Source organism: Cryptomeria japonica, chromosome 2 (assembly GCF_030272615.1).
Source record: "Cryptomeria japonica chromosome 2, Sugi_1.0, whole genome shotgun sequence".
Lineage (NCBI taxonomy): Eukaryota > Viridiplantae > Streptophyta > Pinopsida > Cupressales > Cupressaceae > Cryptomeria > Cryptomeria japonica.
This window is the reverse complement of record NC_081406.1, coordinates 516351436-516495614: the sequence shown is the minus strand read 5'-3', so window position 1 is coordinate 516495614 and position 144179 is coordinate 516351436. Positions and strand designations below refer to the sequence as shown.

Here is a 144179-nt window from a genome sequence, read left to right as displayed (position 1 = left end):
TAGTTGGTTTATAAATTTTGTGAAAAAATTGTAGAAATGATCTCCAGATTGTACTTCTCCATATTATATGAATAATAATACCAAGGTTTTTGTTATTTGTCTTTGAAAAGTCTTGTAAATATGTAATTATGTTAGTGGGTTCTCTTTAAGGAAGAGATTAAATTCCTACAAGCGTATTATAGTAAGTTTAGGGGTATAATGTGGATTAATAAGGATGGATTTTGTACTAATAATAGGGGTTGTGTTAATGTCAAGCATTAATGCCATAAAAGCTTACTAACTAAAATAGATTACTATTTGGTGTTGTGTTGGGTTGTGGGTTTGACTCTATACCCAATATTAAGCGTTGGTTTATGAAATTCTCAAAAAACCCGACTCAAAAATATTTAAGAAAACTGAAACTCATATTTCTTTTTTGTTCTTTGTTTTCTTGTTTAAGATATTTCAGTTTTGATGTCTCCAAGGCGTTCAAAGGATAAAGGAATAGAATAGGAGAATATTATTATTTTCTCTTTTATATTATAGAAATGGAGACACTTATTTAATTATTCTCAGTGATTATCTGGAAGAAATGGGATTAGCACTGAGTAATGGTAAACTATGAACACCCATTATTTGTAAACCTGAGAATTTTCCACCATTAAATGTCTATAAATTGGGAAAACCCTCCTGACTTTGATGGAACTCGAAGTGAAGAAGGCTTGTATAGCCTTGTTATGTTGTGTTTTCTTGTCCTTAATCTATGTATAGGGTCAGATATTTGGCCTATATGTTCAATCTCACGGTCTAGGTTTTATAATTTCTCTTAGGATTGAGGGTAGCAAGAAAAATCGTCAACGAGATCTAGAGAAGAACTTGTGATATAAATCTAGGCTGAAAGTGGCTAGACACTATAGCTAGGTGACCTGGTCTAGACAACTTTCTGGGAGCAAAATAGGATTCCAACTGGTCTGAGGAGCTTCCAAGCCTCCTTCTAGTCAAACCTTAGGATGAAATACCTAGACTATGACGTTAGGCACCCTAGTCCAAGTGGACAAAGGCACTACTTGTCAGTGTCCACCTCTTTTCTACTAAACTTTGTCTCATTGCCCCTATCTTTGTCTGTGGTGTGCTCTTGTATCATCAATCAAAACCTAAAACTTGTGTCTAAGCTTGCAAATGCAGAAAAGGAGAGAAAAATGGTATTGGGTTGTATAGGGAATTGCCTTAGCCAAACCCCAAGTTGGAATTAACCCTACAACAATGATGATTAGGAAAGAAATAGAAATTAAAGTAATATACCGATCTGCAACAATGTTACCTGAAGCTTAATGATATTGGTGATGCAATGCTCTTAGAATAACTCCTCCATTTGTTGATGCAATAACATGGTAAATAATCACAAAATCCATCATGAAAACATAATTGAAGATGTCTTGGTGTAGCTTACTACTCCTTATACTCAGTGCTCTTGAAGAATAATGATTGCTCTTGAATTGGAATGTTAGGATGAGATAATGAAATGAATTAGGAATGATATCTTATATAGGGTTCTCAAGGCATTTTCACAATTATCCTCCCAAAATTTTTGCCAAAAAGCATCAGATGGTGACAATAGTTGTCATTGTACCAATAAATAGGCCTAAATTTTTAGCAACACAAGATAATAGGGTCCCGATATTAGATTTGCAATTTATATGAGAAATGATGACATCTAAGTGTGGGAAAAAGTGCATTGAACTTTAAAATGAGATAGGACTCATATAAGCTTAAAATGATATAGAAGAAAGGGCACACTTAAAGTAAGGGCCCAAATAGGAATATGTTGAATCTTTAAAGTAAAATAGGACTCATATTCTTGAATTGAGGATTAATTCAAGGCAATAATAGGTCCTAAATTTTTTAGAGGAATGAGAAAATTTAAAATGAGTGCTAAGAGAGTGTGAAATTGGACTCATAATTAAAGGAGTACAATTTATGGCACTATAACTAGTTAAGCGAAAAAACTAAAAGATGTATCCTAAGGTGGCATTGTTGGTCAAAGTCACTATAGAGAAGATTCTTAAGATCAATTTTAACTATCCCATTAATTATTTACCCTAGATATCAAATATAGTGGCCATGGTCAAAATAGATAGTTGTATATGCATTTATATGAATTTTCATGAGTTCAATAAAGCCTCTCTAAAAGATTATTTGGCTCTCCCTAATATCAGTATCATCATTGACTTGACCACTAGTCATGTAATCCTTTCATTTATAATTTTTTTCTAAGGTTATGATTAAATCCTTATTAATCCTTAGGACCAATATTAAATATTCCTCACAACCCATTGGGGCTTTTTTTGGTTTAAAGAATGGTAGGTCTATATACCAATGAGAAATGACCCTTAATATTCGATGACCTTATGTATAATATTTTTGTTTTTGTCACATCTTTGAAAAAATCATGTGCATAATCTTCACATTATTTTTGAACATCTACTAATGTACAAAATGTGGTTCAATCCTAAAAAGTGTATTTTTGGTGCGGATAGATACAAACTCCTTTGTTGAGGTATACAATAAAAATAACTAAAACCCTTGTTAACATGCTTTCCTCTCATATTATCTCTCAACTTTATAGTCATCAAGAGTGTATCTGAGCTATCAACCATTTTGTATCTTGTTTGATTAATTGCACTCTCCCCTTTACCTTGTTTCTTGATAAGGATGATATAGTTTCCTAGAATAAATATTGTTAGTATGCCTTTGGTTCCCTCAAATTGTATCTAGCCAAGCTTCATGTTCATAGGCTAGCACTCCTTAAATTCCATCTCATTTTATATGCATCTATCATTGATCATGCATTTTATGCTCTTCTAGCCCAGCTTAATGGCAAGGATAAAGATGTTGCTATTTATTATATTAGTTTTACCTTGATCAATTATGAGATTCAATATATATTGAAAAACAATTTTTGAGAATTACATTTGCTACCTAAAAAAATGACATTATTTCAAGGTAAAAATACAAACTCGTGTCACACTTAAGCCAACTTATTAGCACAAGTGAATTTAAGCATTTCTAACTAAGAACTATGTTTATCGAACATATGTTCTAGCTAGATTCATTATAGCTAAGTTAGATATGTCCACACCTTTTTCAACTAGAAATGTTTATTAAATGTATATGTAGCACCTCTTTGAGAACAATTTACTAAAAATTATAATTATTCAAAAAACTTGATGTTTCAACAACCCCTACTCATGTAAACAATATTTTTTCAAAAATATAAAAATATCCTTTGGAAGACCTATAAGTGTAGTTTTCAAATATATATATTATTAATAGTTTAATTATTATTTATATTTTATTTATCTTTTTTTATTAAAGTAGGTTATTAGCACCAAAATATAAGGTTGATTACCATGTAAAAAAAAATACTAAAATTTATTAAAAAGAATTGAAAAATATAATGAACTAGATAAAAGATTATATGCCAAGATGGTATATTTTTTTTCTACTTTAGATAAATTATTAAGAAAAAAAGGTGATGTCCCCATGGAGATAGTTATATTTTTAGTATAAATATATTTTAATGTTTATTTCAAAAATATATTAATCAAAATTGGGAGAAAATATGTCCATGCACTAAAGTATCAAATTATAATACACTAAAAAATTTACTATATAAAGAGTGATGTCCCATGTAACTTCATTTTTCAATATTTTATCAATAGCTAATTTATAGTGTTAATTTTATAAAAACTATATTCAAATAGTTTTTTATTTTTTTCAACAAAATCAAACATAAAATACGCTAGAAAATACATATTTTATTAGTTTAGATCATTTAAATATTTAAAACATGTATGTCACTTTTTGATTATTCAAATAAATGAGTTGGATTGTTGTTGACCAATTCCTTTATAAAAGTGTGACATGCTAAATTATAAAATCACCATTACCACTCACCAATTATAAAATGACCATTGTGGTTAAATTTGACATTCTTTGACACCTATGCCAAATACCGATTTATTAGGTCATAAGGTAAAGTTGTAATTCTTCTCACATAATTTAACATAAAATTTATCCTCTAAAGGTGAAAAGTAGCACCTTACTATAACTACTAACTAGCTATTACTATTTCAAGGGGGTGCCCCCCCCAATTAGAATAGTAAGGGCCCTAGCAAGGGATGGGTGGGAATAAAGGGTCTCCCACCCACCCCTAGGGGCGGGTATCAAGGGACAAATTCTACCTAACTGCCTAGCCAAAACACACTCTCTAAATACGTTTTCAAGTTTAAACATCTTTCCCAATGATCACATTTTCATGACCAGTGTTAAATATCTTGGAAGATGTCCTTTAATGACTCATGTTTTAGAGAAATCTTGGGAAAAAGATTAATTTTGATCCTATAGTCTTAGAACCTTATCACATTTCCACTTTAAACCTTCTTTTTCTACGTCCTAGTAATGTCACCAAGTATGAATCATTAACAGTTAGATCGCATGTTATGCTCTTTATAGGTATTACTTCCTTACACATCTATGAAGATTTGTAATGATCCATTAGAATATGGGTGTTTACTAAGCTAAGAAAGGATTTGTTTCTTTTGATCATAACTTTGTGATATGCCTAAAGAAAAATTCTACCTATATCATAGATGCTTTACATAGAAAAGATAATCATGACACTGATACAATGGCTAGTTTTGCCTCCATTATATCCTTAGTTGACACCACCCCTCCTCTAGTGATGCCTCTTGTAATGTGCTAGACTCAAACTCAACTATTTTTTCTTATCTAGATGATGGTGCATTTCCCCCTAATTCCTCCAAGAATAACCATTTTTATATTCATAAAATACATCTTACTATGTCTTTCACTCTAATATCTAGTATGATGCATTTCTAATGGTCCTTGTTTCTTTACTAAGGCTAAAACTATTATATCTCTCCAAGAGGCACACTTTGATGTTTGTGGGAGAGACTATAATGGTAAACCATTGGTCCATAAGCTCCTTTTAAATGAGATATTATTGACAAAAGATGGAATAATACTTCCATGATTTATTTAAGATATTTGCTCAATGTCAATATCATAGTAATCTTATCCACATACCTACATAGAAGTAACAACCTCCCATCAATGTGACCCCTTTTCATTTAAGGTGTGAGCTTTATTGTTAAAATGTCCACCATCCTCTATTGGGAATTTCTTCATCATCACAAATATAGATTTTTTAACTAAGTGGGTGGAAGTTGTCCCACTTGAATCAACTATGACAAATGTCTCATGTAGTTTTTTTAATGAACCATGTAATTTCATATTTTGTCTTGCCTTCAACCTTTGTTTCTAAAAATGAATTGTCATCTAAAAGTAAACATGCGATAAGGGTCCTTCCCAAAATTTACATCCAAAATTAGTTTTCCACACCTTATTATCCATTATCTAATGGCCAAGTTGAAGCTTCCAATAAAAGTATAGAGGAAATATTGTGCGAGATTGTAGACAAGCATGATAAAATTTGGTACTTCTCCTTATCACCTACCCTGTGGGTATATTATACTAGTAATTTTATCCCCATGGATACATCCCCCTATTATATTTTTTTTATAGTGGTCAAGAAATAATGCCCTTGCAATTAGAGATTCCCTCCTTGCAAGTCTCTCTTGATAAACTTAAGAGAAATAATACATATTAATAATTCCACCTCCAAGATTTAAAGATGATTTAAAAGCATTGATTAAATACTTTGGAACACCTTTGCACCTACCAAAGGTGGTTCAAACAATCTTATAATAATAGGCCCTCCCTTGGTCTTTTCAAATTGGTGATGTGGCCCATCACAAAAGCTAACGTAACATGAATGTGGTCAGTGGTCTTAAAGGCATGTTTAGTATTATTTGGGTCATCCCATATGTACTCATTTATATTTATGGTATATATGCATATAATCTATCCATTATGGATGAACAACTTTTAAAGGATCCCAACAATGCCTTACATTTTTAGTTTTTTTATAAATAAGCCAAGTTCACTTTCTCGTGTGCATGACATTGGATCCTTGAATCTTATGTGCCAATGTTCAGTATTGGTTGTTATACAAGAAAAACCTTGAGGTCTTTCCATTTAAATTTGTTATTTTTAATGCTTCCCAAGTAAGTTGGAAATAATCAAGATACTAATACAAACATGGTTCTACCGAAACATTTGTGTGACCACACTAGTGTCTAGATGCAAAAAATAACCTCTTCCTTCTTTTTATTTGAAATCCTACATGATGGTAACCATTAGTGTCCCTATAATCTCTAAATTTATGCTTGATTCTTAGTCCCCTTATGTAATTTTATGCCTAATGTTTCCATGAATTATAAATAAGAAAATTTGAACAATCCAATGTATCTGATGAGAACATATATTACATAATATTACATAAATAAAGCCACTAATCCATGACAACACCATAAATGTATGTCCTCAAATAAATATAATCATATCATGTAAGCACATAATAGAAGCACCACTACAATCAAAATGTGGCACATTATGCAATCTATCCATGGTTCTATACCCTGTAGTAGATGGTGGATCATCTTCTCATAGTGGTTGTCTTAGATGGTGTATAAAAACACTTGAGTGTGATTGTTCCTATGCATCAGATCAATGTGTGGATTACAATATCCATTATAGCCATCATAGATCAAGAAACAAACACCTCACCCTTCATATTCCCTCACTCATACCTTAATATTTTCACTTGTACAATCAAACCCTCAAGTGTAGGATGCCCCAAAACTTACCCTTCCTATTGGTAGAACTCATTCATTTATAGTGAAATTCACCTTTGGGCCACTTAACCTTGGCTTATTGTCTTCCATGTTAATACATGTAGTATCCCACTTTATATAGAACAAAATAGAGTTTTCATAGAAGTTTAATATGATTTCCACTAAGATCCCACTCCACCCACTATAATTGAGTGACCTCTAAATATAATTAGGATAGATTAGGCTAAAGGGAATTAATTGTCACCAACAACCTTCTTGGTCTTGGGTGATCTCCTTGATTGCCCATTCTAGTCCCTCTTAATTCTATAAGTGTTTTCTCCTAAAGACACCCCATCTTCATAATTAAAGAATGTATAAACCATTTACTACAAGATAGTGTATCTACATCTATGTCTCACATAAATATAATGTGTGTCAAAAGTGATCCTATACTAACATGAGCATTAATCTATAATCTATCCTTTTTCACAAACAACATAATTAGAAGAACACATGAATGGGATTTAATATAGTCCTCAAGGGAGAGCCAAGCTATCTTAGATCCACACCATTTTTTATTAGGTCTGCAAGTAATTAGGGATTGATTGAATGTATACAATGAACTAGGATAAAGAGAGATAAATGGAAAAAGTTTAATAAAATGCATGGAATAAAAAAATAGATGTGCAGAAGACGAAAGAAGATCTAGAAATAGAATGTAGAGAAGAATATGTGATTTAAATCTTGGTCTACTTGCATAGGATAGAGGCACTAGGCACTACTGTCCAAGCATTGTGCATATGGTGGACCTTGGTTGATGTTGAGGATGGCCTGTGTAGGAATCTAGGTAATTTCCCTAAAAAAAGGTGCCACATTAGGAGGATACGAGCACTAGGTGCTATAGTAGTAAGGTTTTACACTATCGAAAGTCTAAAACTCTTCATCTTTGTCTACTTTGTTTGTTTGAGCCACTGTCACAATATAAAACCTTTAGATCTACACTTTCACACATGAAAGAGGGGAATATATTGTGTTGTATAGGGGAATATCACAAAGGAAGAAAAGAATCATTTCATCTGTGGGCGTCCTCATCATCGGGCGAGGGAGTGCCCAAAATGGCAAAGAGTGAATGCCACCCTCGCACAAGATCATTTCATTTCTGAAGTGGGTATCCTGCAAATATTGAATATAGCACGTGAATCATCGTCTGGTAGTGTGGAGCCTGATCCAGCATCTCAACATGAGCTATGCTTTGTCGAATCTTTCTTTGGTTCGACAAAAGTCTTGGCCATGGTCGATACTGGTGCAACACATAATTACATTTATGTTAAAAAGGCAAAGTCACTTAATTTGTTAATGAAGGAGGGTGGGAGGTCTTTTAAGTCGGTTAATGGACCTACATAAAAGTGCTTGGGGGATGTATCTGGCACTATCATGAGGGTTGGTACGTGGTAAGGCCCCATGGTTCTTGTCGCTATTGAGATGTCAGATTTTGAACTCATCTTGGGGAAAGAATTCATAAGCAATCTTATGCAGTCCTTGCTCCTCACCTACGCTATGTGATTTTTATGGATCCGCACAAGCTGAGTATGGTAGACACCATCAAGGTTCCCCAAGTGAATCGGATGGTGAGTGCTATGTCTCTTGGCCACGCATCCTGAAAAGATATAGATGAGCTTTACGTCGCTGCATTACTTGGTGAGTGGGAAAAGGATGGCGAAACTTCGTCTTCTGATCAAGTTGTGGTGAAGGAAGTTCTTGATGCTTATCAACATGTGTTGCTAGAACACCTTCTGAAAGGGCTTCTTTCTCGCCACTATGTGGATCATCGTATAGAGCTCGAGCTTGGAGCTCAACCGCCTGCACGTCCACCATACAGATTGTTTGGTCCTGAAATGCAAAAATTAAAAAAGCAACTGGAAGAGTTGGTTAGAGCGAGTTATATGCGCCCTTCTAAATCACCTTATGCTTCCCTAGTGCTCTTTCAGAAATAGAAGGATGGTTCCTTACGACTGTGCGTGGATTTTAGAGCTCTTAACAAGTTCACCATTAATAATAAGTATCTATTGCCCCTAATTGCAGACAATTTTGATCAGTTGGTCGAGGTGAGGTATTTCACGAAGTTGGATCTTCACCAAGGTTATTATCAGATCTAGATTGTTGCTAGTGACGAAGAGAAGACGTCTATAACGACTCACTATGGTTCCTATGAGTTCTTGGTGATGCCTTTCGGCCTCACTAATGCTCCTGCCACATTCAACACTCTGATGAATGATGTGTTCAGGAGCATGCTAGATCAGTGTGTTGTGGTTTACCTTGATAACATCTTGATCTACGACAACTCGCTAGAGGAACATAAGCAACATTTGGTTGAAGTCTTTGAGTTGCTGAGATAAAATTTGTTGTATGTCAAGCAGGAAAAGTGTTCTTTCACTCAGATTGAGATCCAGTTCTTGGGTCATATTGTTGGACATGGTTTCTTGAAACCGGATCCTAAGAAGGTAAAATCAATTCAAGAATGGGAGTCATTGTGAAATGTCCATAAGGTGTGCCAGTTCCTTGGTCTGCCCAACTATTACATAAAGTTTGTGGTGGGTTACTCCAAGATTGCTAGTCCGCTGACAGACTTGATGAAGAAGGATAGAGGATGGAAATGGGGTCCCAAATAGCGAGATGCTTTTGAAACATTGAAAGAAAAGCTAATAGTTGAACCTGTCTTGGTGTTGCCAAAATATGGTGATCCTTTTGAAGTTCACATGATGCCTTGGAGTTTGCCAATGGAGGTGTGCTAATGCAGAACGGACACCCAATAGCCTATGAGTCATGAAACTTGAATGATCGGGAGCGTAATTATTGAGCACATGAGAAAGAGATGGCTGCCATAGTCCATTGCTTGAGGACTTGGTGACACTATTTATTCGGATCACACTTTGTGGTGATGACTGACAATGTGAGGTCCACCTATTTGAAGACTCAAGCAAAATTGACTCCGAAGAAGGCAAGGTGGCAAGAGTTCTTGGCGGAATTCGATTTCGACCTGCTGTATAATCCGGGGAAGCACAATGTTGTAGCTGATGCTTTGAGTTGCAAGACTCAACTGCATGCCCTTGGGAGTGAATCTGGGTTGAGTACTTTTCAAGTGGGTGTTGCGGAGCATGTTTTGGAACAGATCAAGGAAGGCTTGGAAAATGACTTTCAAGCTCATCAACTTGTGTTGCAAGTGAAGGCGGGTCATACTCATCACTTTTATCTGCAAAATGGAGTGCTATATTTCATGTGCCAAAGTGGAAGGATTTGCGAAGGGAGCTTTTGTATGAGTTCCATGACTCGCTCTGGGCGAGTCACCCTGGGCAGAAAACAATGTTGGCTCTATTGGAAAGAGGGTTTTACTGCTCGAATATGAGGGAGGATGTGGAAAGTTGCGTCTGCACCTGCATCACGTGCAAGCAAGATAAGGTGGTTGTTGGCATATGTGCAGAGTTGGATGACATGATGATATTGTATGTTGTCATTGATGTCAATATGCTGAAGTATGAATTGGTATATTGAAGAAAGCAAACTGGCAAGAGAATCGGTATCATGGTATGAAGTGAACCGGTATGATGATGTGAACCGGTATATGTGAAAAGGTGAACCGGTATGTTAGAATGTGAACCGGTATATGCAAATTTTGTATCGGGGTTTCATTTGATCCGACTACTGGTTGGTAGTCTCGGCTTCAGGGTTTCCGGTTGATGCACTCCAAGTCTGTGTGATTCAACCGATGACATCCTGTGATGAGTTAGCATTGAAATGAAGATTATATCATGTTGCCACGTCAACCTTCTGTGCATGAAGGATTTTCTTGAGGATCTTGCATGAAGAAGATTGATTCTATCTACATCGGGAATGTGTGAAGTCTCAGTAAACGGTGGAGAACGCATGATGGGTTATCAGCTTCCAGAAGCAATGAAGAACGAACGATGGAGAACGTCTTGAGATTTGTTCAAGATTGTTCTACACTATGCAATGTGATTGAACGATCGGGATTGGACCGACTGTATTGTTAACCTAGATGCTTAGGGTTTTAGGTTTTGGCTACCGACCTAATTGTTGTCTAAGGTCGATGATGATTTGCATTGTGAAGTTGTTGGCAAATGTTATGTGTGTATCCAAGTGAAGAGATACTTGATTCTTGCCAGACCGGTGTAGTGAGTAGAGATATGCAGAGTGTGATTGCAGATGTATAGGAACTGAAGTGGATCTGCCTTGGCATTAAGTGTTGTTATCAGACTAGTGTATTACTTGTTGACTTCTAACCATTTCAACAGTTGGAAAATCCCTTTATCGGGTAGCTTTAACAGGCTTTTTGTAAATCCTTTAATAGGGTGACTCAAAATCATTGAGTTCTTCAAATCCTCTTGCAAGGTAACCTTTAATAAGGTTCTAACCTTTAACTGGGTATTTATCCATCCCTTAACCGGGTGATCCCTAGCAGGATTGGTTCCTAGCAGAACCTATTGTAAAGTCCTTAATCGGACTAGGCTCCTAACAGAGCGAACTTCGGAAGAGTTCAAGAACAACTTGTGGGTATTCATCCCCACCATGCTTTTTCCCAGTTGGGTTTCCACATGAAAAATCAGTGTGTTATGTGTGATGCTTTTTCATGCGATGTTTTAGTGTTTTCTGTTAAGCGGTAAAGCATGTTGATCCAATGGTCATTATATTTCTGATGTTTTACTTGTTTAAGAATATGGATGAAGTGGAAATGAGGCATTAGGTTTTGTGAAGATCTAAGTGTTACCGGTTTATATCTTTCACAGTCTCACTTGTTTTAACCGGTAGTGCCCTAATTTAGATCGGTGATGTTGTTTACCAGTTAGTGCAGCCTTTGCAGTTTAAGTTGGTAAAGAAGCTTCTGTCTATATTGATTCACCCCCCCTCTCAGTATTTGTTGGGTATCTGTTGTTCATCATTATTCATCAATTGGTATCAGAGCGTCCTCCAAGTCCTCTGTGTTATAAGCTTAACCGCTTGAGGATAAGATCATATTCTAATGATGAAGAGGGAAGGTCCTAAGTTCAACAGAGATAACTTTAAGATATGGAAGGACAAAATGAAGATATAGATTAAAAGCATGGGTGCTCAACACTGGAACTATGTTGAGAATACTTATGTTGTCCCTACCGGTACTCTCACCGATGATTAGAGAAGAGAAATTCAAGAGAATGGGCAAGTCATTGAAGCTCTTATCAGCAATCTATCTGATGTTGAGTTTATAGATGTTCAGGAAAAAGACAATCCCAAAGATGTATGGAATACTCTAGAGTCTATCTATGGCGGTGATGAGCATGTGAAGCAAGCTAAACAAGAAAGCCTTAGAGGAAAGTTTGAAGACATGCGGATGGTTGAAGGAGAGACCATTCAACAATATGGGATAAGGATTAAAACTGTTGTTGGAGACATCAAGAGTGCAGGAGGTACAATGGGTGATTCCACCGTTGTTAGCAAAGTTTTGAGAACCTTATTACCAGTATATGGAATAAGGGTTGCTGCTATTCAAGAGTTGAGATCTATTGACAAGACAAAGGTATCCTTTGATTCTCTCATTGCTAAGTTGACCACATATGAGCTAAATAGTTATGATGGCAGTGTTCAAAAGACCGATTCATCCTTTAAAGCATCTGCTACACTATCTAGAAAGGGAAAAGAGGTTAGTACCAGATGTGAACCTAGACAAAGAAGAGATATGGATGATGAGGAGATCCTGATGGAATTTGAAGCTCTTCTTGCCAAGATACTTCCTAAGGGAACTGGAAAATACAGAGGTAAGCTCCCTTTGAAATGCTTTTCTTGCAATAGGATAGGACACATTGTTTTTCAACTATCCCAATAGTGATAATAAGGACAAACTGGAGAAGTTCAAAAAGTTCAAAGGAGGAAATAGGAGAAATTGTCTTGTTGCAGTTGATGAAGGTGTCACTGATGATGAATCAGAAAATGAAGAAAGTGAAGACATAGTGTTTGTAGCTGTTAAGGAAGATGTGTCAAACAAGAAGGCTCTTGTCTCCCGCTTTGATAATTATAATGAATGGATTATTGACAGTAGTTGTTCTCACCACATTACTGATGACTGGAGAAATTTTTTGTCTCTGGAAGAGTATGATGGAGGTGTAGTCCGATTTGGTAATGATGCACCATGTATGGTAAAAGGAAAAGGGTCCATCTCTCTAAATGGAAAAAGCAATGTTGATAATGTGTATTGGGTAGAAGGTCTCAGGCATAACCTTTTGAGTGTTGCTTAGTTGAATGATAAAGGACTCACTCTGGAATTCAAAGATGGAGGGTGCAAAATAAAAGGAAAGAGTGGTGAACTAATGGCCACCGGTATACAGACCAAAGGTAACTTATTTAAGTTAAATACAAATATCAATCAATGTTTAATGGCTAAGTTTGATGACAGTTGGATATGGCATAGGAGACTCTGCCATGTAAATTTTGATAATATTGTGAAGGCTAGTAAGATCAAGGCAGTTAGAGGATTGCATGTGTTGAAAAAACCGGAGAATCCTTTGTGCAGAGAATGTCAACTGGGGAAAATGTCTTCCTCAACCTTCAAAGGTAAATCTTTCACAGCAGATAATTTACTTGATCTTGTGCATACTAATTTGTGTGGTCTTATGAAAACTAGGAGTGTTCAGGGAGATAGGTACTTTATGATTCTTATTGATGATTTCTCAAGAATAATGTGGGTCACATTCTTGAAAGACAAGTCTGAAGCTTTTGGAAAGTTCAAAGCCTTCAGAGCACTAGTTGAAAAGGAAAGTGGTAAGAGGATCAAATACCTTAGAACCAACCAAGGAGGTGAGTTCACTTCTGGAGAATTCAATAAGTACTGTGAAGAGAATGGCATCAAGAGGCAATTGTCTGCCCCCGTAACTCCACAACATAATGGCCTAGTAGAAAGGAACAACCAGACTATAGTTGAAGCAGCCAGAACGATGTTGATTCAAGGGAAGGTTGCTCACACTTTTTGGAGAGAAGCAGTGAGCACTACAGTCTACACTATGAACCGGGTACTCATTAAGAAAGGTAATGATAAAACTCCTTATGAGTATTGGACCGGTAAGACCCGTATAGTAAGCTACTTTAGAGTGTTTGGTAGCAAGTGTTATATCAAGAGAAGTGAATACCAAAGCAAGTTTGATGCAAAATGTGATGAGGGAATATTCCTAGGGTATTCCACCAAGAGCAAAGCTCTCAAGTGTTTTAACAATAGGACTCAGAGAATTGTTGAAAGTATCAATGTTAGTTGATGAAACCTCTGAGAAACCTGAGGAAACCGGCAGTGAGCGAGCGGTAGATGAACCGATTGTAACCTTCTGGGAACCGGTTGCAAAACAACCAAGTACCAGTAACAGTGCTCCTACACCGATAGATGCTGATGTAAATGAAGACGAAAATGAATAAGAAAAACAAGAGGAATCAGTTAAGATCATTCCTAGGTATGTAAAGCTACATCATGATCCAAAGCAGATAATAGGAGATAAGGATGCAGGAATTCTTACAAGAAGAAAGATTAGAGAAAGTTCTTGCATGATTTCTGAATTTGAGCCTAAAACATTTAAAGAGGCACACAAAGATGAAGACTGGATTAAGGCTATGGAAGAGGAACTTGACCAGATAGAAAAGAATGGTACATGGTCTTTGGTACCCAGACCGGAGCATAAAAATGTTATTGGCACCAAATGGGTTTTTAGAAACAAGTTGAATGAAGATGGGACAGTGGTAAGAAACAAAGCAAGATTGGTATGTAAGGGATATGCTCAAGAAGAAGAAGAAGACTATGGAGAAACCTTTGCTCTGGTAGCTAGATTGGAAGGAGTTCGAATGCTACTTGCATATGCAACCTTCAAAGGATTCAAAGTGTATCAGATGGATGTAAAATCTGCATTTCTGAATGGAATACTTGAAGAGGAAGTGTATATAGAGCAACCAAATGGGTTTGCCCTATCAGAAGACAATGATATGGTGTGTAGGCTACATAAAGCCTTGTATGGATTGAAGCAAGCACCTAGAGCATGGTATGAACATTTACACTCACATCTTGTGAAGATTGGATTTGAAAGAACAAGTGAAGATAGCAATATCTATCTGAAGTCAGAAGGAGATCAGATTTTGATCTGTAAAGTCTTTGTTGATTACATAATTTTTGGTGGAGGTGACAAGATGAGCCATGCATTTGCAGATGAAATGAAGAAGGAATTTGAGATGTCACTAATCGGAGAGATTAATTTCTTCATTGGACTACAGATTCAACAAATGAAAGGTGGTATCTTTATCACTCAGTCCAGGTATGTCAAAGAGGTGTTGAAGACCTTTGGCATGGAAGATAGCAAACCGGTTGGTACACCGATGATGACCGGTTGTAAATTGTCAAAAGAAGATGACTCAACATTGGTGAATGAGAAGGATTACCGATCAATGATTGGTAAGTTGCACTATGTAGTACACATCAGACTGGACATAGCACATGCAGTGGGCATTGCTACACGTTTTTCAGAAAAGTCCAAGAGAATCCCACTTGGTAGCAGTCAAACAGATTCTTAGATATTTGAAGGGAACTATAGATTATGGATTGTGGTATCCATACAGTAATGAGTTCAATATCAAAGTGTTTACAAATGCCGATTGGGCTGGTAATGTGGACGACCGAAAGAGCACAACTGGTGGTGCATTCTTTCTTGGTTGTAGACTAGTCTCATGGATGAGTAAAAAGTAGAGTTGTATCTCTCAGTCTATAGCATAAGTTGAATATGTAGCAGCGTTTATGAACTGTACTCAGACAATTTGGATGAAGCATGTATTAAGTGGTTTCAAAGTCCCTATATCTGAACCGGTGAGTATATTTTGTGACAACACAAGTGCAATTAATATTTCCAAGAATCTAGTATTGCATGCTAGAACCAAGCACTTTGAGCTCAAGTATCATTTCTTGAGGGAGAAACTTCAGAACAAAGAGGTTGTATTGGAACATGTTTCAAGTAAGGAGGAGTTAGCAGATATATTCACCAAGCCTCTACCGAAGGCTACATTTACCTATTTAAGAGGTGAATTAGGGGTGTTGCCCCTTCAAGAGGTAAACTAAAAGTATGTGCTCCACATCAGTCAGGTATTGCATTGCCAAATCTTTTTAGGATTGTTGTGTTGAAGGATGCTACTCCTCAGGGGGAGCAGCATAGTGGAATGTGGATGTTTGTGCCTCCACTTTAGCATTGTTGTCAAAGGGGGAGAAGATGTGAAGCAGAAAAGATATATGTAGTATTGGCTTCACATAATATGGAAGAAATTGGAAGATGTGAAGCGGAGAGATATCTTTGTATATTGCTATGTATATTGCCATCAATGCCAAAGGGGAAGATTATTGGCATATGTGCAGAGTTGGATGACATGATGATATTGTATGTTGTCATTGATGTCAATATGCTGAAGTATGAACCGGTATATTGAAGAAAGCAAACTGGCAAGAGAACCAGTATGATGGTATGAAGTGAACCGGTATGATGATGTGAACCGGTATATGTGAAAAGGTGAACTGGTATGTTGGAATGTGAACCGGTATATGCAAAGTTTGTATCGAGGTTTCATTTGATATGACTACCAGTTGGTAGTCTCGACTTCAGGGTTTTCAGTTGATGCATTCCAAGTCTGTGTGATTCGACCGACGACATCCTGTGATGAGTTAGCATTGAAATGAAGATTAGATTGTGTTGCCATGTCAACGTTGTGCGCATGAAGGATTTCCTTGACGATCTTGCATGAAGAAGATTGATTCTATCTACCTCGAGAATGTGAGAAGTCTCAGTAAACGGTGGAGAGCGCGTGATGGGTTATCAACTTCCAGAAGCAGTGAAGAACGAACGATGGAGAACGTCTTGAGATTTGTTTAGGATTGTTCTACACTATGCAATGTGATTGAACGGTCAGGATTGGACTGACTGTACTATTAACCTAGATGCTTAGGGTTTTAGGTTTTGGCTACCGACCTAATTGTTGTCTATAAGGTCGATGATGATTTGCATTGTGAAGTTGTTGGCAAATGTTATGTGTGTATCCAAGTGAAGAGATACTTGATTCTTACCAGACTGATGTAGTGAGTAGAGATCTGCAGAGTGTGATTGCAGATGTATAGGAACTGAAGTGGATCTGCCTTGGCATTAAGTGATGTTATCAGATCAGTGTATTACCTGTTGACTTCTAACTATTTCAACAGTTGGAAAATCCCTTTACCAGGTAGCTTTAATAGGCTTTCTGTAAATCCTTTAACAGGGTGACTCAAAATCATTGAGTTCTTCAAATCCTCTTGCGAGGTAACCTTTAACCGGGTATTTATCCATCCCTTAACCGGGTGATCCCTAGCAGGATCGGTTCCTAGCAGAACCTGTTGTAAAGTCCTTAATCGGACTAGGCTCCTAACAGAGCAGACTTCAGAAGAGTTCAAGAACAACTTGTGGGTATTCATCCCCACCGTGGTTTTCCCAGTTGGGTTTCCACGTGAAAAATCAGTGTGTTATGTGATGCTTTTTCATGTGATGTCTTAGTGTTTTTTGTTAAGCACTAAAGCATGTTGATCCAGTGGTCATTATATTTCTGATGTTTTACTTGTTTAATAATATGGGTGAAGTGGAAATGAGACATTAGGTTTTGTAAAGATCTAAGTGTTACCGGTTTATATCTTTCACAATCTCACTGTGTTTTAACTGGTAGTGCCCTGATTTAGATCGATGATGTTGTTTACCAGTTAGTGCAACCTTTGCAGTTTAAGTTGGTAAAGAAGCTTTTGTCTATATTGATTCACCCCCACCCACCTCTCAGTATTTGTTGGGTATTTACTTTTCATCATTATTCATCAATGGTGACGCAACTTTTGGGTGAAATTTTGCAGCCTCTCCCAGTTCCTGTGCGCCCTTGGGCCAGCATTAGCATAGACTTCATCACTCAACTTCCCGAGGTGAAAGGGTTTTCTAGTATCATGGTGGTTGTTGATTGTTTTTCAAAGTATGTTGTTTTTTTCCCTTTCAAGTCACCCTGCACAACCGAACTTACTACAGAGCTCTTTTTCAATAATGTGGTTAAGTATTTTGGAATCCATTTGAGCATTGTGTCAAATCGTGATCCAATGTTCACTTCAAATTTATGGTCTGAACTCTTCTGGTTGGTCGGAACAAAACTCTTGATGTCTACAAGCTATCATCCTCAGATGGATGGGCAGACTGAAAATAATCGATTCCATTTTGGAAGATTATCTGCACCATTTTGTTCATGCGGAACAAAATAACTGTTCGAGCTTGCTTGATGTGGCTTAGTATATTTATAGCATGCAGAATTCAGGATCAAGTTATTTCTCTTCATTGTAGTTGGCTACTGGCCAACAGCCCCTCGCCCCACAGAGTCTATTTGGTGGTTATAGAGGTGCGAGTTTGGATGCTGACAAATATGTGAAGCAATTCACAAAGAAGATGGACTTAGCTAGGCATAACCTGACTAAGGCAGTCAGGCAGATGAAGAAGTGTGTTGATGCAAATAGAAGGTTGGTTGAGTTTGAAGTGGTTGGCAAGGTGTTGCTATCCGCGGCAATTTAAGTCGCCTAAAGGTTTAAAGGTTTAAGTGCATCCATGATTTGAAGGTGGGATGGGTCGTTCGAAGTGGTGTAAAAGATTGGGAAGGTGGATTACGAGTTGAATGTGCCTCTGCATATGAAGGTGCACCCAGTCTTTCATGTGAGTCAGTTTAGGAGATATTACAATGATTCTGATGACCCTATCTGAAATATGCCAGTGTGTGGCCCAAGTAATCTGATTGACTGACCTAACTTGGAAATGGAGAAAGTGTTGGTGATGAGAAGTTGTGGTTATGGTGTGAAGTCGTATAAGGAGTTCTTGGTTTGGTGGAAAGGCAAGTAGGAAAAGGAAGCAATGTGGGATTGTGATAAGTCTTTGTGGCGTCATGAGGAGAAAGTGCTTGAATTCCTGCAAGCGAGATCAGCCTGACCCAACTACGTCAAGAAGAAGTGCTCTTGCACTAAGATGCTTTTGTTGGGAGCAGGAGCAGAGTGTTGGCATAGGGCATTGCCTAAATTGGGTGGAAGAGAATGTATGAGGTTGTCGCAATGAGACCTCGAAATGAACTAACACTGTTGAGCTTGATGATTTTGAGCAGTCTGACTTGACTGGCTAACTCGTCCGACTTACTCCAAAACGCCTCAAATTAGTTTGAATGCAAACCGGCTCAGCAGATCTCGTCGAAGCCAAATCTCTGGGTGTGCAATGACCCAAAATTGTGCGAAGTCCTGACCAAGTGGATAATGCTGCTGAGTTAGAATGACGGTTGCCAAGGATGAAAGAATGCCTTAGACGAACCACCCAAGCTCTGAGAAAAGCAGAGCAGTGCTGGTCAAGAAGGCAACTCACTTCCGCCCAACGCACACAAGGTGAAATCTTATTGGAGCACCTTATGCAGGCCAGGCTAGAGTCTAAGCCGCTCGATTGTGATTCGACTTGTGTGCGCATGGGTTTTCTCAGTCGTCCGATGCAAATGTGTTTCTTTTGGGTTTGGAGTGCGGATTACATAAAAGTGGATGCCTTCACTCTTTCTAAAGCACCGAGTCAATGTGAGAGTGGATGAGTTCTGAGAGTTCTTGAGTGCATGTAATATTTTGAGTGTAATTTCTAAGAAGGGGAATCTTGGGAATTCGAGTTGAGAGACTTGTTGCAAAGGGTTTGTAGGCAAGGCTTAGACACCATGGGGATTTAACTTTGTATAGTCTTGTTTACGTTGGTAAGCATTTTTGGCGGAGCTCGACCTACCATGCGATCTAGAAGTTGCATTGTTAATTCTTAGTGTTTTGATTAATGGATAATGAACTTCTTGGCCCTCAATTCTGTGTCATGGAAATTTTTTGTGTGTTTCTTATGTTGGTTTGCCTAAGTAGGATTTCTTTAATGCTTTGCTAAGTGTGTTGGTATTATGAGTCAATCACTTAAATTTTTTGTCAATTCGTGCTTTTTGTTGTGCATAATTGTAGTCTGGTGAGGCGTAGTCAGATTCAAGAATTGCTCGAATCCACATTGGGCGAGTAGGGAGAAGTATGTGCCGAAGGCGGGTTGCAGAGTGCACCTCCCTTGCAGTTGGTATTACAGTTGGTATTGAAGCGCTTATGTATGTGCGTTGAGTCCTTGTTTTGCAAGATGTCATCCACTGATGAAGAGTTTACGCGTAGAAAGGAAGAGAATCCAAGCGATGAGTCTCTTGCAAGAGTGTGTTCTAGTCGAGGCAATGAGGTGCACCATGACAAGACTCGAACCAGGGTTTGTGACCTTAAAAATTACAGATCATAGAGGGATGCAATTTTGACAATTGCACCACCAATCTTGAGGCTGGTTATAGCGAAGTCACAGAGAATACAAATGATGCCCTTGAAGCGATTGCAAAGCTATGTGAAGATATTTAGTTTCTCAAAGACAGTCATTCCCTTCACCACACTCTTCTCACTCGGGCTGGTATGCAAGGTTCAACAAAACTTCCACTGTTGGTTGAGCCATATGACGAAAAGTGGGATGACAAGACGTTAGATAACTTTTTCTGGGACATTGAGGAAATCTTTTCTAACTTGCCTGAGTTATCCGATGAGGCCCAAATCAAGAAAGTGGTTTCCCTCCTAACAGGCAGAGAAAAGTTGTGGTGGAGAGCTCGACCCACTGACAAGGCTGCACGTAAGCCCATAGGAGATATCAAAACCTGGCAAGATTTAAAGGCAATGATCAAAATGCAATTCTACCCTGGCAGCTTAGAATGGGTAGTCTGGGCTCAATTCAATGATCTTAAGCATACTGGAAAGATTCAGGATTATGTGCATGCCTTCCAGATGCTTGATCTTGAAGTGCCTAAGTTATCTAGCTTTGAAAGGCTCTATCTGTTCATGCAGAATTTGTAGTAGTCGACTCAAATAGAGCTATGAAGACAAAATGTGCAAACTTTGGCTAAAGCCATTGCAGTTGCAGAACAATTGTTGGATTACAAGGGTGATGCTACTCAAGGGTTTGGTGGTTCCAAAGCTAATGGTGTATAAAAATGCAAGAATTTTTGTTCCAAGAATCAGGAGTCAGAATGCCCCGTATGTTAAAAAGAAGCGCAATAATGCCCAAAAGAATCACATAATCCGCCTCCTAAGTCGGATCACCCTGTTACAAAGGAGAAGAAAGGAAAGAATTGTTTCATGTGTGGGCACCCTGATCATTGGGAGAGGGAGTCTTAGAATGGAAAAGAGTGAATGCTACCCTTGCACAAGATCATTCCATTCCAGAAGTGGGTATCTTGCAAATGTTGAATATGGTGTGTGACTCACCTTCTGGTAGTGCAGAGCCTGACCTAGCAACTCGACATGAGCTTTAATTTGTCAAATCTTTCTTTGGTATGACAAAATTCATGGCCATGGTCAATACTGGTGCAACACATAATTATATTTCTGTTGAAAAGGCAAAATCACTTAATCTATCACTTAAGAAGGGTACGAGGTCTTTTGAGTCGATCAATGGACCTGCACAGAAGTGCATTTGGGATATTTCTGGCATTGTCATGAGGGTTGGTGCATGGCAAGGCCCTGTCGATCGTGTCACTATTGAGATGTCAGTTTTTGATCTCATATTGGGGAAGGAATCCATAATGCAATGTTATGTAGTCCTTTCTCCTCACGTACGTTGTGTGATTTTAATGGATCTGCACAAGATGAGTATGGTAGGAACCATCAAGGTTCCCCAAGTGAATTGGATGGTGAGTGCTATGTCTCTTCCCCACGTAGCTTGAAAAGATATGGATGATATTTACATCGTTGAATTACTTGGTGAGTGGGATGAGGATGGTGAACCTCTGTTTTCTGATAAATTTGTGGTGAAGGAAGTTCTTGATTCTTATCAAGATGAGTTGCCAAAATGCCTTCCAAAAGGGCTTCCCCCTCAGCCCTATGTGGATTATCATATGGAGCTTGAGCCTAGAGCTCGTCCGCCTGAGCATCCGCCATATAGATTGTCTGGTCCCAAAATGCAAGAATTAAAAAAGCAATCGGAGGAGTTGGTTGAAGCGGGTTATATGCGTCCTTCTAGATTCCTTATGTTGTTCGAGTTCTTCTTCAAAAAAAGAAGGATGGTTCGTTACGACTGTAAAAAAAATTTAGAGCTCTTAACAAGCTCACTGTAAAGAATAAGTATATGTTTCCCCTAATTACAGGCAGGTTTGATCGATTGGCTGAGGCGAGGTATTTCACGAAGTTGGATCTTCGCCAAGGTTATTAACATATTCAGATTGTTGCTAGTGTCAAAGGGAAGACAACTATACCAACTCACTATGGTTCCTACAAGTTCTTGGTGATGCCTTTCGACCTCACTAACGCTCCAACCACATTCAATACTTTGATGAATGATGTGTTCAAGAGCAAGCTGGATTGATGCATCGTGGTTTACCTCGATGACATATTGACCTACAACAACTCATTGGAGGAACATAAGCAACATTTGTTTGAAGTCTTATAGTTGTCGAGATAGAATTCGTTGTATTGCAACCGAGAAAAGTGTTCTTTTGCTCAGACTGAGATCCAGTTCTTGGGTCATACTATTGGACATGGTTTCTTGAAATTGAATCCTCACCAACAGAGAACAATTAAACAATTGGACTTGTTGCGAAATGTCCATGAGGTGCGCCAGTTCCTTGGTTTACCCAATTATTATAAAAATTTGTGGTGAGTTACTCCAAGATTGCTAGTCCGCTAATAGACTTGTTGAAGAAGGATAGAGGATGGAGATGGGGTCCCAAATAGCAAGATGCTTTTTAACAATTGAAGGAAAAGTTGGTAACTGAACCTATCTTGGTGTTGCAAAAATATGGTGAGCCTTTTGAAGTTCACACTGATGCCATAAATTTTGCCATTGGAGGTGTGCTAATGCATAACAAACACCCAATATCCTACGAGTCGTGAAAGTTGAATGATCGGTAACGTAATTATTTTGCACATGAGAAATAGATGACTGTCATAGTCCATTGCTTGAGGACTTGGTGAAACTATTTGTTGGGATCACACTTTGTGGTGATGATTGACAATGTGAGATCCACCTATTTCAAGACAGGAAAAATTGACACCGAAGTAGGCAAGGTGGCATGAATTCTTGGTGCAATTCAATTTTGACCTGCTATATAACCCGAGGAAGAACAATGTTGTAGCTAATGCTTTGAGTCGCAAGACTCAGCTGCATACCCTTGGAACTGAATCTGGGTTGAGTACTTCTCAAGTGGGAGTTGCAGAGCATGTTTTGGAACGAATGAAGGAAGGCTTGGAAAATGACTTGCAAGCTCATCAGATTGTGTTGCAAGTGAAGGTGGGTCATACTCGTTGCATTTATCTGCAAGATGGAGTGCTCTATTTCACGAGAAATCGGGTTTATGTGCTAAGGTGGAAGGATTTATAAAGGGAGCTTCTGTCTAAGGGCCATGACTCGCTCTGGATAGGACACCCTAGGCAAACAAGAATGTTGGCTCTATTGGAAAGAGGGTTTTACTGGCCGAATATGAGGGAGGATGTGGAAAGTTACGTGCGCACTTGCATCATGTGCTAGCAAGATAAGGTGGTGATGCATCTTTCGGGTGAACTTTTGCAGCCTCTCCTAGTTCATGTGTGCCCTTGGGCCAGCATTAGCATAGACTTCATCACACAACTTCATGACGTTAAAGGGTTTTCTAGTATCATGGTGGTTGTTGATCGGTTTCAATGTATGTTGTTTATGTTCCTTGCAAGTCGCTTTGCACCGTCGAACTTCTGCAGAGCTCTTTTTCAAGAATGTGGTTAAGTATTGGGGAATCCCGTTATGCATTGTGCCAGATCATCATCCAAGGTTTACTACAAATTTATGGTCTGAACTCTTCCGATTGGTCAAAATGAAACTCTTGATGTCTACGAGTTATCATCCTTAGACAGATGGACAAACCGAAAGAATCAATTCCATTTTGGAAGATTACCTGTGCCATGTTTTCCATGGGGATCAAAAGATCTAGCCGAGCTTGCTTGATGTGGCTTAGTACAGTTATAATATGTAGAAGTCAGGTTCAAGTTAGTTCTCTTTGATCGAGTTGGCTACTGGCCAACAGCCCCTCGCCTCACACAGTCTATTGGGTGGTTATAGAGGTGCAAATTTGGATGTTGCCAAATATGTGAAGCAATTGATATAGTGGATGGACTTAGCTAGGTATAATCTGACTAGGGTGGTCGAATGGATGAAGAAGTATGCTGATGTAAATAGAAGGTTGGTTGACTTTGAAGTGGGTGGCAAGGTGTTACCCAAGATGTACCCACAATAGTTTAAGGCACCTAAAGGTTTAAGTGCATACATGGTTCGAATGTGTGAAGGGTCATTCACAGTGGTGCAAAAGATTGGGAAGGTGGCTTACAAGCTGAATTTGCCTTTGCATATGAACGTGCACCTAGTCTTTCATGTGAGTCAGTTGAGGAGACATTACACTGGTTCTGATGAACCTGTCTATAATGTGTTAGTGTGTGGGCCAACTAATGTAATTGACCGACCTGAATTGGAAATAGAGAAAGTGTTGGCGATGAGAAGTCGTGGTTATGGTGTGAAGTCATATAAGGATTTCCTAGTTTGGTGGAAAGGCGAGTCGAAAAAGGAAGCAACGTGGGAGCATGCTAACTCTTTGTGGCATCGTGAGGTGAAAGTTGTCAAGTTCTTGCAAGGGAGCTTAGCTCAACCCAACTAAGTCAAGCAGAATTTCCCTTGCACTAATACGATTTTGGTGGGAGTAGGAGTTGAGCGTTGGCGTCGAGGGCGTTGCCGAATTGGCTGGGGGAGAATGTATGAGGTTGTCACAATGAGACCTCGAAATGCATTAACATTGTTGAGCTTGATGAGTCCAAACAGTGTGACTTGATCGCCTAACTCGTCTGACTTATTCCAGAACGTCCTAAATTAGTTCGAATGCAACTGAAATCGGCGGATCTCTAGGTGCACAACAACCCAAAATTTCTTGAAGTCCCAAGCAAGTGGATAATACTACCAAGTTGGAATGACGGTTGTCAAGGATTAAATAATGCCTCAAATGAACCGACCAAGCCCGATAAAAGCGGAGCCGTGCTGGGCAAGAAAGCGACTCACTTCCACTCGATGCACAAAAGGCCTATTCTTATTGGAGCACCTTATGTGGCCCGAGCTGGAGTCTGAGTTGCTCGATTGTGATCCAACCTATGTGCGCATGGGTTTTCTCAGTCGTCCGATGTGAATGTGTTTGTTCTACGTTTGGAGTGTGGATTCCATAAAGGTGGATGCCTTCACTCTTTCTAGGGCACCGTGTCAATGTGCAAGCAGATGAGTTCTGAGAGTTCTTGGGTGGTTGTAATATTTAGTGTGTAATTTTTGAGAAGAGGAGTCTTGGGAATTCAATTCGTGTGACTTGTCGCAAAGGGTTTGTAGGAAAGGCTTAGACACCATGGGAGTTTAACTTTGCATAGTCTTGTTTACGCTAGTAGGCATTTTCAGCGAAGCTCGACCTGCCATGCGATCTGGAAGTTGCATTGTAATTCTCAATGTTCTGATTAATGGATAATGAAATTCTTGGCGCTCAATTATGTGTCATGTAAATTCTTTGTGTGTTTCTTGTGTTGGTTTGGCTAGGTAGGATTTCTTTAATCCTTTTCTGAGTGCATTGGTATTCTGAGTCAATCTCTTGCATTGTTTGTCGAGTCATACTTTTTGTTGTGCATAATTGTAGTCTGTCGAGGCATAGTCGGATTTAGGTGCTACTCATATCCACATTGGGTGAGTTGAACGACGAAGTCCGTGCCAAAGGCGGGTTGCAGAGTGCAACCCCCTTATAGTTGAGGGCTTAAGTCTGTTTGTGGGTTGAGTCCTTGTTTTGCAAGATGCAATCCGTTGATGAAGAGTTTGAGCGCAGCGAAGAAGAGAATCAAGGTGATGAGTCTCCCACAGGAGTGTGTTGTGGTCGAGGTGATCAGGTGCACCATCCCAGGAGTTGAACCCATGTTTGCCACCTTGAAGGGTGCTTACAGACCATAGAGGGATGCGATCTTGACAATCGCACCACTGATCTTGAGGATGGCTATAACGAAGTCACAGAGAATACAAATGATCCCCTTGAAGCGATTGCAAAGTTGCATGAAGATATTTAGTTTCTCAAAGATGGCCATGCCCTTCACCATACTCTGCTCACTCAGGTTGGTACACAAGGTTCTACAAAACTTGCACTACTGGTTGAGTCATATGATAGATGTTGAGTTGTTGAGATTGTTGGGAGATTGTTGTAGTTTGTTGGATTTGGTTGTTGGACTTGGATATGTTGTTGTCATTGATGTCAACATATTCTTGTGAGTTTTTTCGGTGAGCTTGTGAAGATTTTCTGATCTGGTTTGTTGTTCTTTGGTTATCGGTTCCTGGTCTTCCTATCGGTATTCCCTCCAACATATTTTGGTATGATCAGATCTTGTGCTAATACTTTAGGATGTTTCTTGGGATGATCTTATATATCTTCATTTTAGATGGTTCGTGATTTGGTGACCCGCAAGTTATCTCTCTTCGTGACAGTTGTTGTTTGGTTGTGTTCTTAAGCTTTGAGACATTGACCGATGAAGATTTGATTTGAGGTGTTGGTGAAACTATTCCAGATGATTCTAACATGTTTTCCGGTGTCTCCTAATCATGTCCTATTTTTTTTGGCGATCCACAATGATCATTCTGTGAGCTTTGGTGATTTCTATCAGTCGGCAATGATTTGAGTGTTTCTGGTGGTGTAACATGTTGTGGTTGATCTTGGCATGATTTCCGAGGGATATGATCGTTTGGAAATTTGAATTAGGTCCATTCTATGTAATGAATCATAATATTTGTTCGGTGGTCAATCTTTATATTGTGTAATGTAATTTTTGTATTTATGAGTTGAGGGTTGAGGGTTTAGCCGACCTTTCTATCAAGGTTGGTGATTTGTATATATAGGTGATATACTTATGTAATTTAGTAGTTGATATGATGTTTGCATTATCAGAGAGAGTTGTATTTGCGAAAAAGAGATATAACATTCGGTGAAGCGTTGTGGTGAGATTAGTGTTGCAGAGTAGAAAACTATGCTTAACCAGAACTATTATCAGGCATATGTAGATGCTACTATTGCAATCCATTTCTTCCAGATTGTAGTCCGATTCATTTTGTAAGTCACTGAGACTTCCTAGAGGATTGGAGCCTTCTGGTAATATATCTTTTGGCAGTGTGCCTAAATGCATGTGCATTCCACATTGTAATATTTTCACATACTACTGCAGAGTATCATCTTATTGTGGGTAGGTTCCCACCGTGGTTTTTCCTTTAACTGGGTTTTCCATGTCAAAAATATTGGTGTTGTGTGTTGTGTTGTTCATTTGCTTATCTTTCAGTTGTTGTAGTTTATCAGTTTATGCTTTGATATTTGATTATCTGATTTTCGGTGAAGACTGATTCACCCCCCCCCTCTCAGTCCTTCTTGATTGTTGATAACAATTGGTATCAGAGCTAGATTCTTCAACATAAGCTTAATTGCTTGAAGAGATCTGGGATGGCATAGCAAGGTATTCTTTTCAAGAAGGACAATCTGAGGTTTGATGGAAACAACTATACTGTGTGGAAGAATCAGATGGAGGTGCACTTGAAATGTCTTGGAGAATATTATTGGAAGATTACTAAGAATGTCTATGTTGTTCCTCAGAATGGACCATCCACTCCTGATGAAGTTAAGGAAGTTGAATATAATATTAGAGAGAAGGAAGCATTACTCAATGCCCTCTTATTCTGAAAATGTAATGGAACTTCAGACCGCACATGAGAACTGGTGAAGCTTGAAATCCTGTATGAAGGTGATAGTCAAGTGAAAGTTGATAAGTTGCAGAGCTTGAAAGGAAAGTATGAGACATTGAAGATGGGAGATGATGAGAACATACATTCATACATGGATAAGGTGAATCATTTTGTCCTTGGTATCAGGAATATCAGTGTAAAGATTGAGGAAGATGAGATTATTGCTAAGGTGTTCAGATCCTTACCTCCTGCTTACAAACATAAGGTTGTTGCTATAGATGAGATCCAGAGTGTAACTACAGTAACAAGAGATACGTTGGTTGGAAAACTTGTTGCATTTGAGCTAAGAGAATTTGGAGAATCACATGGAAAGTCTGAGACAACATTTAAAGCATCAATATCTATCTCTGATAAGAAAAATTATGATCCTGATGAGTACTGGATATCCAGGTATGAAAGAGAAAGAAGAGATTGTAGAGCAAGAGAGAGAACTTGGTGAGCTTGAAGCATTGATTTCCCGGAGATTGCCTAAAGGTGTCGGTAAGTATGATGGAAAGTTGCCTTTGAAATGTTTTACTTGCAATAAGATAGGGCATTTGTCTTGTAGATGTCCGGGGAGAATAGCTAAGTATGACATACATGATAAGTTTGATAAGTATGATAGGAATGATAGATATGAGAAGCATGACAAGTATGATAAGCCTTATAAGTCTAACCGGAAGTTTAGGAACTATAAGAACTATTATTATGTTGCAGATGAAGGTGTTACAAATGAAGAATCAGAGGGAGATGAAGTTGTGTTTATTGTCATTAAGGAATATGAGCATGTGCTTATTGATTCCACTAGTTGTTCTATTGAAGAAAAAGATTTGGCTTCTAAAGTTGAAGAAAAGAGTGTATGGGTGATTGACAATAGTTGTTCACATCATATGACTAGTGATAAAGGCAAATTTGTAAGTATGGAAAAGTATGGTGGTGGAATAGTCAAATTTAGAGATGGCAAAGCCTGTGTAATATGTGGGAGAGGTTCTATTTCTTTTGATGGTAAACATAACACTTATGATGTCTTGTATGTTGAAGGTTTGAGGCATAATCTTTTGAGTGTTGGACAGATGGTTGACAAGGGTTATGATCTGCAATTCAAGGATGGTAAATGTAAAATCTCGAATGCCTTTGGTATAGAGATTGCATCTGGCACTAAGATTGAAGGCAACATTTTTCATTTGAATGCAAGTGAGAAAAGTTTTTTGATTGCTAAGATAGATGAGAATTGGTTATGGCATAGAAGGGCATGTCATGTAAACTTTGATTCTCTTATCAAGATTAGTTCTACACATGTTGTTAGAGATATGCCTAAGATTGTCAAACATGTTAATCCGGTATATAAGGAATGTCAGTTGGGTAAGAAAACAAGAATTTATTTCAAGAACAAATGGTATACATCAGATGGATTGTTGGATCTTGTGCATACTGACCTATGTGAAACTACAAATGTTAGAAGTGTGCCGGGTGATAGATACTTTATGTTGCTAATTGATGATTATTCCAGGATGATGTGGGTTGTCTTTTTTAAGGAGAAATCAGAAGCATTTGAGAAATTCAAGCTAAAGTTGAAACAGAGTTCGGATTGAAGTTGAAGTGTTTGAGATTTGATAGAGGTGGAGAATTTTGTTCTGGTGAGTTCAATTCTTTCTGTGAGATACATGGAATCAGAAGACATCTTTCTGCTCCTAGAACCCCACAACAGAATGGAGTTGTTGAAAGGAAGAACCGTATTGTTTTGGATGCTGCAAGGACTATGTTGATTGAAGGAAATGTTCCAAAGATCTACTAGAGAGAATCCATTAGCACTACAGTCTACACATTTAACAGAGTTCACATCAAAGGTGATATCGGTGAGACCTCTTATGAGCTTTGGTTTGGTCATGTTCCTACTGTGAAATATTTCAAAGTTTTTGGTAGCAAATGTTATATCAAGAGATATGGGTATATTGGAAGGTTTGATGCTAGAAGTGATGAAGGTATCTTTTTGGGATATTCCACAAAGAGTAAAGTCTACCATTGCTATAACAAGAGACTAAGAAAGATTATTGAGAGTGCATGTGTGAAGGTATATGAGAACCTTGGAAAGGAGATCAGAGCTTATGATGAAGGTCAATATGATATTTTAGCTCCTATTCAGCCCAAAGGACCTAAGCAGAATGATCTGGTAGAGACAGAGACTGTTAATTTGGATGTTGTTGATGATGGTGATGATATGCAGGAATCTGAGAATCAGAAGACTCCAAGGTATGTTAGATTAAATCACTCTAAGAATCATATTATTGGTGATAAGAATAAAGGTGTGATGAATGGAAGAAGGTTAGATGCAGAAGAGGTATGTTTGATATCCAAAGTTGAACCTAAAGATGTTGTTGAAGCTTGTAAAGATGAGAATTGGATAAGGGTCATGGAAGAAGAATTAGATCAGATTGAGAAGAATAATACTTGGGAACTTGTGCTTGGGCCTAAGGATAAAAATGTTATTGGTACTAAATGGGTTTTGAGAAACAAATTGAATGAAGTCAGTGAAGTGGTCAGAAATAAAGCTAGATTGGTCTGCAAAGGGTATTCATAGAAAGAAGGAATTTATTATGAAGAAAATTTCACTTTGGTTGCCAGAATTGAACTTGTCAGCTTATTACTTGCCTATGCTGCTTATAAAGATTTCATATCATATGGATATCAAATCTGCATTTTTGAATGGTGATCTAGAAGAAGAAGTCTACATTGAACAACCTGATTGATTTTTTGTGTCGGATGATGGTGATATGGTATGCAAGTTGAAGAAAGAACTTTATGGATTAAAACAAGCTCCTAGAGCATGGTATGCTAGATTGGATAAATACTTGTTGAAATTAGGATTCACTAAAGGTGTTGTTGATAGTAATCTGTGGTTTAAAAATGAAAATAAAAATATTCTGATTGTTGAAATCTTTGTTGATGACATTATTTTTGGTGGTGATGATGATATGAGTATGAATTTTGTTGGTGATATGTAAAAGAAATTTGAAATGTCTATGATTGGTGAGATGAGATTTTTCTTAAGTTTGCAGATTGCATAGACAGAGAAAGGTATCTTTATATCTCAAACTAAGTATGTGAAGGAATTGTTGAAGAAGTTTGGACTAGATGATTCCAAACCGGTTGGAACTCCTATGGTGAGTAGTTGTAAATTGTCTAAAAACGATGAATCTCCTAAAGCTAATCAAAGTTTGTACAGATCTATGGTTGGTGGACTATTATATCTTACTCAGACTAGACCTGATATTATGCATGTTGTATGTATGGCTGCTAGATATCAAGCCGATCCGAAGGAAAGTCATGTTACTGTTGTTAGAATAATATTCAGATATCTAAAGGGAACTGTGGATTATGGCTTATGGTATCCTAAGAAAGATGATTTCATGTTATGTGCTTACACTGATGTAGATTGGGTAGGTGATGCAGATGACCAGAAGAGTACTACCAGTGGAGCATTCCTTTTGGGTAATAAGTTGGTTTCATGGGCTAGCAAGAAACAAGACTTGGTATCTTTATCTACTGTTGAAGCTAAATACATTGGTGCTGCTAGTAATTACACTCAGATAGTTTGGATGAAACAAATGTTGAAAGATATCAAAATTATTTATGACGAGCCTACTATTATATACTATGATAATTTCAGTGCTATAAACATGTCAAAGAATATGGTACAACATTCAAAGACTAAGCATATATTAATCAAATACAATTACTTGAAGGAGCAAGTCAGTGAACAAAACATGAAGCTGGAATATGTATCTACAAAGGAACAACTTGTTGATATTTTTACTAAGTCTTTGCCTTCAGATACATTTGTCTATTTGAGAGATAAGCTAGGGGTAACCACCCCTCCTGATGAGAACTAGATGCATTGAATTGCATCAATCCAGTGCATTTCAGAGCCTTATTTTTTTAATTCAGATTCATGTGTTATTGTTGCTCCTCTGATGGAGTAGTCTGTTGATTTGGTTATGACAGGTTCATGTTTCTGTGTTTTGGTGGAGAGAGATATGTGTTTGGTTTTCTATTTTTGGAGAGCTTTGGCATTGTTGTCAAAGGGGGAGAGATCATGTGAAAAATTGCATTATCTATCATGATCTTAGGGGGAGTCTGTTGGTGATATCTTCTTTCTTTGCATTGACTTTTTTTCACATTTGACTTTTTTTCACATTCATATGTTGCCATCAATGCCAAAGGGGGAGATTGTTGAGTTGTTGAGCTGTTGAGAGATTGTTGTAGTCTGTTGGATTTGGTTGATGGACTTGGATATGTTTTTGTCATTGATGCCAGCATATTCCTGTGAGTTTTTCCGATGAGCTTGTGAAGATTTTCTGATCCGGTTTGTTGTTCTTTGGTTACCGGTTCCTAGTGTTTCTATCGGTATTCCCTCCTGTATATTCTGGTATGATCAGATCTTGTGCTGAGACTTTGGGATGGTTCTTGGGATGATCTTGTGTATCTTCATTTTAGATGGTTTGTGATTTGGTAATCGGAAAGTTATCTTTCTTCGTGATAGTTGTTGTTTGGTTGTGTTCTTGAGCTTTGAGACATTGACCAATGAAGATTTGATTTGAGGTGTTGGTGCAACTGTTCCAGATGATTTTAACGTGTTTTATGGTGTCTCCTAATCGTGTCCTATTTGTCCGCATTGATCCTTGTGTGAGTTTTGGTGATTTCTATCAATCGGTGATGATTTTGAGTGTTTCTGGTGGTGTAACGTGTTGCGGTTGATCTTGGCATGATTTCCAATGGATATGATTGTTTGGAAATTTGAATTATGTGAATGTTATGTAATGTAAATCATAATATTGGTCCGTTGGTTGATCTTTGTATCATGTAATATAATTTTTGTATTTATGAGCTAAGGGTAGAGGATTTAGCCGACCTTGCTATCAAGGTTGATGATTTGTATATATAGGTGATATACCTATGTAATTTAGTAGTTGATGTGATGTTTGCATTATCAAAGAGAGTTGTATATGCGAAAAAGAGATCTATCATTCGATGAAACGTTGTGGTGAGATCGGTGTTGTAGAGAAGATAATTGTGTTTAACCGAAACTGTTATCAAGCATATGTAGATGCTACTATTGCAGTTCATTTCTTATGGATTGTAGTCCGATTCATTTTGTAAGTCAGTGAGACTTCCCAAAGGGTTGGAGCCTTTCGGGCATACATCTTTTGGCAGTGAACCTAGACAATGTGCCTAAATGCATGTGCATTCCCCACTGAAATATTTTCACATACTACTGTAGAGTATCATCTTATTGTGGGTAGGTTCCCACCATGGTTTTTCACTTAACCGGGTTTTCCACGTCAAAAATATTGGTGTTGTGTGTTTTGTTGTTCATTTGCTTATCTTTCAGTTGTTGCAGTTTATCAGTTTATGCTTTGATATTTGATTACTTGATTTTCAGTGAAGACTGATTCACCCCCCCCTCTCAGTCTTCCTTCTTGATTACTGCTAACAATAGAAAGAGGGATAACTTTTTTTCTAGGACATCGAGGAAATCTTTTGTAACTTGTTTGGGTTATCCAGTGACACCCAAATCAAGAGAGCGATTGCCCTCCTAACCGGGGGAGAAAAGTTATGGTGCAGAGCTCGAGTTGCTGACAAGGTCGTTGGTAAGCTCGTGGGAGCTATCAAAACCTGGCAAGTTTGAAGGCGGTGCTCCAAATGCATTTCCACCCTGGCAGCTTGGACTGGATAGTCCGAGCTCAATACAACGAGCTCAAGCATACTGGAAAGATTCACGATTACGTGCATGCCTTCCAGATGATTGATCTCGAAACACTTAAGTTGTACAACTTTGAAAATCTCTATCTGTTCATGCGAAATTTACAGTAGTGGTCTCAAACAAAGCTGTGAAGATAGAATGTGCAAACTTTAGCTTAAGTCATTATCGTTGCAGAATGCTTGTTGGATTACAAGGGTGATGCTACTCGAGGGTTTGGTGGTTCCAAATCCGATGGTGTGGAAAAACACAAGAATTTTCGTTCCAAGAATCAACAGAGTCAAAATGCCCCGTATGCTAAAAAGAAGTGCAATAATGGCCCAAAGAATCAGAGAAGAAAGAAAAGAATTGTTTCATCTGTGGGCATCATGATCACTGGGCGAGGGAGTGCCCAGAATGGCAAAGAGTGAATGCCACCCTCGCACAAGATCATTCCATTCTTGAAGTGGGTATCCTGCAAATGTTGAATATAGCGCATCAATCACCTTCTGGTAGAGCGGATCCTGATCCAGCAACTCGACATGAGCTATGCTTTGTCGAATCTTTCTTTGGTTCGACAAAAGTCTTGGCCATGGTCGATACTAGTGCAACGCATAATTAAATTTCTATTAAAAAGGCAAAGTCACTTAATTTGTCAATGAAGGAGGGTGCGAGGTCTTTTAAGTCAGATAATGGACTTGCACAGAAGTGCTTGGGGGATATTTTTGGTGCTATCATGAGGGTTGGTGTGTGGTAAGGCCCTGTGGTTCTTGTTGCTATTAAGATATCGTATTTTGATCTCATCTTGGGGAAGGAATTCATAAGGCAATCTTATGCGGTCCTTACTCGTCACCTACGTTGTGTGATTTTTATGAATCCGCGCAAGCCGAGTATGGTAGGCACCATCAAGGTTCCCCAAGTGAATCAGATGGTGAGTGCTATGTCTCTTGGTCGCGCAGCCCGAAAAGATACAGATGATCTTTACATCATTGCATTACTTGGTGAGTGGGACAAGGATGGTGAACCTTTGTCTTCTGATCAAGTTGTGGTGAAGGAAGTTCTTAATGCTTATCAACACGTGTTGCCAGAACGCCTTTCGAAAGGGATTCCTCCTTGGCACTATGTGGATCATCGCATAGATCTCAAGCCTAGAGCTTCTCCGCCTGCGCGTCCACCATACAGATTGTCTGGTCCTGAAATGAAAGAATTAAAAAAAGTTGGCGGAGTTGGTTAAAGAGGGTTATATGCGCCCTTCTAGATCACCTTGAGCTGCCCCAGTTCTCCTTCAAAAAAGAAGGATGGTTCCTTACGACTATGAGTGGATTTTAGAGCTCTTAACAAGATGCCCCTAATTGCATACAGTTTTGATCAGTTGTTCAAGGTGAGGTGTTTCACAAACTTGGATCTTCCCCAAGTTTATTATCCGATCCAGATTGCTGCTAGTGACAAAGAGAAGATGGCTATAACGACTCGCTATGGTTCCTACAAGTTCTTGGTGATGCCTTTCGGCCTCACTAACGCTCCAACTACATTCAGCACTATGATGAATGATGTGTCTAGGAGCATGTTGGATCGGTGCGTCATGGTCTACCTCGATGACATCTTGATCTATAGCAACTTGCTGAAGGAACATAAGCAACATTTGGTCAAAGTATTATAGTTGCTGAGACAAAATTTGTTGTATGTCAAGCAGGAAAAGTGTTCTTTCGCTCAGATTGAGATCAAGTTCTTGGGTCATATTGTTGGACATGGTTTCTTGAAACTGGATCATGAGAAGCTAAGATCGATTCAAGAATGGGAGTGGAAGTGAAATGTACATGAGGTACGCCAGTTCCCTGGTTTGCCCAACTATTATAGAAAGTTTGTGGCGGGTTACTCCAAGATTGCTAGTCTGTTGATAGACTTGCTGAAGAAGGATAGAGGATGGAAATGGGGTCCCAAACAACAAGATCCTTTTCAACATTGAAGGAAAAGTTGGTAGCTGAACCTGTCTTGGTGTTGCCAAAATATGGTGAGCCTTTTGAAGTTCACACTAATGCCTTGGATTTTGCCATTTGACATGTGCTAATGCAGAACGGACACCCAGTAACCTATGAGTCACGAAAGCTAAAAGATTGAGAGCATAATTATTTTGTACATGAGAAAGAGATGATTGCCATAGTCCATTGATTGAGGACTTGGCAACACTATTTGTTGGGATCACACTTTGTGGTGATGATTGACAATGTGAGTTCCACCTATTTCAAGACTCAAGAAAAATTGACTCTGAAGCAGGCAAGGTGGAAAGAGTTCTTGGCTGAATTCGATTTCGACCTGTTGTATAATTTGGGGAAGCACAATGTTGTAGCCGATGCTTTGAGTCGCAAGCCTCAGCTGCATGCCCTTGGGAGTGAATCTAGGTTGAGTACTTCTCAAGTGGGAGTTGCAGAGCATGTTTTGGAGCGGATCAAGGAAGGCTTGTAAAATGACTTGCAATCTCATCAGATTGTGTTGCAAGTGAAGGCAGGTCATACTCGTCGCTTTTATCTGCAAGATGGAGTGCTCTATTTCACGGGAAATTGAGGTTACATGCCAAAGTGGAAGGATTTGCGAAAGGAGATTTTGTGTGTCCCCCATGACTTGCTCTGGGCAGGTCACCCTAGGTAGAAAAGAACGTTGCCTCTATTAGAAAGAGGGTTTTACTGACCAAATATGAGGGAGGATGTGGACATTTACGTCTGCACCTGCATCATGTGCCAGCAAGATAAGGTGACGATGCAGCTTTCGAGTGAACTTTTGTAGCCTCTCACAGTTCCTGTGCACCCTTAGGCCAGCATTAGTATAGAATTCATCACACAACTTCTCGAGCTGAAAGGGTTTTCTAGTATCATGGTGGTTGTTGATTAGTTTTCAATGTTGTTTTTGTCCCTTGCAAGTCACCCTACACAATCGAACTTACTACAGAGCTCTTTTTGAACAATGTGGTTAAGTATTGGGAAATCTCGTTGAGCATTGTGTCAGATCGTGATCCAATGTTTACTTCAAATTTTTGGTCTGGACTATTTCAGTTGGTCGGAACGAAACCCTTGATGTCTACGAGTTATCATCCTTAGATGGATGGGCAAACTGAAAGAATCAATTCCATTTTGGAAGATTGCTTCCGCATTTTTGTCCATGCGGATCAAAAGAATTGTCTGAGCTTCCTTGATGTGGCTCAGTATAGTTATAACATGCAGAAGTCAGGTTCAAGACGGTTCTCTTAATTTGAGTTGGCTACTAGCCAACAACCCCTCGCCACACACAATCTATTGGGTGGTTATAGAGGTGCGAGTTTGGATGCTAACGAATATGTGAAGCAATTCATAGAGCGGATGGACTTAGCTAGGTATAACGTGACTAAGGCGACTGAGCGGATGAAGAAGTATGTTGATGCAAACAGAAGGTTGGTTGAGTTTGAAGTGGTTGGTAAGGTATTGCTCAAGATGGACCCGCAGTAGTTTAATAGGCCTAAAGGATTAAGTGCATACATGGTTTGAAGGTGGGATGGGTCATTCGAAGTGGTGCAAAAGATTGGGAAGGTAGCTTACAAGTTGAATTTAAAGGTGCACCTAGTCTTTCATGTGAGTCAGTTGAGGAGACATTACACTTGTTCTGATGACCCTATCTGAAATGTGTCAATGTGTGGCCCAAGTAATGTGATTGAAAAACCTGACTTGGAAATAGAGAAAGTGTTAGCGATGAGAAGTCATGGTTATGGTGTGAAGTCGAATAAGGAGTTCTTGGTTTGGTGGAAAGGTAAGTAGGAAAAGGAAGCAAAGTGGGAGTGTGCTAAGTTTTGTGGCATCATGAGGAGAAAGTGCTTGAGTTCCTGCAAGGGAGCTCATCCCGACCAAACTAAGTCGAGCAGAAGTGCCCTTGCGCTAAGATGCTTTTACTAGGAGAAGGAGCAGAGTGTTGGCACAAAGGGCGTCGCCTGATCTAGGTGGGGGAGAATGTATGAGGTTGTCGCAATGAGACCTCAAAATGCATTAACACTATTGAGCTTGACAAGTCCGAGCAGTCTGACTTGACTGGCTAACTTGTCTGACTTATTCCAGAACTCCCTGAATCAGTCTGAATGAAAACTGGCTCAGCAGATCTCGTCGAAGGCGGATCCCAGGGTGTGCAACGGCCCAAAATTGCCCGAAGTTCCGACTAAGTGGATAATGTTGTTGAGTTAGAATGACGGTTGCCAAGGATGAAAGAATGCCTCAGACAAACCTCGCAAGCCCCAAGAAAAGCGGAGCGGTGCTGGGCAAGAGGGCGACTCACTTCCGCCCAATGTGCAGAAGTCGTATTCTTATTGGAGCGCCTTATGCAGGCCGAGCTAGAGTCTGAGTCGCTCGATTCTGATTCGACCTGTGCGTGCATGGGTTTTCTCAGTCATCTGATGCAAATGTGTTTCTTCGAGGTTTGGAGTGCGGATTCCATAAAAGCAGATGCCTTCACTCTTTCAAAAGCATCGAGTCAATGTGAGAGCGGATGAGTTATGAGAGTTCTTGAGTGCATGTAATATTTTGTGTGTAATTGATTCTAAGGGGAATCTTGGGAATTCAAGTTGAGAGACTTGTTGCAAAGGGTTTTTAGGCAAGGCTTAGACACCATGGGGGTTTAACTTTGTATAGTCTTGTTTACGTTGGTAGGCATTTTCGGCAGAGTCCGACCTACCATGCGATCTGGAAGTTGCATTGTTAATTCTTAGTGTTCTGATTAATGGAAAATGAACTTCTTGGCCCTCAATTATGTGTCATGGAAATTCTTTATGTGTTTCTTGTGCTGGTTTGGCTAAGTAGGATTTATTTAATGCTTTTCCGAGTCCGTTGGTATTTTGAGTCAATCACTTACATTGTTTGTCAATCCGTTCTTTTTATTGTGCATAATTGTAGTCTGGCGAGGCATAGTCGGATTCGGGCACTCCTTATATCCGCATTGGGCAAGTTGGGAGAATAAGTTTGTGCCAAAGGTGGATTGCAGAGTGCAACCCCCTTACAGTTGGTATCAGAGCGCTTAAGTTTGTCTGTGCATTGAGTCCTTGTTTTGCAAGATGTCGTCCATTGATGAATAGTCTGAGCGCGGCGAGCAAGAGAATCCAGGCAATGAGCCTCCTGCAAGTTTGTGTTCTGGTCAAGGCAATGAGGTGCACCATCATAGGACTTGAACCTGAGTTTGTGACCTTGAAAGGTGCTTACAGACCATAAAGGGATGCAATTTTGACAATCACACCACCAATCTTGAGGCTAGCTATAGCGAAGTCACAAAGAATACAAATGATGGCCTTGAAGCAATTGCAAAGCTGCGTGAAGATATTTAGTTTCTCAAAGACAGTCATTCCCTTCACCAAACTTTGCTCACTTAGGCTGGTATGCAAGGTTTTGAAAAACTTGCACTATTGGTTGAGCCATATGATGGAAAGCGAGATGACAAGGCGTTAGATATCTTTTTCTAGGACATTGAGGAAATAGTTTCTAACTTGCCTGGGTTATCCAATGAGGCCCAAATCAAGAAAGTGGTTGACCTTTTAATAGGTGGAGCAAAGTTGTGCTGGAGAGCTCGAGCCACTAACAAGGTCGCTGGTAAGCCCCTAGGAGATATAAAAAACCTGGCAAGATTTGAAGGAGATGCTCCAAATGCAATTCCACCCTGGCAGCTCGAAATAGGTAGTCTGAGATCAATTCAATGAGCTTAAGCATACTGGAAAGATTCACGATTACATGCACACCTTCCAAATGCTTGACCTTGAAGCACCTAAGTTGTCCAACTTTGAAAGGCTCTATGTGTTCATGGGGAATTTGCAGCAGTGGGATCAAAAAGAGCTGCAAAGACAGAATGTGCAAACTTTGGCTCAAGCCATTGTTGTTGTAGAACACTTGTTGGATTACAAGGGTGATGTTGCTCGAGGGTTTGGTGGTTCCAAAGCTAATGGTGTGGAAAAACGCAAGAATTTTTGTTCCAATAATTAGGAGTTGGAATGCCCCGTATGTTAAAAAGAAGCACAATAATGGCCCAAAGAATCAGAATAATCTACCTCCTAAGTCGGATCGCCCTACGACAAAGGAGAAGAAAGAAAATAATTGTTTTATCTGTGGGCATCTTGATCATAGGGCGAGGGAGTGCCCAGAATGGAAAAGAGTGAATGTCGCCCTTGCACAAGATCATTCCATTCCTGAAGTGGGTATCTTGCAAATGTTGAATACAGTGCGTGAATCACCTTCTAGTAGTGCAGAGCCTGATCCAGTAGCTCGACATGAGCTATAATTTGTAAAATCTTTCTTTGGTTCGACAAAAGTCTTGGCCATGGTCGATACTAGTGCAACACATGATTATATTTTTGTGAAAAAGGCAAAGTCGCTTAATTTGTTGTTGAAGGAGGGTAGGAGGTCTTTTAAGTCAATTAATGGACATGCACAGAAGTGCCTGGGGGATGTTTCTAGCGCTATCATGAAGGTTGGTACATGGCAAGGCCTTGTTGATCTTGTCACTATTGAGATGTCGGATTTGATCTCATTTTGGGAAGGAATTCATAACGCAATCTTATGCAGTCCTTTCTCCTCACCTACGCTTTGTGATTTTTATGGATCCACGCAAGCTGAGCATGGTAGGCGCCATCAAGGTTCCCAAAGTGAATCGGATGGTGAGTGTTATGTATCTTGGCCACACAACCCGAAAAGATACAGATGAGATTTGCGTCACAACATTACTTGGTGAGTGGGATGAGTATGGTGAACATCCGTCTTCTAATCAAGTTGCGGTGAAGGAAGTTCTTGATGCTTATAAGGATGAGTTGCCAAAACGCCTTCTGGAAGGGTTTCCTCCTCAGCGCTATGTGGATCATCACATAGAGCTCGTCCGCCTGCGTGCCCGCCATACAGATTGTCTGGTCCCGAAATGCAAGAATTAAAAAAGAAGTTGGCGGAGTTGGTTGAAGCGGGTTATATGCACCCTTCTAGATCACCTTATGCTACCCCAGTGCTCCTTCAGAAAAAAAGGACGGTTTGTTACGACTGTACGCGGAGTTTAGAGCTCTTAACAAAGTCATTGTAAATAATAAGTATATGTTGCCTCTAATTGCAAACAGTTTTAATCGGTTGGCTGAGGTGAGGTATTTCACAAAGTTGGATCTTCGCCAAGGTTATTATCAAATCCGGATTGCTGATAGCGACAAAGAGAAGACAGTTATAACGACTCGCTATGGTTCCTACAAGTTCTTGGTGATGCCTTTCGGCCTCACTAACGCTCCAACCACATTCAGCACTCTAATGAATGATGTGTTTAGAAGCAAACTGGATCGATGCGTCGTGGTTTACCTCGATGACATCTTGACCTACAACAACTCGCTGGAGGAACATAAGCAACATTTGGCCAAAGTCTTATAGTTGCTAAGACAAAATTCGTTGTATGTCAAGCAAGAAAAGTGTTCTTTCGCTCATATTGAGATCCAATTCTTGGGACATATTGTTGGACATGGTTTCTTGAAACCTGATGCTGAGCAGTTGAGAACAATTCAAGAATGGGAGTCGCAGCGAAATGTCCATGAGGTGCACCAGTTCCTTGGTCTGCCCAACTATTACAGAAATTTGTGGCAAGTTACTCCAAGATTGCTAGTCCGCTGACAAACTTGTTGAAGAAAGATAGAGGATGGAAATGGGGTCCCAAACAACAAGATGCTTTTGAAACATTGAAGGAAAAGTTGGTAGCTGAACCTATCTTGGTGTTGCAAAAATATGGTGAGCCTTTTGAAGTTCACACTGATGCCTCAGATTTTGCAATTGGAGATGTGCTAATGCAGTATAGACACCCAATAGCCTACAAACCATGAAAGTTGAATGATCAGTAGCGTAATTATTCTACACATGAGAAAGAGATGACTGCCATAGTCCATTGCTTGAGGACTTGGTGACATTATTTGTTGGGATCACACTCTGTGGTGATGACTGACAATGTGAGCTCCACCTATTTCAAGATTTAGGCAAAATTGACATCGAAGCAGGTAAGGTGGCAAGAGTTTTTGGCGGAATTCAATTTTGACTTATTGTATAATCTGAGGAAGCACAATGTTGTAACCAATGCTTGGAGTCGCAAGAATCAACTGCATACCCTTGGAAGTGAATCTGGGTTGAGTACTTCTCAAGTGGGAATTGCAGAGCATGTTTTGCAACGGATCAAGGAAGGCTTGCAAAATGACTTGCAAGCTCATTAGATTGTGTTGCAAGTGAAGGCAGGTCCTACTCGTCACTTTTATTTGCAAGATGGAGTGCTCTATTTCACGAGAAATTGGGTTTATGTGCTGAGGTGGAAGGATTTGTGAAGGAAGCTTTTGTCTGAGTGCCATGACTCGCTCTGGACAGATCACCCTGGGAAAAAAAGAAAGTTGGCTCTATTGGAAAGAGGGTTTTACTGGCCGAATATGAGGGAGGATGTGGAAAGTTATGTCTGCACCTGCATCACGTGTCAACAAGATAAGGTGGTGACATAGCTTTCGGGTGAAATTTTGTAGCCTCTCCCAGTTCCTGTGCGCCCTTGGGCCAGCATTAGCATAGACTTCATCACAAAACTTCCTAAGGTTAAAGGGTTTTCTAGCATCATGGTGGTTGTCAATCGGTTTTCAAAGTATGTTGTTTTTGTCCCTTGCAAGTCGCCCTGCACAGTAGAACTTACTGCATAACTCTTTTTCAAGAATGTGGTTAAGTATTGGGGAATCCCGTTAAGCATTGTGCCAGATAGTGATCTAAGGTTTACTTCAAATTTCTTGTCTGAACTCTTTTGGTTGGTCAGAACGAAACTCTTGATGTCTACGAGTTATTATCCTTAGACAGATGGACATACCGAAAGAATCAATTCCATTTTGGAAGATTACCTGCGCCATTTTGTCCATGCGGATCAAAAGAACTGGTCGAGCGTGCTTCATGTGGCTCAATACAGTTATAACATGTAGAAGTCGAGTTCAAGTCAATTCTCTTTGTTCGAGTTGGCTATTGGCCAACAACCCCTCGCCTCGCACAGTCTATTGGGTGGTTGCAGAGGTGCGAGTTTGGATGCTGTCGAATATGTGAAGCAATTCACAGAGTGAATGGACATGGCCAGGTATAATCTGACTAAGGCAGTTGAGCTGATGAAGAAGTATGCGGATGTAAATAGAGGGTTGGGTGAGTTTCAAGTGGGTGGTAAGGTGTTGCTCAAGATGGATCCAAAATGGTTTAAGGTGCCTAAAGGTTTGAGTGCATCCATGATTTGAAGGTGTAAAGGATCATTCGAAGTCGTTTAAAATATTGGGAAGGTGGATTACAAGTTGAATTTGCCTCTACATCTAAAGGTGCACCCAGTCTTTCATGTGAGTTAGTTGAGAAGACATTACATTGGTTCTGATGACCCTGTTCGGAATGTGCCAGTGTGTGGCCCAGCTAATGTAATTGACCTACCTGACTTGGAAATAGAGAAAGTGTTGGTGATGAGAAGTCATGGTTATGATGTGAAGTCGTATAAGGAGTTCTTGGTTTGGTGGAAAGGCAAGTCGAAAAAGGAAGCAATGTGGGAGCATGCTAACTCTTTGTGGTGTCATGAGGAGAAAGTGCTCGCGTTCTTGCAAGGGAGCTCATCCCGACCCAACTAAGTCGAGCAGAAGTGCCCTTGCGCTAAGATTCTTTTGATGGGAGCAGGAGTTTAGTGTTGGAGCCGAGGGCGTCGCCTGAATTGGGTGGGGGGGAATGTATGAGGTTGTTGCAATGAGATCTTGAAACGCATTAACACTGTTGAGCTTGACATGTCCAAACAGTCCGACTTGATTGCCTAACTCGTCCGACTTACTCCAGAACATCCTGAATCAGTCGGAATACAACCCAACTCGACGGATCTCGTCGAAGGTGGATCTCTGGGTGCGTAACGGCCTAGAATTACCTAAAGTCCCGACCAAGTGGATAATGTTGCCGAGTTGGAATGACGATTGCCAAGGATGAAAGAATGTCTCAGATGAACCGACCAAAGCCCTAAGAAAAGCAGAGTTGTGTTTGGCAAGAAGGTGACTCACTTCCACCCAATGCGCAGAAGGCGCATTCTTATTGGAGCGCCCTATGTGGCCTGAGCTGGAGTCTGAGCTGCTCAATTGCGATCAGACCTATGCGCGCATGGGTTTTCTCGGCAGTCTGATGTGAATGTGTTTGCTCTAGGTTTGGAGTGAGGATTCCATAAAGGGGGATGCCTTCACTCTTTCTGAGGCACCGAGTCAATGTGAGAGCGAATGAGTTCTAAAAGTTCTCGAGTGCTTGTAATATTTTGTGTAATTTATGATAAGAAGAATCTTGGGAATTTAAGTCGAGTGACTTCCCGCAAAGGGTTTGTAGGAAAGGCTTAGACACCATGCGGGTTTAACTTTGTATAGTCTTCTTTACACTGGTAGGCATTTTCAATGGAGCCCGACTTTCCATGCGATCTACAAGTTGCATTGTAATTCTCAGTGTTCTGATTAATGGATAATGAACTTCTTGACCCTCAATTTTGTGTCGTAAAAATTGTTTGTGCGTTTCTTGTGCTGGTTTGGCTAAGTAGGATTTCTAAAATGATTTTCTGTGTGTTGGTATTCCGAGTCAATCTCTTGCATTGTTTGTCGAGTCGTGCTTTTTATTGTGCATTATTGTAGTATGGTGAAGCTTAGTCGGATTCGGGCGCTCCTCATATCCACATTGGGCGAGTTGGGCGACGAAGTTTGTGCTAAAGGCATGTTGCAGAGTGTAGCCCCCTTACAATTGGTATCAAAGCGCTTAAGTTTGTTTGTGCATTGAGTCCTTGTTTTGCAAGGTGTTGTTCATTGATGAAGAGTCTGAGCGCGGCGAGGAAGAGAATCCAAGAGATGAGTCTCTTAGTGGAGTGTGTTCTAGTCGAGGCGATCAGGTGCACCATCACAGGACTCAAACCCGGGTTTGCAACCTTGAATGGCGCTTACAGACCATAGAGGGATGTGATTTTGACAATCGTACCACCAATCTTGAGGCTGGCTATAGCAAAGTCACAGAGAACACAAATGATGCCCTTGAAGCGATTGCAAAGATCTGTGAAGATATTTAGTTTCTCAAAGACGGCCATGCCCTTCACCACACTCTGCTCACTCAGGCTGGTACACAAGATTTTGCAAAACCTACACTGTTGGTTAAGCCATATGATGGAAAGCAAGATGACAAGGCATTAGATAACTATTTTTGGGACATCGAGGAATGTTTTCTAACTTGCCTGGGTTATCCGATGAGGCCCAAATCAAGAAAGCAGTTGCCCTCCTAATTGGGGGAGCAAAGTTGTGGTGGAGAGCTCGAGTCGCTGACAAGGCTGCTGGTAAGCTCATGGGAGATATCAAAACCTGACATGATTTGAAGGCAGCACTCCAAATGCAGTTCTGCCCTAGCATCTCAGAATGGGTAGTTTGAGCTCAGTTCGACGAGCTCAAGCATACTGGAAAGATTCACAATTATGTGCATGCCTTCCAGATGCTTGATCTTGAAGCACCTAAGTTGTCTGACTTCGAAACTCTCTATCTGTTCAGGAGGAATTTGTAGTAGTGGGCTCAAATAGAGCTGCAAAGATAGAATGTGAAAACTTTGGCTCAAGCTATTGCCATTGCAGAATGCTTGTTGGATTACAAGGGTGATGCTACTCAAGGGTTTGGTGGTTCCAAATCCGATGGTGTGGAAAAACTAAAGAATTTTTGTTCCAAGAATTAGGAGAGTCGGAATGCCCCATATGCTAAAAATAAGCGCAATAATGGCCCAAAGAATCAGAATAATCTGCCTCCTAAGTCGGACCGCCCTACGACAAAGGAGAAGAAAGAAAATAATTGTTTCATCTATGGGTGTCCTGATCATTGGGCAAGGGAGTGCCCAGAACGACAAAGAGTGAATGTCGCCCTTGCACAAGATCATTCCATTCTTGAAGAGGGTATCCTACAAATGTTGAATACAATACGTGTATCACCTTCTGGTAGTGCGGAGCCTGATCCAGCAACTCGACATGAGCTATACTTTGTCAAATCTTGGTCATGGTCGATACTTGTGCAACGCATAATTACATTATGTTAAAAAGGCAAAGTCAATTAATCTGTCGCTAAAGGAGGGCATGAGGTCTTTTAAGTCAATTAATGGACCTGCACAAAATTGCTTGGGGGATGTTTCTACCGCTATCATGAGGATTGGTGTGTGGCAATGCTCTGTGGATCAAGTCGCTATTGAGGTGTCAGATTTTGATCTCATCTTGGGGCACGAATTCATAAGGCAATCTTATGTAATCCTTGCTCCTCACCTACGTTGTGTAATTTTTATGGATCCACGCAAGCCGTGTATGGTAGGCACCATCAACGTTCCCCAAGTGAATCGGATGTTGGGTGCTATGTCTCTTGGTCGCGCAACCCGAAAAGATATGGATGAGATTTTCGTCGCTGCATTACTTGGTGAGTGGGACGAGGACAACGAACCTCCATCTTCCGATCAAGTTGCGGTGAAGGAAGTTCTTGATGCTTATCAAGACATGTTGCCAGAATGCCTACCGAAAGGGCTTGTACTCGGTGCTATGTGGATCATCACATAGAGCTCGAGCTTGAAGCTTGTCTGCCTGCGCGTCCACCATACAGATTGTCTGGTCCCAATATGCAAGAATTAAAAAAGCAATTGGCAGAGTTTGGTTGAAGCGGCTTATATGCCTCCTTCTAGATCACCTTATGTTGCCCTGGTGCTCTTTGAGAAAAAGGATGGTTCGTTATGAGTGTATGCAGATTTTAGAGCTCTTAACAAGCTCACTGTAAAGAATAAGTATCTGTTGGCTCTAATTGCAGGAAAAATTGATCAGTTGGCTAAGGCGAGGTATTTCACGAAGTTGGATATTCACCAAGGTTATTATCAGATCCGGATTGCTACTAGTGACAGAGAGAAGACGGCTATAACAACTCTCTATGGTTCCTATGAGTTCTTGGTGATGCCTTTCGTCCTCACTAATGCTCCAGTTACATTCAGCACTCTGATGAATGATGTGTTTAGGAGCTTGTTGAATCGGTGCGTCGTGGTTTACCTCGATGACATCTTGATCTACAACAACTCGTTGGAGGAACATAAGCAACATTTGGCCAAAGTCTTTGAGTTGTTGAGACAGAATTCCTTGTATGTCAAGCGGGAAAAGTGTTCTTTCGCTCAGACTGAGATCCAATTCTTGGGTCATATTGTTGGACATGGTTTCTTGAAACCGGATCCTGAGAAGTTGGGAGCAATTCAAGAATGGGAGCCGCTGCGAAATGTCCATGAGGTGAGCCAGTTCCTTGGTCTAGCCAACTATTGCAGAAAGTTCGTGGTGGGTTACTCCAAGATTGCTAGTTCGCTGACAGACTTGCTGAAGAAGGATAGAAGATTGAAATGGGGTCCCAAACAGAAAGATACTTTTGAAAACATTGAAGGAAAAGCTAATAGTTGAACATGTCTTGGTGTTGCCAAAATATGGTGAGCCTTTTGAAGTTCACACCGATGCCTCGAATTTTGCCATTGGAGGTGTGCTAATGCAGAACGGACACCTAGTAGCCTACGAGTCGTGAAAGTTGAATGGTCAAGAGCGTAATTATTCTGCATATGAGAAAGAGATGACTGCCATAGTCCATTGCTTTAGGACTTGGTGACACTATTTGTTGGGATCGCACTTTGTGGTGATGATTGACAATGTGAGCTCCACCTATTTCAAGACTCAAGCAAAATTGACTCCGAAGAAGGCAAGGTGGCAAGAGTTCTTGGCGGAATTCAATTTCGACCTGCTATATAATCCGAGGAAGCACAATGTTGTAGCCGATGCTTTGAGTCGCAAGACTCAGTTGCATGCCCTTGGGAGTGAATCTGGGTTGAGTACTTCTCAAGCGGGTGTTGCGGAGCATGTTTTGGAACATATCAAGGAAGACTTGCAAGCTCATCAGATTGGGTTGCAAGTGAAGGTGGGTCATACTCGTCGCTTTTATCTGCAAGATGGAATACTCTATTTCATGGGAAATCAAGTTTATGTGTCGAAGTTGAAGGATTTGTGAAGGGAGCTTTCGTCTAAGTGCCATGACTCACTCTAGGCGGGTCACCTTGAGCTGAAAAGAACGTTGGCTCTATTGGAAAGAGGATTTTACTAGCCAAATATGAGGGAGGATGTGGAAAGTTACGTCTGCACCTGCATCACATGCCAATAAGATAAGGCGGTGATGTAGCTTCCGAGTGACCTTTTGTAGCCTCTCTCAGTTCCAGTGCACCCTTGGGCCAGCATTAGCATGGACTTCATCACACAACTTCCTGCGGTGAAAGGGTTTTCTAGTATCATGGTGGTTGTTGATCGGTTTTCAAAGTATGTTGTTTTTGTCCCTTGTAAGTCACCCTGCATAGTCGAACTTACTGCAGAGCTCTTTTTCAAAAAATGTGGTTAAGTATTGGGGAATCCCGTTGAGCATTGTGTCAAATCGTGGTCCAAGGTTTACTTCAAATTTATGGCTTGAACTCTTCCGATTGGTCGGAACGAAACTCTTGATGTCTACGAGTTATCATCCTCAGACGGATGGGCAAACCAAAAGAATCAATTCCATTCTAGAAGATTACCTACACCATTTTGCCCATGCGGATCAAAAGAACTGTCTAAGTTTGCTTGATGTGGCGTAGTACAGTTGTAACATGCAGAAGTTTGGTTCAAGTTAGTTCTCTTCGTTCGAGTTGGCTACTGGCCAATAACCCCTCGCCCCGCACAGTCTATTGGGTGGTTATAGAGGTGCAAGTTTGGATGCTACCGAATATGTGAAGCAATTCAAAGAGCGAATGGACCTGGCCAGGTATAACCTGACTAAAGCAGTCGAGCGGATGAAGAAGTATGTTGATGCAAACATAAGGTTGGTTGAGTTTGAAGTGGTGACAATGTGTTGCTCAAGATGGAATGGACCCGCAGCAGTTTAAGGCACCTAAAGGTTTAAGTGCATCCATGATTCAAAAGTGGGATGGGTCGTTCGAAGTGGTGCAAAAGATTGGGAAGGTGGCTTACAAGTTGAATTTGCCTCTGCATATGAAGGTGCACCTAGTCTTTCATGTGAGTCAATTGAGGAGACATTACGTTGGTTCTAATGAACATGTCTGAAATGGCCCAGCTAATGTAATTGACCGACCTGACTTGGAAATAGAGAAAGTGTTGGCAATGAGAAGTCGTGGTTATGGTGTGAAGTCGTATAAGGAGTTCCTGGTTTGGTGGAAAGGCAAGTCGGAAAAGGAAGCAACGTGGGTGCATGTCGAGTCTTTGTGGCGTCATGAGGAGAAAGTGCTCGAGCTCCTGCAAGGGAGCTCAACCCAGCCCAACTAAGTTTAGCAAAAGTGCCCTTGCGCTAAGATGTTTTTGCTGGGAGCATCAGCAGAGCGCTGGCGCCAAGGGCATTGCTTGAATTGGGTGGGGGAGAATGTATGAGGTTATCGCAATGAGACCTCGAAATGCATTAACACTGTTGAGCTTGATGAGTCCGAACAGTCCGACTTGACAGCCTAACTCGTCTAACTTACTCCTGAACTTCCCGAATCAGTCTGAATGCAACCCGACTTGGTGGATCTCGTTGGAGGCGGATCTCTTGGTGTGCAATGGCCCAGAATTGCCTGAAGTCCCGACCAAGTGGATAATGTTGCCGAGTTGGAATGACAGTTGTCGAGGATGAAAGAATGCCTCAGATGAACCGACCAAGCCCCGAGAAAAGCGGAGTGGTACTAGGCAAGAAGGCGACTCACTTCCACTCGATGTGCAGAGGGCGTATTCTTATTGGAGCGCTTTATATGGGCCGAGCTGGAGTTTGAGCCGCTCGATTGCGATCCGACCTATGCACGCATGGGTTTTCGTAGCCATCCGATGCGATTGTGTTTCTTCTGGGTTTGGAGTGCGAATTCCATAAAGGCGGATGTCTTCACTCTTTCTGAGGCACCAAGTCAATGTGAGAGCGATGAGTTCTGAGAGTTCTTGAGTGCTTGTAACATTTCGTGTATAATTTCTAAGAAGGGGAATCTTGGGAATTCAAGTCGAGTGACTTGCTGCAAAGGGTTTGTAGGCAAGAATTAGACGGTTTAACTTTGTGTAGTCTTGTTTACGCTGGTAAGCTTTCTCGGCGTAGCCAGACCTACCATGCGATTTGGAAGTTGCATTGTAATTCTCAGTGTTCTGATTAATGGATAATGAACTTCTTGGCCCTCAATTTTGTGTCATGGAAATTCTTTGTGAGTTTCTTGTGCTAGTTTGGGTAAGTAGGATTTCTTTAATGCTTTTCTGAGTGTGTTGGTATTCTGAGTCAATATCTTGCATTGTTTGTTGAGTCGTGCTTTTTGATGTGGATAATTGTAGTTTGGTGAGGCATAGTCGGATTTGGACGCTCCTCGTATCCACATTGGACGAGTTGGGCGACGAAGTCTACGCCGAAGGCGGGTTGCAGAGTGCAGCCCCTTTACAACATCTACCTTTTTAATCTTTAGTTGCTTCCATGCAGTGTAATACAACTTTTTAATTGCAAAGCGTTTCAAACTAAGTAGCGGATTCCATCAGTTGGTTGGATTTTCACGAATAACAGCTGGATTAGAATACTCATCACAAAAAAAATCCTCTATATTAACATACGTTTCTCTTGTTTCTGGTTGTTGATATGCATTGTAATAGATTTTTGTAATTGCAGACAGTTAATGAAGCCTGGTTGCCATCTATCACAATAAAAAATTATAATTGAAAATTCCTTTATATAGCATTCATTTCTATAATTTTGGTTATTGACATGCATGCTAATACAAATTTGTAATTGCAGATGGTTACAAATCAACTAGTATATCCCACTAATTGGTTGAATTTGGTTTGAGCTTTACAGTTTAGAGCCTGTATCTCATTAAACCTGCAGGTGGCAACTAGGCATTTAATTTTGCCAAAGTTAACATCAGATGTTCTTATTTTCTACAGAGTCAATAAATGAACCTGGATGGATGTAAGTCATTTGCTTAGTGACTTATGAAGGGAACTTTTTAGGCATTCACAACATACGGAATTTCAATAAACAACTTGCATTAGATGTGGAAAACAAAAGAAAATTCAGGAACATGAAACATGAGACTGTTGCTGCTTTGTTCTTTTGATGTGCAGCAAAACATTAAATAGAACCCATGGAAAACTAATGAGATGAGCAATTTTAGCGTCATCATCATCACGACAAACTCTCTTGCCCCAGTAACTTGGATGGTACGTTACGTAATACCAAGCAGATGCCTTGGCCAGTTTTTTGGTACCTCCACAAACATCATTATAACTGTCTTCAAGATCAAACCACCCTCTGGCTTCTTTTTTCAGAGATTTCACAGCTGACATAATGGTTTCTCTAACATATCCATACCTTTTATTACTGCCCACGAAGTTTGACATACTCTCGATGTTTCCACTTATGATTTCTGCTTCATTTTTTATGCCATAATGATCCATCAATGCGGCCAATCTGGAGTCATACCTAGCCTTGTATTCAAAGGCTTTCTCAAGATATCTCTCATATCCCAACACTTCCAAATCTTTGTCGTATGCCTTCTCTGCAAAATAGGGGTTGGAGTTCTGTGGAGCAGCTTCACTGACGGATCTGTAAAGTTTACCAAGTACTCTTGTTGATTCATATGTTTCCTTATCCTCTTTTTCCATAAAATCTGGGTATCTTTTAGGATGTAACTCGGGAGGGATTTCGGCAGCAACTCCAGTCTTGGCAAAGTCGACTGCTGTGGAATGGAGCTCGGCTAACTGTAGGCATTTGTGACTTCGTGCCATGTCAGGCTCTTGATCCGCAAATGCAAGATGAGAGTTAGCTATAATTCCTAAGGTGTCATTGACAATGTGATTTGCAAAATGCTCTTGCATATCCTGCATCATTGGAGGACAAATATTAGACATGATGCAATCTCTAAAAAACATCACAACTACGTGGATTTTTCTCTGACGAGATGCAGCATTTGAATGGGTTAAAGGAGTTAAAAGCAAAAATCCCAAAACCCAAAAAAAATTGCACACAAAAAGAACACATATTTTCTGATACCTTAACAAAGACCCTGGTCTTTTCGTTTGGATCTATAAGCTGAATAATCCAAGTTTTCGATAAAATAAAAATCAAATTCGGATTTAATTCGACTTAAAAAAGAAAAAATGGGAAGTTTTCTTTTCTTGAAAAAGTCAGTCACCATCATAAGTTTATCGCGCATATACTACAATTATTACATACTAGGGACTCCTGGTTATCCACTTAAATTCAGAAAACATGTCAAAGGGTGCTGATACTTTTAATACTTTTACCTTCGAGAGACGGAGAAGCTTCTTTCAATGACCAAAACAGGTAGAAAAGAAAAAGGAACCGGTATAAATGCTTGTCCTCATAAATACAACTCTATGTTATTTAAAATCCTAGCAAATCTAATAGCATACAGGTATAGAGAAACTATTTTTGATGCAACATGCACTTTCAAATAACCTGTTCCTAACGCACCTATGAGTTGATCTCCTTTATGTGAAAGGCCTTCCTTTGTGCTCTCCCTTTGTCTTAGTCAATCCAAGTGTTTTAGGCGACCTTTCAACTTGAGTTTTTCTTGTAACATGTCTTCATGTGACACCCAAGATAATTAAAATCTCAATGTTACATACAATAATTAATTAGGAGTAAACTGAACTAAGAGTGGCATCCCATTCTAGGTGGACCACAACTTACAACAATATTAAATGTTTTAAATGTAACATGTAATGCACATATTTCTCAACATTGAGGGACCCTCATCATCCTAAAACACAATCTATTACTTTCTTCGTTGATGAAATCTTCAATAATGAATACTATGGATGCCTTTACATGCCAACCAATATTTCTCATAATTCCCACCCATAGTTGGATGAATCTTTGTAATGCAGAACAAAACAACAACTCTTGCCTGCCACTGATGCAGAGCATCTCCCTTAAATTCCCCTACCCACGTTCTGACTGTGGAATTAAAGGAATTTGCCTTTTCTTGGTTGCTTTCTGCTGTTTCCATTTTGTTGTGGCGGTTTTGGGTTTTGTTCTATTTTGGAGTGTGAGTGGTCTGTGGTCAAATCAGCTGCATGCTGGCTGGGTGTTATTTTTATTAAAGTTTTTTGACTTAAGTTTTGGGGGGACTGAGTTTCGAGGGGAACGGAAAGTGAAGAATTGAGAGTCGATATTCTGAACAAATGGTGTGTATTTTCTAGAGATGTAATGGCTGTATATTGAAGAAGAATTAAATGAAAGGAAAGACTATTCAAATCTGATTCTATTCCTGTTATATTTTCTGGGCTTTTGATATTTGTTTTCTGCAGATTTTGCATTTCAATTGTTTGTTTTGAGCTGCATCATTTTGATATCAAAGCATCTTCCATGGCCTTGAGGGGAACCTGGGGTAGAAGAGGTCGTTGCAGGTCCTTGAGGCCAGATTATTGCATGAAGATTTTGAGAAGAACCAAAAGACCAAGGAGGTCAAGGGGGAGCCATTGATCCCATAGGAAGACTTATTGAAGCCTTTACCAAACAGGGAACTGAAGTTAAGGTTGAAGTCCCTGATTTTAGAGGGAAATCAAATCCAGAAGTGTTTTTAGATTGGATCCAAGAATTAGAAAAAATATTTGACATAGAAGGAATTGAAGAGACTGATCCACAGAGAGTCAAAATCGCTGCATCCAAACTGAAGTCTTATGCTGCTTTATGGTGGGAGAATCTCCAGAATGCTAAGAGAAGACAGGGAAAAGAGAAAATCAGACTTGAGCCGAAGATGTTAAAACATTTGAGAACTAAGTTCATGCCCTCGGATTATCAGCAAAAGCTTTTTAAAGAGTTTCAAAATTTGAAGCAAAGAGATTTGACCGTATCAGCTTATACTGAAGAATTTTTGAGGTTGCAAATCAGGACTAATTTAGGAGAAGATAATGAGCATGCAACAGCTAGATACATTAATGGACTTCGATTCCAACTACAGAATGAATTAGCCCTACTCAAGGTGAGTAACGTGGATGAGGCATATTAATTAGCCTTGAAAGCAGAAGAAACGTTGAATAGAATGAGCAAAATGACAAACAAAAGAGGTGGCAACAGTTCAGGTAGGGGAAGAGGGAGTTCCTCCAAAGCAGCTAATGGAGAAGAGCCTAAAGATGATGTGAAGCCAAACTACCGAGGGAGGGGTGGCCATAGAGGTAGGGGACAGGAACAACGATTATCTGAAGGATGGAGACCTTTGAAATGCTTCATTTGTAGTGAAGCCCATAAAGCTGCAGATTGTCCTCAAAATCCAAAGAAGGCATTGGTGATCCAGGAAAAAGGAGAAGAGCCCTTGAGAGAAGAAGTTGAAGCAGAAATAGGTGAGGACCTAATGTTGAATAGGATTTTGGCTGCTGGTGACAAGGAAACTCCCATGACTGATTGGAGAAGGAATAGTGTGTTTCGGACGCAATGCAAGTGTAAAGGTAAGGTGTGTAAAGTGATTGTGGATGGAGGATCCACTGACAACTTGGTGAGTACAGAAATGGTGCAAAAATTACAGCTGGTATGTATCCCAAAACCAAATCCTTATAAAATTTCTTGGTTAAAAAAGGATCATAGTGTGCTTGTGAAACAATCTTGTCTAGTTGATTTCAAAATTGGTCCTTATGAGGATAGAGTGTTGTGCGATGTAGTACCAATGGATGCTTGTCACATTTTATTGGGCAGACCTTGGTTATATGATAGAAATGTAACTCACCATGGCAGGGAAAACACCTATGGGATTCAGCAAGAGGGTAAACTCCATGTATTGAAACCATTTAAAGGAGGAGAGAAAACTGAAGTAAAAGATTTGTCTTTGAACACAGTGGGGTGTAGAGAGTTCTTTAGAGAATCTAAGGCAGGGACTTGCTATCTATCGTACCCTTTGGAGAATAAGAATTCAGATCAGCAGATAATTCCGTTGAAGGTACAAGAATTGTTACAACAATATTCTAATTTGACACCATCTGATCTATCACCTGGCTTGCCTCCATCCAAAGGCATTACCCATTAAATTGATCTTATCCCAGGGCCAATCTTCCAGACCAGGCTGCCTATAGGTTACCTCCACTGGAAAAGGAGGAAATGAGGAGACAAATTACTGAATTATTGGAAAAAGGATTTGCAAGAGAAAGTATGAGCCCATGTGCCACACCTGCTCTACTCTCTCCTAAGAAAGGGGGGTAAATGGTGTTGTTTGTAACTAGGGGTATAGGGGTTTGGATTGCCTTAAGGCAACATCCGAACCACATTTTAGGATCGGGTCCTACCCTAAATAACGTGACCCCATCCTTATGCATCACGCCACACTAAATTCGCCCAAAATTACATTGGCGCCAAAATCAATAAGGAGGCCGACCTACAAAAGAATAAATATGCATATAAATAAATGACAATTTGTAAGTCATTTTAATCAAGTAAAAATCATATCAAAGGTGATTTAGCTCTGCTGTGTGAACTTAAGGAAGAGGGCGAATTTGTTCTGCTTGGTGTGAAATTGTCCAAAGGGACATAGTAGATTTGATGCAAGTCATTGAAGCATACAAGGACAGATCTGATATGTGAAGATCAGATTCGAGCTAAGTATTGTACTTATATTTTAGAGGAGAATATATAATCTGACCTGTGGGTCTTTCATGCTGGGTTTTTCCTCCTTGGAGGTTTTCCCAGGGTATGCTTGTTTGTCTTCTGCTCTATTTCTGATTTATGTTGACTTACTAAATACTGCAAATCTGATTACAATCTAGGGCACAATTTAATATATATTGGTTTCCTAAAACACTACAAACCTGATTACAATCTAGAGCACAATTTAATCTATGTTGGTTCACTAAATCTGAATACAACCTAGGGCATAATCAATTAAATAGATCTGGTTAATATACCTAGTGTTTAAAATAACATGGTATCAAAGCTCTAGGTGTCACTAACTTCTGATTTAGCAGATCGATTGTTGCATATAGCTGTTGTATGTGTTCAGATTAAAGATGTCAGGTTTGAAGGCTGAAGATAAGCTTGAGGGAGCCATTGATTTTGCTGCTTGGAAAGTTCATATTCTGTTGATCCTTGAAGAAAATGACCTACTGAAATTTGTAGAAGAAGAAAGGCTGTCTCCTCCAGAAGATGCTGAAGAACTGAAACTGTTCAAGAAAGATTCCCTCAAGGCTCGAAGGATCATAATTGAGTCAGTCAAGAACCATCTTGTCACTGTCATATCAAAGTTTACATCTACCAGAGAAATGATCAAACACTTGGAAGGGATCTATGAAGTCAACAATCTCAACAGGGCTCTTGCCCTAAGACAGCAACTTCTTCACATAAAAATGAAAGAAGAAGACTCAATCATAGCCTACTTCATGAAGATCAATGAACTAAAGGACAAGCTAAGCACTCTTGATTGCCAAATCTCAGATAAAGACCTTGTTATGATTGCATTAAATGGTCTACCAGATGAATGGGAACCATTCATTCGTAGCATTGGTGGAAGAGCCGATCGTCCCAACTTTGAGCGTCTTCAATCTGATTGCATCGAAGAGGAATCTCGAATTGAGGTAAGAGGAAAATTCAAGAACTCTCTCAAAGATGATCATGTTCTCTTATCTAAATCTAGGAAAGGTGGTCATTGGAAGAAAGGAAAGAGAAGCAAAGATTTTAGATCCTCCTCCTATGATCCAAGGAAAAAGTCAAGAGATTCCTCTCACATTCGTTGCTTCAAATGTGATAAGTATGGTCACTATGCCAGAGATTGTCAAAATGACCCAAAGGAAAGGGAAGCTAACTTAAATGAAGTTGCCGAACAAAGTGAAGACTACCTTCTTATCTCTGCTCTTTCCAGCAATGTTCCTACGGACAGCAATACGTGGATACTTGACAGTGGTGCCTCCAGACACATCTCAGGATTTCATGAGCATCTCTCAGATCTGATTGAAAAAGACACCAATCTTCATGTAGTAATCGGTGATGATGCTCGATACTCGGTAAAAGGCTCTGGCACTACCTCTTTAAAACTAGATTCTGGTATTTCCCTACAACTCTGTGATATTCTATTTGTACCTGGTATTAAAAAAAATCTTATTTCCATTTCTGCCTTAGAAGATAAGGGTTTGCAAATAGCATTTTCTGAAGGGAAAGTACTCGCTTGGTCTAAGAAATCTAACTTCAAATCTGCTCGCATTATTGGAAATAGATGTGATAGTTTATATAAGCTTGCAGCTAATCCAATTCAAGCTCTCATTCATGAGACCCCTGAATCATGTGAGCTATGGCATAGAAGATTGGGTCATCTTCACTTTCAAGCTCTTCCCACTCTCGGTAAAATGGTCAAAGGTATGCCTAATCTCAGTTTATTTCATGATGATGCTTGTAAAGGTTGTGCAATAGGTAAGAATGTAAAGAATCCCTTTCATAAAAGCGATGGTAGGGCTAAAGAAAGGTTAGAGCTTATTCATTCAGATTTATGTGGTCCTATGTCAGTAGCATCTCCTAGCGGTTTCCTATACTATGTTATCTTCATAGATGATTTCTCTAGGAAAACATGGATCTATTTTCTTAAAACTAAAAAGTCTGAAGAAGTCCTAAACAGATTTAAAGAATTCAAAGCCTTAGTTGAAAATACTACAGGAAATCGAATTAAATGTTTGAGGTCTGACAATGGAGGTGAATACACCTCAAGTAGTTTCTATGACTTTTGTATTAAAGCAGGAATTAAGAGGGAGTTCTGTGTTCCCTACAACCCTCAGCAAAATGGAATTGCTGAAAGAAAGAACAAGACCATTGTTGAAGCTACAAGAGCCATGATACATGATCAGGACTTGCAACCTTTCTTATGGGCAGAACCATCCAAAACTGCAGTTTATATTCAGAATAGATGTCCTCATCAAATCCTAAAGAATGTGACACCTGAAGAAGCTTTTTCAAGAATCAAACCAGACATCAGTCACCTAAGGATATTTGGAAGCCCTGTGTATGTTCATGTACCTAAAGAAAAACAAACCAAGCTGGATCCATCCGGAAAGAAAGGCATCCTAGTAGGATACAGCGAATCTTCCAAAGCCTTCAGGATCTACATTTCAGGTCAAAGGTATGTTGAGGTAAGTAGAGATGTAACTTTTGAAGAAGACATTGCTTTCAAAAGATCTAAAGGTTCATTAATCAACAATGATGATATGGTGATGGAAAAACAAGATTCAATTGTTGATGCTAACCCTGAGTTACAGGAAGAGTCTACTGATCTTCCAGATCGGGAAGTTCAGAATGACTCATCAGAACCCATGCAATCTACCAATATACCTCAGGATATTGTGGTTTGCAAGAAGAGACCACTTTGGGTTAGAAATACAATTCAAGATGCTGAGGGGTTTGCTACTCCCAGAGGAACCTTCAGAAATAGCAAGAGTGTCCAAAATCACGCCAACTACATTTCTGTGATGTGCAATATAATTGAGTCTGAACCCCACAATAGCGGAGAAGCTATGTCACATCATGCTTGGAAATTAGCCATGGATGAAGAGTATGGGTCTATCATCAAGAATGATGTATGGGACATCATACCCAGACCCAAAGGTAAGTCTGTCATTTCCTCTAAATGGTTGTTTAAAATTAAACATAATGCTGATGGTAGTATTGAAAAATATAAAGCTAGGTTTGTAGCTCGTGGTTTTTCTCAAAAGGAAGGAATAGATTATGAAGAAACCTTTGCCCCTGTTGCTAGATATACCTCTATTAGGTCTATAATAGCTATTGCTGCAGCCAAAGGTTGGGAGCTGCATCAAATGGACGTTAAGACAGCCTTCCTTAATGGTGTCATTGAGGAGGAAGTCTTATATTGAGCAACCAGAAGGTTATGTAATCCATAAAAGAGATTCTCATGTTTGCAGGTTGAAGAAAGCTTTATATGGGCTCAAACAAGCTCCTCGCGCTTGGTATGTGTTGACGTGTATTTTGTACACAATCATACACAGAATAAAATACCCAAAGGTACCTTATCCTCTCTTGAATAAAGTCTCTGATTGCTGAAGATGTCGCAAAGAAGGATCAATCAGGGTGACTCCAATGTTCTTTTATGTAGGGTCTCTACGTGTGGATAAGCACTAGTGGTCGTTGTGATTGTTGTTTCATCAAGGGGCCTTACGTTCCGAAATAGAATTTCCTATACTAACAAATTCTCAAAAAAGATCAAAAGAGTAGGGCTTGCAAGAGATAAACTCTAATCTAATCCTAAGAATGACTTAATGGGGACAAGACTTGGTAAGATTCTACCAACTTCAATATTGCCATAAAATAACAACTCAACTGAAATTGATGCGATCTTCTAAGGTAACAAATGATCTTTCAATTCATCAAGGATCATAGACACTACCACAAAGGCACATGTCTAAAGTTCAATGACAATTGAAGGTTTAAGTGATTCAAGTTTCTCCAGTTGACCACGCGAGGCGTTCCTACAATCAGCAAGAAGCTAGTGGTTTGGAAAGTGAATCTTACCAAAGATCAAGTCCAACACTTTGTCCTTCAAACTAAAATACTACCTTGACTGAGAATGATTCAAGAAAGTAAACCATGAAGATAACCACAAGAATTGCAATAAAACACCATAACTTCAATATTTTATTGATCTCAAAGTCATCATAAACAACAATTGCTTAAAATTCCTTCTTCAAAGCTCAATCTTGCTACAAAGTAACTTGCTCTTATCTAATTGCTAATCTCTAATATCTCTCTAATTCTCTCTAGTATCTAATTTCTAATTACAAAATGAAAAGAAATGAGGGTATATATAGCATCCTCAAATACAATGAACGGTCCAAATCAAAAGAAGATCAATGGCCAAGATTATGACACCTAAACCCTAATTAAGGTTTATTACAAATAGTCCCCTTTTTATTGAACAATATTAAATGCATAGCCAAATATTAAATTTGGCACAAAAACCTAGGAGACATAGACCAATGACAATTAAGGTGCCATGTCATCTATAACAATCTTTCTTCTAGAATCTTATTCCCTTTCCAATGCTCCTTTTTAGCATATGCAATGAATCTAGATACGATTCCTTCGATTTCAGCAATTGGAATCTCGGGAAGATTCCTCATTCGTTCCTCCAAATGGATGACCTGATCAAAAGCCTTGAGAAGAGCAGCGTCCCATTCAGGTTCAAGTTCTTTGGTCTTCTCAATCAGGAGCATGGTAGCAAACATCTGGTCCCGTTGCTCATCTGTGATAATATTCGCATCTTTGCAAAAGATGACCTTGACTCTTTCTTCTAATTCTTGTAAGTCCACATCTGTTTCAACTTCGATCCTCCTGCCAAGAATAGTACATAATACTTCAAACACTCTGTCCTGGATCGGGTGGATGACCTCCTCAACATGATTGCATCTAGTACTGATGTCCTTGAAGAGAACTTCCTTCATCTGGAGTAAAGTTGACCACTGAAGTAAACTATGAGGTCCTCCATCCATTATCTTTTCTTGTACTAGGACTTTCCTTGATGTTTGTCTGATTACTTGCAGGACAGGAATGATAACATCTTTAGTATGAGCAAAGGCGGCTACTGTTATCATTAGGTTGTGGATGATCTCAAGAACCTGGATAGCTCGGTGAATGGTCTGCATCATCCTTGTTGCAAATTCAATAGCAACTGTATGAGATTTGTCAATCCAAGAGCTCATAAGCTGGACCAAACTCCTAACTCTCTCTGCCTCACCAACTGATTCAAGGGGAAGTGCCTGCGCAGAAGATACTGCTGGATCCTGACGTCCCAAAGGCTGATTGAGATGGCTAAAGTAGCCTCTCCATGCACCTCTCTCTCTCTCAAGCTTTCTATTTTTCTCCATTTCTTCCCTAAGCTTGTCTTTTAGTGCTTCAAACGAATCGGTGGCCTCATCCAGTGTCTGTTCGGCTATGAGTGGACCAAGCTCAAATGTCTCTACATCATATTCCTCTGCGAGGATCTCACCTTCATACTTGTCCACTGCCGGTGTAGCTATCTGCAATTTCCTGGATCCGGTCTCATCTCTGATCATCTTGGACATCTTAGTAGCCTTCCTCTTTTCTGTCACTTCCTGAGAATTCCCGACAAGGCTCTCTAAATCAATCACATTATCTTCGTCCTCGATCACAATCACCCTTGTTAGTCTCTCCTTTAACCAATCAGGGATGGCAGATCTTGTTTCTTTAACCTGTATCTCCTTAGGCAACGTTTCTTCTTCTCTGAGAGGAGATATCACTTCGTTATCGTTCTTGTCTTCATGTAGCTCATTAACTTGGAGAGATTGACTTGGTGATCGTTGAGGTGCCTGTCCTTCTTCCTGTTTATCGTTTTGTACCATTGATTCCATAGACTCCTCCATTTCAAGTGTCCTCTTCTCTCGTCGAGAAGATGTGCCGGATGAACGATCTCGATTGGCCTCTTGCTTCTTTTTGGAGGATTCTCTTTTCTCAGGTCGCTCTTTTCTCTTTGAGCCTCCAGGATGAGGATTGCCCTCACTTACGCTTCGAAGGTTACCTTCGCTTGTGCTTCTGGGATTAGGATTACCTTCACTTACACTTGCTCCTCCTTGAGCTGGTCTTTCCTCCAAAGTAAAAGTCATAGATATGCCTTGCTCTCTCAACTTTTGATGTTGCACATCAACCCATCTGCGAGTACAAGACAAAACTGGAGCCATCAAAGCATCTAGATCCACAATCTCGGGTTCATTCCAATCTAACCTTACTGCTTTGCTTTCTCGGTCATAAGATGATTGGAGATGTCTGCCACTGTCCTGAGCTTGGTCGGCCACTCTGTAAATTTTGCATTTCCTGATGAAGTCTAAAGGCAATCTAGAATGCATCTTTCTTTTTACTTCAAGATCATCCGAGAGATTCATCACAAAGTCTTCTATCTGAAACTCATGCTTGTATTTTCTTCCGATTGTCTCCTCTATATACCCATAAGGATCAAAGCTCTCTCTCAAGGCAAAGAATGAAAATGAATATAAAGCTAACTCCTTCTCTGCATCATCCATGGCTAGGGCATTAGGACATACCTCAACTGAATTCCCTAATATGATAGGCACAGGAAATCCATTTCCATGTCTGTGTCTGAATGCCTTCGCACAAGCTGCCAATTGTCTAGTTACCTCAAGTAACACTATTTTGTCTGTCGGATATCTCGGCAACATGTATGGAGGTGAAGGACATCCATGAACTCTAATATATGTAAATTTCGGAAATTGGATAAACCAAGCACCTTACCTCTTTACAAGCTCTTGTGCATCCTGAGATAGCCTATTGTGAATCCCGCCTTGCAATGTCCCGGTGATGTTCATCGTGAAGGTATCATTGACTAACTTGTAGTTACTTCCTGGCGGATGATGCAAGTGAACATAGGAATCACAAACTCTGACCTCCCCTGGTCCTCTTCCAATCACTCCTCTGTGAGGTAGTCCTGCATATTCAAAGCTCCTGATTAAGGCATATATGATGTATGAACTCATGTGGAAGGATTTGGTAGCCTTCAGTCTCCTTAACTGTACGTCCAAGCAATGGCTAATCATTCTAGCCCAATGAATTGTTCCTTTTCCCTGAACTATCACTTGGATGAAGTAGAACATCCACTTCTCAAAATAGAAGGCTTGAGTAGCCCCTGTGACTCGGTTGAGTAGTGTTATCAAATCTTTGTATTCCTCCTGGAAATCGATCCTATGTGGTGTGTTTGGAATCTTGCTCAGGCGAGGACGACTCTTGAGTAACCAATTCTTATTGATGATGCTTAGGCAAGTGTCTGGATCATCTTCGTACATGGACCTGGCTCCTTCTATGCTTTTGTAGATCATATCTCTGTGCTCCGGAAGATGGAAAGCCTCACTTATAGCTTCCTCTGAAAGGTAAGCCAAAGTGTTTCCCTCCTTAGACACGATCGATCTGGACTGTGGATCATAATGGCGAGCACACTCGATCATCAACTCATGGCACTGGACTGCTGGAGGGAAGCCGGCCGCCTTAATGATGCCACTTTCAATTATCCTTCTTGCAACAGGTGATGGCTTGCCAATGTAAGGGCCCTCTCGAAACTTCTTCTACTGAAGTTTCCCAAGTTGGTATCTCCAATGTTGCTCCACTTCGACACGATCTTGGTCTCCAATTTCTCATTCTTTTGATCTTCCTTCATGAGACTTGGACGACTGGTGGATGCTCCTGCCTTCGAGGTCGCCATCGTAACACCTACACAACATTTCATAATAAGTAATGGATTTTGCAATGTAAAAAATATAGATTAGATTAAAGATTCATGATAAGTCTTTGAGTTATCATTTCCTAAATACGATTGAGCTACTGGAAGTTCAAAATTTCAAAATTCAAAATTTCAAGATTGAGACTAGGACGATTAAAATTCAAAATTTGAACAAGGAATACTTCGCCATACCTCACTTTGAGAGCTAACTCTAAGAGAAGACGCAAAATTAAGGAAATTTGCCTAGGCAAAATGAAGATTGAAGTCTTCAACGTGAGCTTCTAGCAAAATACGTCTCTTTTATTAACTTCACCACCTTGAGGGCAAATTCGCTCCACCTCTAACCAAATTCGCACTCTTCCTTGGATTAAAATTCGCACTTCCTTATTCGCCTCCCCAAATCGCATATGAACAATGATTGAATGATGGTTTAAACATGCTCACATACCTTCATTATATAGGCACTTCACCTCTTTACTCTCTATAGGCCGACTTGGAAATAAGGCAAATAATAACAAAATTTAAATAAAAAGGAGGCCGACTTTTTAAAAAAAACATTAAAATAAAACCCAAGTGCTCTCCCTTTCAATTTAATTTATTAATTAATTTAAACGCCTTCATAATTAATAGTTTCGATTTTTTAAAAGGCTAAATTAATTATTAAATGCCTTGTACGTTATTTTTAAATGCCAATTTAATTAAATATTTCAAAGTTTATCGAAATTTAGCATTAAAGTAATTCAAAAATATGTTGGCGCCTAACCATGGGAGGATTTTGGAACATTAACAATATCGCTCTGGTCCCTGGGAGAGGGACAGGAGCGCCTTAGCATTTTGGTCTTGCATTTTTCGCTTCTTACGTTCAAAATCACTTCCTTCACGTCCAAACTGGCATTTTAATTGGGAACTTTGAGCTCGATCTATTCAATTTTGTGAATGAATGCCCCTTAGAACCATTATCGCCCTGGTCCTTGACTGAAGGATAGGAGCGAACTTTGCTTTTCTTCCTTGGTCTTTGTCTTTTAAATCATCAAATCAATTTGCGGAGTAAGGAATGATCATCCTTGTTTGTCTTGCGCATGTTTAACTCGTCCTTTGTAAAGCAAACTCGATATTCAAGTGATTTTTGCCTTGGTCCCTTGGTGAGGGACAGGAGCGAACTTTGCATTTTAGCTCAAGATTGTCAACTTTTGACGTTAACCCCTTGTTCATCATCTTCCTAAAGACATTTTCGATCTTGTGTAATTTTGCCTTGGTGTGGTCTAGGAAGGAAATGATTGATTCTATTAAAATCGCCTTGGTCCTCCAGTGAAAGACAGGAGTGAACTTTTGTTCCTTGTGCTAATCCTTGATCATATCCACTTTCAATTGCCTTCAAAGTGTAAAACAGTGTTTCTTACTCCTTCTTGAGTCTTGCAAATGATAGTAGTGCTCCAAAATACTAGGCAATAAGGCAAATTTGAGGATTTCGCTCTGGTCCCTGGGAGAGGGACCAGAGCGCCTTGAGCAATTCTCATCACATTTCGTGGTCTTTGTAACTTCACTTTTCCTCGAAGCCTTTTCAACATCATCGCCACCTTGTGCCTTGACCTGGATTCATCTAAATACGAAGGAAAAGACTTGACAATCTATATTTCGCCCTGGTCCCTTGGTGAGGGACAGGAGCGATTTGGCAATTATAGGCTCAATCATTCATTGCCAATGTTTAAAACTATCTTCAATTGATTCATTATGCTCCCCTTCACTCATCTCCAACATGAAACTTGTTCTAACTTTGTGGGAAATTTGCCTTATGAGGAAATCGCTCTGGTCCCTTGGAGAGGGACAGGAGCGCCTTGGCAATCATGGGCTCACTTGTGCTTTGCAATCTTCAAAATTATCTTCAATGGAAAGACTACGCCTTCTTTTATTTGCCTCAAACTTAAAACTTTCTTGTCCTTCGCCAAAAACTTGTCCTTTAAGAAAATCGCTCTGGTCCCTGGGAGAGGGACAGGAGCGCCTTGGGCAATTTCATCCAGTTTTGGGTTATTTACAACTTCGTTCTCTCTTGAGGCATTCCAAACATCTTTACCATCATGCCCCTTGGCCTGGACTTAACCAAATTCGGAAGGGAATGCTAGATAATGTATATTTCGCCCTGGTCCCTTGGAGAGGGACAGGAGCGATTTTGCATTTATTAGCTCACTTGTGTTTCGCCAACTTTCAAAATCATCTTTGACGGATTGGTTGGGTCGCCTTTCCTTCATCTCTAGCTTGAAATTCACTTTTCCTTGGCCCAAAACTTGTCTTGAGGAAAAATCGCTCTGGTCCCTTGGAGAGGGACAGGAGCTACCTTTGAAATTTGCCTTCGTCCCTGACAGAGGGACAGGAGCGAACTTGACTTCTTGGGTCGATTTTCTCCATGGTGGCCCTTTCAAGTTATATTCAACTGATAAAACATACCTTCCTTGTTCTTCTCAAATCACGAAATCGTTCAAATCTTGCAAGGATAAGGCGATCTAGGATTTCAAGCTCTGGTCCTTCAATGAGGGACAGGAGCGATTTTGTCATTTTAGCACATTTCCTTGTTTGCAAATTACTTCAAATTATATTCAATGGACAAAAGATGCCCTCCTTGATCTCTTCCAATCCAAAAATCGTCTTGGTCCTGCAAGGATAGTGTAACTTTGAGAAACAAGCTCCGGTCCTTCAGTGAGGGACAGGAGCGATTTTTGTCCTTAAGGCCAAATGTTCAATTTTTCATTGCAAACGACTAAGTCTTGGTGCTTCATCAGGTTGATTTCATCCCTTATTGTGTCCTTGATGCCTTAATTTGATCAACTAAGACCAAAAATGGTCTAAGTAGGCCATTTCGCCCTGGTCCCTGACAGAGGGACAGGAGCGATTTGACCTTAAACCTTGAAAAACTTGTCATTTTTGAGTTCAAAAATCTTCAAAATCCTCAATCCATGTTCAACTGCATCTCCTGGCGACCCTGCACAAGACAAATGAAACAAGTTAATAACCAAGATGCATAAAAATACCAAATTCGCCCTGGTCCCTGACAGAGGGACAGGAGCGATTTTACCTCTATAGGCCAAAATATGAAGAATTTAGGCTCTCAGTCACTTCACAAGGCAAAATTAGGTTATCTCCAAGGCCAGGGATCAATTATCAGAATTTCCAAAATTTGGTCAAAATTCACCCGGACAAAATCTCATAATTCCATCATTAACACTTAGGCAAAACTTGGACTTGCTTTCAAAATTCCGACTGGACCTAGACAAACTCACTTGTCATCCTGATAGGCTCACCCTACTTCAAAATTGCAATCCACAGGAGGATGCTCAATAATCATTCAAAATTGGACTGGACTCCGGCTTAAAAACATCAAAATGGAAACCCTAAGGCTTAACCCTAGTCCAGACGACTCGCTCACTTACCCAAAACCCTAAAAGCAGAGAGAAGAACAGGCAAAACCGAGCAAAAAAGAGGGGGTCCCCATTCAAATGGGGCGATGTGTGAAATGGTCACAACAGTATGAAAGAATTGATAAGTACTTACTAAGTTTAGGGTTTTCCAAGAATGATGCTAATGCTAACATTTACTTGAAAATTTATAATGATGAGATGGTTATTTTAGTTTTGTATGTAGATGATTTATTTCTCACGAGTGAAAATAAATTAATCATAAGATGTAAAAAGGAATTAGCCTCAGAATTTGAAATGAAAGATTTAGGTCTAATGCACTATTTCCTAGGGTTAGAAGTATGGCAAAGAGCTAATGAAATCTTTCTAAGTTAGGAAAAATACACTATTGACATTTTGAAAAGATTTAGAATGATAAATTGTAAACCTATGCATACTCCTATGGAATCTAACTTAAAGAAGTTAAGTGTTTCTACTGCTAACTCGGATTTTGCAGATCCTTTTGAGTACAGGCAGTTGATTGGCTCTCTAATGTACCTAGTCAATACTGGGCCAGATATTTGTTATGCAGTGAATGCTCTCAGTCAATTCATGAGTTCACCTAAACATGTTCACCTGGTTGCTGCCAAGCACATTCTAAGATACCTACGTGGCACGATTGGTTATGGGCTGAAGTATTCACTTAATACCCCAATCCTCCTGAAAGGCTACTCAGATTCAAATTGGGTAGGAAGTGTCAAGGACAGGAAAAGCACTTCAGGCATCTGCTTCAACTTGGGCTCCGCAATGATCTCTTGGGCATGCAAAAAGCAATCTTCGGTAGCATTAAGCACTGCAGAAGTTGAGTACATTGCCGCATCTGTTGCATCCAAAGAAGCAGTGTGGCTTCGTAAGCTCCTTGTTGGATTATTTGGTCAAGTCAATGATCCTACCACCATTCATTGTGATAATCAAAGCTGTATAAAGATGTCAGTAAATCCTGTATTTCATGATCGGTCCAAACATGTGGAAACACACTATCATTACATTCGGGATATGGTGCAGAGGCGCCATTCATCTAAAGTACATTAGCTCAAATGAACAGATTGCTGACATCCTCACCAAACCCTTATCCAGAGTGAAGTTCGAGTACTTCAGAGATAGACTTGGTGTCATGGAAAACGGAACCCTGATTGAGAGGGAGCTTCAATCCCAGTGACTATTGGTAGCACTTTGAATCATTCTTTGCTTGTGTACAAGAATGAATTTCATCCAATCTATGCTTGTGTGCTAGATGGATAGTTGTAATAATGTAAAGACCCACTGGTGTATTACACTTTCTATGCTTGTGTGCTAGAACCATCCTATGCTTGTGTGCTAGGTGGAAGATGTAATTCTATGCTTGTGTGCTAGGTGGAAGATGTAATTCTATGCTTGTGTGCTAGATCCAGTCTATGCTTGTGTGCTAGATGGAACTTAAAAGGTTCAGATTATGTATTCTCCTCCTCCCTAGTTAAGAGGGAGTGTTGTTTGTAACTAGGGGTATAGGGGTTCGGATTGCCTTAAGGCAACATCCAAACCACCTTTTAGGATCGGGTCCTACCCTAAATAACGTGACCCCATCCTTATGCATCACGCCACACTAAATTTGCCCAAAATTACATTGGCGCCAAAATCAATAAGGAGGCCGACCTACAAAAGAATAAATATGCATATAAATAAATGACAATTTGTAAGTCATTTTAATCAAGCAAAAATCATATCAAAGGTGATTTAGCTCTGCTGTGCGAACTTAAGGAAGAGGGCGAATTTATTCTGCTTGGTGTGAAATTGTCCAAAGGGACATAGTAGATTTGATGCAAGTCATTGAAGCATACAAGGACAGATCTGATATGTGAAGATCAGATTCGAGCTAAGTATTGTACTTATATTTTAGAGGAGAATATATAATCTGACCTGTGGGTCTTTCATGCTGGGTTTTTCCTCCTTGGAGGTTTTCCCAGGGTATGCTTGTTTGTCTTCTGCTCTATTTCTGATTTATGTTGACTTACTAAATACTGCAAATCTGATTACAATCTAGGGCACAATTTAATATATATTGGTTTCCTAAAACACTACAAATCTGATTACAATCTAGAGCACAATTTAATCTATGTTGGTTCACTAAATCTGAATACAACCTAGGGCATAATCAATTAAATAGATCTGGTTAATATACCTAGTGTTTAAAATAACAAATGGAGGTTATGTATGGATTATAGAGCCATTAACAAAATCACTGTGAAGTACCAATATCCCATACCCAGAATGGATGACTTATTAGATTGTTTGTCAGGTGCTAAAGTCTTCTCCAAAATCGACCTCAGGAGTGGTTACCATCAGATTTAGATCCGTGAAGGTGATAAGTGGAAGACTGCCTTCAAAACGCAAGATGGATTATATGTGTGGATGGTGATGCCATTCGGACTATCCAATGCTCCAACTACCTTCATACGAACAATGAACCAGGTATTCAGACTACATATTGGAAAATTTATCATTATTTATTTTGATGATATCCTTATTTTTAGTAAAAATATGGAGGAGCATTTAGAACATTTGAAAACAGTGTTTTGCCATACTTAGAGTAGAAAGGTTGTTTATCAACCCTGAAAAGAGTGAATTTCGCAAGGATGAGTTGTATTTTTGGGAAATATTATTTCAGCAAATGGATTGAGCATGGACCTAGAAAAAATAAAGGCTATTCTTGAGTGGCCTACTCCTCAAAGCATCACCGAGGTTAAGAGATTCCATGGGTTGGTGAATTTCTACAAGAGATTCATTAAGAATTTTAGTGGCATTAGTGCACCAATAACTAATTGCACTGAAGGAAAGGATTTCACTTGGACCAGAGCAGCTGATGTGAGCTTTGAACAACTCAAGAAGAAGGTTAACTTTTTTACAGTGAAGTGTGATGCTTCAGGTGCAGCTATTGGGGGAGTGTTAAGCCAAGAGGGAAAGCATGTGGCCTTTTCAGTGAGAAGTTAAATGAAGCTAAAAAGAAGTATACAACTTATGATAAAGAATTCTATACAGTGGTACAAGCATTAAAATATTGGAGACATTATCTTCTACATAGAGAGTTCATTTTAATGACTGACAGACAAGCCTTGAATATATAAATTCACAGGGTAGGCTGTCCCACAAGCATGCCAAATGGGCTTCATTCTTGCTGGCTTATACTTTTGTTGTGCAACACAGGAGTGGTAAAACTAATGTAGCGGCTGATGCATTGAGCAGAAGGCATCATTTATTGGTTGTAATGAGTCATGTAGTTGGCTTTGAAGATATGAAGAATGAATATACAAATGATCCAAACTTTGACCACATTTTTGCCATTCTCATCAGTCAAGACCATTCAATTGTTCAGCCATTTGAGGACTAATTACTGTTTGATGGATTTTTGTTTAAAGAGAACCAACTCTGCATTCCCTTTGGATCTAGGAGAGAACAACCCATAAGAGAGATGCACTCAAATGGATTGGGAGGTCACTTTGGGAGAGATAAGACTTTTGTAGCAGTATGTGAGAAATTCTTTTGGCCTAATATGAAGAGAGATCTGGACAGATTTGTTGCTGCTTTTAAGGTGTGTCAAATGTCAAAAGGGGGGCATCAAAATACTGGCCTATACATGCCTTTACCGGTACCAAGGGAAACATGGACTGATATCTCTATGGATGTCTTCCACGAGCCCAAAGAGGTAATGATACAGTGTTTGTTGTGGTGGACCGTTTTTCTAAAATGGCCCATTTCATTCCTTGTAAGAAGACTAATGATGCAAGTCAAGTGGCCCATTTGTTCTTTAGAGAAATTGTGTGGCTGCATGGTATTCCAAAAACCATAACCAGTGATAGGGACACCAAATTCTTAGGCCCCTTTTGGAGAGTTTTGTGGAAAAAGTTGAATAGCAGATTGCAAATCAGTTCAGCATACCATCCCCAAACCGATGGTCAAACAGAGGTAGTAAATAGGATCTTGGGCAACCTATTAAGGTGTTTAGTTGGAGACAATCCCCAACAATGGGATTTGGTGATTCCTCAGGCTGAATTTGCCTATAATTCCAGCATTAATCGATCTACAGGTAAGTCTGCATTTCAAATTGTATATGGAGCAAATCCTAAGGGAGTTGTAGACTTGGTTGATTTGCCAATAAACCCACATAACAGTCAAGAAGCTACAGATTTTTTAGAGCGTATCCAAGAGGTACATCAACAAGTTAGGCTCAAATTGCAGCCCATGAATGAACAATATAAGAGGAGAGCTGATTTACATCGGAGAGAAAAGGTCTTCCAGGAGGGAGAAATGGTCATGGTCCATCTACGCAAAGAGCGGTATCCCCAAGGCACTTCCAACAAATTGAAGCCCAAGAAGATTGGACCTTGCACAATTATAAAGAGGATAAATGACAACACCTACCAAATTGATTTACCAGAAGACTTGGACATCAGTCCCATTTTTAATGTTGCTGACCTATACCCATATTCAGCTGGAACTATGGAAGATTAGATGGAAGTTAAGCACAATGAGGACAACAACCTTTGGAGTAAGCAGTTGCCAAAGAAGAAATGAGAGCAAGTTGAACGAGTATTAGATACCAAATTGGTGGCAACATGAACCAAGTCATATAAGCTTTATTTCGTTAAGTGGGAAAATTTGCCAGATTCTTACAATTCATGGATCACTGAAGCTGATCTGATGAAGCACAGTCGATCAAAACCAGGAGGTTCAGATTTTCTCAAAGGACGGGAGAATGATGCAGAGCATCTCCCTTAAATTCCCCTACCAATGTTCTGACCGTGGAATTAAAGGAATTTGCCTTTTTTGGTTGCTTTCTGCTGTTTCCGTTTTGTTGTGGCGGTTTTGGGTTTTGTCCTATTTTGGGGTGTGAGTGGTCTGTGGTCAAATCAGCTGCATGCTGGCTGGGTGTTATTTTTAGAAAAGTTTTTTGACTTAAGTTTGGGGGGGACTGAGTTTCGAAGGGAACGGAAAGAGAAGAATTGAGAGTGGCTATTCTGAACAAATGGTGCGTATTTTCCACAGATGTAATGGATGTATATTCAAGAAGAATTAAATGAAAGGAAAGACTGTTCAAATCTGATTCTATTCCTGTTATATTTTATGGGCATTTGATATTTGTTTTCTGCAGATTTTGCATTTCAATTGTTTGTTTTGAGCTGTGTCAGCCACTTCCCACGCACTTAACATAAAACACAAACCAATCTGCAGAGATTCTCTGCTTTCAAAACAACAACAGATTGAATACAACAATAAACATCTTTTTATTCAATTTAAATCTGCATCACTATATTAACAATCATGGCCTTTTATTGGCCTTTCCCTCTATTGTGCTGCTCTCACACAGAGATCCAATTCTCTCCTTCACAACATTCCGGCCCCTCTACTCAGCTATTTACACCACTCTTTTATGATGTCTCCTCCCTTACTCCTACGCAACCCCTCAATTAATTCCCACACTCCCTCTTTAATTCGAATGCAACTCCCCTCTGCCAGCACATTAATGATTCAAGTGTTATTTATAAACCACAAACTATGGGCTCTGTTCCCACTCCAACAATGCCCCTATCAAATTCATTTACTATTTTTAATAAAGGCATTTCAGAAATAAAAAAATCTTGATTTAATATGCCTCCTTTTTACTTCTTAAATTCCCCCTCTCCCTCCATTTTTCTTACCTCCTCCTCATGTTATCTTACTGCTGTTCTAACAATTCAAATTATTGTTTATTTCAGATTTTATTATATTTTAAGAAGTGTAATTTAGGAGCCAATAACGGCAGCCCCACTGTTCCATGCCTTCCTCTCTCACCTGTATCCCTTATGCCACCTTGCTGATTTCTTTTGGTTTTTATTCACGAGTCATTACCTTTATTTATTTCACCATTTCAATTCCTTTGTCCACAGTCCACACTGCCCTTCACCTGCGCAGACTTCCTCTCCTAAGCCGTTTCAAATTCTTTCCAATCTGTAATTTGTCAGATGCTCCTGCATCACTTTGTTGCCACACAAGAGTACAACTGGTCAAGGAGCAGCTTGAACCATACGATATCATTGGAGTATAATTTTTTCACCTAGAAACTGAACAATAATATAATGCTTTCCTTTACACATACTTAGCATTCTGGATTGGCACAGGAATTCACTTATTTTAAATGCTCATTTAGATTTTGTCTATCTTCTTTTCTTAACATGCAGAAGTATAGGTTGACTCAAGTGCTCCACTAATAGAGTCAGAACAAATATTGGTAATTTGGGACCACTGTAAGTTCGTTGGAAAATGTGATATGGTGCCAAACATTGAAGAGGCCTAATTAGTCAGAATTAAGGATAAGAACTAATACAGTTTATCTCATCAAGGGTTGTTTCCTTTCATTGGAACCATTTACTGGCTTTTCAAAAGCCCTCTATATCTATGAAAGGTTGATGCCTTGGTAGGGCAGTTCAGATCAGTTAGACAGTAGTTTGCTCAACTTGATTTGAAATAATTCATATTGATTGAGAAAGATGCAATTTGGCTTTGCACTATCACTGTATGGTGAAGCATATATTCCAATCATATTTTGAGCTTTTCCTATAAAAACTATTATGTATTTCAATTCTACGTGTTGTGTTGTTTCCTTGCTGCTTGGTGAGTGCTTAATTGGGTTCTCTGATCTTGGACTGCATGAAATGCAACTAGATCAGGCATAGTTCCTATGAAATGTGAGTACTAAACAGTATCCATAGTGTACTCCACCTGTGTAGTAATGTTACCCAAAGTTACAATAGTAGGTCTTGTGTGTCACATTGTGAACGTGCCTCCCAAAAGAGCTACTAGTAGAGGTAGAACTGGAGTTGTCAGTATAGCAAGTTGACTAGATGAAAATGCCAAGATGCTCATAGCAATGCAAGTCAGATCAGATGCAGTTGAGGAAGGTAAGCGCAATTGGTTTGTTCAAAGAGAAAAGTTTGCAGAGTAAGCGCAAGCTAAAGGATTGCATAGGAATGAGACCAAAGAAAGATTGATGCAAGCTATTTCAAAAATTGACAAGGGGTATGAATGGATGTACCAAATTTCTCCAAGACTCTAAACCCTAGGGAATTGATTGATTGGCTCATAAAGATAAAAAAGTACTTCAAGTAAGATATCTTCAAGCCACCTTCACTTTCGTGGAAAGAAACTCGATTGGAATGAGCTTGGTGTGGGAAGGACCAGATCACCCATTGGAACTATATGATTCAAACTTAGAGGAAAGTTCCTAATTAAAGACTATCAGTTGATGGTATTGAAGAAGCTCCAAAGCTTGGGGGAAAAGGAGTTGATTATGAAAAATCATACTAAGTTTTACCAATTTACATTTAAACTAGCAATTACACCTTGGTGTGCAATGGGTACGCCGAAGAGGTGTGGAAAGTCAATTAGGAAAAAAATTGGTCTATTTTTTTGCATACATTTGTGTACAAGTGATTGCTTCAAATAAAATATGTGTGCAATTATAGAGATCCAAACATAAATTAAATCAAACCTTTGAATTACGAAGATAATGAAGCTTTATTACCAACAACCTCGTCTTATGTTTGCAATAGGGAGAGATGAAGATAGAGGTAGAGGAAAAGATAAATATGGAGAGAGACAGGGAGATAGATAGAAAATGGAGCTAAAGAAGGAGAGGGAGAGATAAGGAAAGAGAGGCGAGAGGGATAGATGTAGACCGAAGAGATAAATATGTAGAAAGGGAGAGAAAGTGAGAATGAGAGTGGGGGTATAGAAAGGTAGAGATAAAGATAAGAATGGATATATAGAGAGAGAGAGATACTAAGAGATATAGGGGTAGAGAGAGATGGAGAGGTACTGAGATAGAGGGAGAGGGAGAGATAGAAGAAGAGATGAGATATGGAGGGATAGACATAGAGAAGCAAGATATATATATAAATATGGAGAGAGAAGAGAGATGAATGGATATAGATAGATGGGGAGAGAGGAAGATAGAGGGGGTGAGAAAAACGGAGAGATACAGATTATGAGATAGAGATAGGTAAAAGGAGAAATAATGATAGAAAGAAATAAGGAGATAGAGAGAGATATATAGATGGTTAGATAGAGTGATAGAGAGAGGGAGAGACAAAAAAATAGATAAATAAATAGAAGTAGAGATGGACACATAGAGAGAAAGAGATACATGGCGAGAGAGAGAGAGAGAGAGAGAGAGAGAGAGAGAGAGAGATAAAAGGAGGTACGTAGAGGGAGAGTGAAAAGGAGAAGAAAATTATATGGAGGTAGAAAGAGGGATGTATATCTATAGAGAGAAAATTATATTGTGGTATAGAGAGGAGTATATATCTTTATATGGGAAGAGAGAGAGAACGCTCTTTATTTCTATACCACCCTCTCTATCTATATGTTTCTCATTATCTCTTAATCTTTGTCTTCCTTTGTCTCTCTCTCTCCATTTCTTTGTTCCTCTCTCAATAAAGTTATTAAATTCTTATAAATTAATTTAATTTATATTTTGGAATGTAACATATAAAAATATATAATTTTAATATCATTTAAACAAAAAATTAATAATTTACTTTATATAAAATACAATATAATTTATGTTTTATCGAATATTATATGTAAGATAAATATAATTCTATTAAATATTAGTTATGTATTATATTATATTTATATAATAATTTATATTGTGAAATATAATATAACTATAATTTTATCAATTAAAAAAAAATCTACTTATTTTTGTCATGATACAAATTTAACAATATGAAATCCAAGGGAAGGAATTGTGTAATCCAAAGTTTTAAAACAAACACACAATAAAAAACTAATTATACGATATAGTGAGGAAAGGAAAGGAAAGGGTCTTTTATTGTCCATGACACTAGATATAGTAAAAAACTAATTATATGATATAGTGGTGAGGGACTACTTACTCACCACTAAATCAAATGCCTTGCTAAATGGAATGGTCTCCACATAGATTAAATTGGAAAGATCAGACTCTATTGGTTTAAAAAACATATTTATATATTTTTTATAATATTTTCTTTTATTCACAAATCTTTACCATTCACTTTAATTTAAATACCAAACATGGCAAGGTAATAGGAGAGGGAGTAGCATGCACAGGAGGGAAGACCCATATCTCGTATATTGTCTTAATATAATATGTCACCATCCATTATAATTTAGGTGTGAATACCAAACGCATAGCATAATGTACTCAGAGAAGATCCCTTAAATATAGGTGTGAATACCATTCAATGAATGGCGTAACAAGGTTTTAGAATGCATCGTTATTTCTTATGCTTTTACTAATGTGTGACATGGCTCTTTGCCCAACGGTAAACAGGAATGACATGTGGCAGTGGGCCCAGGATTTACGAAGAGCGTGTATAGTCTTGAAAGTAAAAAAAAATCATTGAAGATCTTCTTTCTCGCTCCCCTAGGTAAACAGCTTTGAGAACCACATAAAAGTTACTCAGATTTTGAAACGCCATTATTTGCAGCAGTAAAATAGTCATTGGCAGCCCACGTCAGATTTTCTACAAACGAAAATCAAAACGGAGGCCAAGAACAAGCGGAAAACAAGAAATACCGGTAAAAGCAAAACAGATAAGATAAGAGAACGGCAACAAAAGTCAGGTGGAAAGCAATGAACGATGGAGATATTTCTGATCATCTTGCATTGCTTTTCCTTTATTTTCAACCGTTGATTTGTAAAGTGAATGGAAATACTTCATAAAGGGTGCGCCTTTGACCTAATTAAACCACAATGAAATTGACCTAGAAATGGTGGTATGGTACACAAATCAACTGTGGCTCAATATTCAAGATGAAATGAGCATGCTTAAGCTCTAAACTACTGAGGAAGCCTATTAGTATGCCTTGAGGAAGGTGAAAAGCTGACAAGGAAGCAACAAAACATGACAAAAAGCAAAGAAGAGGGTACATCTATTGCTGGAAGAGACCAGCAACATTGAGTAGAAACCAATACTTCTTAGACCCAAAACTATGACAATGACAAACAATCCACCCAAAGGGTGAGGATGATATGTCAAGGGAGGAAGGTGGTTTCAAGGTACCAATTTCAAGTGTGGACAAGTTGGACACATAACATTTGAATGCTCTCAAGATGAAAGCGAAGGGCATTACAAAAAGGATTCAAGCACTGATGTTGTACAAGTTGATGATGATCAACTGCATTGCCAAGAGCTGAAGATCTAGAGCATGGAGAGATTCTCATGACAAAGAGTACAAATACCTAAGGCAACTAATGACTTGAACAGTAGTTAAGTACTTTTCATATTTTGTGCAAATCTTAAGGCAAGTGTTGCAAGGTTATTGTTAATAGCAGCAGCATTGACAAAAGTGTATCAAAAGAAATGGTTAATAAGTTGTGATTGAAGAGATTTGCTCCTCCCAACTCCTACAAGTTTTCATGCTTGCGAAAGAACCATCAAGTAGTGGAGAGAGAACAATCCCTTGTTAATTTTAACATTGAATCTTACAAAGATAAGGTTTGATTTGACACCATGATTATGGTTGTTTGTCATGTTCTATTGAGAAGACCATGTCGGTTTGATAGAAAGGCACTAAGTGATGGAAGGGAAAATAGTTACAACCTCATCAAGGATGGCAAGTAATATATATTGAATCCTTCGAAGGAGTGTCCTATTGACTATTGCAAAAGAGTTCCTAAATGAACTGAAGTTGGAAGCCGCATATGCACTCATCACCAAGGGTACAGATAAAGTTGATACGAAGGATTTGCCCAAGGAGGTAAGTTATCTCTTGGGTGAATTCGCTGATGTTGTATCTAGTAAGACTCTTAAAGGTATCCAATGCAGAGAAGTATCAACATTTTGTGGATCTGATACTAGGAGCAAGTTTGCCTAATAAAGTTGCATATGGGTTAACAAACAAGTTGGAGAGTTGTTCCACTTGTTGGTGTGTTTTTTATGCACAATCAAACACAGAATAAAATACCAATGGTACTCTATCCTCTCTTGATCAAAATCTTCCTAGATGCTAAATTGAATGATCAACCAAGATGACTCCAAGGTTTCTATAGTCAGGTCTTGACATGTAGATAGCTCAATTGGTTTGATGTGTTTTCTGGTAATCCAAGGGGCCTTGCGCATATGCTTCTTAAGAGATATTACTTAGCTTCAAGGAATGCTTTTCGAATGATTTGCAATATGGTTCTCTTATTATTATTACTACTAGATGTTTGATAAAAAAAATTGCAAAAAGTTGAAGGGTTGAGGTATACTAAATTATGACTAAGAATGCAAGGACGAAGGACAATTCCGATGAAACTCTACTAGTCTTTGCTTTGAAATGCAAGAACAACTCCACAAAGGCTAATGCAATCTTCTAAGGAAATTAAATGATTTTCAAATTATTACCAAACATAGACACCATTATTTGAATACATATCAATGATTGAATAACAATTGCACTTAAACTCATTCAAGAATTCCAGTTGACCACACAAGGAAAATTTGCAATCAACAAATCGCTAGTGGTATGGATTATGAGTTCCACCATGAATCATGCACAACGCTCTACCATTCAACTTAGATACTTAAACAAAATTTAAAGCTTGAATTGAGAAGATGAATAACCATGCAAATGCTTCAAAGATTGAATAGAAACACCACACTTCAATGTCTTTATTAATCCAACAGCCAAATAGCAACAATTCTTCAAGTCTCTTCTTCAAGGCTGCTACTTGAAACTTCTTGCAATTCATTCTCAATAATCTCCTTTTGTAGTATGAATGAAAATTCCTCAAGGAATGAACCACCTTCTCCCTTGACGGCTAGATTGACACCTTTATCATCTCTTGCTACCACTTTTGTTTTAACTGGCTCACTTACACTATCTTCTTGTGATTCTTCCTCTTGGGATGAAGTTGTAGCGTACGCCTCTTTAGGTGCAAGGTATGGAAAGTTATCAATTGCAATACATTGATCATCAAGTTGATTTGTGTCATCGGCTTGCAATTGGCTCTCTTCACTGTTGGGTGATGTAGCAATGCCTTGTTCATATGTTCTTCTAAATTCAGTTGCAAAGTGTGCACTCCAAAATCTATTCGCAATACTCTCTTCCTTAGATAAGGCTGGCAATCAAAACTGATATCTGACTTGGTTGATAGCCATTTCGCATAATGTGCAAGTAAACTTTGTGTGGGATGTCTTATGAATCCTACACCACAATGGTAGCATTATGTCTCCTAAATGCAGTTCACCATTCAGGACAAGCTGAATTTCGATCATCCCTAGGAATCTTGAAAGAGGATCATTGCTCTCTAGGACACTGAAATTGCCTTCTTTTGCTTCTAGCTTGGGAGAATCCCAAAAGAAGATCTTTCCTTGCACTGTCGATTCTATTCTTGACAAGAATGTCAAGCAATGCATTTCATCATGTGCAGTCATCTCATGGATTCTACACTTCCCTGGTGAAGCAAACTCGAACAAACTCCATGGGTATAGTTGTGCATCCAGTCTCCACCAAATTTGAAGAATATCAACTTGTTGCTCATCTTGAAACTGTTTCTACTACATTGAAAACCCTTTTTTTATTTTCTCATTTTTTATTTTTTTTTGGATTTTTTGAATTTTTCACTTTTTTTTTTCAACTCTTCTAATTCTTTAGATTTTTTGGAATAAAAGAGATCTTGAAAATCTCGAATTCAACTTGAAAGCTCACTCTGGCTCCAGCCTCTTTTGCGAATCCACTCGATAATCTAGCGATCACCTTCTTTCTTTGTACAAATTCTGTTGAGCATTGCTTAAAATATGACTTGATAAGTTCCGACATCAACTGCTTCATTCATGTATCCACAATCAAGCCCTCCTAGCGCCAATTCTGTTGAGCGCGGAGAAGGGTAAAAAAAAGTCCTGAGATAACTCCCGCAAATTTGAATCGATAGAATTAGGGTTTCAGTTGTTCAGCCATTCATTGCGATCATGCCCTCCTTCTAACGCCAATTTTGTTGATGTGTTTTTTAGCACAATCGAACACAGAATAAAATGCCAAGGTATCTTATATCCTCTCTCGAATAAAGTTTCTCAAATGCTATGCTTTGCGATCAAATGAGACAAATCCAAGGTTTCTACTATCAGGTCTTGACTCATGGATAAGCTCAATTGATTGATGTGATTGTTGGTAATCCAAGGGGACTTACATTGAATACTTTAATGTTGAACGTTAGGATGTTGTTGGAACTTAGATTCTAACTACTTGCTCTGAAAATAAAATAGCAAAAGGATAAGGTTTAAGGAGTCTAATCTAATCCTAAGAATGTAGGAACGATGGACAATCTTTGGTAAAACTCGACTAAGCCTTGCTTTGACATGCAAAGCAACAACTCCACAAAGCTTAATGCGATCTTCTAAGGTAAGTAACTGATGTTCAAATCACTATCAATGACAAGGACACCATCAAGGTAATGCATATCAAAGTGTGAATAGCAATTGAAGTTAAGCTTATTTAGGGATTCCAATTGACCACACAAGGCAAACTTACAATCAACAAATTGCTAGTGGTATGGATATATGATTTTCACCATTGATCATGCACAAAGTTCTTTCATTCATCTAAACAACATGAAAATGAATTGAGAAGTAGAGACCATACAACTTGTTGAAACAACACATTAAATTCACCATAGCTTCAATGAAATCATATGTTCTTTACAACAAAGTCTTAGCAATAATCTTTGCCTTTTCCTAGTCTATTCTAACTTGCAACTTCTAATCTATCTATTTTCCGACTATTGTTAACTTGCTATTAACCCTTTACAAATGAGAAAATTGAGCCTTATATAGATAGCTCTTTACAATGAATGGCTCAGAGCAATGGCCAAGATTACAAGACGGAAACCCTAATTAGTGTTTGTTACAACAAACTTCCTTCTGGCCAATAAGATCATTAAAATGAATTGGACACATGTCCATCTTGATTTCTAACCAATGAGAGAATAGGTTAGGTACATAAAATAGTATTTGATGAGGTGCCATGTGTCACTTGCTCCACCATGAGATGAATCAAGTTCATTGAACTTGGACTTGCTAATGTGGAAGTAACTTGATTGGCTTGAATGTGAATAGGATGTATTGGTGTGCGTTTTATCATGTACCGAACATTAGAATAAAATATCCAAGGATACTCAATCCTCTCCTAAACAAAATCACTACTTGTGCTTGTTGGTGTTGGAAATAAGCCACACCCGGACTGACGATGGACTGGTCCAAGAGGGGCCAGTAGCTCAGTGGTAGAGCACTCCAGCAGCGTATGGAAGGTCCTAGGTTCGTGTCCTAGCTAGTCCATGTCTCAACATGGTATCAGAGCCAGGTCCGGGCTAGGAGCCCCAAGCACACGAGAGGTGTGGCTTAAGGGGGGGTGTTGCTGTTGGAAATAAGCCACACCCAGACCGACGATGGACTTGTCCAAGAGGGGCCAGTAGCTTAGTGGTAGAGCACTCCAGCAACGTATGGAAGGTCCTAGGTTCGAGTCCTAGCTGGTCTATGTCTCAACATGGTATCAGAGCCAGGTCTAGTCTAGGAGCCCCAAGCACACGAGAGGTGTGGCTTAAGGGGGGGTGTTGGTGTTGGAAATAAGCCACACCCGGACCGACAATGGATTGGTCCAAGAGGGGCCAGTAGCTCAGTGGTAGAGCACTCCAGCAGCGTATGGAAGGTCCTAGGTTCAAGTCCTAGCTGGTCCATGTCTCAACATGGTATCAGAGCCAAGTCCAGGCTAGGAGCCCCAAGCACACAAGAGGGGTGGCTTAAGGGGGAGTTGTTGGTGTTGGAAATAAGCCACACCCGGACTGACGATGGACTGGTCCAAGAGGGGCTAGTAGCTCAATGGTAGAGCACTCCAACAGCGTATGGAAGGTCCAGATTGCGAGAAAGACCACAAGGCGACTTCAAGGTCTATATGTGCGAACGGGTGACTTTATGTTGGATAGCTACCTTGGTTATGTATGCTGAAATACAAGGGGGACTTACGCTTGGCTCGTTCAATTCACAGTGGAGATTTATCATTTCAGGTTTTGGATCATGGATTTCAAGAAAACTAAAAAGGAGGTAAGGGTTTAGAAATTCTAATCTATTCCTAAGAATTTAAGAGACGACAAAGACTAGGTGAAACTAATAAACAACACTTTGTTTCGCCACTCTTGGACAACTACGCAAAGCATATGCAATCTTCTAAGGTTGTGCTCAATATTTTCACACTTATGAATAATACCAACAATTGAACAATATTACTCAAAGTAGAAGTTAAGCATCCACATCAAAAGCTCAGGCTAACTTTACACATTGAATGAAAATCATCCATCCAAAAAAAGTATGAGCAAAAAGTTTCACCAATCTAAACTATCAAATCCTTCATTCATCTAACGTACATGAAATAAAATCTAAACTATGATGAGGGATAAGAACCATGCAAACTCCAAAATAAGGGAAATAATCACCATCAATTTGAACAATGTATTACTTATTATTTTGGCAATCCTAAGCAACAATTGCTTATCTCAACATGTTTTGCAACATGCTCCCATGATTTAAAAATGAGGGGTGAGCTCAATTTATAGGCTCCCCAATTACAATTCAATGGCTAGGATTGGTTTCCAATTAACGGTCGAAATTAAAACAACCTAACCCTAATCAAAGTTTCCCAAAATAGGTCAAATATGTCGGATGAGAGACAAGTGGCACAAGATTCTACTTTTTAGGATTGCACCCCCTTCTTTTGCTGAGAGGTAGAGTGTTTAATGAACCTGGACATGACTTGAATTCCCCAGTTTGTGCCGAAAAATTTGCCCAAGTATGGAAATTTGTCTGGAATACTCTTCTTGCTGCCAATTTATGTTGTGCCTAGGAGCTTGTCTTTGACTCTTTAGAAATGAAATCCTTCAAGAAATCTAGAATTTCTTTCCATACTTTCGCCAAGTCTGAAGACTTTTCTTTCTTGATGCCTGGAGAGTCTTTTAGGTGCTTTGAATTTGGAGAAGAATTTGATTCATGGGCTTGTCTTGTCAAATTTATCTCTTCCTGGCATGGTAGACTTGGATGAAGTCCAGCCAACCTTTGTTTATGATTTAATCTTCTTCCATGCCTTGGCATGCTTCATGTCAATTTGTTTGCCCTCAAACTTGGAATGTTCTTAGACATGGCGGACTTGGCAAAGGCTTTGTCAATTTGTGTTTTCTCTTTGTCATGACCTTCTTCATATTTTCCTAAGGCTGGGTGAAGTTTAAAAACCTCTTGCCAACCTTAATTTGTCTTCATCATGGCGGATTTGGAAGAAGTCTGATCACCATATTCTGATCAATTCCCATCATGCTTTTCTTTTATGGCTAGCGAACTTTATTGGTACTTTGCTGCCTGTTGTGACGTTTTCACACATCGCCCCATTGCAAATGGGGACCCATGTTTTTTGCTCATTTTGTTCGTTTTCGCTTTGCTTTTTCTAGGGTTTTGTTAGTTTGTTAGTTGTCTGGATTTAGGGTCAAGCCTTAGGGTTTTAATTACCGTCTTTTCGGACCAGAATCCAGTCGCTTTTGAGAGCTTTTTGAATTTCCTTTTCTAGAATGCAAATTTTGAATGCAATGAATTCGCCAGAATGGTCTAATTTTCAATTGGAATGTTGATGCAGAGCTTAAATTTGTCTAAGTGTTGAAGTTGAAATGTGAATTTTTGTCCAATTGAATATTTTTGACCAAATTTTGACTTTTTTGATTTTTGATCCTAGGCATCTCAAATGATTTGTTTTCGCCTTGTGAAGTGTTAAAATGTGTAAAATTATGTTATTTTGGCCTGTAGGAGCAAAATCGCTCCTGTCCCTCAGTGAAGGACGGAAGCTCGTTTTCAAATATCTTACTATTCCTGCAGGGTCAAGATGAATTACGAATTGGAAGTGATGGAGAAAGGCGAGATCTTTCCATTGAATATAAATTGAAGATTTTCATGAGCACAGAAATGCCTCCAGGGGAAAGATCGCTCCTGTCCCTCAGTGAAGGACCGGAGCTACAAATTCAATTTCGCCTTGTCCTTGCAAGATTTTGATGACTTAATGATTTGAGGACGTCCAAAGGAAGATGCTTTGCCAAATGAATATAATTTGAGATGCAAAAACGAAGGAGAATGACCTATATTGACCAAATCGCTCCTGTCCCTCTCCAAGGGACCAGGGCGAGGTACCTTGTAGCTCTCGTCCCTCTCCCAGGGACCAGAGCGATTTCCTTCATTATGCAAAATCCAGACAAAGGTCAAGGCAAGTTTACGTTCAAAAACAAGGAAAAACATGAGATAAATGCGTTGAATATAAATTGAAGATTTTTGGGATGTCCATAACAGTGCTAATTGCCTAAATCGCTCCTGTCCCTCAGTGAAGGACCGGAGCTACAAATCCAATTTTGCTTTGTCCTTGCAAGATTTTAACGTCTTGACGATGTGAGAAGGTCCAAAGAGGTACATTTTATCAAATGAATATAACTTGAAGTGCTGTCGGGGAGATCAACAGGGTAACAAGTCCGGCTTGAGTAAGGTCCTGGTCCTGAATTTTGGCTAAGTCTGGAATGTCCTGACCCTGAATTTGACTAAGTCTGGAAACTGAAAAAACCTCCAAAAACTAGATTTTGCAATATAACTCCTGGAGGTCTGAAACCACTCTCAAACATCCTGAAAGTATATATGGAATATAACTTAAAGTATAAGAAAGAAGAAACATAGAAGGAAATGTCACTTATACTTAAATGTTATATTCCATTAAAATTGTCTTGATTGAGAGTGCGAAAAGTCAAATTTCGCTCGTGTCCTTCTCCAAGGGTCCAGAGCGAAAAGCGCTCCTGTCCCTCTCCAAGGGACCAAGGCGAATCGCTCGTGTCCCTCACCAAGGGACCAGAGCGAAAATGATTCGTTGAGCCATTCCTGACCTTGTTCGGACGAATCGAGACATCAAAGGCATGGTGAAGGACGAAATGAGCATGATAGAGCATCCAGACTTGATCAAAACAATAAAATGCTTAAGTTCGCTCCTGTCCCTCAGGAAGGGACCAGAGCGATTTTTGATATAATTGATTTTCTTGCAAAGTTACAAACAATGTCAAGGCATGAACGAATGGACTGAAGAAAGACGAATCCGTTGAATATAGACTTGGAACCTGACAAAGTGAGATAAAGGCTACAAAAGGAGGATCGCTCCTGTCCCTCTCCAAGGGACCAGGGCGATGAGGTACGTCCCTCTCATTTTCATAGTTTTGGCGCCAAATAAGCAATTCAAATTTTCCTTAAATGCTAAGTTCGATAAAAAATTGAAAATCCTATTTAATTTGGCATTTAATGTGGCGTTGATCTTTTATTAATTATTTTGCCTTTATTAAAAATCGAAATTTGCAAATTAAAAACGTAAGGCATTAATAATTAATTAATTAATTAATAAAAATCGAATTTGAAGCGCTACAAAGGGAGGTCGGCCTTGCTAAATCATTTAAAAAATCATTTAAAAAATTGTTTTATATCCTCAAGTCGGCCTAAGGGATAAATGCAATCCAAGCGCTTATAAAGGGAGGTGAGAATCATTATTTTCACATTATCATTTTTCATGCGATCTCAAAGGGAGAAGTGCGAACTTGTCCAAGGCATTGGAGATCACGTCAAGGATATACTAAAGGTGGCGAAATTGCTATTTTGAAGAGGAGATCACGTTGATGACCATCTTACGTCAATTTTGCCTAGGCAATTTTATTCATTTTGCATTTTAGAGTTAAGCTCTCAAGTAAGGTATGGCAAGATCTCTTGTTTTAATTTCGAACGTTGATCGTCATTTCCTTAATTTTGAATTTTGGAATTTTGTTTTGCCTTAGCTCAGTCTTTTTTAGGAAATGATTAATAAAGGACTTATCATTAAGTTTCCTAAAAAATTGCTCTCTAATTTATGTTATGTATTGCAAAATCATGGTACTAATTTTGAAATGTTGTGTAGGCATCAAATGGAGGTCTCATCAAGGAAAATCAAGCCGGATCCAGGACGGTCTTCGCCAGGACGATCAAGCCAGGACATGGACGACCTTCTTTGGACTAACATCATCAAGGGCAATCCAGCGTTCCAAGGCGAGGTACATCATCTTCCTGCACATCAAGGACGCAAGGAGTTAGAACAAGGGCTCGTTGAAGAAGCAAAATAGATCCAGAGGAATTAATTAAAGCAAGTTTCTCAACAATATCAAGATGAATATCCACCAAGTTCCAAGTGTCAAATGAGGTGGCGTCCTAGTCATCACTTCTCCAATCAGTGAAGTCCATCTCAGCATGTCCAGATTCAATGTACTTAACTCATGGAAGGTGGCACAAACTCCGATGTACCTACCCTGGCTATCCATTGGTCAATTTTTCTAAAAGGGACATGTGTCCAAGCAATACAATTTTATCATTGGTCAAACATTAAATGTTATGTAATGGTTGTAACAAACCCTAATTAGGGTTTTCATTGTAAAATCTTGGCCATTGATCTTGAATTGATCTAAGCCATCAAATTGTATTGTGGGCACTATATAAGCCCAAACATTTCATTTGTAAAGGATGATTAGAGAGGGTTGGTAATAGTTGGAAGAGTTAGAATATAGTTGATAGAATAGCAATTAGAGTAGAATAGGAGGACAAGGCAAGAAATTGTTGCCATTGATTGTAAACAAATTCCATTTTCATTGAAGTAATGGTGAAATATGTCGTTTTCTTGCAATTTGCATGGTTTCTTGTGGAGTCTTCAATCTTAGATGGTAGATGATTAGATGAATGGAGGAAATGTGATTGATTGATGGTGGAATTCGTACATCCATACTACTAGCAGTTTGTTGATTGCAGACTTGCCTTGCGTAGTCAACTGGATCATTCAGCCTAAGCTCAATTTCAATTTGTTGCCTCTTCATTGATATGCATCAACTTGGATGGTATCTATGCCTGCGGTGATGATTTGAACATCATAAAGCTCCCTTAGAAGATCGCACTAGTCTTGTGTAGATGTTCCATTGATGTCAAAACAAGATCTAGTTAGAGTTTCATCAAAAATCAAGTCATTGCTCCTACATTCTTAGTATTAGGATTAGATCTTCTCTTCGCCCTTATCCTTTTTCCATTTTTTCCAAGTCTAAGTTAGTAAGAGCCTGTGTCCAGCAAAGCAGATCGGAAGTTCAATCATCACATGTAAGTCCCCTTGTGATTCCAGCAAATCACATCATACCACTGGAGCTTGTCCACACGTGGAGACCCCACTAAAAGAACCTTGGAGTCCATCTAACTGATCCTTTTTGCAGATCTTCAGCAGTTAGAGACTATTTTCTCAAGAGAGGATAAGATGCCTATTGGTATTTTATTCTGTGTATGATTGTGTACAAAATACACGTCAACACTGCCTTAACCTCAAGTAGGAATTTAACTAACTCTTACCAAGAGTTAATTAACCATTGGTAGGAGTTTACCAAGTGTCGAACATTTTTGCTTAATCATAAGGTGAGCCCAACTGAGTCTTGGACAACTTTCTTATGCTCTGGCGGACATTGATCCTACCTAAACATCTTCCATACTTGACATCCTTGGGCGAATTTGACTGATCATCAGCCATTCCATTTGTTTGACTTTGAGCCTTGACGAGCTTGTCTAAGCATCTGCCATTTTTACTTCTCCAACTTAGGTGAAATTTTCAATGTGCCATACCCAAACTCTTCCTCTATACTTGATCAACAGTGTTCATGCCATGTTGATACCATGTTGGTTCATCTAGAACAATACCCTAATTAGGGTTTCGACTCTGCTTTTTGCACTTGAAGACCTCATTTTCAAAATCTGAGAACATGGGTACTGATAAAATAGCTGATCTTTTGGAACAAAACCCTAATTAGGGTTTGCTTTTTGCTTTTTACCCTTAAAGACAATTTTCAAAATCTGAGAACATGGGTAGTAATAATTTGGCATGAAGATCAAAACCCTAATCTCGAAAAAAGCAAAAATTTGGAAGCCTTGCTTTTTATACCTTGAGGCAAGATTTTCAAATTCTAACAAAATGGGTAGTAATAAAATGACTTGAGGAACAAAAGCCATATGCCACTTTCAAAAAAGCAAAAAAAACAAAATTTCTAAAAATAGCAAGTTGTCAGAAATGACCCAAAGCAATTGCGATCCTCGTCCTTCAAACCTTCTAAGCACTTTGACAACATTCATACATGATTCTGAGCATGATTTCTCAACTTGGATTGGGATGAATTCTCAAAATCAGTAACTCCTCATTGTAAAAAGATTGGTGATTAGCAGTTGTGATGCCAAAGAAAAACCTTAAAAAGCAAAAAAAAGGGGGTTCCCCATTTGCAATGGGGCTATGTGTGAAAAAGGTCACAACAGGATGCCACATCGGCCTCTACTGAAACTATGTCCATTCCTTGATCACGTTCACTCTTCTTTACTCTAACTTGGAAATTTTCCTCCTTGTGATGCATTCACAATCTCAACCCTTTAAATCATGAAGTGTTTCTTCCTTAACCTTCTTTGATCTTGAAATTTCTTGCCTTGGACTTGGAACATGTTGTCTTGAAAAGTAGACTTTGATCATTTGGAATCCATGTGATGTGTATCCTCTTCATGCATCTTTGAGGTGTCTTCTATCATGTTGATGACCTTGAGGTTGAAATGTGAAACATGTCCTTCCCTTGGAACATTGAGCTAGACCTCAACGCACGGATCTCCTTGTTGACTTGGCTCACATGTGTTGATGTTGTGATAATTGTTGGCATTGTGTTGTCATTCATGTCAACCGGTATGCAAGTTAATGTTACCGGTATTGGAGATTGTTGGCATGTTGATGTCAATCGGTAAGCATATCAACCGGTAAGCAAGCAAGAGACAAGTTGAAGGGAAGACAGACAGAACTGAAGAAAACAAATTGGTTGGTTTCCAGATCAAATATACTGAAGATATGAATACTGCACCAGGAGCAAGGTGGGTGACTCGGATAAGGAAATGAAAGGATAGCATGTCCTAACTGGCAGAACAGAGAAGTGCTCGATAATGTTAACTGGTTGGTATATATCGGTAGTATGTTTGGCCGGCAACTAAGGTTGAACCGACACAATCAATTGAGTCGGATGCCGAGAGAGATAACATGTGGATTCTAGGGGGCAAACATGCAGTGGTAGGTGAATTGCGTATGGTGAGGTAGTTGCCGATTAGGTCGATATTAAATGACGACCGCAAAAATCACGGATTGATTGCAAAGGATTACGGCTCGAAGAGGATTGAAAGGAAACAGCTAGATTGACAAATTCAAGGCCGATGAACAGCGTTCCGATTGCTGAATTGGCCGATGAACAACGTTCCGTTTGCTGAATTTAGTAAACGTGTGTTGGAAGGATCAAGAATGGCAGTGATGTTTGATTCGTTGTAGGTTGTCAATCCAAGAAATGTGATCTGATTTGATTTGATACGGATTGTGGTCAGTGAAGAAAACCCTAGGCACGTAAAGTTTGAATTTTCGTTTTGGCAGGAAAGCATGTGTATAAATGTGTAGATCCAAGACTTAGGCTGATTGATGAGAAAGTGTGATTCTGCCAGGTGAGAGTTGATCAATTTGAGGGTTGATAGCAAAAATATTGAAGTGACTAAGTGTTAGAAGAAGAACCGATAAGAAGGGTTTAATCCGCAAGGCTTAAGGTAACCAATAAACAGTTACAGAGTTTAACAGTTCATCTAACTGGCAGTGTCTGAACTGATAAGATAGCAACAGAGAGTGAAGGAGAGCAAAGTGAGTATCAGAGGAGGTCCGACAAGGCAGAAGCTGAGAAGAGAATTCAGACAGAGAGAACTGAGATCCGGTAGAGAAGAGGTTGTGTGACAGAAAAGAGTTCAACCTACAGAGTGATTTGTTTGCAGGTGTTACAAAACTCATTTGTAACAAAGTGCTTATCATTATATTGATTTTATATTTCATTGTATTTCATTGAGTGGGTGCTCGGTGTAGGGGTTGGTGCTCCTTGAGTTGGTGCTCAGAATAGATTAGGGGTCGATGCTCCTTTGGGTAGGTGCCCATAAACTGCTAGGGGTTGGTGCTCCTTGGGTCGGTGCCCTAAAACATTGTAAACTGTTATTTTCATTGTGAGGTTGGATTGGAGCAGTAGATCTCCACCACCATTTCTCACCAAGGTTTTCCCCACATTGGGTTTTCCTCGTATATCTTATGTTATGTGATGTGCTCTTGTGTGTGATTTCTTGTTAAAGTTTTCATTGTTCTACCGGTTGCACACACACCTGCTTGTAATTGTTTATAATCACTGATTCACCCCCCTCTCAGTGATATCTTGTGTTCAACAACTCTCTATCTCTATATTTTCAAGCTTTCAGCCTTCCTCTATGATGTCAATTCACCTTCTCCAAGTTGCCTTGATTCATAGTGGTATCTTCCCTTGACATTTTCTTGTACGAAACTAGAAGTTAGAACATTTGAAGGAAGATTTAAAACTTAATTCCAAAAATATTCCTAAGTTCTGATTTCTTCTTGTGAATACCAATGCTTTCGGATTTACAAAATCAAAACTTAGAAATATCTATGTTAAATTCTGGAAATTAGCATGATAGTTCATTCACTTTGCACTACAAAACCTGATTTTTGTGACTCTAGAAGTCTGATTATTACCCAGAAATCTGAGATATACCCTTTGAGATATCCTTTTCTCAATTTGTGATCTTTGAGTCAAGGATGAAGTTTAGTCACCACTCAGAAATCAGAATTTAAACGATTTGGGCTTTGGTCATGGACCAGCCCCTTTGATTCTTCTCCCACATGACTTGATGTTTGAAAATCTTCATCTGTATCTTCTTAAGGCAATTTCGTAATACTTTCCTCTTTTGGAATTAATGTTTTGAGTTTTATCCTTCGAATTTCACTGAGTCTTTCTTTGATGCAGATTCGAAACCATAGTTATAAGACTCGGACTTGGCTTGGACTCGACAACTGATTTTGACTCAGACTCGGACTCGACAAAAACTCGGCCAAGACTCGGCAAATTAAAAAACCCAAGAAATTCAAAGTTCAAGGATTTAAATCTTTTTCACTTCCCATATGCCCTTCTTATGATTCATTCATGTATTCTCTTATGGTTAGCATTTTGTGTCGTAGAATACAATGTATAAAATCATTGCATCATTGTGTGGAATGGCACATATATCACACAATGCAGTTTACTTCTTGACAAAGCTGAGCACAAATCTAGAAGAAAAAATTCTATTCTATATTTGGTCTATGCTTTCTAATGTTTCCAGTTTGACTCTTTTCTTTAAAAAAATAAACCATTTTGGAGGGATGAATGTCAATTTGATTCTTAATAAGACAATTTAGATTCCATTCCACACACCATCTATGCATTATGCCTGTCACTTTGATACCAATGGGACCATTAAAAGTCATAGCATCTCTTTTCCCCTTCACAAACTCTCTGTCTACAATCAGGCGTGACTTGTGAGATTAACCAATCAATCATGTATTCTGATATTGTACCACGATTTCTTACATAAAGGAATTCAAATTGTTCATAAGATTTATATTCCACTTCTTCAGCATTGACATATCTAGAAATAAAATTATGAAGTCTTGAAAACACCTTTTTCAAAAACCTATCAAACACTCATGAAAAAAGTTACAAGAGCACATTACTGTAGATTGTACATAATTTCAATAATTAACTATACAGCTTCAAATAAGCTATATTATGTTGATGACAGTTAACTACATTTTCCCTAAATAGTGAACAACAAGCTATTTGACTTTAACCTTGATTACACTTTTAAATTAACTGAAATAATTGTGAAGTCCAATGCTGAATTAAACACAATTGAGCTCTAGCATGAATAATTTGAGAAGCATCTCCCTCAAATTTACAATCAATATACCAACAAAAATAATTGAAATGAATATATTCAAGAATGTACAGCAGTTACATAGATTATAATTTATAATCCCCTACACTTAAAAAAACTCACATCTTATAGAAGATTTACTTCTTTCCAAACATTTCATATTCTTTGAGAAATTGTTTGTTGGTTTGAAAAGAAGAGTCAGCACAAAATTAAAGACATTTGCCAAAGGACAGTTGTTGGGCACCGCAGAGTCCTGGGCTTGAGACTTGGCAAGTCTGCCAAGTCTAAGCAGACCCGACTAGACTCGGCCGAGTCCAAGTCCAGTGGAGTCGACCCGCCTTTGGACTCACAAAGCCTGGGCCAAACTCACAGAGTCCTGTAACTCTGTTTGAAACAGCCTTGTCTGATGGAGCTTGGTGGATTCCTCCCTTTTCCTTAGGCAAGTTTGATAAAACTCCTTAAAGCGATTTTAGATAACCTGTTGTTGAGCGAATTTAGAAAGGCAGAGATAATTTGATTCAAATTTGTTTCCATGTAAAAAGGCTTTCCTTCCATACTAAATAAGCCTTGAACCCTTCCACCTTCTCACGAAGGTTGACTTCCTATCAACTTGAGTTGGTGTACATCCCTTTTTCTTATCAACTTAAGTTGATCCACATGCTTTGCTTTGCTTTTGGAGGTTAAATTGACTAAGGCGATTTTTCTTCTTATCAACCTATGTTGATCCGCACCTTCTTTCTCATCTTTGAGGGTTGATACTTTAATTGAGCGAGTTTCACTTTCCCATCAACCTAAGTTGATCCGCAGGCTCTCGCTTAAAAACTTGCTATCAACCTAAGTTGATCCGTATGCTCTCACTTAAAAACTTCCTATCAACCTAAGTTGATCTGCAGGCACTCACTTAGAAACTTCCTATCAACCTAAGTTGATCCGCAAGGGACTTCCTATCAACCTAAGTTGTCGCACATGCCTTGCATAATGTTGGAAGTTAAAATTTTCTTTTGCCTAGATAGTTAATTGATCGTTTAAACTTAATATTTTCGTCTTCTAAAGTTGATCAACTTCCTTATTTGGAGAGGTTAGTGTGCATCTCCTTCCTCGTTTATGGAGTTTGATTGATCACTTAGACTTAAAATCATTCGAAACCCCTTCTTGACAACCTTGGAAATTTGACAACTTACAACCTCAAGCAATTTTGCAACGAAACCTTGTAATGTCCCCATTTGTCTAGCCTTTTATGAAGTTTTAGCCTTTTGGCTAAGTGGAGAAATAAGGAGAAATTAATTAAATTAATTTCTTATAGTCATTAAATAAATTAAAAATTAAAAAATAACTTTATATTTAATTAATTTAATTAAAAAGTGACTAAAAATAAAATATTAAATTATAAAGTCACTTAAATAATAATAATAAAGTGTACCTACCGGATAAGAAAGGTATCTTCTAGAAGGAATCCTAGGATTGGATATGAAAAAAGATAAATAGAGGTTCACTATTTTATCCTCTATTTTATCACTTAAATAATAGAGGATAAAATATTGCAGGTTGGTGGTTTCAGATCAGGGGTTCACCAACTAAAACCCACGATTTTGTTTCTAACTCGTCATTGGAGCATCATATCACAGCTAGGAGGAGAGCGCTGGCTTTAAGAGTTAAGGGCGATCCTTTTGAGGCTTTTAATGGGGTATTTTGAGAAGGAGTTAGTGACAAACCAGGTCTGAAGACAACCCGTATCAGACCCTCCTTTTTCTACAAATTTGCTCATAACTCTTCCTATTGGCTTTGAATCTCACAAGGGAAGGAAGCAGTAGCATTAGAAGAGAGAGGCGATACCATTGGAGGTGTTTTGAAGGAGCTTTAAAGGAGAATTCAGTGATACAATAAATCTGAAGCAAATCGTATCAGACTGCCATGTCCTAATCAAATTGCTTATTATCTACTGTTTTGACACCAAGTTGTACCAAAGAGGTCAGCGCTTCACTCAAGGGGAAATGGCGATTATTTTTTGGTGAAAAGATTGGAAGTTAGCTGCGGTTCTTCCATTGTTATCAGACCACCTATATGGCAGCAGGGCAATTTTTGGGTAAAGAGGATTTGGCAGCTTGATCTCTTTCAGGTTCCTTTTGGCAACATTTTTGTATACTCTTTCCAATAGTTGTAATCCTCCATTGCTGTCCTTTGTCCTCAGAAAATTCTGAGTATTAGATAACAAGTGTCTAGTTATCGGTGAAGGTATTTGTGCGAGTTGCTTAGTCATTATATATGGCAATAAAGGAGGAATGAGACTGCATTCTAATTTTATGTCTTTCTGAGGATGTATACCAACTATTTGATTAAATGTCAGCTCGCTGTAGGTGCATGATTTGTGTGTCAAATTTGGTAAAGAACACTAGCACTCAATTGTATATGCATTTTTGGACATCATACTAACAATGGTAGTCATTTGTAGTTGTTCTTTCATGATAAATGTATGTTTGTTGTACCCTACATCAATCTGAAAACTTCTGAGACAGCAAACAGCATAACACGCAGTTGGGACAGCAAAATATTCCTTGTTCTCAGTCATCTTAGGACGGGGTATTGCAGACCTCAACCTAACATCCCTTACTCACTAGCAAAGGTTAATGACTAAAGAAGCTAAGAAAACTAAGACACCTAATCTAAGCAAAAAGTGGGGGTCCCCATTTGCAATGGGGTGATGTGTGAAAACGTCACAATAGGACTCATCAAGGAGAGTCTAAGTCCATGCATAGTACAAAGTACATACAATGATTGTACCAAAGAAGGGAGAGAAAGGCACATGGGTACAAGCTCAATGGCGATCAATAAGATCACCATCATGTACAAATTTCCATTGCCAAGAATGAATGACCTAATGGACTTTTGAGTGGAGCAAGATATTCTGCTAAATTAGATTTGAAGAGTGGTTACCTTCAAATCAAGACCAAATAAGCTGATGAATGGAAGACAACATTTAGGACAAATGAGGGATTGTCTGAGACGACCACACTGAGAACATTCATGCAGCTCACAAATGAAGTATCTAAGTCTTATATAAGAAAATTTCTGATTGTATATCTACATGATATACTGATTTTCAGCAAGACCAAGGAAGAAACCTTGGCACACTTATAGCCAGTGCTGCAGAATTTCAAAGAAAAAAAACTATTAAAATCAGAAACTTCCACAGTCCATAATGGTGTTTAGCCAATATTTTGTGGACTTGACCAGGTAGATTTTTATTACCAACATTTCAAATCAAACTCCATGATCCATCATCAGGGTGTGCAAGCAAGAGAAGAGAAATGAGAAGTTAGCAGACCAAGATGACTAAATAGATAGAAGGAATTCTGGCACAAGAACCTAGAAATTAGAAGAGATAGATGAAAAGGATAAGCCTTGGGTGAGGGGAGAGATAAGAAGGGTAGGGCTAATGACAAAAATATGAGAAGGGGATAAGAAGCCAGCATATACACAAGAAAGCCAACAAAATAAAAGAATTGACATAAGGAAAACAATAGCAAATAAAATGAAATGTAAGGATAAAAATGAGTCATAATTAACTTGAAAGGTAATACAGCTTAGGAAAGAGGGAATTCATGTAAATACGGAAAGTAATAGATATACATGCAAATATATATGCAAATGTGTGTGTATGTTATTCATATATTATCTTATAATGCTAGAACTATAGATATAGTACAAGTATTATAAGGTATCTATCGCTAATAATAATATTAATTATAGGGACAACTTTAAAATATATAGGCAATGATATGAAACTTAAAATGAGCATATCATGCTATCTGCTGTTGCAGAGCACTCCTTGAAAACCAAACACCACATCCCCTTGGATGACACGCAAATCCTAGCCAAAGACAAGTACTTCAAAAGGAAACTCAAAGAGGCCATTGAAATCCATAATCACCCCTCCAACTTGAATTGGGATGGTTGTTGGAATTTAAGTTTCACTTGGCATCCTCTTATAAACCACCTTAAGAAACTGGTTCTTCCTTCCCTCTAGTTCTCTCTTTGTCTTGTTCTTTCCTCTTGTACTCTCTTTTGTCCTCTTCCCCTAATACTTTACTTCCTTCTAGCGTATGGCCTGCCTTTAGTTAAGGCTCATTTGAGTTCTCCCCCGTCACTCATTTCCCCTCTTTCCTTTCTAGGCTCATGTTTCATTTGTTTTTCAATTTAGTTTCATTTTTCATCTTGGATTACTTCACCATTATTGTGTCTTCCTTTTTGTGGTTTTGGTTTCATTGCTTGTTTATTTATTCTCTTTCTTGTCCATTTCCTATATTTATATGCTATTATTATATCGTCCTTTTATATTTTTTCTTTTTCTTGCTTATCTCTCTTTGTGATTTTGCTTTCATTTCTCTATTTATTTTGGCTTCTTGTGTCTTTATTTTCATAAGTCAATTTGGCACTAAGGGGACCATACCCAAAAACATTGGTAACAAAAACCTATGTGGTCAGACCCAAGAAAATATTGGCTAAAAAGAAAATCTGTGTAGTGACAGTTTGGGTGCATGGACAACAAGAGGCACTGCTCCAAGGGAGCATTTTTGCGGACAATGCAAGTTTAGATATTCACATAACGTATGAAATTTGATATTCAATCTAACATGTTCATTGATTCAAGTATACCAGCAAGAAAAAATAGAAATTTCTGATTTCATTGTTCGATATTTTCATTACAACAAAAGACCCAAAAGATACAAAATCATATATGAAAGTCCACTAAGTAACATATATTTCTTTAACTGTATGCTGTCACAGTTCTGCTCATTTTACACCTGTATACTCTCATTTTATAATCGTCTTCTCTCCTTTAACTATATGTAGTCATAGAATTGCTCATTGATGAAAATAGTAACAACCGTATGATATTATTCAACAGGATTATGTTTTCATTCCATAGTTGCATGTGGTTCCAATTTCCATTGATGAAGAAAAGTTAGAAATCTATGCTGTCATTACATTTTCAGCCTACAGTTATATGCAGTCATTTCACAGTCTTACTCTTTCATTCTATAGTTTTATGCATTCATTCCAAAGTTCTACATTTTTTTGATAATTTATGCGATCATACATTTGCTCTTTGAATAGCAGATTTTTCTTTTTGGGTTAAAAATTCAAACCCTTAGGAGGATGTTTGATCATCCCTGAGATGGTTGCAAAACATCTTAGATGTTCTTCCCAAGGATGTAGACCCTTGGGGACACCTTGCTAAGGACGCATTCCCAATTTCCCCAGTGACAAGGGATGGCCAAGATATATCCCTTACCATTTGGCTATACTGGAGATGCCAACGGGTGCATCCTAGGTAACATGGAAGAGAAATTGTTGACTAATTTGAAAAAGTGCAGTTTCATGAAAGAAGAGCTAGTATATTTAGGATTTGTGATTTCAAGAGATGGACTCAAGATGGATCCTAAAAAGGTGAAGGCAATAGCGGAATCACACTATGTCGCTTGGCATAAATGTATCATAACTTGAGTAATAGAATCTATGACATAAAATAGTATGTAAGCGGGAGTTATGAAGTGGATCTGGAAGGACAATGAAAGTGGCCTTTGACCCATAATGATGGCATCCATAATAGCATCTTGTACGCGGTTTGGACTCAATTGGATTGCCCAAGTTTGGTGAGTGGAATATTTGACTCGAGTTACATGCTATTCCTAGAAAGTGAAGTCATTCTGATGGGGGTTAGAATTTGAGGAGACCCATTTGGGCACTGAATTTGGGTCCCGGTTTGGCCCATGATTTTGGAAACCACTTATGGTTTCTTGGTTTGCCTTGGTTTTTATAATGGATTCTTGAGTTGGAGGTTGATGTTATGTTGCTAGAATTTCTCAAGACATAAGTTGAAGATCTATATTGAAGAGCTGATTATCTAAAAGTGTATTGTGATCTAAGTGTTGTGATTAATTCATTAAGTGCTCTTTTGATGCTATTTTTTTCTCAAAATGGGTTTCGTAGGATATATCTTGTGTTGTGTGTTGCTCATCATTATTGAAATTGTTAGATCTATATCTATATGCATTGTTTCTCTCATAGGGTGAGAGTGAAAATTATATAGTTTTTACCTTGTTTCCTTTTGATGACTTCCTTTACACATGCTTTTAGATATGTATCTGTATGCATTATTTCTCTCATAGGGTTAGTGTGGAAATCAGATAGTTTTTAACCATACCCTTGATTCTTGTCTCTCCATACCGAAAACATGTCCTCGTCTTGGAGACCTATATGGAGACATCTCTAGACATTAGAGACTTCAGATTAAGTTTCTTTGCATCTCCTATACGTCTCCTATAAGAATCCCTTAAAGAGAAGGAGACTTCCAACGCATGTGCATGATATTGAAAAAGCCACTAGAGATGCCACAAATTTCCTAGTTGGGTATTTGATCTGGCTACATTTGATAGATTTCAAGGACAAAGGAAAAACTTCAAATCAATTTAACATGGACCTTTATGTAGCTCATGGTAAATTAAATCAAATGCCTTCAAACTGGTCTCCATAAATGCACATGTTAAATTTGGCTTGTGCATAAACTAAAAATACTTATTTTTGAACCACAAGGTAGAAAACCTATAAAATTTATCTTTTACTTCTATAATTTAGATTTTCCTGATTTTCTAACAATATTTACCCAAAATAAGTTAAGTTATTTCTACACGTATAAATTATCCACCTGAGGTTATGAATCACCCATGTAGTTAGATAATATATTCCTGATAGAAGTAAAAGAAGTTTGTTGGCGGCAATATTGTACATGAAAATAAAACTAGTTAATTAAGTTGTAATTGTCTTGGTTAGTTGGCAACCGAGGGGTGGCAGTTGTGGTGCGACGGTTGGCGCTCGCACCCCCTTTGTATCTTTATATACTTCCGAATGTAACTTGTGACGGAGAACAATTATGAATGGAATAACATCACTTATACTTTATTTGATATCTATGGCATTATTATTCTGCATTATGTGTTTTATCTGTGTACTTTAAGTTATTCACCCAAGAGGGTAAACATTTGGCGTCGTTGCCTAGACATAATCGGGAAAGGAAGGAGCGGATGGCATACGGACACGATGGGCCTACCCGTTGGTGAGATTAACCCAGAGGCCGACAACACGCAAACGGAACAATCATCGTGGGACGCAGAGCATGATGGCAAGAGGCGAAGGGGAAATTGAACCCTGTAATAATCCCGACACAATGTTGAGATAAATTGTGGCCGAAAGGAAAAATAATAAAAGTTTTTTTTTTTTGTGTACATGGCATGTGCTTGCTATGTACGGAAGTGATTTATGCCCAATATATTAAATAAAGATAGAAATAAGAAAGCAGAAACGGACGAGTGGGAGGCTACGCAGAGGGCCTTGATTCTAGAACAGCAAGTAGAACGTAGACGGAGGCTAAGGCAACTTGCCGAAGGACGACCTGCCGAAGGGTGGCCCAAAGGGAACCAAGGAGGTGTCACGGAGGGTACAGAAGCCGAGGAAAATTTCTACGTGTCGCCAGAACACCATAGGGTGCGGAGCCACAAAGAGTTTCTGGAGGAAACAAGGTTACGGCGGAATCTAATCGAAGAGACTCGAGATCAATTTAGAAACTTATCCCTTACGCCACGAAGTGAGGATCACGAGAGGGAGCTAGCAGTGGGTGCGGGTGACAACGGAGGGGAGGACAACTGTACGGTTGCAAGTGTCCCACACAGCAGGGAAAGCACCGTACCTCCAGTCACCCACGCAGGACACACCACCGATGCCGGAGGGAGCAGCGCACAGACGCAGCCACAGCCACCTCCAGGAAGACGACCCCCCTCGATGGCGAGCAAACAAAAGTTGCCTAAATTCAATGGAGATGGCAACGATGACCCCGTACGACACTGTCGTACATGTGAGACAATATGGTCAGCCAACGGCGTAGTTGACAAAGCGGATTGGGTGGTGCAGTTCCCTGCCACCCTGAGAGGAGTAGCCATTGATTGGTACTCTGATGTGGACAAAACAAAGGTGGGAACATGGGATGACCTACAGAAAGCCTTTGAGAAGGAGTTTCGACTCCTTCGAGATGATAATGAGATTGTGGTGGAGATACTAAGCACAAAGCAGGGAAAGCATGAAACAGTGCGAACATATAGCCGACGATTAAAGGAATTACTGGGGAAGATGGAGAACCAGCCGACTGACGGACTAAAGAAGAGATGGTTTGTGGAAGGGTTGCGGTCATCCCTGCGGAGGAAGATGAAAATTGTACCGCTCACCTCATACGATGACGCATACAACCGTGCGATGGTCTTGGAAAGTGAAGACAAAACATCACGGAAGAAAAAGGACAAGTCCTCTGGAGAAGAGGAGTCCTCGGGAGAAAGCAGTAGTGACGAATCATCAAGTAAGAAGGTGCAAGCACTTCAAAAGGATATGCACCATATGTTGAAGGAATTTAAGAACATGAAAGGAAGCACGAGCAAAAACGAAGATGTGTGCTGCACTGATTGTAAGGAAGAAGGCCACACAAAAGGCACTTACCCGAAGAAGGCGTTTTGTGAGATTTGCCAAGTGATGGGACACTCCATCAAGGAATGCCCATACAACATGAAAACCCAAAGTATGCAAATGAGCCAAGTGTTGTTCACTGAGTAGGCCACAACATTCGCACCAGCGGGTACGGCCCAGCAAACCAACACAACGGCATCATCTGGAGGTTACCGGGACAACAGACGCGGCGGTGGAAGGAATAACAACAATAACAATAACGGAAGTCGTATCCAGTATGACGCCAAGGGTCGGCCAATGATCCAATGTAGGGCCTGTAATCAGTGGGGGCACTTCGCCCGTGATTGCACGAAGGAAGCCACCCCTCAGCACCTCTGCCGATGGTGTGGGCCAGGCAACCATGAGGACGCAAATTGCCCAAAGGCAAGGGTTAATCTCCTCAACATTGATAAGGCTGAGAAGACGGGTGAGAAAGAAGTACTGGTGGTCACCCGCGCTCAGACAAAAAAGGCCATTTATCTCAACCCCCATACGGAGAAGGAGAGATTACGGGAGGCAAAGGCCAATATTGAAGGTGAGATGACTGCCGAACGACGGAACAACGAGGTGGTGAGTACATCATCCCGTACGGAAGCTGAAAATAACATCATTGGGCAAGTACTGCAGATGGAAGTACCTATAAGGGTAAAGGACCTTCTAGAAACAATGCCACAATTAAGAACCGCCATTTTTAGTTCCATACAAACTACTGCACAGGCACCTTTGCGTGCCACACGGGTGGAAGTTCCAGTCAGCCCCTCAGCTGACCCAATGTTGTTGGCCTTAAATAGTGGTCAACATCCTGTTGTAGTAGAGATGGGAATTCTCGGGGCTATCCTCAAAGACACCATCGTGGACGGAGGTTCGGGGGTGAATGTACTGCCAGAGGATACGTGGAAGAAGTTGGGGAAGCCAACACTATGGCCACCCACGTTCAACTTGGTAGGTGCAGACCAGCACGGCATCAAGCCACTTGGCACCCTGATGGCCCAGCTAGTCACCATCGGCACGCAACCCTTCATACTAGATTATGTGGTAATCCCACTCAAGAAGAAGGGGTACGACGCCATCTTAGGCAGAGGGTAGCTGGTTACAGCAAAGGTGAATCACGACTGGAAAAAGAACACCCTTTCTATGGAGAAAGGGGGGCGGAAGTACACCATTGATTTGAGGACCCAGGTTGTCGGCGAGGAACTGGCATCATCTTCGGAATCAGAGGATGAAAGAGAAGGTGACCTGAGGAACGAAGGACGGGGCTGCAGGGAGCCCAACGACAAAGGGATTCTCAAACTAGGAGAGTGCTCCGAGGATGAGACAGGGTCATTCAACGTGCTCTTCCACTGGCAGATGGAAGATTACGAAATGTTCCAGAGCTCCAAGCTCAAAGTAGAGGAACCAGAGCAAGTTACAGAGGAGGTGTACCTGCCAGAATACAAAGAATATTGGAAGGGAGACGCCCCAAACCTCAGTGACGTAGATAATCCCAAGATCATTTGTGTCGGCAACAACTGGAACCCTGTGTGGAAGGCCGCAGCCTTCTTTATTATTCTTCTTCTTCTTATGTACGGGAAGGAGACCGTGGTCCCTGTAGAATTTGTGGTTCCAGGTCTTCGGATGGCCATTGAAAATAGACTTGCCACCAACAGGTCCAAATTGAAACCCTACCACAAGAAGCGCGCAGGGGACCCAAGAGGCCAGAAGGACACCCGAGAGTCCGGAGGGGAACCTGATAGGATGGAAGGGGACCTAAGAGGCCGAGCAGGCGACTCGAGAGGCACGGGACCAAAGTGGGAGACTCTCAGGGGAGGCAAACCGAGAAAGGGAAATCCCAGAGGCACGAAACCCGAGCCAAATCTGGACACTTAGAACAAAAAAAAATCGTATGGTCGTATGGATCTGTACAATAGTTGACCATACGGTCGATTTACAAAAAAAATTAAAAAACGAAAAATGCCACGGTGGGACCACCGGCGGTGGAACCACCGACGGTGGACCATCGTATGGTGGATACACCGCCCACGCAAAGAATAAGACACGCAGCCGCACAACCACGCAGCCACACAGACACACACGCAGTCGCTCCGTCGTCAGTGGTCCACTATATGGTTGAACTGCGTTGGGCGTGCGGAAGGAGGACCGTACGGTGTGCACGGTTGACCATGTTGTTCGTACGCTAGAGGTGTGTCCGTACGGTAAGGAGGGTGTTGACTGCACAGGAAGGTGGCCGTACGATTGGAGGTGTCAGTGCTATTGTTGATCGTACGGGGAGGTTGTATGGCCGAGGTGCCATCGGGGACATTACAGTGGATTAAAAAAAAAAAAGAACAACGACCAGATTGAAAAATCATTCGATGACAAACAGAGTCTGAGGGAAGGCATTGCAGGCACGCGAAGTCATACAGTACCAGGGAGTTATTCAGTTCAGTTATTAGTCTTTGGGGAGTGTGATGGAGGATTTGAGGCATCTCCTAGCCTTTGTGCCCGAAGGTTGTGGCCACCTCCAGGCATGAATGGTACGCTTTGAGGAACTCGGAGTATGTCTCGGCTGGATGTGAGGTTGCCTTGGTGGATGCACAGAGGGCTCGGGAGGAGCTGACCACCAGGTTGGAGGCAAGAGTAGCGTGAGACTTAGCTCAGCGTACCCAGGAGTTGGATGTTGAGAGGGCAACGCGGGTGGCTATCGAGGACAAATTGGCTAGGGAGACAGTATCATTTGAGTAGCAGTTGGTGGAGGCTAAGACTGAAACGTGTGTTTTGCAGACAAGTTTGGTTTAGGCACAGGAGGATTGTGCTGTCAAAGGAAGCCATAAGGGTGAAATCCGCACTTGAGCATCGGATGGTAGTAGAAAAGGGTTTTCAGGCGACGACGCAGCAGGTGTATGAGTTCCGGGCTCGACTGGCGTCAGCGGTACTGTTTAATGTCATCTCTATTTTGTATTAAGTCGTTCGGAGACAACTTCTTTTCTTTTGGGGGGGATGATGTTGACGGCAATATTGTACATGAAAATAAAACTAGTTAATTAAGTTGTAACTGTCTTGGTTAGTTGGCAACCGAGGGGTGGCAGTTGCGGTGCAACGGTTGGCGCTCGCATCCCCTCGGTATCTTTATATACTTCCGAATGTAACTTGTGACGGAGAACAATTATGAATGGAAAAACATCACTTATACTTTATCTGATATCTATGGCATTATTATTCTGCATTACGTGTTTTATCTGTGTACTTTAAGTTATTCACCTGAGAGGGTAAACAAAGTTTGTAATTAGCTCTTACATTGTATATTGTTTGTTCTAGACTTTAGCCAGAAAGGGGCGAAGCTGGAAATTTCTGGGTTCAATGTGCATAGTTTAAAAAATTCAAATGTGGCTAGTTTCAAAAATTCAAATATGATAACACACAGAAGTTCTCAGTTCAAATGGGAAGATTCAACAAAAAACATATGTGAATAATTTACTCTTTAACAATATAAGTTCAATTTTCATGTCTAGGAATCGATCAGTGGTTGTGACTATATCTCCTAGGTCACAGTTTTAGAAGCCAAATGACAAAAATAATCCATTCATACCGTTCTAGTTCATTATATTCCAAAGTTCCCTTGTAAGAAAAATTTGGAATACAAAAGACAAGATATTGACTTAATGGTAATGCGCAAAATATTAAGTATGCTGTAAAACCATTATGAAATTCACATTTGAAAGTAGACAATATAAATTTTATAGTTTACTATTCAAAGAATTGCTATGCTTGTACCTCAATGGTCACATTGCGATCCAATTGTATAAGTGGCTTAGCAACATAGTCCATTGGCATGTATTCTTGAGATGGAATGAGTGATTCATCCCAGCTTGTAAAATAAAGATCACCATCAAGATCGCTACCTGAGCACTCATTTGGGTGGGGCCTGCATATTCGGAAGTATTTCAAATAAATTGAATGCATCAGGAAATTCTGTATTCCTAAGAAACAGTTCAACTCAGATACAATTTGAACGCTAACAATGATTAAGACATCATTTTATTTTATTTCAAATAGACAAAAAAATAACAGAAATTTGTGGGGTCTAAATTGCTAATGGCATTCAAAGCTAAAAGTTAATATCATGCATGGAACCCATGATAAATAATAAATACAATTCAATAACTCTAGCCATCTGAAATCTGCAATCATCATCACTCTAAATGCAAAGAAAACCTGAAAGCATCAGGTCAATGGAACTTAGGCAATGATACCAAGGAAAAGGAAATTATGCAAGCCTCTCATGGGTATCATTGCTTAAGTTACAAGTTTCTCGGGAAAAATTCAACACATGGAGATTGTCATTTGAAAAAAAAAAAACTACTTTTGCTTTTAACTTTTGTGAGGATACTGCAAACTTCCAATCCCCCATGTATAGCAACTACTGAAGCTCTCCTGCCAGAATTATCAGCGGTTCTAATTTTAGGATAAAGATCTTGTTTTATTCCTGTTGTTTTGCTTTGGATGTTTCATGGATGATAGAATCATTTGCACGGAAAAAATAGTAATAGCCAACCTTGATGATAGAATCATTTGCACGGAAAAAATAGTAATAGCCAACCTTGATGATAGAATCATTTGCACGGAAAAAATAGTAATAGCCAACCTTGATGAGACTGTCCTTAGAGATTTTAGAGTAGATCCAATAGGAAAAATGCCTAAAGAACATTATCAACCTAGTTGTCTTCTTTAGAGTCACATGCATGGACTTAGGGCACCCTTCTACTATAAGACAAGCTACCCTGCAAAGAGGTCTCAATAATATATCCTTTCACAAAACAAGGATGTATATTACCAGAAAGACATCATTCATCAGTGCACATGCACTGGCGGACAAGCTAACATCAGATAAAAAGTGAGACTAAACTGCAGTGGAAAGTGACTTTTCAAAACTTAAGTTTTTCATATACTACCAAGATATACAAAAATAATATTGGCTTCCTGAGTTATTCTCATTAAGTCTACAATGAACCAAGTGAGAGGGAGAAAACGCTATTTCTTTTCTGTTCTATGATTTCTTATTATGAAAACAGAATGCTAATGTGCTGAATATGTAGATGACATTGCAGGAGAAATCAGAGAAATGGTGAATTCCTTGAACCATTGCTATTAATTGCGATGACATGGCACAGGTCTAAAAGAGCAATTTATCAAACTCTTATTCAAAGAAAGGAGAGAATGGTGAAAAGAAAACACATATACAATACTCCAAAAGGTTCTCAAATTTAACATAAGAAACATTATGGCTTTGGATCATAATCTGGGAAATTGGATCTTAAAACTTGCCACTCAAGATGTTACAAAAAACCATTTCATTCTATACAGTTTAAAATTTCTCGCAAGCCTTTATGACCATAAAAGTGGATCAAGTTAATGTAATAATAGTAGAACTTGCTATGATTTTGGGAGCTAAAGAATAGATTGCTTCAACTTATACTACTTGGGAAGACATCCTCAAATGTGTAACATAATAAGATAACGAGTTTCTACTTTGGTTGTCACTAAGTAATACTCTCTCCCAAATGAAATTAACTTCATATACATAACAAGAATGGCAAAGGTACAAACTTAAATTTTTCTGTTTGAAGATCTTGAAAATGCATTTGGATGGTTTTGCTGATGTACCCATGGGCATCACTCCTCTTTCTATAAAAGACCATGCAATTGAATCCTTTCAAATTTTTCGCAGTCTATGTATGGAAATAGAATTTAGGACAACATATCAAGGCCTCAATGGGGTTTCCAGAGAATTCCAGACAGTGCCTAGAATGCAATAACAAGGAATAACATATCAAAATGTACATTATTTAGCTGTGATGTTACATGATGGTAGCAGCAGAGAATAACATACAAACTGATACAGTCAAAAAACATTAAGGAAAATTATCATGGCACTCAAATTCCTTACCTTCGTCCATGCTGGGGGAAAACGATACAATCAATCATATGATGAAGCTTCAATGTGTTCTTGGCCAAAAGGACACGTATATCACCTGGATGAAGGCAGGGGTTTTTTGCAACAAATACTTTTCCTTCTATTATGGAGTTGGCATGGTTCCCGTCATCATGAAACTGCTTGTTTCCTGGAGCACGGGAAATTTGAATAAACACTTCACCGTAATTTAGTGTTCCAGTTTCATCCAGGCATCCCATTAAACATCTTCCCTTAGGAACAAAAATGCGTGCCTTACTTCTTAACTCTTGACATTTAGATGCTCGAAATGCTTGAAGCATCATTGACAAGTAAGGCTCTGAACTTGGGCAATAGCCACACGACAGCATGTCTGTGAGAAGATGGTGACTTTCACCTGAAAAGAGAATATGCAGCACACCAAGAGCATCATCTCTGTTGTTCAGAAGATTATCCAGGTGCGCCACTGCCTGTTTTTGCAGAATCTCAAAGTTTTCATCTTTAACCCCCAAACTAGACAGCAGAGTAATAATTTGACGGTTTAAGAAACATGGCCCATATTTTGTCCAAGAAAGGACATCAAGACTTATGTTATTTGAAGTGTACTTCCGCATGCTTGGCCGCAAGGACAGTTTGTGGTTAGATGCTGGATCAATAGCTACAACACCTTTGTAGCCAGCATACCTTATTTGAAAAGCAGAAGGTGGTTTCTTCTCACATCCACACTTACGAGCCACCTCTTCTGCCAAAGAAGAAGATATTTTACCAATTCCATCTGAAAAAATGTATTTTTTACCACTACTATGAACCTCTATGTCAGGAATGTATTCAAATTCATCTGAGGCAACATCAACTGTTTCAGTGGAAGAGCTAAATGATTGTCCCATTCTTGTTGCACACTTTGCAACACATTTTATCGTCACAAAGTTACCTAGCCATTTCCTTATATCATCTGCACTAAGTGACTCAGTTGAGGCAAACATCCACAATGAACTTTCACGTAGCTGACTTGAAGAGAAAGCAAGAAACTCAAATATTTTATTCCCTATCAAAATACCTTCTTTCAAAACAGACAGAATCCTCTCATATATTTTTGTATGCTTCTGTGGCGTTTCACGGCCCATCCATTGAGACAAGTCACGAGAACTAAGCGTGTTCAAGTTCTCATCAACAAAGGAAACACGAAGAAAGTTGTCAATGTATTCTGCAAAGTGTCGTGTCACACGATTGGAAACATTAACTTCAGGTCCACAGAAGTAGATTTTTGAAGGAGTAATTTGTACCCTATTGATACACATCAAGCCATTATCCAGAGATATTTCTTCAGAATGAAGGTGCCCTTTTGATTTTTCCAACATACCTAGTTCCTTTGTGAGCCAATCTACAGGTCTGTAGCAAGTGTTCCATCCTGAATTACTAAGTTTTGTTAAAGCCTGATATATATAATCAGCTGGCCTTCTCTCAGGCAGTAGCAAATTGAAGAATTCCTTGCTAAGCGTTGGCCAACTAAGAATGCCTTGTTGGACAAGTGAATTTATTTTGAACATTATTTTGTAGGGTATGTCCAAATCTTCTGGAGGACTTATGATTGGCACCAAAATTGAAGTTGGATTAAATGGTCTTCCATGCTCTAGCAAAATTTTCTCTTCAATCTCTTTGTAATGTGCAAACTTGTTCTGAATATGAGAAATGTCTATAGAATTGGGAAGCTCCAAACTAAATGATAAAGATTGACCTATACAACAACATTGTGTAAAATCTGTTGTTCGGATCCACTGAGCATCTTTCAAGTCTTTGTAGTTGCAGCCATTAGTATCAGATTGTAAAACTGGGGACATTTTGCTGTAAATCCTCGGGGCATTCCGTAGCTGTCATAGTCAAGCATATCAGCTGATCAGTGAATGCGTTAAATTCCTCAAAACACAATCATTTCACAACATAAAATTGTTTTTCATGCTTCTTGTTTCTAAATCTTAATTAAAAAAAAACTACTCGTTCCAGGAACCTCATTCACATTAGCTGCAGATATGACCATTCATGCCCAAAAGCTCCTGGAAAATAAGATATTCAATTGAAAGAAATAACTTCATGCAAAAGTTTCTTACATTTTATTGTCTTTGCAAGACATGACAGGAAATTGTGATTTACTTGTAATACACACTGCATAAAACTTTTGTTCTGGATATATCTAAATGCCAGAGACAAGACACTGAATCTAGATCTATAAAATGTAGAACATTTCAGTGCATTTCAGGCTAGTGTATTATTGTAACTGTTACTAAGCTAGCTTTCCCTATTTTTCTCCATCAGTATTTCAAGTTCCCTTTTATGATTTTTGAACGATCCTGATCAAATATTAATTTAACGTTGCTCGTCTGTACTTTTGCTGGTAACTTAAAGGTCCTTGATATTTCATCAAGACACAATTCAAACTAAATGGATGGTGTTACCCTACCAATTATCCAGCATTGCCTCAAAGTCAAATGTGGTTTTCACATCAAGTCTATCATGTATGAAATATTTGAACAGTCTCAGTAATCAGCTTTATTCCCTACAGCTGTACAAAAAATGTAAACCAAAGTAACCTTGGATCCTTCTCTTGAGTATATTTTGAGGTAGTTTGAACTTTGAAGTCTTTACTTTTATTCGTATTTACATTGTTCTAAGTCAATTTTTATCCTTAATTTCCACCAAAATCCAACCAGAAACTACAAAACCAAAGCTTAATTATGTTCCACTGCGAATGATAGTGAAATGTGGAGGAATTAAAGTGCTGTCACACAGAGAAATGAAGTACTAAAATGAGAAAACAATGCAACAATACACAATTTATCCTGGGAAAACCCCATAAAAGGTGAAAAACCCAGATTGGTAGTGGCAATTTCTCTTCTACAGTTCTACCATTGTGTATTGCTCAACTAGAGAAGGATAAATGTAAATACAACCTCCGCCAAGCCTATCTTCTCATTTTCAGCTTGTTCTTCTACTGCTTGTATTCTCTTCCCCCTTGTGTGTGTGCACCCTCTCAATGTCTTCACAAAGAATGCTGTAAGACTTCAACATGTTTACAATGTCCTCTTGCTCAGAATTTGAAGAGATGGGGTTTATTAAAAAAACTTCATATTCTTATTTCAGTTGCTGTGACTAAACCATCACTTTTCTTCAGCAGACTATTACAAAACCACCATGTGAGAACTAGCAGCTTCAAAACTGCCCTGAATCAAAAAAAATTGCAGTTTATGAAAACTAAGTTCTGGGGATGATTTTTGCACCTCAAACTTGTTTAGGTTTCTTCATCTGATGATGAACTTTTCTAATAGATAACAGAGATCTCCTTTGTGCTTTTATTTGACCTTTTATAGGACAAATGCATGGGTGTTATTTGGTTTGGTGCCTGAAGAATTTTAGCATAGGTTGCTAACATGATAAGGTAGCATTTAAACTGGATTCAATTGATCAAATATTTTGGTAGATCTACAGGAATCTCACTAGATGTGCTATTAGCTTATTTGAACGCAACATGATTACCAAATATTGCAGATTTGGGAGGACATCACACCAGATCTCCCTTGCACACCAACAATAAACACCATTTTGTACTACTAGTGCTCGGTCACCATAGTTGTTGTCTCTTCTACAACCAAGAAACCTTGTAGAGTATGGGGTGAGTGTTCTTTTTCAATGTCAACATATGAACCCTCTCTGTCAATGCTAAGTTATCATTGTTGCATCCATCAATAATCAAATAACACAACACTTACCACCTGACTTGCACTTAGTGCAAACGATGCTCTTCCACAACCACGGTTCCTTCTCTACTTGAGCAAGTTTGAGGAAAACCATGCACATCATCAAATTATCATGTGCTTAAGAAGATCTTTCCATTTCACAGTCTCTTCTTCTCCTCATGCAACACGAAAACACTTCTATGTGTGACCTCCTCATGCACAGATTCCAAAGTTCCAAACACTCAAATGCTCAAGACCTACTGTCCACAATTGAAGTGAGTCTTGTTGAAGCCTTTGCCAAGACTTCTCTCAGCCTTAACTCTACCTCTAGAGGCATACTCATCCTTCAGGTTCTGCATGTTACTGCTGGGCTCTATCGCTTCCTTCTACACATAGCCCTACTTTCAATCACCTCCCTTTTTCTACCTCTACCTTATGCACTTTGTTGTTTTTGAGACTTCTCTCCTGCCTTGATCATAAGCTGATAGGCATCTTCTGAGGAACATATATGCATCAATTAACTTTCATCTTGACTCCTCTATGTCTTCTTCCACATGACTAGTGTGAATGTTGAGTCAATATAACTCTTATGAGTACTCTTTCATAAATGTCTCCCTTTGGTGCAAGTGTAGAGCCTACACTCATCGGTTATTCTCAAACCAATTCATATTTGCTAACTTTAGAGCTTTACGAGGACTCCACTACTCCTAGGATGTGAGATTTTTTTAAAACTCCCCATTACTTACAAATTAAAAAGCCTTACAGAGCTTGGTCAAAGCATCTAATGCCTATTGATGGACAATTTGAAATTTGGTTCCCTCCAACACATGGATGCCCTATATCAAACACCCATGGTAGAAAGAAAAGTGACCCTATCACTTCTCAAGAGGAAAACCAAGGCCTTTAACTTCATCTTTTGATAACCAAGATGAGTCTTCATTTAGGTCTTCCAGGCCATTTTACCAAATATTTAAAGTATTGCTTGTTCCATGTGCTCCTACTCACCCTACTGTCCAAGATTGCCTATCTCCTCCTTCTGTGAAGTAGATGCTAGAATTTTCATCTACGCTCCTTTTACATCTCCCTGAAACTTGCCTTCATGATATTCCGTTAGATCTGAAATATTAAATATGGGAGAAATATTAAGGTCATTAGGTAACTCCACTTCATAGGCATTACCTGAATCATGCTTACTTACAATCTTGCAAGGCCCAAATTTATTCATTTTTAGCTTTTTGTAAGTACCAACTTGGAATCTTTCTTTTCTCAAGTGTACTATAACTTCATCCCCAATCTGAAACTCCTTATGTGTTCTCTTCAAATCTGCCTTAGACTTATACTAGGAATTCATTTTGTTGATATGCTTCTTTACCTCTTCATGTACGCTCTTCACATGTTCAGTAAAGTCTTTTGCATCTACACTTTTCTTATCATTTCTACCTAACTTTGTTAAATCTGAAACATCTCTTGAGCTGCTGCCATGACCAATTTGGAATGGTGTCTTACCTGCACTCCTATTAATTGAGTTGTTATATGCAAATTCAGCTTGAGGTGAAACCGAATCCCACCCCTTTGGCTTGTCTCCAACCATGCTTCTCAACAAGTTGTCCAAGCTCCTGTTTACTACTTCTATTTGACCATCTACTTGTGGATGGTAAAGTGTAAACTAAACAAAACTTCAAATCAGTCTTTAGTTTCTTCCATAATGTCCTCCAAAAGCATCCCACAAACTTTTTATTTCTATTGGAAACTATGCTCTTTGGGAGACCATGTAGCCTTACTACTTCCTTGAAAAACAAATTTGCAATATGCATGACATCATTAGTATTTTTACATGAGATAAATGAGCCATCTCAGAAAATCTATCCACCACCACAAATACAGAATTATAACCCCTTTGTGTCCTTGGCAAACTAAGAACAAAATCCATACTAATTGTAATGTCCCCTTCTCAGTGATGTGCATTCAGTGGTCCATTGGCCTATTCCAGAGACCCGTAGGCTATTTGGAAAAGAGAATTAGGGTTTCCAACTTTTGTGGAGTTTTGCACGACCTTTTTCAGGGTTTGTTGGGAGGGAATTTTTCAGTTCTGCTTATGGTTTCCTTTTGGGTTTTCCATGAACTCCAAGGTGGCATAACATGCATTTGATTCTTTGGTGAAGTCAGAACTTACTATTTTTAGTAAGTTAGGGTTTGGTTGTTTGGATGATGCAGTTCTAATAAGCTTTCCAAGCTCTTTCTCTGGGTACGAAGATTATGTTTTTTGAAGCAGTATTTCTTGACTTACTATTTTTAGTAAGTGGTTGTGTTGAGCATTTTTATTTTTAGTAGTCTCAGACAAGGTCCTGACACAACACAGTTCAGTGGTCTTCATCGCACAACTTCATCCTTGATTTTGGTATTAATCAGTATTGGAGTTATAAGTTATTTAATTAAATATTAATTCCTTATACTAAGGTTTAATGTTTAATTATTTTTATTACTGATTAATTGTGTTGTGGGCGACTTAGGAAAAATATCTATCTGCCATCAATATTGTTATTTTCCTAAGTCAGTGGCATTAAAAAGGTGGCGTTAAGAAAGATGAAATATTTCATGTTTATATTATTTTTATATTGCAAAGTTGTCACCTAGGAAAAAGATCAAACTTTGCCTAGGGAGTTTGGGAAAACTAACGCCATGTCTAGGGGAGGCTATGACATGAAATGAAAGTGAATTTCAATTGTTTTTTTGACGACATTTGCATTTGAATTTCAGAGGGAAAAATCTATAAATACAGGTGCTTGGCCTCTCATTTGATATCTGATGAAATTGCATTGTTATGCTGTCAGTTTGGCGATTGAAATCTGAGCTTCGAAGTGTGGCTTCCTAGCTAAGTCTCAGTTTCGTACTTGGGAGATAGTACCTAGCTGTGTTCTTGTAATTCTAGTGCTGTTAATGAGTGTTTTGCAGATTGTGGAGAGTTTTGTGTGGGATTGGAGTGTTTTCTGGTTGCTGGTCGCGGAGTTGCTGAAACTATATTTTGTTCGAAACTCTTGGCCAGGCGATTTTATCATTCTAGGTATTTGCTCTGTGGATTTCTATGTCCTAGGCGATGACATTTGTAAGTTTTCAGCACTAATCTTTGAGTAATTAATTTTATTTTGCAAATCGTACTTCCTAGCCTAGGTGTTATTCTTGTGTGGGCATTTTGGAAGCAAGATGTGGTAAATGGGGAAATATGGAGGTCACTTTTCTCATTGTAATTGGTCATTTTCGATATATTAGCAGTTTGGGAGTCTTTGGGGATGTTAGGTGTGAGTAGTGAGTGAGTTTTATGCATTTTAGTATGTCTTGGTGTTGCTGGTTGTGCATTTCAGCTTGCTGTCATAAAGTTACAGATTTCCAGAAGCTGGTGTTTGGGTGTGCCCTTTGTAGTGTGAGTAGATTAGTTGATTTGGGAGTGATTTGGGGTGATTTGGGTGAGTTTGGAGAGAGAAATGAGCATTTCATAGTTTCTTGAAGCTGCTAGTCTGCGTGTTATTGATCCTAGGATTTCATAATTTCATGTTGAAGGATCTTTTGGGAGTTAGTAACTGTTTGAAGATATTTATCAGCATTGGACAACATTACTTCTCTGTTCTATCTCTCTATTTTATATTGTAAGGTTAAGTAGTAATAGTACTAACCATTTCTAGGTTGTAAGCATTCCCACTGAAAAGTGGAAGAGGATGGCTTGCCGCCTATATTTTGATATTTGTTGTTCAGTCCTCCCACTGCATAAGCGGTAGAGTGATATCTGTTTGTAATGGTCCTCCCACTGCATAAGCGGTTGAGTGATATTTTTTGTAATGATCCTCCCGCTGCATAAGCGGTAGAGTTGAGTTGTTTAGTGTGTTCAGTCCTCCAGCTGAAATATTGTGGTAGAGTGATTCGTGTTTTGGGAGTGTTGTTCTCTTGGCTAGTTTACCGCCAAGCTTCTTGATTCACCTGCTGGATAAGCAGAAGGGGCTGACTTGCCACCTATTATTGTATTCAGCACTTCAGCAGATTATTACTAACGATCCCCTACTACCGTATGCTCTCACCCTCCCAGTCTGGGCTCTCGGTGATCAAAAGGTGTGGGGTTCCCTTCAGTTGTTTGGATTTCATTGTTCTAACCCTAACGAGTGATTGGTGTGATTGTGATCTTGCTATTGAAAAATCAAAAAAAAATTAAGGGGAATATTACACTAATCTCCTCCCATGGCCTCTCAAACACAAGTAGTGGCTGATATAAACTAGTGTTTTGACTAACACCTTTTGCCACTTGACATATCTTGCAACTCCGAACATATTTCCTTACATCTTGCTGCAATTGAGGCCAATAATAACTTTCTCCAAAAGGTGCTATAGTCTTATCAAAACCAAAATATCCTACAAGATCTCCATTATGTTTCTCCTCAATCAAATTCAATCTCATAGAACTTCTGGAATGCATAACTGATCACCTTTGAATAACATACCATCCTGAATGAGATAATCTAACCACCTTGTCATATCCATAGAAATAGTATCTTTGCAAGCCTTCCATGCCTCTCCAAAATCAGGATCTTCCTCATACAAACTCCTTGAGCTCATCAAAACTAACAACTTCAACTTGCATTTCAATCAACAAATTATGCCTCCTACTCAAAGCATTTGCAACCCTACTAGACTTCCCACTTCTATGTTTCAAAACGAATATATAACTTTGCAAGAACTCTACCCATTTCATATGTCGTTGATTCAATTTCCCTTGACTATTTCTTAGACCAAGAGATAGTGTCTACATTTCTTAAGTGCTTGAACAATAGCATAAAAAACTTGGTCATAAATTGACTACTTTTTCTTAGTATCATTTAACTTCTCACTAAAGCAGGCAATGGGTTTACCTTCTTGGCTTGAAACAGCCCCAATACCATTACCACTTGCATCACAATCAACTTGAAATACTGTTGTGACATTTTCACACATCGCCCCATTGCAAATGGGAAGCCACACTTTTTCACTTTTTAGGGTAGATGTTTTGCTTAGGTTGCCTCGGTTTAGCAAGCCAATAATTTCCTAGTTTTAGCCTTTGCTTATGAGAGGTTGTCATGTCAAAATCCGAAGGGTTGTTAAAATTGTTAGAATGATCTTTAGTGTCAAGTTGCCTTAGCAAATTAAGTTATCTTTCTATGCATTGAATTTCAATTTTGCCTTAAATTTGAGCAAGAAATGATAAAAATGTTGCAAATTGATGTAAATTTTGTGTGGAAATGTCAAAAGTCCCTATAGGAGTCGTTTTTTCCACCCCTAAGAGGTGAAATAAACTCAAAAACGCACAAGTCCCAATGGACTTCTATTTTCCCCTTGAAAATTTGGGAAAATTCATAAAGTCTCGATGGAAACAGAATTTCTACCACATAAATTGATGAAATTGGGTAAAAATGGACTTCAAAGGCATGAAAATCAACAAAGTCCCAATGGAAAACATTTTTCCACTAAGCAGTTAAGTCATAATTATCAAAGTCCCGATGGTAGGCGTTTTTCCACTAAGCAATCAAGATGAAAATGGACAAATTTCCGATGGAGCATGATTTTCCACTCCATTTTGAGCACGGAAGTGTCAATTGATGTTAAGGATTATGAAAGTCCTGATGGAGTTCGTTTTTCCACTCCAGGATTGAATTTGCAAGTGATTTTGTGGAAAAACCTAATGACTTAGAAATTTCCACTCATGACAAAGCCAAGGACATGATGAGTCCCTATGGAGGTAATTTTTCCACTGGGTTACAAGGTAAAAATGTACAAGGAGATTATGTGTCCTGATGACCTTTTTCCACTTGATGGAAAAATGACCAAGGCAAAGTGGACTAAGAAAAATCATGAGTCCTGATGAAGTTCGAATTTTCACTCAGGGAAGAAAGTTTACAAGTCAAAACACATTATTCCCAATGACCCACATTTTTCCACTAGGCTGGTATTTTATGATATTTATCCCACATTCATTGTGGAGTGGAACAAAATGAGGTAAGAATGAATAAAGCTGCAAGTGGGTGAGTGAGCAAAGGTAATACAAGTACTGATTTGTCCCTAGACCCATTGAATGTCCACTTGAAGGCAAAATCAGAGACAAATCAGGCAATTTTTTAAGGACTAAAGTGTCCCTATGGAGACCGAATCTCCACTCCATGGGAAAATAATCAAAGCAATACAAAATATCAAGGACAATCAGTCCCTATGGGGGGGAAATTTCCACTTGAGCTGAAAATGTGCAAGTCTGATCAAATTTCACAAGGACAACCTAGTCCCTATGCCAATCGATTTTCCCCTTGCAAGGTTAAGTGAGCTTTCAAAGACAAATTTAAGATGAATTTGAAAACCAAATCAGTCCCTATGAGTGGTGTAGATGCAAAAATCAAATCTGCGATCTTATGAGAGAAGATCCAGATGATTCAACATCAAACAATGAAGTTCCTGCCAAAACATACACATGTAAAACAAAATGGACTACTAAAACACACATGCATGCAAATGGATTTCTGACTCCATTGCACTCCTATCAACCAAGATCTTGTGTTTAATTGAAAGTGCTCTCAGAAACACACATGCACAAGAGGCTATGGTGAATGGAGATTCATGATGCAAAGAAATGAAAAATGAAAGATGCAATAGAAAGCAAGATAAGAAATAAGAGAAATATTTGAAAATACTAGTATGTAAATGATAGATTGATTTGCCAGATTGCTAGATGGCTAGATAGTTCAAATGAAAGAGGGGCTGGGTTTTTATAGATGTTCTCTGGGTGAATCCAGGCTGCAGGATGAATGTGGGACAAAAGATGATTTTAAAATTTGTAAGTGTTTATCCCACATTCGTGAGGTGGATGAAAATAGGTAGAGGAGGAAGCATAAATGAGTCATGTAGATGCTTATGCATATGTTTATGAAGAGGGATATATTAAATAAAATAATAGATGATAAATGATAATAATAATAATAATGAAAGGTAAATGATAGAATATTAACATTATTAAATGGATAAATGATAATATTGATATATATTAATGAATTAGTGATGGATACATGATATAAAAAGAATAACATTAATGATAATATTAATAATGAATAAATGATGATAAATGATAAATATTAATAGTGGATAAAACATGAAAAATAAATTGGATCCACCCGGGCTTAAGATGACAAATTTTATGTGTCTACAAGTGGCGATTCTCCATCATTTCATTTGGTGGAAGAAAATGTGCAAAATCAAATTAAAACAATCCCTATAGGCTGCGTTTTTCCACCCAGGCAACAAAGTAAAGTGATTTAGTCCCACATTCATTATGTGGTGGAAGCTAACAAGGCAAACATGAATAAAAGTGAGAACATAAGAAGAATAAGACATAAGTTTGGATTGCTTTCATTGCAGATTTGTTTAAGGAGATTGATCAACAAGGTGGCACAGCTCTTCATTCCATCGGGCAACAATTTTGAAAGGAAGATTCATGTGCAAAGTCCATTTAACACTCAGATTTTATCCATTCAAGGCAGATTACCAGCCCAATTCAGACTTGTGACTATTATTGGGAAATCGTTTTCAGACCTGTAGGACTCCATTGTTGGACAGTTTTGTTAACACTAACAGCGACTTAATAAAATCCAAATCAAGGACTAATTTGCATCATTTGTTACATCTGCGATCATCATTGGAGGGCATTTCCAAGGCTAGCAACTACCATTACAAGGTTGTTTGACCACCCACATCATGGTAAGAGAGACTTGTTGATATAGTGAATTGATTAAACCTTTGTTTTTTGCGATTTTTGTTATCAAATTCAGATAAATAAATTATTGAGAAGAGAGGTGAGGCGGATCCTGTGGATCAACGCCTTCACCTAGGACTTTAAATCACAGATTTCAGACCTTGGGGGAGATCAAAACCACAGTACTTTTCAGAATTTCTGAGTATTCACAATCATACTCAGGTTTCTAGAATTATAAGCAGACCTCATAGAGTTAAAGATCAGGTGTCGAAAATGTATTAAGGAAGGCTAAGACATTAATTTCCAGGTCAAATTAGAGGTAAAACCAAGTGCAATCAGTCTCTATGAAACTCATCAAGGGGGATTCAAACAAAAGCAAGGATTAATGAAGCTGAGGACAAGTTGTCCCCATAAGAGTCGAATTTCCACTCCATGGAAAACTTGCAATGGAATTGAATGAAGTGTTGTCCCTATACCTATCAGTTCTCCACCTAGGGGTAAAATATGTTAAGGAGCGGATAATTTTCAAGGACTCATTAGTCCCTTTACACATCGATTTTCCACATAAGGAAATGTGCTGAAAGAGGAGGTAGTTCATAGGGACTAGATGGTCCCTATCCCGATTGATTTTCCACCAAGGCTTGTAGGTATGAAAACCGCGATAGCTAAGAAACATGGGATTGAATTTAAACCTCGACTTGCATACAATGCATATTTCATTATTGTTTCTTTGATTGATAAAGTTTTGATTCAGGTTTTGTCTCTTTTGCAGGTCTAATTATAGGTGGATTGAAAGCAAGATGATCAAGGCTTGAGGTGAAAGAGGATGCAGCTTGCAAGTATACCAAGGGATCAACACTTCGAAGCAACAAATGATGAAGGATCAGCTCCAAGATGACTCTACAAGCATATTGCAAGGAACTCAAACCATGCGAATGAGGAAGATCAACATTTTAGGGATTGGAAGAGGATTTCAAGAAAAGGATTTACAAAAGCAAAGATGAGGAGTAGCTCAAACATGAAAAAACTTCACTATGATGGTGAACAAATGAGGGAAAGACAAATCTAAGACATGATCACAAGGAATTCCAAACATAATGAAGAATGTTCAAGGCAAATTGATTAAATCTACAAGGCAAGCTGAGGTGGCATTCCAGTCACCATTCATTCAATCAAAGGGCACCAAGTTAGCATTTATTCAAGGATGGAACAAGTGACACATAGCCCTACATCAAATATTATTTGTCTTACCTATCCGCATCTCTCATTGACTAATGTAATGGCGGTTGTAACAATCCCTAACTAGGGTTTCTTTTTTTCGATCTTGGCCACTGATTGTGAATCAATCTGAGTCATTCATTGTAGTGAGACTTCTATGAAAGGGCTCAACTCTCTCATTTGTAGAGGTTAATAGTTGAAGGGCTAGAAATTAGGAGAATAGATAGATTAGAAATTAAAAGTTAGAGTAGAGTAGGAGAAGAAAAAATTGTTGCGAAGACTTGTAAATGAATATACTCTTTACATTGAAGATACGGTGAAATGTGTTGTTTCAACAATTTGCATGGCTTCTACTTCTCAATTTCTTTAATGTTGATTGGATGAATGGAAGATTTAGTAGGTGATTAATGGTGAAATTTGCATATCCATAGTACTAGTAGTTTGCTAATTGTAAACTTGCCTTGCGTGGTCAACTGGAATCCCTATTCAAGTTTAACTTCAATTGCTATTCACACATTGATATGCATTGCCTTGATGGTGTCTATGTTGTTGGTGGTAATTTGAACATCATATATTTACCTTAGAAGATTGCACTAGCTTTGTGGAGTTGTTCATTGATGACAAAGCAAAGTCCGGTAGAGTCTCACTAAGTCATTCACTACATCCTACATTCCTATGATTAGATTAGACTCACTAAACCCTTTCCTTTTGTTCTTTCTTTGTTAGATGAGTTAGTCCCAAGTTCCAACAATCTCCAAGTATTCAATGTATGTACCCTTGTGATTCCAACATTATCACATCAAACCATTAAGCTTATCCACACGTCAAGACCTGATAGTAGAAACATTGGAGTCTTCCAATTGACCATATAGTTTAGCATTTGGGAAGATTTTGTTCAAGAGAGGATAAGATACCTTGGTATTTTATTTTGTGTTTGAGGTGCTTAAAAACACATCAACAAATACCTTGCTGAAATCTGGGAGTGCTAACACAAGTTGTTCTATCACTTTGGCCCTCAACAAATAGAAACTCCTTGCTGCCCCTGTAGTCCACTTGAACTCCTCGTTATCTCCTCACATAGTCTCAGTTAGTGATGCACATATACTACTGAAACCTTTAATGAACTTTCGATAAAACTTGCTAATCCATGAATGATCTCACCTATGTTACACTTCTAGGTGTTGGCCATTCTAAGATAGCTTTCACCTTTTCCAAGTCCATCTTAATGCCTTCTCTTAATACAACAAAGCCCAAATATACCGATTCCCTCTTCACAAAGCTGCACTTCTTGAGGTTAATCAGCAACTTTTCATCTCTAAGCTTCTCAAAAACAAGTCTAACATGCATCAAACATTCTTCTAGTGCCTCACTAAAGATCAAAATATCACCAAGATAAACAATAACAAATCTGCCCAAAAACTCTTTCAATACCTCATTCATCAGCCTCATAAACATACTAGGTGCATTAGTTAGTCCAAAAGGCATGACTAACCATTCAAACAAACCTTCCTTAGTCTTAAAAGCTATATTCCATTCATCTCCTTCTCAGATTCGTATTTGATGATAGTCGCTCTTCAAATCAATTTTGGTGAAGTCCTCAGCTCTACTCAAGTAATCCATGATATCATCCATCCTAGGGAATGAAAATTTGTACTTTATGGTAATCTTGTTGATAGCTCTTGAATCCATGCATATTCTCCATTCTACTTTGGTGATAACATTACAAGTACTGCATAAGGACTTAAACTCTCCCTGATCAAACCTTTCTGCAACTCGTCTATTCAACTCTTCATTATCTGCCAGAGACATTCTATGGGTTCCCTTGTTTGACAAACTTGCTCCTGGAATCAAATCAATTTGATGGCTTATCCTTCTCACTGGTGGGAGTCCTTTTGCCACATTATTTGAAACAATATCTTTAAACTATTGCAGAAAATATGCAACCTCCATAGGAAAATCTTCCACATTTTCACAGTTAGTCTTAGGAATTAAAGCAAAACAAACTTTCTCATGCTTCATACATTCTAAGAACTTCCTTGCATCAAGTAAACAAACTCTTGCATTACCACAAGTTTGAACCAAATCATCCTTCAAAGATTTTAATTCGTGTCTTACTCCATCCTTGGTTAATCTATAGGTGTTAGTATAACCATCGTACATTGCCTTCCTATCAAATTGCTAAGGCCTTCCTAATAAAATATGACATGCATTCACAAGAATAATATCACATAAAATTTCATGAAAATAACATCCTATCTTAAATTTTACCAAAGATTGTTTGCCGACCAAAAGTTTTTGATCATCTTGTACCCATGCTATCCTATATGGATTCGGGTGTTTCCTCTTCTCCAGCTTCAACTTTCTCACTATTTCTTATGATACAAAGTTATCCATGCTCCACCATCTATGATGACATTACAAACCTTCCCTTCACACTTGCATCTTGCCTTGAATAATAATCTCTTCCTTTGAGCTGGTTCATTGTCTACATTCAACAGTGCTCTTCTTGTCATCAAGACTTCACCTCCTTCTACCTCTTTTGATTGTGATGAGTGTGCATCTTCTGCAATAATGTTTGCTGCTCTATTATAATTTTCTGATCTCTTTCTTGGTCTTTCTTCCTCATGAGGGCAGTCATATGCTCTATGACCCTCTTCTCCACACTTAAAACAGGTTCCTCTTCCAAAACCTCTACCCAATCTCTTCCTTTGAGCTGGTTCATTGTCTGCATTCAACGGTGCTCTTCTTGTCATCAGGACTTCATCTCCTTCTACCTCTTCTAATTGTGATGAGTGTGCATCTTCTGCAATAATATTTGCTGCTCTATTATAATTTTCTGATCTCTTTCTTGGTCTTTCTTCCTCATGAGGGCAGTCATATGCTCTATGACCCTCTTCTCCACATTTGAAATAGGTTCCTCTTCCAAAACCTCTACCTCTTGAATTTTGATCTCTAGGACCATATGAATCATCATATCTTGGATTTTTGCTGCTGCCTTGGTCTTCATTTTTCTGATTGCTATTATCATTCTCATATGATCTTCCTCTTGTTCTTCCACCATGGCCTCTTCCTCTTTGCTTACTCTCGTACCTTTTGTTCATTCTTTCATTAATTTTTACGGCAAATTGATATACATCTTCCATTGTGTAAACTCTCACCAAAGCCATCTCTTCTTGTATGCTCAGCCTCAAACCATTGATGTATTTTACAACCTTCTCCTTGGTAGCTTTAGCATGTCCTATTCTAATCAGGATCCTATGAAATTCCTCTGTATACCCCTTCACTGTTTTGGGTCCTTGTTTAAAGTTTAAACCTTGCATTCTTTTGAGCAAAGCTAATTCATAATCCACCAGAATGAATTGTCTTTTTATCTTCTCCACCATTCTATCCCACTGAGCAATTTTCTCCTTGCCTCTCCTTCCTCTTTCAAGTTGCATCTCTTTCCACCAAATAGAGGCATGTCCCTTCAACCTAGTCTTTGCAAATCTCACTCTGTCGAGGTCTTCTACTTCTTCAAATTCAAAGCACTCTTCCATGTTGTTGATCCAATCCACTAGCTCTTCAAGATTCAAATTCCCATTGAATATAGGACAATCAATTTTGATCTTTTTCCTGTTCTTGACAATACCCTCACCAAAGGATCATTCACAACTACTGTTGTTGCTGCTTCATCTTCTTCACCACTTGTATCATTAGCATTTTCTGTAGCTTCATCCTCTTCACTCTCATGTTCTCTCCTTTGAGCAAAACCTCTCCTAATTTCCTTTTGTAAAGCTTCAACGTGCCTTCTCAAGGCTCTGAAATCATCACTATGAACAATATTTGGAGGATTTTTTCCTCCACTTATAACTCCACCTCTACCCCAACCATGTTGGACTCCTCTTGCATACATTTTTCACCATACCCACAAGCTCAATCCTGGTGCAAACTGCCTCCTCTTGGCAAATTTGCCTACACACTCAGAATCTTCTCACTCTGATACCACTAATGTAAGGGGTTGAAAACCCCTTCTAACCTATCTCAATCAACACTCTAAACACACATACGAATCTAATATATGTGGAAGCAAAATAGATGAAAATGAACAAAAGAATGATGCAACAAACTTAAGAAATTCTTATTGAAACTTCAAGCAAATTTGCAATATAAAATGGTGAGCATAGGCTTCACTTTACAACATCTCAATTTGATTTGGCCTGATCATAGACCTGAAACTATGGTGTTTTATCAGCAGTAAATGGCTTCTCAAAAGCCTTCCTTCAAGCTCTCCTCAAAATGCACCTGCAACAATATGGCTTATCCAACCCTCAAAACAAAACTGCTTCTAGGTCTTTTTTTCCCCTTGCCAAACTCTGGAGGTTCTTTTATTTCAGAAAACCCCTCAAAAAAAAAAAGAAAAATAACGCCCACACCCAAAACTGTTGACTTGCAGAAAATGCTACGCACACTCTCCCCTATAAAAAAACACCTACCAAAAACATAAACTTAAAAAGAAAAACCAACCCACTACACTCATCCGTTATTCTCAAACCAATTCATATTTGCTAATGTTAGAGCCTTACAGGGACTCCACTACTCCCAGGATGTGAGACTATTTTAAAACTCCCCACCACTTACAAATTAAAAATCCTTAAAGAGCTGGTCAAAGCATCTAACACCTATTGATGGACAATTTGAAATTTGGGTTCCCTCCAGTACGTGGATGCCCTACATCAACTTGGTGCAAATTTACACGAGTTCTTGCAAACTAATCTTTTACAAGTTCTTCCTCATCAAAGTTCACATTCGCTTCCAACATGACTTCCTCTTAAACCTCATCCTTACTAATATAACTAATAATGTTTTGTCTCCTTTGTATAGACTCCATGACATCAGTTCTCTCCTATAGAGCTCTCAACATATAAACAAGATCCGCCATGCACAATCCTCTAGCGGTTCAAACATTCTATGCATTTGATCTTCCAACTCCATGGATTATCATGATCTTTGGACCATCTCTAATGTGATAATTGCCAAATACATACGGTTATGTATCTCAAACACAACTCACACCTATAGGTCAAAAAATAAAGCTATAATACCAACCAATGTAGCACCATAATGGGTCAAATAAACTAGTGGTTAGCAAACAAAGTCACACCATCACAAGTAGAATGCAAAGGAAATACAAGAAAATGAAACCTTTATTAAATATAGCGAGAATTAAAAATACATGCATCCTTTATTACAAATGTAAACCAACAATAGCTAAATCCAACACAAGAAACACTCAACCCCTAGCAAAGACTCTATGTTACAAATACTCCTGACACATTCAATAAAAGAATGATGGTAAAAAAATTCAAAATAAAAGCAAACCATATGCAGATGTTTCCTTCATTGACCTCCATTTGTTCTTCTCTCTCCTTCAAATTATTGTGGATATCACCTACAAATGCAAGTGACTGAAAGCAAGTTGGATTGCAAAAGATGGATTTGAATGTGACAGCATAAGTATACCAGAAGCATAGTTAGAAAATGACAAGAAAAGAAAGCTAAATTTATAGGACAAATTGATGAGGACCTCAAATTGGAATGAACAGTTTGAAAGAAGCAATTGATCTAAAAAGGCATGATTGCGGGGGCAAGATATGACAAATTCTATGTCCATTTAATGACAAATTGCTATGTCAAGAATTATGACAACTTACTATGCAAATTTCATGACACATTTCCAAGAAAAAATATGACAAATTAGCCCCAAAAGTAGCTCATAATTATGACAAAATTGAGCACAAAAAGAGGAGAAATAAGGGGGGGAAATTAGGGGAGAAAAAGGTGGGAGAAAATTAGGTGGCATTAATTAATAAATCTTCCATTTATTAATTAATTCACAAAAAAGGAAGGAATTAGCCAATTAAACAATTAATTTAATTGTGACATGAAACACTTAGGACAAATGAAATTAATTCATTTAACCTAAAGGAATGTTAATAGGACAATGATTAAATCATAAAACCCTAGGAGACTTGGGAAATGAATTAGGTCAAAATGCAATAAATACATGATGACGATCATGATCAAAATAGATAACTGACAAGGATCTGACATTGATCAACAATGATTGATAACGAATTGATCAAAAATGATAAAGCGACCAAATTGATAAAGGACAATTAACGGAAGGACCAATGACTGATTGGTCCAAAATGATAAGAGTTTGGTAATTGATTGAGACCGATGACAAATCAACCAAAGATTGACAAAGAACGATGACAAATCGATCAAAATTGATAAAAAGATTGATGATGAATCAATAACCGAAGATTGACAAAGATTCAAAATGATCCAAATTGATTGATGATTGATATCTCAAGTGATAAAGATTAGGACAAAACCCTAATTGACATCAATTAGGGTTACAACGATATCCAATTGATATGACAGGTTGATCATGACCATTGATTAAGAATTGAAACTGACATCGACAATAGCTGATTCAAATCATGAGAAATTGGAATCGAATAGGAAAGAAATGCAAAGGAATGACACAATGTTGACAAATGATAAAGATCAAATGCGCGACATAAAAAAAATGTTAATAAAATACAAAAAACCCTAAAATAAGGTCACGTAGACATGTTAGAGTATGACACCGCAAGCGCTGACCATTTTTAGATGCCTATAGAAATAATTAAAACTCAACTAATAAAATCAATGATAATTAAGAAACCAAAAAAAGTTAAAATTAAGTTAAAAAATTTATGTAAATACATAATATAATAAAAATATTATATAATAAAAAAATTTAAAAATGAAAAAAACTAAAAAATCTTGCTATAAATAAACTCCTTGAACTCTCTAACATTCTGATGATGGTGATGAAAAGAAAAACACACCATCTAATCTAGCTTGGTATATGCGAGGAAAAAAGAATGTAATGCCAACATGGCCCAATGTTAATGAGTGAAAGTTTGATGAGAGGTTCTGGACAAGCTAGTGGCCAGATCAAAGCAGTGAGAAGGCAGGATAAAAGATCGAGTTATTTAGATCTTGAGCTCGTCCACAGTCAATGTTGAAAATCACATGGTTTCAGTCAGCTCAATTGTGATTTCATACCCCAGAAGTCATACCACCTTCATATAAATACCAAACGAAACTTCGCGCTGACACATGAAAATCAGTATTCAAATAGCCCAAATCATTCTAAAGAGGATCGTCATAGCTTGGAATACGATACATAAATTTTCATTCCCTTCAATCTTAAATTATTCACTTTGAAAATGGAAAATTCTCGCATGCTTCCCACACTATTCAAATAAATTTGGCACAACTTTCTCGTTGAGATTCTTTTAAGATATGGAATGATAAAAATAATTCTCACTCACTCATATATGGACACTTTTTTAACTATGGCTCACAATTAAATGGTAATCTATAATGCTATGTTACAATTCCAGGTTCATGCTGAGAAGGTATGGCTGGAGATTGAGCACCTCCAAACTCTTGTTTTGATATTGAGGAATGCACCTTGTACCATGAACCATGTAGTTCCAGATTCCCCCTGTCAAGCTGCTTCTGGCCATGGCTTTGGGGAGAATGGCTATAAGCGTCACACGAGTAGTCAATTGGGGTATTCCTTGTTATACCATGATCATCACTGCCTCATGGTGTTGCCCAATGGGCCTTTCCTCCACACCACAACAAGTCTTCCTGTCTAGCTCTTGTCATCTCGTTGGATTGAACAAAGGAGATGGAAGATAAAGAAAACAAAGATGATACCCAAGGTCTGAAGCCCGTACCAAACCTACACACTACACATCCTTCTAGTAGTGGCAAATGAAGGAGCATGCAGGATAATGTGCTTTGGCCTCTCCCAATTTTAGGGCTCGTTGCTCCCATTGCTTAATTTTTTTTAAACATGAATTTGCTTTTACCAAGGGTACATGGGACATGTCCACAGGTTCTTTTTTATCTTCTCAATGGGGACGGGGTAGGCTAAGAGACATTTCCCAGCCATCCCCAAGATTTGGGAGACGTTACAAAACGGGGCAAGTTTGGCGACAGCCGACCACATCCAAAAAAATGCATAGCATTTTAAAAAATAAAATAAATGATGCTTGTCGCCCCTGCACCCCTCTAACCTTGAATAGCATTTGACTTCATTTTTTCATGAATTTTTTACAGTTCAAAAAAACAAAAAACACAGTAAGGTTAATTGGTGCTGTTGGATACTTTCCATTATTATATTTTACAGTTTTTGATATTATCATATTTGTAATGTAAATTTGTAGTTTTTGAATATTTTGATGTATACATTATTAAATATAAATTTGTTTGATTCTAATGTGAATTCTAATCAATATTTTATCAAAGTGAAATTTTCATATATATATATATATATATATAAATTTATTTGTCAATGTTATCATATGAATATTATTTTATTTTATTTTTATATGAAAGTTATGTGTGTATGTATGTATGTGTGTGGTTCTAAAAAATGACCTCAAAAAATTTCATTCCCAAAATACATCTCCTGTTTCTCTATGTGGAAAACTTTGTGGTACTAGGCTTTTACAAATGTCAATGATCCATTTCTACCTCTACAAACTCTAGGGCTTGTTGCTTTGACTACTCAATTGGATTATTAAGCCTTGAATTGAAAATTTTGTATTATCTTTGCTAATTATTCTTTGTCCTCATGAATGGGGCAAAATGTGACTTTCGAGATGTGATGTCTATCCACCTTTTCTTTGTAAAAAATATGTATTTTATATTATTTTTCAATACATATAGCATTTTTTCAAAATAAAATATGACTTTCGAGGTCTGATTTCCTATCACTCTTTCTTTGTAAAAGTATGTTGTATTTTATGTAATTTTTCAAAAATAAAATTGAATGTTTTCTCATTAAATATGTAATGTAGATATTGATAACTCTATAATAGGAGATCGTTTATGTTATCTTCAAGAATTAAATAGCAAGTTGAACTATAGAAAATAACAATTACTTGCAAATAAATAAAAATTTTAATCAATTTTAATGCATATTGCTTTCATATTTTATCATGATTATAATTATTAGTTATTATGAATACTTTTATGAAAAACTCATTCATCTTGAAAAAAGAGACTTATTAAAATACTTGGACTATAACAATACTTTCATTTAAAATAGTTAATAGAGAATATCTTCTATGCATTTATAATGTTATACTTAAATAAATATTTATTTAAAATCTTTTATTAAAAAACTTAAAAATTTGATATTCTTAAACTATTATATTTATATAAAATAATAACTACTAATAATAACTCAATATTTCTCACATTACTAGACAATTTAAATCTTCAAACTCCTACCCCTCATGCAATCAATAATTTGTTAATTCATTGTCCTCCTTGAGGTAAATATCATCACTTTTCATATAAATATTATTAATTAAAAAAAAAAAGTTTGTCATAACCATTCATATTAAATCTAAAATTATTATCCATATTATTGAGTTTTGCAAGAATCTTGGTTGAAATTAATGGCAGGATGTTTTAAGTCGACATATGCAAATGTACTTAAGTATGTATAGATCTAGTGATCCAGTGTGTATATATGTAGAGGGAAATTTGTTTCACACCTTATCTTTGGTATTGTTGTCAAAGGGGGAGAGATAAGGTGAAAAATGTACAGTGTGAATGGAGTGTACACATTTCTGCAGGTTTTGGGGTTGTTGATCAAAGGGGGAGCCTTAGAATTCTTTCATTCTTGATCCGATGTACAGGTTACACAGGTTTCAACACTTAGCCATTTTTCACAAGTGTTGCCATCAATGCCAAAGAAGGAGATTGTTGACAATTGACACTCATCCGGTGATTTTCAATGCTTGATCCATGATTTAGGGTTGTCATTGATGGCAACTCTTCTTGAAGATTCGATCCAATGGTCGTGATTCCTTTTATCCGGAAGCAGGAGTTAACTGGTAGCCAGTAAATCAAGGTTATTCCAGTGCAATTTTGGTCCGGAAAGATTTCCGATGAATGCGGTGATTTTGGTGACTAAGTTCGAGGTGTAAATGACGAGGCCGACATTAGTAAAGCATTTTGGAAAATTGTTTTGATCCGGTGCTATGTCTTGTTAGAGATTGAAGTCGACTTGAAGCTACACATTACATTTTTTATAGTCGACTTGGAGGAGATTAGTTTTGATATGACCGGATATATAAGATTGAATTGGTGATTGGTTTTTGGTGTATTACTATTGTGGTGATCCGTTTTGGTGAGATTGAGGGCAGTTTCACGTGCGCATTTGATTCCCAGGTGATCCAGTAGCTGACTAAGACAGAAATAGAGCATATTGCAGAGCGAGTACAGTCAAAGATCTTGTGCCTAACCGGAACTCATTCTTGCATTGTCAAATGCTATTTCAGAGTTCTTTTGTCACAAACCCTATTTTTCCATAATTATTTAATTAGGAAAATAATGTGAAATGAAAATAGAACTGATAATGAAATAAGAAAGGATATCGAATGTACTGATATGATTTATGTATAATTGAATGATCAGTAATAATTTTTATTGTAAATTGGGATCGTCATTGCTAATGAGCGATTGAGTGCAAAGTGAATGCAGGAACAGGTGAACAATGATGAAGGCGAGAACATGGTTCAGGTAGAGTTGCCTTAGCTCTTGTATTTCATTAGGATAGATGGAATCTTTCACACACCACATTAGGATTTAAAATTTGCATCTTGAAAGTGTGGATGATTTAAATGATCTTATTGAGTGTTTGTTCAAACTGAAATGATGAAATTTGAATGAATAGTAGATTGATTTAAATGTTTATATAGGTGCATTAATTGCATGATGTGAGTAATGTTTGAAATAAACATAAGTTGTCTGAGTAATCGTGAAATAGTATGTTTATTAATGGTTAAAAGAGATAAATGTGTAGATGATTCCAAAAAGAATATCGACCCTAGGTTTTTAGGTCTTTCTTGTTCAGATAAGTATAAATGTATGAAAATTGCACTTACGAGTTTAATCTTGTAAAAATGAATAATAGTCCAACATATACATATGAGAAATTTATTCAATTATGTACATATATCAATAACCTATTATCGTGAAGTTTGACTTCGTTAAATTTCTTTTGTCGATTCATTCAAAATTTGTCTAAATAATAATAATCTCATCTATTTGTAAAAATTGAATAATGTATCGTATTTATGGGATTAAAAATCTGATATATATATATATATATATATATATATATATATATATATATATATATTTCCTTATCAAAGAAAGGGTTAATTAAAAACAACGTCTAATGTTTTATATTAATACAAAAAAAAGACTCATTATAAATAAATTATAAAATAAACCATATTACATATTCCTTTATTAAACATGTTAATAAAACATACCGTATTGTAATATATATTAAACATATTAATGAAAGGTGGCGGGTTATAAGGAGGTCGACCGTTTAAAACAAATGCAAGAGCCACCTTGGTCGGTGTTTTAACAAACTCCTCCACCCACGGTGGCCGACTTGGCCAGTGTAGACTCCTCCACCATGATAGCCATATTGGACGTAGAACCCCCCTCCACCCTCGGTGATTGCTAGCAAAGTTTTAAACGCAAGGTAGTCTTCCTCCACGCATGGTAGTCTCCTCCATCCTCGGTGGCTGCTAACAGAGCTTTAAACACAGGTTAACGTGGAGGCAAGGTTGTTTAGAAGGCGTAGTTTAAGGAGAGACCACCGCCTACCACCACTTCCACTATCAAACATAAAGCAACGTGTAAACCAATCTCCACATTGCATAAAACCCTCCTCGCAAGTGCTAAAACAAACTCCACATTGCAGGTCGAATGTGGTGGGATGTAAATTAAGTAAGTTGTTTTAAAAAGGATACACGTCGATTACCATTCCTCCTCCCTTTTTATTATGCTGCAAACCATGACCTGGTCCTATTAAAGGATACTCCACGTGCAGATAGAAAACGGTTTATAACCCAGAGGATAGCAGAAAACTTAGCAGCAAATTTGAATAAATAGATGTAGGCACACTCTCACATTAACAATCTTTTCTCACACGAGATTAGAAGAGCAAATTTCTTGAAGGGAGAGTAAGAATAGCTCGATAGAGAGTTAGAATAGATTGATAGAGAGTAAGAATAGTTTGATAGAAGGGAGATGGAAGGGGAAAAAGAAGAAGATGCAATCGAGGATTAGAGAATGGGATGAAGAAGAGAAAAGTAGTGAGATTTAGAATAGTTTTCAATCGAATCGTAAAAGATCAATCATGATCATCTCAGATTTAGACTCGAATTTCAGAGTAAAGTTTAGAAATAAAAGATAGAAAGGAAGTATAGAGTTAATGGAGGAATCAACAGATGGAGAGCATCAAAGAGGTTGTGCACCATCTTGAAAGAAAGAAGGCAAATGTGAAGAAGGAAGCAAATCCATCACCTCAAGCCAGTAACAAGAGCATAAGGAGGTAGGATCTACCTTAATTCTTTGGTCATTATTCGAAGATAGTAAGTGAGTCGTGAAGTTATATAATGTTTATTAGAATGAAGTTTGATTGAGTCAAGCCATGATTAAAACAAAATTGTTTGAACTCGCTTTTGAATAGTCTTATGGAGAAATGTATGATGAGGTATATATGATAAAATAACTAAGAACACGTATGGAAGATGTTAAAAAGTAGTAGGAATTGCATATAGGTTGCTTTACATACTCTCTAAAGGATGATCTAGTTTTAGACCTATGCAATATACTAATGGAAGAGTTGTCGAAAAAGGAATCGTTGTTAATTGTTCAAAAATTACGTTCATGTAAATAGAGATACAATGGTGAAATAATTTCTCAAAGGTTGTAGATAAACTTAGTAAAACTCTCATAAATGAGATTATCCAATCCTCTAAGAATAAGTAAGAGGTTAGAGAGAGAAACTATGAGATTGAACCACAAAGAAGATAAAATAATAGGATAACGACTTATTAAATAATGAAGTTATTTTGATATCACAAGGAAAGACTTACACTTTGGAATTTTGCATGAAAAGTAAAGATGGTTATCAAGTGCCTCATTTGAAAAGCCTTATAGACAGGCGTTTTATGAACTTGTATCATATTAGATTGTCGTTATGGCAAATTAGTGAAGTCGGTGTGTTAAGTTTAAAATCATGAAAGGTCACGTATTAGTATTAAACTAAATATGATGTTTTGAGAAAAGCGGTAAATTAACCACGACACTTGGAAAGATAGAGAGAGTTTAGATGAGATAAACTTAGAATTCTAAACCCTAAGAAATGGAATGCATGTTAATGAGTATGCTATGTTTTGATAATTGAATAAAAGAATGTGTAGTCATTTTATTCAATTTTATATGTAAGATACATACATGTGTTACACCTTCTTAATAATTTTAATCTTGTCTTTAAATTGCTTGAAAGATAGAAGGGAAAGATTGTCTTCTTTTAGATGTATATTTGATTATCCATAAAAGATTGTTTCCTGTCAGATAGGATTGGATTTAAATTAAAGATTTATTTCTATTCAAACAAAAGATTGTCTTCTTAGCATAGTATTTTTATCTTGCAAGAAATAGGAAGCTAGAAATAAAAGGTGAAAGATTGTCTTCTGTATGAATTTATGTGAACAAAGCTAGATAGACTTGTGCTTGTGGAAAGTTACCTTCCAGGATGGGTGCCGAATGTGGATTATAGAGAGTATAGTTGCTTTTCCAACTATCTATTTTTGTTGTGCATGGCATTATACTCGGTCGAGTAATCAAATTGAATTAACCATTGAAATAATGGAATTATTTTATTTTATCCTCTCTACCATATCCTAGATTGATAATGAATGCTTGTTTCCTAAAAGAATTAGAAAAATGAAAATGCTTGTATCATCTAGGCACGCACCAGATTCCATCTTGCCTTTCGAATTACTTTTGCTAAGCAATTCGTGCAGGGTCAGGTATTCTTGATTGACCAAGAATTCTGGGGAAGCGTAAGCTTCAAGGTTGGGCGGAAAAAGCGCCTGAATCTCGTTCTCGTCTTCATGCTAAAGATTGCATTGGCGACAGCTTGGGTTGCAGATCAACGAACGCATCTCACCCTTTACTTTGTATTATTTTGTTATTGAACTTACGACAACTTGAAATGCGTAAGTATTGTATGATCGAAATACAACTTTTATCAATTTATTGAATAAAGAATATTATCTTTTATAGAAATTTCGTGTGTATTACGATCTAAATGGAATGATCAAATGAAGCTATGGATGGAAAAATGGAATGAAATAGATTTATTAACTGATTTATAAGTTTATTTAAGAATAAAGAGTATTTCGGCTATTATTTGAAGTTAGCTCGATTTACGTCTTTACATCTTTAGTTGTATTTTCTCATTATAACTAAATTGTAAGTCAGTGTCAGGGTGACTACCCTAAAGGTTGTAGCCTTACGGGTCATTATAATTGAGCAGTGAGCTCTAGGCAGTAAGCCTGAATGCAAGTGCATTCCCCATCTATGTAATATTAAGCCTGAATGCAAGTGCATTCCCCATCTATGTAATATTTATGTACTCCTAGCCATAGTATATGAATATTGTGGGTTCCAGCCCCACCATGATTTTTTCCTTTCCGGGTTTCAACGTAAAAATTCCTATTGTGGATCTGTGGTTTATTTATTGCTTGCTTATGTTCTGTATTGTTATACATTGCTAACCGATGAATAAAAAAATAAGTTTGTGAATTTGATTTTTGGCAGATCACTGATTCACCCCTCAGTGATCCCTGATTCTAACAGTTATTGATTAAATCTGTTTAGAAATTCTATTTAAATTGAATGTTATCTTAAAAAAAACTAGGGCTCAGTCTACATATCAGAAATACTGTGACAGCTAATCAGTCCTAGAATAATTCAGCAATCGACCCCGATGAGAAATTAATGAAATCCCATTTGCATCGGATTTACCCAGTCAGAGAAAAGTAATTTTCTAAAAATTAAAATTTTGAATGAAAAGAATGGAGAAAGCTCACCCGCAGGAGGAGGACCTGAGTATTCTTTCCTGTCGCCTGCCCTCTGTGAATGTAACGAATATCTGGATACTCAATATCCATCTTGTAGTCAGTCCCACTCGCCCTTACAAAGAGGCTGATTCTCTTACGACCATACTCAAACTCTGCAATAACTCCATTGAAAGAGCATAAAACATAGAATGAAATCTCAGAAATTTCGCAGCCCATATGCAGATCAACTCCCTCCAAACAAACAGAGGTTTCCTTTACAGCGGACACTTCTTTCGATCGAGATCCCACTTTTAGCTCAGAATTTCTTTTTGGCACAGAAAACTCTCGGTGTGGAGCAATATTTGGCTCGGCAACAGCTTTTGGTGCTGAAGTCGTTGCTGCTGGCTCAAAAGAGCTATAAAATTTTAGAAGAGAAGCCTTTCTTTCTGAGATCGGATCATACCTTGGTTTTGGCTCAGCAACAATTTCGTTTGGCTTAAATGTGCTAGAAACGTTTAGCACAGAAGCCTTTATTTCTGAGAGAAGTTGTGGCACAGAAAGATTTGGATCATACACGGACTTTGGCACAGCTTTTGGTGCTGAAGCCTTTGTTGAAGACACAATTTTTAACTCAAAAGCATCAAAAACTTTTACTACAGAAGCCTTTATTCCTGACAGTTGTTGAACCGAAAGATTTGTATCGTGCACGGGTCTTGGCTCAACAGTATCTTTTGGTGTTGAAATCTTTGCCGCAGACACAGCTTGTAGCTCAAAAGTGGTGAAAATTTTTGGCACAAAACCCTTCCTTTCCGAAGGAAGATTCCGATCGGCAACAACTTTTGAGTCGTTCACTGGTTTTGGCTTAGACACAGCTTTGGAAAAAGGGGGAAAAGTATATGCTTGGCTGGGAGGTGGCATAGAAAATTTTGGCTCAATTACAGCTGAAACATTTGACTCAGGAACAATTGCTGGCACAGATACCTTATTTTCAGACAAATTTCCTGGCACGGAAACTTTTGGCTGGCTGAAAAGTTGCGACACCGAAGCCTTCGACTCATAAACATCTTCAATTTTTGGCTCGGACACAACTCTCGGGAGAGATGTGTTATTCTCAGACACGTCTTTTGGCACAGAAAGCTCTGCTTCGCAGTGAAGTTGAGGCACAGCAAAATTTGGATCGCAGGCAGCATCATTTGACTGGGGCAAAACCTTAGATTGGGACAGAAAGTCCTCATTGTGCACAAATTGGACTGCTAGTAAAGCACCCCACAAGTCGAGAAGACCAGCCTTGGCAAGATTATGAAGATCCATTGCTGATTCCGCGCTCGCTGTTTCAACAAGGGCGCTCACTTCTGCATCTTCTTGACTATGCATTGAGCTTTGCGTGATCAGCCTGCAAGCGCGTACATTCCCACGGCCAACTGTGTTCTCCAGACATTCTACCAGAAATTTCTCGTTCGGGATGAAGGGCACGCGTGAAACGTGAATCGTGCGACCGGCCATGATAACTTGCAAATGTTTGTAACTGAGAATGAAAAGCAAGTCAAAAATGCAGATTTCAGGCTTTATCAATGAAAATCTTCTGCTATGCCTTCATCCTCTATATCCTGCCTCTCAGCATTCCGGACAAATCCCTCCAGTGCCTTCGTTGCAATGCTTTAAAAAGGCTGCCAAAACTTAGCTTCCACGAAAGCACGGCGAATATAATTCTTGCACTGAATCTCCACGCCATGATGGGACGACATCCCATACGTCCATATTTCAACGTACGAACTGCCCCAGAGAAGTTTTAAAAATATAATAAACACTGTGGAGGCTGCTTCCGCGCACTCGACCATTGCACGAATATCACTCATTCTACTTTATAAAGTTTCTCTTGGCACTGCTACCAGTGCGGACTGCCCAAAATAAGGTATCGCCCAGCTGAAAATGCCGAAAGAAACCGAGGAATCATTTTAATGCCTAGCCTAGTGATTGACAAGTTTGCTTATCTACTCATCCGTTGGAGAATAAGGTTAAATCTGTGAAAGTGAAATGTCCGGAACTGTTATTATTTGTACGCAGAAACACAGTCAGTGCTTTCTTGTTCCACATCAACTCATCACTGTTTGACAAATAATTTATTCCTCAAAAGTAAAGCTCATAACTCGGAAGTTTCCGTGGTGAATTTCATGGACAGTAGTACAGTAGAGAATTTGTCTTTTGTAAGAGATCATAAGTTCAATTCTTATAGAGTAAGATATACATTCTAAGTATTTTTTCTTTTTTCTTTTTTATTTTTTATTTTTTATTTTTTATTTTTTATTTTTTATTGATGAAGTTTGGAAGGGACTCACTTCAATTATATGAAACTTAGTTCAGAACAAGTTGAGTAGGAAGAGTCGTAGAACTTATAAAAAAAGAGCTTTAGCACAATCTTATCAACTATTTTAATTATAGACGAATCCTCATTTCAAACATTGATATTGAATTTATATTCTTCTTCTTTAGTAATAGAAAAAATTGTATACTTGTGCTCTTTTCTCTTATTTAGATTCATTTTGACTAGAATTTTTATTTATATTCTAGGTCTTTAGAATGTATTTTTGTATTTTTGTTATCATTATATCATGTCTATCTTGCATATTCACTTTTAACATTAATTGATTGCACTGGTTTTCTTGACATTAATTAATAAGTTTTAACTATTGAATTAATCAATATAATTTTCTTAATTAACTGAAAAAAAACTTATTTATATAGTTAATTTAAATAAATTGATTTTTTAATGTCTCAACAGTTTTTTGGACTCCAAGAACCGAGTAGCTCCCTATAAATTTCAATTCGCCTATTAAGCTTTTTTTCATGTGAATAACAACATTGGCGTGACACATCCTCCAGTACCATGGGGATTTGGAGAGACTGGACCTCGTGATGTTTTAGCCAATCGAGCTAGAGCCCCTGCCCTAATGTCTCAACATTAATTGAATAAATCACATTTATTTTATTAATTCAACAATTTTCTAACAATCTCATATAAATTAAATAAATATATCAATATTTATATAATTCATCTACTAAAACATCCCTCGTTATTAGTTTAACAATGAATTAGGTTTAATCAACTAATCAATCATTTGCACATGTCACTACCATTTTGATTAAAATAACAAATCAATCTTGCATATAACTCCAAGTATAAGGTTTCAAAAATAACATTTTCAATATTCACCCTTGATCAAGATTTATCATGCCTTTGCCTCAGATATTCAAACTTAAAACATTATATCAATCGATTTTTGTTGGCTTGAAAAAATTATCTATTGTTGATACTAAGCGGTAGCAAGAAGACCATTTTAATAAGATAGGCAACCCACCAAGGCAGTCGACCCTCTAATAAATCATGATTTCCTTCAAGTAGACAACCCTCTTATAATGTGGCAACTTCAGTCATACAACCTATATTTTCCTTCAAACGAGAATAAATGATGATTAACTAAAAGTCATGAGGCATCCAATGGGGTGTGAGGATGGGGTGACCTTTGAAAGAAAATGGGTACATATAAGGAGATTTATCAAGAGGAAGGGAGAGCAATTTAACATATATAGTTATTTATTTTTCCTTCATGGAGTATGAATCAATGATTCAACAATCTTGGGGATGAATTCTATCATAGATAAGAAATTTAAGGACGAAAACCCTTAATTTCTTCATCAAGTTAGTGGACAAAATCCCCCAAATTTAGCAAGAATATTTCAAGACATTTGTACAAAGGAAACAATTGCAAACTATAATAAGAATTATAGCAGATAATCAAAAATAAATTTTATACTTTCAAAATAATACAATAAATTTTAAATCTAAATTTAGATTTAATAATACTTGTAATTAATTATGCAAGCTCTATTATGAGTATGGGGCATTTATTTAAAGAAAAAATAAGGAAATCCTAGAATGGGACATTACAAGATTTGATCAAATATCCACTCGTCATATCTCCTTCACCCTCACCCTAATAATGTTCAACAATCACTTGATACCACTTGTCATTTTCTTGTTCTTTCCTATATGAAGATCAAACATAACTCTTCATCTCACAGGATCTAATTTTATTCATCCATCCAACCTATCCAAATCATTTAAAATAAGAAGATTAGATGGAACAAGATTATGATATAGAATTGGATAATCGCATTCACTTCAATCATCACCAATCACTTAGAGTGCAACACTTATGTCATCATAGGTTTGTGTGGTAAGAAATTATTTATTTTTGCCATTGTTTACATTCATTTTACTCTATCAAAGATGCATGCTTGATATAGGATAGGATCATTATTTGGTATTTATTTCCTACTTATTTTCCATATATATATATTAGTGTTGATAAATGTAACATGTTTATAAGTGACATATTTTTATGTGAATTTGATAAATGATAAATTATTTTAATCTAATAATTATTTATTCTTAAAAATTTGTCTCAATCTTAGATTTTTTTTTCACCGTCATGATTTTATTCAATATGCATCTATATTGACCTTTGTTATTTTTATAGTCATATATCTATATCTTAAACTTTTAAGTTTAAAGTTCAAAATTGGTCTTGCTCATTCCAAGGGCTCCTATTGGTTTTTTGTGAGCTAATTAACACACGTTTATGTGGATTTGTGAGCTATATTGTTGTTTTTAAAGACAAGCATTAATTCATTCAAAATTAAGTTTGATTCTGAAAGAGATGGAGGGATAATCAAAGAACATTTGCAATGCTCAACATTATAGTGGCATTTATTAGACCATACATTAGTTATATATCGACCTAAGCATCCATGCATTTTTATTTTTTATCTTTGATCTTGGTTCATAGTCAATCAATCTATTTTCTTAAGGGTGTGAATAAGGAGAACATGACACTTGTAATGAAATAGATTATTGAAATAATTTTGTAAACATTGTTAGTTTTGTATTAGGTTTTAAAAATTAGAAGATCAGGGTGAATGATTTTCAATCATTAAATTCCAACCAATTCATTCTCCTAGTATAAATTGACATATGCATACCGATTCTATTTTATAGGTACAAATATCAAGTCCACACATGCATAGATTTAAACAGTATTAGACCATAATTTATTTGTAAATTTCAAGGTAGTCATCTGATTATGCTAAAAAATTATAGCATAGCAACAAAGTGATTCCCAACATCTTCAAAACCATTTCCCATCTCTAGTGTCTAGCTAAGGATTTTATTTAGTTCATTTAAAATATATTTAATTATATCTTTAGTCCTAGCTCATTTTTGTGCATCAAATTTATTCATCATTATGATTTAATTATTTTTTTGAGGATATTTATGCGAAGTGTGATTTATCTCTTACATTTTGATGAACTCAACATTCCTACACCCCTAGGATTTTATCTTTTAGGATTTATTCCTTAGATACATTAGAGTTTCAAATCTAATTCATGTTGATCTTTCATCTCAAATGTAATTAGGGTTTGTATCCATGATTTGTGTTTTTTGATTTATCTATATTTGAATTTAGCTCTTTATCATGTGATCTCTCTTTGACGCATACTTACCCACACTTGTTTGTGCATCAATGGTATCTCTTTTGTCATGGATTCTTATAATCTCTTATTCTTAACATCTATCCAAGCCTATATTGCAAATTTGGATACATTTCCATGCTTTGTAGCATGCAATATTTGTTGGGAATTAAGGTGTCTCAACATTAGCCATTCTTAGCATTGCATTTATTTATTCAATGCCTTAATTATAATTTATTTCTCATCATATTTTGTTATATAGTATGACATGGCACGGTGAGTTGTCTTCACATTAGGCGGGTGACGTGGAAGATGACTAGAATGCATTTTGTCCTTCTATGGGCAAGTAGGTGTCCCACTTTGGTAGAGATATTTTGTCATCTGTCTACATCTTAGAAACATGTGAAAGCCATTACTGTATGACATTTTCTTATGATAGATTATGACAGATCTCTATGACAAGTCGAAAAAGTGTTATATATAAGGCATCTTATGTTATGACAATTTCTCTTAGAATTGTAAGTGTTGTCATATATGACAAATTTTGTGACATTTGTAAGGTGTGTAAGAGCATCTGTCATACCTATTATTAGCAAAAAAAATAGGTGCCCAAGTTTGGAGGTATGTGAGAGGGGTTAGAAAATGATGTATAAGTGTCATTTGTATGCTTGCATGTGGTTAGAATATGTGCCACGATTATTTGCATGACACTCTCTTTTGGCTTTGTTTGGAAGCCACTTCAAATTTATATTTTTTTATATATTGTATGTCTTCTATGTATGTTTTAAGAGAGAAGTGATGTAGAAGTTGATGATCAACCACCAAAGCCAAGAATCATCTACAAGCAAAACACCTATCACACAAAATAGATCAAGCAAATATTGCATGCTTTATAACAACCAAATAATTATGTATTATTACACAAAAGAATTGGACATTCAATATTGAAGGTACAATTACAATGAAAGAATGAATTGCTTTATAGAAAGCAAGAGATTCCCTAATCCTAAAATAAGAAGAACTAAAGCAATGAAAAGTAGGAGCTAAAATTAAGCTCAAATGCAAGCTAAAAAGGCTAACTAGAAATGCCTCTACATGAACTATGACTAAAAAAGCATAACACCTAGATAAAATAAAAGCACCTTAGTTTAGCTTGAGTAAAAAAGCAATTAAAGGACATAAATAATAAATAATTAAATAATTGACCTAAAATTACTCCAACACCCCCCCTAAGATTAACTTAGGGATACGCTTAAGAGCTATTGATGAATGCAAAATGCATGCATGAATGAGTTCTGACAACAAACGCTTGATTAGGTAATCATGTACAAACTAATGCAAAGCAATGTAACTCACACCATTGAGGTCTCTCTAAATGGAGAAAAGGAGAAAAACTACACGGTAAAAAACCCCTCTCCAAAAGCGAGAAATGAAATGAAAAAGGTACTACTTGTGACTAAGATGAAGGACTTCCAAGTGGCCCCCCAAGTACAAAATCGGCCACATAAGTACAATGAATAGCCCCTTGTAAGAGAGAGAATGAGGATAAGAGTTCCCCCAATGTAGAACTAGCTCATGTGCCAATGATAAACTCTAGAGGATAGAACATGATCCATTGCCTGCTAACAACATGTCTCCCCTTCAAAAGTTACCAATCCACTGGAGATATGACAAATCACTCCCATAAACTAGAAGATGTAGGAATCCAAATCCAAATATATGATGATGTCTCTAAAAACTACTCATGATGTGTCACCAAATCCTTGGATGATGAAGATGCCACAAACTAATCAGGTACATGCTTAATCAGAATATAAGGTGACATACAAGGAACCAATGGAAACTAATTTTGAACAAGCTCCAAAGACAAGCATGATGTGACAACAATTGGGATATGACTATCATCAAACAAGAGAGATAAACCATCAAATGTTTCCTCCAAATTTGAAATATGAGACTCCAAAAACAATGAAGCAATGTTTGTCAAATAGGAATCCCAATCAGGAATATAAATAGATGAATTGTCCTTCTTAACAAGAATAAGGGTCTCAATCAATGAAGGTACGACAATTGTCTCTGCTAGTGGAGAAGGGACAACTTGATATTTTAATGCACACTCAACCAAGAGTTGAAAAGCATCATGTGATAAATATGGACATATTTCATGTCCATGTTGATTTCTCACATAATATTTACACCTACGATCCTTATACATGATTCACTCCTCAAGATAATCTACAAAAATTATACAAAAACATAAACCCTCAATACAAATAGAGACCCAATTTGCATGTAGCCCAAAAAAGACAAGATTGATGTCTATGAGTACAAAATAAAAATTATGCAAACAATGACCCTATATTTGAATAGGAGACTTTGAGAGATTTTCAACGATGTATGGAAGTCAAAAAATGGAGTTTGGATGTGTAAGATATGGCCCCAAAAGTGTGAAATTGAAGGTTGAGTTTAGAGGCCTAGTATAAAAAATTGGTGCAGATTTTGACCAAACCACCTACAAAATAAGATTGGTGATGGAACCTGATGCTCTGCAAAAAGGATTAGAAAATTTGTTTGATGGCAACACACACAAGAGCATAAGAAACAAACGCTAGTGTTAGCAACAAAAGATTATCCTAAAGAGGCATATCAAGAGAGATATTAAACATGAAATAGAAAGCATACAAACATAAAATAGATAAACTATACTCCTCCAAATGCTAATCAAGATGCTCATAGTTGCTCCTCCCTTGTTCCTCTCCTCTCCAAGTTCCACATGAGTGTAGCTCTCAGCTTTTAGCACTAGCAATGGATGCCATATGGAGATTCAAGATGGTTGAATATGATAAGCAAATGCTATGCAAGTGTAGATAGTGATGCTATGAAAAAGCTCTATGCTAATACCAGTATAACAACAATACTCTAATGCTTCCTTCTTTGCTTGAGGAGAAGGGTTCTATTTATAGAAGAAATGGAGAAATGAAGGGTTGAGATTGAACAATCTTAACAAGGGTTAGGATTGAAAGATATTCAATCCATGTGAGACTTTCAACCCAATCCCATGTTGACAAGTGTCACCATGAGGAGGATTGAGAGGAGAGATAAGGAGCATTGAATGCTTGAGGGGACATGATGGTTACCCTAGGGGGTTGGGTTAGGGTTAGGTTAATAGATATTCCTTTTATCCAAGGGATAAAGGAATGTGCAAGGGTTAAATGGTTACCTTAGTCAATGAAATAAATGCTTTGAAGAGACCCATGAGTCAAAAGGATGGTTAAGTTAGAGGAAAGTCTCTAACCAAAGGTAAAAGGTGAGTTAACCATAAATGGTTATGTAAGAGCCTTTAATGGTTTGGAAGACTTTAGAGGTTAACCATTTGAAGACATAAAGACTTTAATGGTTATTGAAGATTTTGGAGGTTTTTGAGAAGTGACTTCTTTTTATTTAGGAATGTGACATTGATTAGGATAGGATTAGGCTAATTAGAAGGAGTTAAAAGAATCTATAAGGGATTTAGGCATGCAAGTGGATTTTGTAGGAGAATGCAAGTGGGAGGAATTTTGGGATTTTCAATTAAAATAAAATCATTTATTTCAATTAAATGGTGTAATTTACATTTGGATAGATATTTAAATAAATATTAATTTATTTAAATGTGAATGCAAATTTTGGATTTTATTTAAATGAATCTTAATTTATTTACATGAGAAAAAGGAAGAAAAAACATTAAATGCTTGAAGACTCTGAGGGAAACCATTAAAGGCTTAAGAAGACTCTAGAAGGAAGTCATTAAGTTTGAAGACTTTAAGGGAAACCATTAAAGACTTAAGAAGACTCTAGAAGGAAGCCATTGAGTTTGAAGACTTTAAGGGAAAGTTTCAAGTGGGTGAGGATAAATAGGATTTTAAATAAATAATTTATTTATTTAAAATAGTTGTGCAACTTGCATTTGTAGGAAAATGCAAGTGGGTGGAGGATAAAGGTGATTTAAATAAATGTTAATTTATTTAAATGCGAGAGAAGATTTAATTAAACAAATATGATTTATTTATTTAATTAATGGTCTGAATTTGGTTAAGTGAATTAGATCAAATAAATTGAAAAATTTATTTAATTAATAAGAGAAGAGGGTTAAGATGAATTAATTAAATATTAATTTAATTAATTATTGATTGATGGTTAAATAATCAAATAAATACTAAATATTCATTTAATTAAGTGGACAAATTTATGTGACTACATTTGCCCCTCTTTGAGACGGTGCAGTTTTATCGCATCGTTTCAAAGAAAGAAAAATAGGTGTGAAGAAATATGCCCCATAAATGTTAATTTAGTGGGTGGTATGCCCCCTTGAGAGATGGGCTGATTTTTTTTTTTGAAGAATCAGGCGATCTCTCGAAAAAGAACGAGAAGTGGAGGGTAGGTAGAATAAAATAAATTAGCAATAACGGTGAAAGAATGGAAGAAAACAAAGTGAATACGGAGAAATGGCAAGCCAGTGAGTACCCGTAGGTTATGCAGGGGATACAGTGCAAATGTGGTGTTGTGCTTTTGATTGATACTGCACAATTGATCAAAATTGGTTGGACAATCGGGTGCAATCGGTTTAATTGCCCTGGTCGAGTCAAAGCATGATAGTTGATGTCAGTTGTTTGCTTGGACAAGATAAAGTCTGAGTAAGTGAATCAAAGTGACTTGTTGGTGACTTAGACAATTGATGTAATTGCCCGATGAAGTCAAGGTATAGGAAGCAAAATACTCGTTGAGACTTAGACAATTGATGTAATTGTCTGTTGTGATTGTGTTGGATTGATTGAGCAATTGATAGTGTGTGTGTGGGATGGATGATTGTGGTGAATCATAGCAGCCCTGTTGAGACTAGGTCGTTATGATAAATGTTTGATGTAGTCTAGGATTACCATGATCGATTACCTGTTGAGACCCGAAGATACTTGATCAGAGTATCTGTTGATAGTCTAGGTGTATGGGAGTCGATGTACCTATGCAGATAGAGTAACTTGCTTGATTTATAGGATGACTTAGGATGGGAAACACAGTCCCGCCTATTTAGAGATGGATGGTGATGAACGTGGCTTGATTGGGTTGATGGGACATGATGAAGGGATTATGGTGATGTTGATGATCAAGATAGGGAGGGTGAGGGGGGTTCGATGTTAGATAGAAGAAATAGAGGACCTATGGCTCATTCCTATGGAAGAAGAGGAAAATAGAGTATCCATTGTCATTGCTATGTATGAATGATATGCAGCTATTTATGAATGTATGGATGTATGGAATGTAATATATACAGATGAGATGGAATGACGATCCATAGTGCTTTATTTTTCATCATTGAGCTTTAAAATGTTGTAAGAAAATACAAGCAACTTGACATAATGATTCAAGATGACCTGAGTATTCCTTTCATGGATTTTGATATAGCAAGTTAATGCAAGCAACTTGATATAATGGATCAAGTTAACCTGAGTATTGCTTGCAGAATAGACA

The 144179-nt window shown here is 38.2% G+C and overlaps 1 protein-coding gene and 1 long non-coding RNA gene across 2 annotated transcripts; one reads left to right on the top strand and one right to left on the bottom strand.

Moving 5' to 3' along the window:
• Positions 1 to 45900: 45900 nt before the first annotated feature.
• On the top strand, positions 45901 to 50129 carry LOC131045251 (uncharacterized). The gene is made up of 2 exons (XR_009105786.2): positions 45901 to 49641; positions 49743 to 50129. It is a non-coding gene; the product is annotated as an uncharacterized LOC131045251 (long non-coding RNA).
• Positions 50130 to 50384: 255 nt separating this feature from the next.
• Positions 50385 to 135134, bottom strand: LOC131045250 (RNA-dependent RNA polymerase 1). The gene is made up of 4 exons (XM_057978802.2): positions 133176 to 135134; positions 105448 to 107318; positions 103275 to 103425; positions 50385 to 51278 (listed from the first exon to the last, which is right to left on the bottom strand). The coding sequence occupies exons 1-4, from the start codon at positions 134646 to 134648 to the stop codon at positions 50472 to 50474; spliced, it is 4302 nt and encodes a 1433-aa protein (XP_057834785.1). The 5' UTR covers positions 134649 to 135134; the 3' UTR covers positions 50385 to 50471.
• Between the last annotated feature and the right edge of the window lie 9045 nt (positions 135135 to 144179).

Bases quoted from the DNA above. Each gene is read 5' to 3' on its own strand.
- LOC131045250 (XM_057978802.2), bottom strand. From the start codon at position 134,648: ATGGCCGGTCGCACGATTCACGTTTCACGCGTGCCCTTCATCCCGAAC. The intron at 107,319-133,175 runs GTGAGCTTTCTC...TGACTATGACAG, and splicing joins CTCAGGTCCTCCTCCTGCGG to CTACGGAATGCCCCGAGGAT. The intron at 51,279-103,274 runs GTACAAGCATAG...CCAATGATGCAG, and splicing joins ATCGCAATGTGACCATTGAG to GATATGCAAGAGCATTTTGC.